The 144,179-nt window shown below is 45.0% G+C and overlaps 2 protein-coding genes across 2 annotated transcripts; one reads left to right on the top strand and one right to left on the bottom strand.

The window, feature by feature from the left end:
- Positions 1 to 76,743: 76,743 nt before the first annotated feature.
- EMILIN3 (elastin microfibril interfacer 3) lies at positions 76,744 to 99,746 on the top strand. Its single transcript, XM_056845346.1, has 4 exons — positions 76,744 to 76,952; positions 87,533 to 87,655; positions 96,262 to 96,509; positions 97,852 to 99,746. Exons 1-4 carry the CDS (start codon positions 76,744 to 76,746, stop codon positions 99,744 to 99,746), a joined length of 2,475 nt encoding a protein of 824 aa, XP_056701324.1.
- A 6,147-nt stretch (positions 99,747 to 105,893) lies between these two features.
- On the bottom strand, positions 105,894 to 142,579 carry LPIN3 (lipin 3). Its single transcript, XM_056844124.1, has 20 exons — positions 142,472 to 142,579; positions 137,445 to 137,645; positions 135,972 to 136,067; positions 134,193 to 134,452; positions 132,905 to 133,018; positions 130,940 to 131,057; positions 128,395 to 128,887; positions 127,657 to 127,756; positions 125,567 to 125,730; positions 124,910 to 125,006; positions 123,986 to 124,055; positions 119,022 to 119,114; positions 116,760 to 116,809; positions 114,292 to 114,424; positions 112,399 to 112,547; positions 112,144 to 112,230; positions 110,482 to 110,634; positions 109,154 to 109,268; positions 108,942 to 109,045; positions 105,894 to 106,057 (listed from the first exon to the last, which is right to left on the bottom strand). The coding sequence occupies exons 1-20, from the start codon at positions 142,577 to 142,579 to the stop codon at positions 105,913 to 105,915; spliced, it is 2,850 nt and encodes a 949-aa protein (XP_056700102.1). The 3' UTR covers positions 105,894 to 105,912.
- Positions 142,580 to 144,179: the final 1,600 nt, after the last annotated feature.

The raw sequence follows: 144,179 nt of genomic DNA, 5'->3' as shown, positions 1-144,179 counted from the left end.
AACCCTTTAGGTAAAAAGGTAAAGGTCCCCTGTGCAAGCACATTCCTGACCCATGGGGTGACGTCATATCCCGACGTTTCCTAGGCAGACTTTGTTTACGGGGTGGTTTGCCAGTGCCTTCCCCAGTCATCTTCCCTTTACCCGCAGCAAGCTGGGTACTCATTTTACCGACCTCTGAAGGATGGAAGGCTGAGTCAACCTTGAGCCGGCTACCTGAAACCGACTTCCGTTGGGATAGAACTCAGGTTGTGAGCAGAGCTCGGACTGCAGTACTGCAGCTTACCACTCTGCACCACGGGCTCTCTAAAGAAACCCTTTAGAAGAATAAAAAAGGAATGAATAAAACCCTAACCGTGATTCATCACATTGATACCCCAAGTTCAGCCAAGGCTTCTCCTTGCTTTTCTTTTTCACTGACCGTTGCAGACTTTGGTATGTAATTTCTGCAAACATCCTCAAAGCCGAATGAAACAACAGGCATCAACATGTATCTCCTGGAATTGACTGCAAGAGCTAAGTGCTGGGATCACGCACAGGCCTCCGTCTTTGCGTAGACGGCCACAGACACTGGAATCCAGACATTCACCATTCAGCTTTTCATCCCAGCTTCTTTCTGACATGCCCTTGGCCTCAGGTGCTCACTTGCTCTGTTATTCTTAACGAAGGTTCATCTTCAGAAAAAGGTGAAGGGTGTGTGTGTGAATAAAAAGTTATTAATTAAAATCCAGCCAGGAGAGGCTCAGGGGGAAGGACATTCCATAAGTGAAATGCTGCTAGTGAAAAAAGCCCCGTCTCTGGTTGCCACCTGACTCACCTCTGAAGGTAGAAGCACCAGGGAGAGGGTTTGTGAGGCAGACCTTAAGTGGCAAGCTGGACAATATGGGAGGAGGAGTAGGAGTTGGTTTTTATACCCCGATTTTCTCTACCATTAAGGAGCCTCAAAACCTTGTCAGGTATGTGAGGACGAGAGAGTTCTGAGAGAACTAACTAGTCCAAGGGCACCCAGCAGGCTTCATGTTTAGGAGTGGGGAAACCAACCCGGGGAATCAAAACAAGTTCTCCAGATTAGAGTCCACTGCTCTTAACCGCTACACCATGCTGGCTCTAGGCTTTATTTGTGTCCATATCTCTAGGCTTTATTTGTATCCATATGTCTCTGAGCTTTGTTCTTCACAGTGCCTAATACACCCACAAGCATCTCTCGGTCTTTGGTCGTGCAACCGATTTTAAGAACCTAAAGCCAACATATTTTTCACCCAGTGATTCTATTATCATTGCTGTTGGTGCCAGTCTGCTGTAGGAAGCTTTTGTCAAGCTGCTTTGTCGAGATTATTCCTAGATGGTAAAACAGCTGCATTGCTGGAGTTTGGATGCTGAATCTTGAATCAGTTCCAGAGGCCAGTTCTGCTAAGGGTCGCTTTCGGACAGTTTGAACTTCAGACATCAAAAATGCCGTTTCAGCATGGTGCATCGAACCCAATGGGGACTCAAAGCAGCTTACAATGTCATTCTTCCCTGCCTGTTTTATCTTCACAACAACAACCACCACCCTGTGAGGATGAGAATGAATGGCCCAAGGTCACCCAGAGGGCTTCCTTGGCAGGAGTGGGGATTTGAACCTGGATGTCCCAGATCCTAGACCAGCACTCTAACAACTACACCATGTTGGCTCTCAGTTCTTCTGGATTTGGACCATTGTACATGGGCAGAGGAAGCTTAGATCTCCCTTCTGTGCCATTTTTCTGACCTGAAATGCCCCTAAGAAGCCACTATTGGCCCCACTGGGAAAAGTCACAGGTACTGATGACTACATGTTTCCCCAACAGGGCAAAGAGGCCGTTTCATGTCAGGAAATTGAAATGGGGAAAGCTTAAGCCCCCTCTACTCCTGTCCCCATGCACCACTGTTCCAAGTCATGTTTGGCCCACCCACACTTCAGAATTAAATTCTGAGTAAGGATGCTCAAATGTCTGCTGGTTGGGCTCATGTCCTGTTTGCCAGTTGCAAACAGAGCAGTTTTCATTGATTCATTCATTGATTCAGATAAAGTTTTCATTGTAGTGTTTGTCGACATGTTTGTGGGTGTTTGACAGGTTGCTTCACTGCATTTCTTCTTAACACAGCAGTACAGCACAATCAGCTTTTCCAGCAACTGTGGCCACCATTTTTTGTTCCATGCCACACAGTAGGATTTTTGAGGACCTTTCTTTAAAAAATCAGTAATTGTTTAGAAAGTGTGCACTAATGTTCCAATGATCTGCTGGCATAATTTCTGAATTTCCAGCTTTCCCCTTATAACCCTGCAAGGAACAAGTCTATAGACTTAGGTTGTTGTTTTTTAATGAAAGCTGAGCATTCAGAGATCATGGCAAAAGATTGTTAGAACATCAGTGCAAACTTTTGCAATAGCAGTTGAAGAGAGGAACATTCTGGAGTTGCATCAGAGTCATGGCGACCCTTTGCACGGTGCATTCCAGGCAAGAGACAAACAGAGGTGGTTTGCTATTGCCAGCGTGGCGTAGCGGTTAAGTGTGGTGGTTTGGAGCAGTGGATTCTGATCTGGAGAACCGGGTTTGATTCCCCACTCCTCCACATGAGCAGCGGAGGCTAATCTGGTGAACTGGATTTGTTTCCCCGCTTCTACACACGAAGCCAGTTGGGTGACCTTGGGCTAATCACACTCTCTCAGCCCAACCCACCTCACAGGGTGTCTGTTGTGGGGATGGGAAGGGAAGGTGATTGTAAGCCTGTTTGAGTCTCCCTTAAGTGGTAGAGAAAGTCGACATATAAAAACCAACTCTTCTTCTTCTCTTCTTCCTCTGCATACCAACCCTGGTCTTCCTCGGTGGTCTCTCATCCAGGTACTGCCTGTGGCTGACCCCACTTAGCTTCTAAGCCCTGACAAGCTTGGACCAAACCAAGCTAATCAGAATGCTGCAATAGCAATCACAACAACCGATGTTCTAAAAAAGCAATCTCTGGTGGCACAGCAGGAAGGGGGAAGGCTGGGGAAATGGTGGGTGGCTATCTGGGATGCAGCCATAGATAGTTAAATCTCAAATGAATCAGTCACCAATAAATACTGTATTTGAAAAAAAACACCATACTGTTTGCCTAAGTATTCCTTAGCAATGTTAATGGTTGCTGACCTGTTAGGATAGGCAGTGTTTTGGCACATACTCAATTTGGGGGGAAAAACACCTGATGCAAACCTGTTCAGCAGGTGTTCGAGTTGGTCCTTGTGAACCAGGCAGACCAGGTGATCGGCTGATGTCTGATCATCACATTCAAACATGGTAAGTTTGATTGTCGTACATATTCAGTGTGAATTTCACAGCATCCCTAGTTCTGAGCACAGAACTCCAGCTGTGCTTCTGATCAAAAGTCCTCATGCTGGGCATGACGGGGAACATAAGGACACTGTAATGTGTAAATCAGCCTTCATGTTCTTACAAGGGAAGGCACTTTCTTCCAGTGGGCTGTGACTGTCCTGCTTCTGTTTTCCTGCCATAGCCTCCTGAACCATCTGAAATGCTGTTCCTGGGTGATAAGGTATAATGGATATTGATCAAAATATGGGTTTAATTGACTACCCAGTTTTCTCTGGCTCTTTCAGTTACAGCTGTGTCCCTGCTATCTCTGTTAACTGTAAAGTAATACGTGCCTTTTTTGTAGCACGTTTGCACTGGCAATCACAAAAGGATACATTCTAGTTTATATCCGTTCTGAATCCCACCACCGCCACATCACACATTGTGGAATGCACTTTATAATATGCATTCTCAGACTTTGTCACAGATGAGTTTCTCTTGTTTGGAAAAAAAAATCAACTGTTTGAACCTCTTTCAATGAAGATAATTTCCAACTGGAGGCATTTGCAAGCGTCAGACTTGCTGGATTCAGTGCACCTGATAGCCTCAAACCATCCCTATGCCGATCTCTGCTTGGCCATGAAGAGTTCATTTTAAGTGCACAGCATGTGTTCTGCAAGATCAGCATCAGCAGAGCTAATCTGTGTTAGATGGTACCTCTTTTTAAAAGTGCGTTTCCGGACATGTTCCTGTTTGGGCAATTGAGCGTGTGGCCAGTCAGGGCAAGGGGGGACCATTTCTGTCCTTCCAGTCCAGGGGACCTTGGGTCTACTCAAGATTGCATGTTGTGCAAAATTAGAAGTGCAGTTTTAAAGGTGCAGCTGAGCTGGTAAAAGTGGGAGAATAGAAAATCAGTAGCTTTGGAGAAGATTGGCAAAAATTGGCAAGGGCTGTGTGTACCGAGATCAACAGGAAAAAACAAGAAGAGTAATTATTCTGAAGTTATTGGCTTGCCCTGTGAGAATAAAGGACAGCTAGATTTGGAATGGGTGGCCCAGGAGGATCACACAGCTTTGCAGTCAAAATGAATTTTCGCAGACGTTTAAATTCTTTCCCAAGGTTTTGGAATGGTTCCCTTTTCAGGGTTGTTCCCCTTTAAGCTGTGTAGCAAATATGGCTTCTTATGTGTTTCCAGCTTCACACCACCTGAGTCACAGCTGTCTCCAACAGCCTTTTAAGCCCCTTCACCAAGTACCAAGCTGCTTATCTTGGAGTGGAATATCTGAATACTTTACACCCTTCTTTCTGCCAAGAGCATTTGTCCTGCCCGATTTTTCTTAATCCAGCACTTAGGTCAGCGCTAAGGCTAACATTTCGAGTACTGGTTTCCCCCTCCTTTCTGATCTTCTGATCCCATTTTTGTTGGTCCTGATGATCTAATCCTCCTGCAATACAGACAAGAAGCCAGAGGCTGTTAATAATTGCTTCCCCACTCCTCTTAGGTATGCCAGTTTACCGTTATCCTGAGTCAGGAGTCTGCTATGCTCCACACCGGGGCAATTCATTACAAAAGACATTTATCTATCAAGATTCGTAACACCTAGCACCGCTCTGACCAAGCTTTCAGTTCTAATCATTCACAAAATAATCTTTTCCCCGTCTCTTTCAGAACCCTCCCTGTTGTGGCCTTTGACACATCAGCAGAGACGGATCTACTGTGAAACTAATGAAGCTTAAGCTTCAGGGCCCCCAATCCTGGAGGGGGTCCCGAAGCAACTTTTTTTTAATGAGTGAATTTCTCTACCATATCGATGGAGTTTTTTAGTGATAGAATCATAATCCAATGGGTTGAAGAACTTAATGTATTGACTTTAGAATATGCTCTAATAGACTAATACCCATTTCACATGGCCTCAAAATGTCCCTGTAATTGGTCAAATTTCAAAATTTCTTGGGGGCTTGCAGTGCTCAAACCCCCAGCTGTAAGGGCTCACTGAGCTCCCCAGAATCTCTTCATAGCCTACATTTTGGCAGCTGGATCCTCAAATCCTTTGTTGGTGCACGGCTTAATAATTCTGTAGCTCAGCCCTTAGGCTAGAGCCAATCAGAACCATAAAAAGACATCTGAATTCTCAATTCAGGCTGCATTTGTCTCGCTTGTACATTTTATCACCAAAAGATCAGATTTTCACTTCCTTTTCCTAACATGCCCCCTCTGATGATCCCTCCCTAGTATTATTATTTATTAGTTAAATCTGTAGCCCACCCTCATTCTCGGTCAAAGCCAGGGTCAGGGTGGGTATCATGATCCTAGGCCTCAAGTGCAGCCTACGGGCCCTAGGGAGGCCTATATTAAAGTAGTTACCAGGCCTACATCTCCCAGGTACCCTCTGGGCCTTGTGATTGGTGGAAGAGGATTTGGAGGGAAGGCTAGGGCCAATCAGGGGTAAGGCAGTGGTGCCTGGGGAGAAGGAATAAAATGCCTTGCCTGAAAAGGGAGGGGTTTCACTCCTAAGGAACAGGGATGGGGAGAGGCTGCTGCAGACGGAGGGATCCCTCATCCGGGAAGGGGTGAGTTAGCCTGAGGCCTAGTGCCAGGAGATGGCTAGGGACAGTAAAGATAGATGTGTTAGGGTTTTTATTTGTTTGATTGCCTGCCTTTACTGGTTTTGTCGTCCTATTGTGGCTTATCATTATTATTAGACCTTTTAAATAAACTGTTTGTTACTTTGCACGGGTCCTCATGCCTCATTTGGTTGCCTAGAAAGTATACCCTATTGGGAAAAGAAGCAGCCAGGGGCAGGGAGGGTGCTCTGGGCCTTCTTGAGTTAGGCTCACACCAGAGTGGTGGCAGCTACTGAAGATACCCATTTCTCTCTCTTACCTGACAGCAGGTAACAACAATCATAATAAAATCATATATATCTAAATTCATAAGTAATCAATAAAATTCATAAAACAATTCAATACAGTTAACAAGATAGTACTCATATAATTACAGGGCCATTGGAGGCCCGGCCAAGCAGCCAAATCCTCATGTCAGAAGCACCAAGGGAGAGGAGAGGGAGGCCAGTAACAATGACAACCTGTGGTTGCCCTCAATTGTAGGCCTTGTGGAAAAGCTCTGTTTTACAGGCCCTGCAGAACTTCTGAAGGTCCCATAGGGCCCTGATGTTACTTGGAAGAACATTCCATCAGGTTGGGGCCAGGGCCTTGTTGGATGTTGCCCTATTGTTGCTGGTTGCGAAGGGCCCCTCATAACAGTTCAAGCTTCAGGACCCCAAAAATGTGGGTCCGCCACTGCACATCAGCTTGTTTCATGCAGGAGCAGAGACTTTCTAGCATTCTTAGTGAATAGAAGGGATTGTCTGAATAAGTAAAGATGTAACTTTCTGGCCTAGGAAGCAAGTTGACAAGACATTGTTCCAAAGGTGCATTGCGAGAAAAAAAATAATTCTGATTGAGGTCGGATCATTTTTATTTATTTATTTACAATAATCGTAACCTGACTTTCTCCACGAAGAACTCACTGCAGGTTGCAATGTCGATCAAAACCACCGTAAAACAATAAAAGCACAAAATGGTGCATTTTATGAATAACAGGTGAACCCAGGTCTATTTCTAACCCATTCTGAATCCACATCCTAAGAGGCCTACTGGCTGCAGCTTTCCTCCCATATAAATAGTTCAGCTTTACATAGCCTCTGGAAAACCAGTCGCATGGGAGCCTTCCTAACATTATAGGGAAGGCCATTCCACCAAGTGAATTTCACTACTGAAAATACTCTGGTACGAACAGACAACATTGTCACAAGCTTACAAGATGTAGCTTCCAGAAAACTCTTCTCTAGGGTTGCTAGGCCCCTGCTGGGAGTGGGGGATCCCTCGCTAGCTGGCTGGAGGTGGTCTTACCAGCCACAAATTGAGGCCTTGGCGCCATCGGCACGTTGATATCCTTTCCGGAAGTGACATCATCACGTCGCCGACGATGTGGGAGATGCTCTAGTATTTACGCAAAAATGCTATGGTAGAAGCTGTTTTTACCATAGAGTTTTGTCCAAATGCCAGAACATCTCCCACATTATTGGTGACATGGTGATGTCACTTCCGGAAGTGAAGTCAATGCACCAAGGCACCGAGGCCTCAATTTGCAGCTGGTAAGACACACACAATGGTTGCCAGGGGGTACCTGGCAACCCTACTTTGTGCCAAGTACAGTTGTCACAGCAGAGCCCACAGGAAAGGCAATGCTGTCAATATGTGGGTCTCAGGCCTTGAAAGACTTTTTCATTATGTGTCTCGCAACCAGCACACTGAGGGCCAAACTACACAGTATGTTTTTTACACAGTTTTCTGGAGCCAAAACAGCCCTGGTGGGGAGTTATTTGCCTGAGCTGTGTGCTCCCAAGCCGAACAGGGCTCCCGCAGGCTTCAAAAATGATGTTCCTCACAGCTGCTGTCTGGCTGCGGGGAATCCAGACCCAGCTTTAAAAAATAATCATGTAGTTTGGCCTTGAGTTGACCTCGAAAGCTAATAGGCAGTGAAGTGCTTTAGTACAACTGTGATATGAGCATTACATTGAGCTTTCAACAGTAAACATTTTGTACCAGCTGACATTTCTGAATTATCTTCAAGGGCAGGGCCCATGTGGTACATGTTGTAATGGTCTAGCCTTGAGGTCACTGTGTCATTGGTCAGTGTGGCCAGATAGGCTGAGTCAAAAAGGGAGGCGACCTTTGTTCTAGACGAAAATGAAAGAGGGTATTTTTCTCAGCTGAATTTACCTGCTTATTCAGCAATAGCACACGATCCACTGTAAATCACAGACTGTTCACTGAATCAGCAGAACCCTATCAAATATGGGTAGCAATGTACCCTTGAAGATCTTAGCCTTAATGAGCAGTATCATCTCAGATAAATGAGATTCATGTGGTAGGGAGAATGTTAGCATGCATATCCCACCTTCCCTGGGTCCCTCATTGGATTTGCCTTTGTGGGAAGCATTGCCCCACTACTTGGCTAAGAAGATCTCTGCTAGATCTAATCAAGGATCCATCTAAGCCAGCATCCTGTTTCAAATAGTAGCCATTCAGTAGCATCCAAGAAACCCACAAAAAGGGCACAAAGATAACAGCCTTTCACAGGTGTCCCTTTTGGGGAGACCGGACAACTCTTGACTTCGGGCAACTATGCACTGTTAGTGGCCCAGTTACTAGAGCTAGGCAGTCGTATGTCATAAGAACATAAGAACATAAAAAAGGCCCTGCTGGATCAGACCAAGGCCCATCAAGTCCAGCAGTCTGTTCACACAGTGGCCAACCAGGTGCCTCCAGGAAGCCACAAACAAGAGGACTGCAGCAGCACCATCTTGCCTGTGTTCCACCGCACCCAATATGATAGGCGTGCTCCTCTGATACTAGAGTGAATAGGTATGCTGCATGACTAGTACCCATTCTAACTAATAGCCATGAATACCCTTTTCCTTCATGAATCTGTCCACTCCCCTCTTAAAGCCCTCCAAGCTGGCAGCCATCAACACATCCTGGGGCAGGGAGTTCCACAGTGTAACTATGCATTGTGTGAAAAAATACTTCCTTTTATCTCTTTTGAATCTCTCACCCTCCAGCTTCAGCAGATGACCCCGCGTTCTAGTATTATGGGAGAGGGAGAAAAACTTATCCCAGTCCACTCTCTCCAAACCATGCATAATTTTATAGACCTCTATCATGTCTCCCCTTAGCCGCCTTCTTTCCAAGCTAAACAGCCCTAAGCAGCTTAACCGCTCCCCATAGGACAGTTGCTCTAGTCCCCTAATCATTTTGGTTGCTCTTTTCTGCACCTTCTCAAGCTCTGTAATATCCTTTTTAGGTGTGGTGACCAGAACTGTACACAATATTCCAAATGTGGTCTCACCATAGATTTGTACAAGGGCAGTATGATATCAGCAGTTTTATTCTCTATTCCTCATCTAATTATGGCCAACATGGAATTTGCCTTTTTTACAGCAGCCGCACACTGGGTTGACATCTTCATTGAGCTATCCACTACCACCCCAAGATCCCTTTCTTGGTCTGTCGCTGCCAGCACAGATCCCATCAGTGTATATGTGAAGTTGTTGTGAGCACTTGTCCCATGACAATCCCAGAAACAACATCCACAGACAAGGAGTCCAAAATAGAGTTGATTTATTAGGAAAAGTCTACAGGTTTACAGCAGCTATATAGGTAAGTTGGAACGAATGAGAACCAAAGGCACGGCCTAAGGCCTATATGGAAGAGCATTGGTCATATCAGATAGCGGTGGCAGCCATGGCAACCCCCCCCCTACGAGGGCAGTTCCCACAGAGCTAGCGAGAGGAATTTAACAGTTAACAGGCTCGACCTTGGGCCGCACCTGGCGAAACCTAAACATGCATAGCCTGGCCGTCTCAGCAACGAGCAGGCCTGACAGAAGTTGGGATTTTTTGCCCCAATATGCATCACTTTACACTTACATTAAATTTCATTTGCCATTTTAATGCCCATTCTTCCAGTATGTAGAGATCCTTTTGGAGCTCTTCACAGTCCGATTTTGTTTTAACCACCCTAAATAATTTGGTGTCATCTGCAAACTTGGCTACTTCACTGTTTAACCCCAACTCCAGGTCATTGATGAACAGGTTGAAAAGCACAGGTCCCAACACAGATCCCTGAGGCACTCCACTGCTCACATCCCGCCATTGAGAGAACTGACCATTGTTTCCTACTCTCTGCTTCCTATTTTTCAGCCAGCTCTCAATCCATAAGAGGACTTGTCCTCTTATCCCATGACTATGAAGTTTGCTTAGCAGTCTTTGGTGGAGGACTTTGTTAAAAGCTTTTTGGAAATCCAAATACACAATATCCACAGGCTCATTCCTGTCCACATGCTTATTGACACTTTCAAAAAACTCTAATAGGTTAGTGAGACAGGGCCTACCCTTACAGAAGCCATGTTGGGTTTTGCCCAGCAGACCTTGCCCTTCTATATGCTTGACAATTCTATCTTTAATATTGCTTTCCACCAATTTACCTGGAACAGACTTTAAGCTAACTGGCCTGTAATTTCCTGGGTCCCCCCTGGAACCTTTTGTATAAATGGGTGTTACATTGGCCATTCTCCAGTCCTCTGGTACAGAGGCTGATTGAAGGGACATATTACATATCTTTGTTAGAAGTTCAGCCATTTCCCATTTGAGTTCTTGAACTCTAGGATGAATACCATCTGATCCCTGTGACTTGTTAGTTTGCAGTTTGTCTAGACATTCTAGGATTTCCTGCCTTGTTACCACTATTTGCCTCAGTTCCTCATTCTCCCCTCTCCAAAATCTCTGTTCAGGAGAAGGATTCTGCCCTGTATCTTCAACAGTGAAGACAGATGAGAAGAATTCATTTAGTTTTTCAGCAATCGCTTTATCCTCCCTTAGAGTTCCTTTACTCCCATTGTCATCCAATGGTCCAACCACTTCCCTAGCTGGTTTCCTACTCCTAATATACTTAAAGAATTTCTTAATGTTTGTTTTGATGTGTTTAACGATATGCCCCTCAAAATATTTTTTTGCATCTCTAATTATCTGCTAGCATTTCCTTTGTGCAAGTTTGTGTTTGCTTCTGTTCGCCTCGTTTGGGCAAACCTTCCAGTCTGAAGGAAGACTTTTTTTTCTAATTGCTTCCTTCACCTTACCCGTTAACCATGGTGGTGACCTCTTGGACTTATTACTACCTTTCCTGACCTGTCCGTTTGAAAGGGGAACAATCCTTTGATCAGATTATTCTCCTAGCAGAAATATTAAAAGAGGTTAAAGCAATGCATCCGTTGAAAATATATATTAAAAAATTAAACAAAATAAAAATGGCAGGATAAGGAACCAACATGAACAAGTATGCTTGAGTCAGAGCAGGTGGTGTAGTGATTAAGAGCGGTGATTTGGAGCAGTGGACTCTGATCTGGAGAACTGGGTTTGATTCCTCCACATAATCTGGTGAAGGATTTGTTTTCCTGCTCCTACACATGAAGTCAGCTGGGTGACCTTGGGATAGTCACACGCTCTCAGCCCCACCCACCTTACAGGGTGTCTGTTGTGGGGAGGGGAAGAGAAGGAGATTGTAAGCTGGTTTGATTCTGCCTTAAGAGGTAGAGAAAGTCGGCATATAAAAAACAATTCTTCTTCTTCGGCTTCGGCTTCTTCTTCTTCTTCTTTTCTTTGGCATCATTTCAGGCCCTCTGTCTCACTCAGAAAAACAGCCCCTTTAAGCAACAGAAAGAATTGTTTTGGCTTCCATTGTAGAAAGAATTTTGAGCAGCGAGTTTGGTTCCCACAAAATAACATCCTGACCCTACACTTTATGCAGATAACTGTCCCTCAAAATTGAAGGCATAGTTTACCAGGCTGAATCAAGCTGAAGGATGAGTTGAATGTGTCAGATGTCAATCTGGAAATCTTTCAAGGCCTAGAAAGGCTAAGGCAGCCTGACTGTCACAAGCCCTCCATTGCTGTTAGTTGATAGTTTTCAAAAATATGCTGTCACTGAACACGGAGGTTCCATTTAGCAAGCATGGCTAGCAGATGTTGGTAGACCCGTTCCTCATGACTTTGTATACTCACCATAATCATACACTGGGGCAAATGCTCAAAGCAGCTCACAGATGCTCAAAGCAGCTCACAAATATTCTTATGTTCTTATTAAATAGCAAAATCAGAACAAAAATATAAAACAATATCATAACATGGCTGAGGCCACAACTCTCTGACCATCCTGGAACTGTTAGGATAGGAGCAAACGGTGCGGTCCGAATAGGGTTGCCAACTTCCAGGTAGAAGCGGGCGATCTCCTGCTATTACAACTGATCCCCAGTTCACCTGGAGAAAATGGCTGTTTTGTAAATTGAGCTCTATGGCATTGAAGTCCATCCCCTCCCCAAACCCCACCCTTCTTGGACTCTGTCCAAAAAACCTCCCGCCGGTTGCAAAGAGGGACCTGGCAACCCTAGGTCCTAAACAGTTACACCCTTCTAAGCCAATTGATCAGCGTAATGAGAGATATCCTGACATACAGAGCTATAGGGTTGCCAGGTCCCCTGTGAAATCTCCCACCAGCAACTCCCACCACTACTCCATAGGCCTGGGGGTGGCAGTAAGGAAAAAACACTGCCATAGTCATGATGTGATGTGACTTCCTTTTGTATGTTTTGAATTTACTGCCCATCATTTCCATTGGGCAACCCTGAGTTTTAGGGTTATGAGAAAGAGTAAAAATACTACAGATGTTTGTGTAGCAGAGAAAATGCTGTTTGTCTGCTGTTTCAAGAGTAATTCATCTGTCCAAGTAGCCCACAGGTCACATTCATTTAGCCTGGGCAACACCTGCACCACCTTTCAAGAGGCACACAAGGCTGCGCAGTGATTGCTACTGGAGAGATCTTTGTCCTCCAAGCTTCTTTGAGGTCATTTATTGCTCCTCCTAGGCACATCAGTTTACCATTATCCTGAGTCAGAGGTCTGCTATGTTCCACATTAGGGAAAATGCTGGGAAGTGTGCAGTAGGTACTAGAAACAAGAGTTAGGTGTGATTCATTGCAGTCTTTTACTCAGAAGTAAATCCCGCTTTATTCAATGGATAGGGTTGCCAACCTCCATGTGGTGGCTGAAACTCTCCCACTATTACAGCTGATCTCCAGGTGATAGAAATCAGTTCCCCTGGAGATAATGGGCACTTTGGCTATTGGACTGTATGGCATTGAAGTCTCTCCCCTCTCCAACCCCCACTCTCCTCAGACTCCACCCCAAAAATCTCCAGCTGGAAACCCTATCAATGAAGCTTGTTCAAAAAGCTAAATGAGGATTGCAGAAGATGTTTGTTTTTTGGATTTATATTCCACTCCTTCTCCCGGCCAAGACCAGGCTCAGGGTAGTGAGGGATCTTGAAAGGACAAAATAGAAAATAAACATTTGAACTGGCAGCTTAACTAGATAGTGTGAGAGACATGGAGCTGCTATCTCTCCGCCTCATCCTGATAACTAAACATGCCATGGGATGGCATTGCACTGCATGCTGTCCCACTCCGCGCCTCAGATCATTGGCTGTTATCCATGGAGGCAGGACAATGTTCAGTACAATGTCTATTGTAACTTTGGGTTAAGCCCAAAGAGAACCCATTTCTTAACAGCTATCTTGGGGGCATCCATAGGATGAACTCTGCCTCTCTGGTTACTTGACCTTCTTTCTGTAAGCGTGAGGCCATCTGCAGAGATTCAACCCAAAGTAAGCCCTTTGGGGCAACTCCTTTCTGACCCTCATTTATTACATAGCCCTGGAGTGACTCCATCTTTTCCTATTAATTTGGGATTTCTTTGCTGCTGCTTATACTCAGCCTCATATTTCAAATTCCTCCTGAGCGTATCTGGTTTTCATTTAAACATACTGGAGGGTTCTTTTGAAAGAAAGAAGAAGAAAAAAACAAAGTAAAAAATAATAATAATAGGAATGGGTATTTTAAAGCTAATAAATGGCACATGCAAGTCCAGTTATTCAGACTCATCCAGTGCTCTTCAGTTAAGCCCGTCCACTTGTTTATACTGGCAAGACAAGCATAAAATATCATTGGCTATAGTAATCATTCTTGTATGATATGTATATAATACACACACACATTGTCAGGAACTGCAGAGATTCCATGAGTTATGAAGTCTTCCTTGTGCAAGGAATAAACACGGTGAACACTAATCCTGGAAGCAATCAAAATGCCTCCTCTTCAGTGGTTGTAGAGCCCCCGGGTTCAGCAGCCGAGAAAGACAATGCAGAATTGTTGGGATTTAGTCATAATAAAAAAAAGCCACTACTAGATAGATAATTCATCCTATTATGAAGCCATGGATAGAGTTCAGCAGGTGAACAAGAGGACAGAGAAATATGATTCTTGACATTTTAAGACAGAATAATTGGAACTAATCCATAAATGGAAATGTTGGACTCATTCTTGATGGGATTAGAAATTATTGTGGGAAATCGATATCTTGGATAGCCACTTAAATCAGTGTGTTAGATAGGGCCAGGCACATACAGACCGTGGTTTTTTTGTTTTTTTATTAATTTTTCTTTTATGGCACTTTACAGACACAGTAAAGTGTCTAATTGTTAGCCCTGTAATTTACAAGACACATATCATAAACATATGGATTGGTCTGGTCCAGTTATTCAATCTTTTTGGGAAGAAGTAATTGTTCATATCAATTTTGTATTAGAATAGTAATCAATCTTTGAGGATGCTTATGTACTTTTAAACTGTCTTCCTGTCTCCTGGAGACCAACTGATGGTCAACAAAAATGGACCCACCATGGCCTTACCATTGCTAAATGACTTCTATTACAACACTGGAGCTGTGACTAGCCCAAGGTCACCCAGCTGGCTTCATGTGTAGGAGTGGGGAAACCACCCCGGTTCACCAGATTAGCGTCTGCTGCTCATGTGGAGGAGTGGGGAATCAAACTTGTTCTCCAGATCAGAGTCCACCACTCCAAGCCACTTCTTAATCACTACACCACACTGGCTTGTAAACAGGAAGGAGAATGTTTCTTACCAACAATCCCTCTCCTTGTTCATACTCTGCCTCTGCTGTGAACTTACTGGAAGAAACTAGTTTGAGAATTCTGACCTGCATTAGATACTTGTTGCAAGGTTTACTGAGAAATGGGTGAACTGCTTTGAGCATTCTATAAGTGGAACGGTAGGATACATGCCACCATGCTTATGGTTGAAAGCTTGCATGAACTGGCTGAAAGGAAATGTTGAATTTGTCTTGATGTCGTAATAATGTTCACTAAAGATGTTAGAACAAGAGGAAATGAGCCATGTGGTGTGAGGTATACTAAATGGAGCAACTGCAGGAGGAATAGATAGAGGTGGCAGTAGGGATGTTTTGATGGAGATTTCTAGAAAAGGTTCTGATGGGAAGTTCTGGTAACAAAATAGCAGAAGTTGTGATGCTGACTCTTGGGCATATTAAGATTCTGGTATGTATCCCTTAGCATTGAGAAATCTGGCCAAGTGGCCATGCCTTCTTCAAGATCTACAGTCCTGATTTGCATCAAGGGTAATTACAATCTGTTTACCACCTACCCAAGGAGACCGGCTATTGTTCATTTGCATGTGTTATACTGTTGAAATGTATGCAGCTCCCCAGTTCTCGGCTCTGAGGCTGAAATGGAAAAAAAGTGCTGTAACACATATGTATGCATACAAACATATACAGGTATGCACACAGATTTAAAACTGTAATCACTGTATCCCTTTAAAACAAGGCTCTATACACCTAGGAGATGAGGGACCAATGGCTTTTCCCAAGCTAATTCTCATTCTCTCTCTTTATTTTTTTTTTTTTCATATGAACAAAAGTACCTAAGAGGCAAGAACAGAGTAAGGACTGGGAAAATCAGAAATTAAGACCGCACAAGTGAAAAAAAAAGATTGTTTCTAAGAGGCCTCTGAGAGAATATATTTCATTTTCTCAGGCTGCAAGCCCGTGATTAACTCCCATCTCCCTAATGAAGAGACTAACATTTAACCAAGTCCTCCCCATCCTCCCACCCATCACTATATTTCAGTCTGGGGGAAAAAAATCTACCATTCCCTTAGTATTTACGAGGGCACTCTGAAGGAGGCCCAACTATCTGATTTCCCAGCTCCAAGATATTTTACACCCTTTAGAACAGCTAATTTTAAAGGAAAATTAAACAGGAAAGAGATGAAGAAAGTTTATCACGACAAACCATCTGGGAGGCCCTTTAGAAAGAGAGAGGATATCTTACAAACATTTTTTAAAAAACCAGTTACACATAAAATCATAGCTAAGAAAGAGGAAATTAGTTTGAATGTATATGCTGGTGGTGACGGACATTAATCATATTGCATTTCATTGATCACTGGGCCACTGAGAACATTTAGACTAGTTGTGTTGGTCTGGAGCTTAGAGAGCTCTGGTGTGGTGCATGTTACTACTCATTACATAAGATGTGAAACGCAGACATGTGTCTGCAGACATATGGAACTGGTAGTGGGACCAACAAGCACCATGCTGCCATTTTTTGTTGTCAAAATTGGATCAGGAGGGAAGGCTGAAGCCCCCGCTGCTGCCATGCCATGCTCCACAGCTAGAGTTGCCAGCTCCAGGTTGGAAAATACCTGGAGATTTTGGGGGCAGAGCCTGAGGAGGGCGGGGTTTGGAGAGGGGAGGGACTTCAATGCCATAGAGTCCAATTGCCAAAGCAGCCATTTTTTCCAGGTGAAGTCTGATCTCTGTCACCTGGAGATCAGCTGTAATAGCAAGAGATCTCCAGCCACAACCTGGAGGTTGTTCAAACAAATAATTCACCAGTGCTGTATATGGGCTATGCAACAAAAATAAATCAGCACTAAATTAAACATCTCAACGGATATTGTATAACTTCAATTACAATGCGCAATAACATACAACGTGCAAACTATGAAGATACTATACGCATAAATAGACCCACTCTTACAACAATACAAAACCAAAGAAATAAGTCCATACAAATCCTCTGCTTCCATAAACTAGAAAGACTTGCAGGTTGGCAACCCTATCCACAGCTGATTTCCCCTCCCCCCTAATTAGTCTGAAGGTGTGTTCAGGTCAGGCAGGATATGTGAGATACGTGGGTCTCCCCTAGGGCTGTTGATTCGGTTCGTCCCGAACTGAAAATCAGCCGAATTTCCCTTGATTCGGTGGTTTTTAGTTCGGGACGAACCGAACTCAAAACTGGCGGGCAACCGGGGGGGCCGAATTCAGCGAGTTCGGGAGTTCACGAATAAATCCGGCCAATTCGGGGCCGTCAGTAAGCAGCATAACCTTCAGTAAGCAGCATTCTCCTCCCCCGGCCAATCGGTGGCCAAGCTGGGTCTTCTTCTAGCCAATCAGTCAGGATTGAGTACTGGAGGAATCAGCTGATGTGCGGCCCCACCGGGGAAAGAGAGAGAGAGGGAAATCCTCGTGTGTGTGTGCGGGGGTGCTTGTGCACATTCGCTCCTTTCTGTGGCTGCAGGGGGCGCATTTTTTGGGGTACAAACCCCAAACTTTCAGGGGATATTCAGACAAGCCTTCTTAAGAGACCCCCCAAGTTTTGTAAACACTGGGTCAGGGGGTCCCGAGATATGGGCTCCACCCCTTTTTCCTCTCCCCCCCTTTCCATTTCCGTGGCTGCAGGGGGCGCTTTTTGGGGGGTGCAGCCCCCAAACTTTTATCATAGCTTCAGACAATGCTTCTTAAGAGACCAGCCAAGTTTTGTAAAGATGGGTTCAGTGGGGGCAGAAATATTGGCTCCCCCCTTTTCTCTTTCTGTGGCTGCAGGGGGCGCATTTTTGGGTGTGCCGACCCCAAACTTTCAGCGGAGCTTCAGACAAGGCTTCTTAAGAGACCACCCAAGTTTTGTAAACATTGGGTCAGAGGCCCCCGAGATATGGGCTTTCCCCTTTTCCCTATTGGGATGAATGGATCACCCTCGAGAGATGCATACATATGGATCTCATATTGGATACAAATGGAATCATATTGGATTACCCAGCCTCCCAGCCCCTCCTGATGGAACAGAAGACAGCCACAGTAAGACCCCTTTGGGGGATTTAATCTGTAATTTTTCTTTTCTGTGTGTGTGTGGGGGGAAAGCAGAGTCTGTGTGTGTGTGGGGAGAGAGCAGTTTCTGTGGGTGGGGGGGGAAGCCAAAGGGGGCTTTTGCCGGTTCTGCCTGGGGTGTGTGTTCCCCCTCCAGTCTCTCTCTCCCTGGTTTGAGGGAGGGCTTCATTTTTATGTCTTCAGGTTTTCCCTCATTCATAAGATCAGTTAGGTTATTTTGATGCTTGCTCAAAACTGGTTTTCAAATGGTGACTTAAAGAATGCATCTGCCTGGTCCCAAGTCCAATGCAAAAGGAGAAATTCCACCCCCTCCTGCTCATTATGCATAGCTAGCTGCCTCTGTCCCTTTCCATGGTTTGCAAACTCCCAGGTGTCAGGTGTTGCTTTGCACTGTTGCAAAGGTGTTGCATTGCGTGCTTGTGTTGCTTTGCAGTTGTATTGTTTTGCAAAATTCTTCACACCTGCCCCGCCCTTTGCATGTTTGCAAAGGTGTTGCTTTGCAGTTGTGTTGCTTTGCAAAGTTCTTAGCACCTGCCCCGCCCTTGCTCTCATCAGCTGTTTGTGGGGCTGGGAGCTGGGCGGCAAGCTCTGCTCAGAGATGCACATTAAGGGTGGGGGGGACCCCTTTCGGGGCCCATATCTCAGCCCCCCCTGACCCAATCTTTACAAAACTTGGAGGGTCTGGCAAGAAGGGTCCTTTGAAGCTCCTCTGAAAGTTTGGGACCTCTACCCCCAAAAATGCCCCCCCCCGAGCCACGGAAAGGCACGGTTGTGTTTTTAATGGCTTTATTCGGCCGAATTTTTTTCCCAAACTTTGAATTCCCACCGAATTACACAGACCCGAAGTGGGGGAATTTGGACTTCGGCATATCCCGAATCTAAACGGGCTGAATTCAGCCGAATCCGAACTATACCGAATTTTTTTAAATTCAACAGCCCTAGTCTCCCCAACCCAACTCACATTTCACAACATGTGTAACGAGATCCTATATTATGTGTCCTGCCAATTTGTTCCCTATTTTCTTGTGCTCTGGAAAAATGCTGGGAGATGAACAAGCTTGCTGGTCTAGGACAGTGGTTTTCAGACTGTGCTCCTTGGAATGCTGGAGTTTCTTGGAAGCTGATCAAGGATTCCTTACCTTACCAAAAAGCTCAGTGACGGTGGACAAGGCTCTCCTAAGTGCCATCTGTGCATTCGTCCCTGCAATGCACAGTCACTGATGAATCCTGGGCACATTCTATGATGCAATGCTAGGTTTTGCAGTTTATGCATGGGAAAGGACCCCCAAATCCACTATAACACAACGATGCTATATGGAAGAAACAGAATAGTTCTGATGGACAAATCAGAGTAGAAAGCTTCTTTGGAGATGAAAGAAATTGACAGTGTAGCAGTGAGATGACGAAAGAAGCGTTGGGTTCAAAAGCTGCCAAGTCAATTTCATCAGAGAAAGGGTTGCGTGCCTTTTTTAGGAAGGAGATCCAATATGTTCCCGTTAATATTTCCCTCACAGTCTCACAGACCGTTCAACGATAAGCAAGTGATAGAAAACGTATAAATGCATAGTCTCGGAAAAGTACTTGACGCTGGTAAGAAAATGCTAACATTGCTCTGCACTTATAAAGGACCATAAAAGCATTCTCTGGCAGATCTATGACTGGTGTACAGAAACCTACCCCTGCGATCCCCTCTGGTGGGCAAAATATTGATCAAAATACCTGTCAGATACTTCTATTATAAATGTGTTTACTCTTCATCCTTCTTCCCCTTCCTCTCCCTCTGGCCTAGCTGAACTGAAACAATATCAGCAAGTCTACAGCATACATTTGATTAATGGCCTTTCCTCACTTGGTCCAAATGTTGTTATTTCTTCCAATTAAAATGTGTTACAATCATTATATTAAAAATAGGATGTATTTGCTACGGATTTTTAATTCTTTTGTATCCAAAAGCACCCCCAAGTCACGGTCCTTTCCTGGCTCCAGAGATGCTGTCCATTTGACTCTTCTCAGAGCTTTATGGGGAAATTTGTGACAGTACATTTGTATCACGGCTGCTTCTCTAAGCCCTTCCTGCATCGGTCTGTCAGCTTACTGTCAAACACATTGAAATTGTTTTTAATACACTGACCATATGCTCCTCACACACGTGCACGCTCACCTGAGAAGAGCCATTCTTCACTGTGAGGAAGAGAGGCTCTGACCTCCATCTCGTTTTCTTTATATGCTGTTTTCCATGTCTTCCAGCTTGAGGCGTCCTTTTATCCATCAGACGTTCTCTCTCTTTCACGAAGCTGCAAGGATTTCTGACACACTTGGCTTCCCCTCTTGTTTCCTGTGAAGGGCAGATGTTTTGATTGATGGGTTGCTGTCGCCGGGCAGCAAATTCAACCACAACATAACTTTATTTAAGGACTTGGTAATTAGTTTACTGGAGAAAGGACTGAAAACTGTCAGGATGAAAAATGGCCTCGAGTAGGCCGCCTTCATTTGTATTCAAAGGGCAAAGGGGAGAGGAGAGCTCTACTAAGAAGCCTAAACTGATGTAACTTTCACTTCTTGCGAGAAACTTCCGCAGAGACATTATACTAGCCAAGATGCTTTCTGGAATTGAGTTTTATTGATTCAAAGGAATAAATTCAATGATGATGCAAATGTACATTTAGAATAAAGATTCTAATTTGGAGTCACACACACACACACACACACACACACACACACAAACTCTAAGGTCAAATTCATCCCTCATTAGGATTGCCAACTGCCAGGTAGTAGCCGGAGATCGCCTGCTAATTCAACTGATCTCCAGCCGATAGAGATCAGATCACCTGGAGAAAAATGGCTGCTTTGACAATTGGATTCTATGGCATTGAAGTCCCTCCCCTCCCCAAACCCCACCCTCCTCAGGCTCCACCCCAAAAATCTCCCGCCGGTGGTGAAAAGGGACCTGACAACCCTATCCCTAATGGAGTTACACTACACAGCTGCTCTCTAGACAAATGGGGTGCCCTCTGAATGACCCCCCCTTCCTCTACTGGTATTAATAGCTATTTACAGTGGCATAAGATGACTAAACTAAGGTTGCCAGGTTCCTCTTCGCCACCGGCGGGAAGTTTTCGGGCCGAGCCTGAGGAAGGTGGGGTTTGGGGAGGGGAAGGACTTCAATGCCAAGGAGTCCAATTGCCAAAGCGGCCATTCTCTCCAGGTGAACTGATTTCTATCGACTGGAGATCAGTTGTAATAGCAGGAGGTCTCCAGCTAGTACCTGGAGGTTGGCAACCTTAGACTAAACCCAACTTACATTTACAATATAAGCTGAACGTCTTGTACGTTTCTTACAGTGCATTGCTAAGGAAAGCTACTCCAGTCTAAGCCCATTGAAACGAATGAGCTTAGACTGGAGTAACTCGCCTTACGAATGCACTGTTATAAGCCTCAATTTCAGGCTTTTATGAGAAACCCCAAATTACAAAACTTGCTTTGAAAGCTTTATTATAAGCCATTTTGATATCAGAAGTTACAATATCTAAAAATGTTTCAATAGTATGCTGGTAACCTTGCATCAATCTTTGGGAGAGGTTTTTGTTTGGTTTTCAAAGGGAAGAACTAAACCAGGAACCTGCTTGTAGAATCCGATTCAGTGAAACCAACCATGCAAAAATGAAAGCTCACAACAACAAAATTTGTGAAGATCGTGTCATAATTATTTTTAAAATTTCAGAATCTGCTCCCAGATGTATATACGCATCATAGTACTATCCACATTTACTAAGAAATTAGTTACACTGATTTCAGTGGGACTTATTGCAAAGTAACTGTGCATAGGATTGCATCCTTACAGAAGTTGTCACTTCTCCATTGTCAAGTTCAGTAAAAACCCACTGAAGAACTATAGGGAAGGAAGGTCTGTTTGGCATTTCAAAACTTTTGAGGTTTCAGATTTTTCCTAACATTACATTTCAATTTACTACAAATGTACTCAATTTCACCAGCGTGCCTAAAAGATAGTTACAATTTTTATACATCCTGCAGCAGTAATAGGCAGTTATTACATCTAATGAGAGTGAGAATTTATATACACAGATTGAGAAGGATAAAGGATAAATATTGACTTTGCCATTTGTATCGCCTACCAGCTTGAACTATGCATAAATATGTTCGTAAAAGAACAAGTTTTTACCTTGTATCAGTAATCTCATCCAAATGTGGATTGGCAAAGGAGGACATAAATGCATTTTTGTGCATATTTATTACATCTTTCAACTTATTCATTAGTTGAGTAGAATGATTGTTCCATAGTGCATAGAAAAACAGAATTCTGTCCAAGCTTGTGGGTTATAACACAACTGTTTACTTCAAGTTTGACTAAGGCAAGTTAGCTGGCAAAGACTAGATTAAATCAGAATTTTGTTTTCATAACTTAAACGTTGAGTATTTCTTTCCTGGTTTTCTCTTTTTTTATCATTGAGAAGTATACTGCTAGGCATGTTTACTCAGAAATTCCATTGTGGCTTTTCCCCTAGTGACTATACATAGGATTGCATTCTTAAAACCAAAACCAAAATGATTGTGCAACAGCATGTATTGGATACTGCCTGTGATATGAAAAGACATCCTCACACATATGCAACTCTTGTCCTTTTTGAAGAAATTCTTTATTTACTAATGTCCTCAGCACCCCAGTAAGTCACTTTCAGCTGATACATAAATGAAGAATATTCCAAAATAAATAAAAATTATGAGCATTCCAATAAAAGCAACAGTAACAAAAAAACTACATCCTTGCTATATTAATAGTTTAGATCCTGCCACCTTTTCCACTGGTAAAAAGGAAGGAGGAGCTTTTGACCAACAAAAAGTCAATGCTGAAGATTATGGAACCTACATAGACAAAGGTCACACAGTACAGGTGTTACAATGAGGAGGGTAAAGAGATCAGTTCACCTAGAGAAAATGGCCACTTTGGCCATTGGATTCCATGGCATTGAAGTCTCTCTCCTTCCCAAACCCTGTCCTCCTCAGGCTCCACCCCAGAAATCTCCCACCAGTGGTGAAGAGGGACCTGACAACCCTAGAGGAGGGGTATCAGGCAAGATCAAGGAGAAAAGCTGGTAAAATCCAAGCCAATGCCAATTCCTTTCCCCCCTTTGAACAATGTCCACTCATCCTTGAATCTGTGCAGATAAATATAGGAAGAAGAGAATGGTGAAAAGATCTATACAGCAGAATAGATATCCCCACTGCAGCATCTATGAAACACTCAGGGATATCAGCAGGGGGAATTGTGGGAAAGTGGCTGCCGGCTGCCATCTTGTAAGATCTGAATGTTTGCCCCTCTCCTGTTTCTCTCTCTCCTGTTTCAGTATTGAAAGACTGGGCCTGGCGAGGTGTTTGAGCCCTTGGGCATATGTTGAAGGTCAAGATCTAAGGGCCCTTTGCCCTTGGCTCTTAGCCTCTGGCGTTAAAGGACTAATCCGGTAGACACCACCTCAGGATGTTTAGGGTACTTTTTATCTTTTGCTTATTCTTTATGTTGTGTTTTGTCAATTTAAATGCATTTAAATCCTCTTTGTATTTCTTTGTAAGTCACTGTCAAAATAAAAAATACAATAAACAAATAATAAAGAGTTTCACTAACAATAGATTAGAGGGATTTCTATAGACCTGCAACTTTTTAACCACTCCTATTGGTAGATTAATTGACTGACAATGTCATCATAAACCCATTCAGTGATTAGGGGTGGGGGCCCTTGACTATTGAATAGGGTTTTTTAATCAGTAGGAGCAGATTTTAGAGGGCACAATTATTATTTGGAGGCTTTTTGTTTTGCAGTATCAATACAGCAAAGAATGGAAAAGAAACTGTTTTGATGGTTTTTCAACAAGCAGAGGAATTTTGCTTATTAAATTACCCATTGATATCATCATTCCTTCAGTTTCTCAAAAATCACCATTATTGAGGAGTAATATGCAAATTCATTTGGTGAGTTACGAGGCTAATGATTAATCATTTGTTCTTTAACTGGTTGACCTGCCCAGTTTTCTGACATTAAAAAGTCCTGAAGAAGAATATTTAGATAACTGTTTTTATAAAGCATTGCTTATTACATATGGTTTTACTGACATTGAAAACACATTCAAATAAATTGGGATTTCAGAGCAGTGAAGGTTGTGTAATGAATTTTTTAAAAAACTGATGGTGTCAGAGCTGTTCTTAAATCTTTGTCAATGAGATGTCCCTACATTATCTTTATTTGTGCTTCCTCCCAAGAGGATGGAGTTGTCCCACAGTCTTCTAAGTTAAAACTGTCTTGCAGATGAATGACTCCCTACCCCAAACTCATAAACCTTTGTTGGGTTGTTTCTGTACCGTCCTTCTTATTGAGATGTATGGTTTTCATTTTGCAGCAAATAAGCAGGGAATGGCATCTCTCCCCAGCTGGGGTTTTGCTGCATTTAGATGTCTCTGTTACCTGTTTTAATAAACACAATTGCTTCTCAGCATGAGCTGTTGCCAAGGGAACAAAAGGCAGCCCACCAAAATGAAAAGAGGGGCAGGGATTGCCTCCCCAGTCCCGCTCCAGGAGAGCCCTCGTAGGACCAGCAGTGCCTGTAAGTCAGGTCATATGGAGAGGAGAATGCCAGGCCTCTCTGAAGGGCTAGGCGGACATAACATCAATTTTATACAGTTATGTTTCTATTTCTTTTTTTTATAACCTTCAAATAATACCACATCAGAAAAAAAAGGAATAGGAAAAGCAATATTGAGCCCAAAGCATTTAATCCTTCCCCTTTTTTCCCAGGCCACTGGACGATCCCAGGGATTCTTTCCACTCTCTGACTCGCAGCCTGGCATTCTTCAAGATGAAAAGAAGGGACGTACTAAAACAAAGAAAGGGCCCTCATTTTTTAAAACAGACCAAGACTACAATGCCTGTATGTAACTAGGGTTGCCAGCGGGAGGTTTTTGGGGCGGAGCCTGAGGAGGGCGGGGTTTTGGGAAGGGAGGGACTTCAATGCCATAGAGTCCAATTGCCAAAGCTGCCATTTTCTCCAGGTGAACGGATCTCTGTCGGCCGGAGATCAGTTGCAATAGCAGGAGATCTCCAGCTACTGCCTGGAAGTTGGCAACCCTATATGTAAACCATGTAGGGTTGCCAGCCTCCAGGTGGTAGCTGGAGATCTCTCACTATTACAAATGATCTCCAGGCAACAGAGATCCTATGCTATGCTATGTTCACAGCCATAATTATTCAGTTTCACCTGTAGTAAAGTTGTAAAGTTGTTGAGTTTATGATCATTGTTTATTATCTTGAAAACCATAACCCCGTGAATGTTTTCTTTTTGAAACAGTTTCACAATTGTTTGCCAAACTACAAGGGTGCTGTCATTTATTGACTTGAATCCCTTCCCCCAACTCTCCAATTGGAAAAGATAATTTAGGAGAGAGCGCTATGTAGCTAGGATTCTGCTGGAGATAAATTGTAATTCTGGGAGATCTCCAAGCCACGCGTGGAGGCTGACAGAACCTGTGTTATTTCTAAAAACTGGGAAACCCAGAAGGAATAGGCCAGACAAAACAAATGTGTATTAACATCATTAGAAGCAACCCCCCCTAAATCCCCCTAACCCTACTCTGCTATAGTCAAAATATATGAGATAGGCCAAAAAATAAATTCACTCTGTTGATCATTAAATATCTTTCCCGGAGTGGGAGGGGGAAATCCTGAGCGATTCACTATGTACTGAGAAACTACACAATAAAATGGAATCGTTGCACCTATTCCAGAAGGCTGATTAACAAAAAAGCAACACGTGAAGCTATTGGCTGTCTTTCATACAATAGCCCGATGCAGCCTGTGTAAAAGGCTATTTATACTCTGACTCGGTCATGGGAAGCTTGCTCTGATGTGCTGCCAGGGACCGGTAAAGTAGCCCGACCGAATAGACAGAGGAGGGCCTTGATGATCCTGTTTATCTAACCCTCACACATCCAACGCTGTCTTGCCCAAAACACAGTCATATCCTCCAAGACATTTGCATGCATTCAGTTTGGAGAAGCAGCTGGCTAGGTTTCTCGCAACTGGTTGGCTCAGTGTTTCGTTGCTGGGCCTTGGCCATGGTGCAGAGATGGGTGGAGTGACTGACTCTGTGTCGGGTGAGCTGAAGCAATGGAATGTAAGGCTCCTCAGTTTTAATAATTGTATAGAATGAAGAGTATTTGGCAGGTGGCTCAGCTTGTCTTGCAAGAAAAGTGGGACTTAGAAAATTCCTCTTCTGTACAGCTCCTGAAGTTTCAAAAGCCGTGTCTGACTTTCTATCCAATCACTCTAGCTGTGCAAAACCACATGAAGTAAATAAATAAGATGGGCAGATAAATAGGGTTGCCAACCTCCAGGTACTATCTTGCGTTGATGCATACACATCCATTTATATCAACAATGATAATGCCGCCACCAATGTAATTGTTGTTAATGGAGCCTTCTTCGTGGTGTATTATAGTAATTGATGCAATGAAACTTATCATAATTTGATTTCATATACATAAAGAAAACAGATTTGGGGTGTGCTGGGTGCTATGTATACATCAAGTCCCAGCCCCTTCTTAAAAATATGCTAGTGCAATCCTACACAGAGGTATAGCCTTCCAAGTCTGTTGAAGTTAATATATTTAGAAGGGTGTTACTCAGGGTGGTCAATCTCCAGGTGGTGGCTGGAGGTCTCCTGCTATTACAACTGATCTCCAGCCAGTAGAGATCAGTTTACCTGGAGAAAATGGCCACTTTGGCAATTGGACTCTATGGCATTGAAGTCCCTCCCCTTCCTAAACCCCACCTTCCTCAGGGTCTGTCCCAAAAACCTCCTGCCGGTGGTGAAGAGGGACCTGGCAACCCTGCAGATAAAAGGTGGATTTGTGGGTCTGTGGGAAGGAGAGAAGGAAGCAGGGGAAGATAAGGATTTGGGAGTTACTAGAATGAGGGAAAGAAGAAATAGTGTGGGGAGTGGATGCAGGACAAAATGAGGTGTCCCCCAGTGAGGCGTCCTTAAAGGTTCTCCCCAGTGCAAATGGGCCCACCTTGGCAGACACTGCACAACTGGACCATAGATTTCCTTGGGAGAGGCTTAGGGTTGCCAGCTCCCTCTTTGCCTCTGGTGGGAGGTTTTTGGGGCGGAGCCTGAGGAGGGTGGGGTTTGGGGAAGGGAGGGACTTCAATGCCATAGAGTCCTATTGCCAAAGTGCTCATTTTCTACAGGTGAACGGATCTCTATTGGCTGGAGATCAGTTGTAATAGCAGGAGATCTCCAGCTGGTACCTGGAGGGAGGGAAGGAGGTAAATCTGAAGAAACGGTAGTAGCTAAAGGTAGTTGGCTGGTGGGTGGAAAGAATGAAGCAGAAAAGAAAGGATGTGGGGACTTTCAGGAAAGGGAAAGAAGATGCAGTGGAGGACGGGGAAATGAGATTAGGGTTGCCAGGTCTCTCTTCTCCACTGGCGGGAGGTTTTGGGGGCAGAGCCTAGGAGGGCAGGGTTTGGAGAGGGGAGGGACTTCAATGCCAGAGTCCAATTGCCAAACAGCCATTTTCTCCAGGTGAACTGAACTCTGTTGGCTAGGGTTGCCAGGTCCCCCCTCTCCTCCAGCGGGTGGTTTTTGGGGCAGAGATCATGCACGCATGGCCACGCCGCTGCGATCACATCACTTCTGGTTTACACCCGGAAGCACTGCATTGCAAGGGACCTTTACGATGCGTTTACACCCGGAAGTGCCGCATCGCAAGGGGCCTTTTATCACTCAAACTCCCAGTTTGAGTGGTAAAGGCCCCTTGCGATGCGGCGCTTCCAGGTGTAAACCAGAAGTGACATGCCGTGGCGGGCAGGCACGCGTGCATACCTTGCCCGCCGACCCTCAGCTGGTTGGCGGGCAGCCAGGTGGATTGGTGGGGGTTTGCCCACCACCACCTGGCACTTGGCAACCCTACTATCGGCTGGAGATCAGTTGTAAAAGCAGGAGATCTCCAGCTAGTACTCGGAGTTTGGCAACCCTAAATGAGATGCCCTCTGCAAGTCATTATGGGTCCCCCACTTGTGTGTGTGTGTGTGTGTGTATTCTCCATTCTATGTGTGTGTGTTTTTTAAAATTTGTACCTTACCCTTCATCTCCTTTGGTCCATTAACATGGCTTGCATCATAAAACAAACAATGTAAATCACCTATGAATCTGAAGAACCAACAAGAAAGCCTAGGTAGACTGAAGTATTGCTTTTTACAGACTCACTTTAAAACTTATAGTAACTATTATTTTACTATTACTTCTATGACATAAGCAGCCTGAATAGTCCAGTTTGGCCCGTACTCGTCTGGGCTTGGGAGCTAAGACTGGGCCATAATCAGTACTTGGATGGGAAACCAACAGGGAAAACTAAGGTTGCTACATGGAGCAATGCAACGGCAAACCACCTCCCTTCCCCAAAGCTGACCTCCAGAAACAGTTTCTTTTATGACATCAATATTCATATTTTGATCTCAAGGTCCCCTGCTACCACCTCTCCGGTCTCTCAGACTTACTGACAGAGTTCCTACTCATTTGACTGACCTTCGAGGGAAACATGATTTGCCTGGCTGCAGCTAGAGGAGGGCAGAAAGGGGGAAAGGAGACCGCCTTTCCCCGCAATCCCCCTCCCCACATCTTGTTCAAGAATAAACATTGTTCTTTTCACAAAGGAGCGTATTGTATCAGAGGAGGGATCAAGACAGAGGGGGAAAGTCCTATGTGTAAAGGGAAAACAGAATGTGAATATAAATTCTGTAAATATTTTCTTTAAGTCACCCTGCGCAATCCCAGGAAATAGATCTAGTTTCGCAGAGGGGAAGGGCAATCCACATTCCAGTTACCACAGGTTTCTTCTTAACTGTTAAACTGAGCCTGGGGCCACTTCAGACATTCAGTTTTCCTACTCAGACCTGAAAACTCATGAAGGGAAGCAGCAAGGAAACAGTGACTGGCATGTTCCTTTATAATGTGGGAATGGTTAAACCTCATACATGAGGTTTAAATATATTTTGTTTTTCCCTTTCACACAAAATGCTGGAAATAAAAGCAAATCAAAATCCTCATCAGCCAGAAACCTTTCATTTTTAAAAGCCATCTTCTTCAGCTTTCTATCCTGAATTAATGCATAAATAGCAGGGCAAGCTTTTTTAGCTCCTTCTGTTAGGTATATCAGGAACAATGTGCATGCACTGGTATGCACAATTGTGTAGCCAAGACTACCATCACATGGTGTTGGACACATGCACATTCCCTAACACATAAGGATATTAACCCAAAACCACAGATATCAAAAGCTGCCTTTAGTGATTAAATTGAAAAAGCCACAAACATAAGAAAGGCCCTGCTGAATCAGACCAAGGCCCATCAAGTCCAGCAGTCTGTTCACACAGTGGCCAACCAGGTGCCTCTAGGAAGCCACAAACAAGATGACTGCAGCAGCACCATCCTGCCTGTGTTCCACCGCACCCAATATAATAGGCGTGCTCCTCTGATACTAGAGAGAATAGGTATGCAGCATGACTAGTATCCATTTTAACTAATAGCCATGAATACCCCTCTCCTCCATAAATATGTCCACTCTGCACTTAAAGCCCTCCAAGCTGGTAGCCATCACCACATCCTGGGGCAGGGAGTTCCACAATTTAACGAACTCTCTTCGCATCTTTTCCACAAGACAAAAGCCCTGTTCAGGCATTCAGTACTACTTTGATGAACACGTATGAGAATGTTTTGCACATTCAATGCATGTTAAATGAAAATGCGCAGAAGGGAAATAGGATTGTAGCAGCAAGCTCCATATTCGTGGAAAGGTCAGCGTAGAGGCTAGACGCATACCAGTGTATAGGCATGTGGCTCTATCCATGCTGTCAGGAACTGTGCTTTTCAAGGTGCCGAACGAGCCCTGCATACCCATAGAATCCGTGCAGATCTTCCAATGTATGCAGGTAGCTTAGAGCAAAGCATGCCACTGCAATCCTGCTCAGTCTCCCTGAATGTTAATTGTATGTGCTTTGAACGTATGAAAGAAACTTTGCAAGGGGCTGATGGGGGGTCTTGCCAGGTGACCCCACCTCACATTCCACACATTCATGTTTGCTTGGAGTCTAAGGGCCTGCACTTGAACCCTTATAAGCTCCAATACATGTAATATCTTACAATCTTACCCTCACCCTCTGCAGCTGTATAATGTAGTATAATTCTTAGCGGCATTTCATAAAGGTCCTGTAAGTAAAAAATAAATGAAAATCTGGAATGTATGAGACTGAGGTCCAGACTAGACATGACAGCATTCATGTGTCCAATCCGTGGACACTAAAGGTAAAGGTCCCCTGTGCAAGCACTGGGTCATTCCTGACCCATGGGGTGACGTCACATCCCAACGTTTCCTAGGCAGACTTTGTTTACGGGGTGGTTTGCCAGTGCCTTCCCCAGTCATCTACACTTTACCCCCAGCAAGCTGGGTACTCATTTGACCAACCTCTGAAGGATAGAAGGCTGAGTCAACCTTGAGCCGGCTACCTGAGACCAACTTCTGTCGGGATCGAACTCAGGACACGATCAGAGCTTGGACTGCAGTACTGCAGCTTAACACTCTGCGCCGCAGGACACTACCACCAAGTTAAAGATATTTAAAAATATTGTGAGGGCCTAATCCTGATCAGGCTTGCAGTATGCTGGGCTGAGGCACTCTTACCCCTCATTTCAAGTGCCCTTTAAAATGATGGTGGTGTCCATGGATCAGACCTAAGGACACCATTACATCTAGTTTGGCCCTGGAGGCTACAAATCAGATGTTGTCCCAATCTCAGAAAACCTCTGGGTTGCTCACTGTCGAACACCGCTGAAAACAGCCCAGGCACAGTCTCATTTTTCGTTCAGGTTTCCCACAGTTTCTCTAGGTCTGGGTGGGCTACTTGCATTTAGACCACAATGTTTCTTGAGGCCTGCTATTCCATCTGACAGAAGCCGTGAGGCAGAGTTGTGGTAGTGTAAGGGGTACACCACATCATTAAGATTTGCCTGTTCTTGCTAGAGCCAAACCATTTTTTCGATCATATACTTCAAGTTACAAATTCCAACATCTGCCAGGTCTACCAGATGGCTTTCATTATAAAGCCAAAAAATGCAGTGCCAGTTTCTGGTCTTTTCAACCCGGGCAAAGGGTTCGTTTGATGTGGTAAATAGCCCTATACCTACTTATTAGAGATGGAGGTCATAAGAAAGGCCAGCCACCAATTCATTATCATCTGTTCTCAGAAATGTCCAGCGTACCTGTATCTGTTATCCACATAAATGAAGACTTGGATAAGGGATGGGCTTATTGTTACACTGCGTGCAGCCTGTCAAGCTATATATACACTTATCATCTAAGCCGCAAGAGTAGGGTATAGTGGGGTTCTTTTCATGGGTCTCAACTATCTGCTGTGAATCCTGAACATACAAAACTAACTCACATCAAGTCAGAACACTGGTCCATCTGTCACTGTCAGCAGCTCTCTGGGATCTCAGTCTGGGAAAGTTCGTTCCCAAAACCTGAAATGTTTTAACAGGAGCTGCCGGGGACTGACTCTGGGGTGCTATTTACACAGCCCAAATAATGCACTTTCAATCCACTCTCACTGCACCTTAACGATCGTTTGCAAATGGATTTTGCCAGTTCACACAGTAAAATCCACCTTCAAAGTAGATTGAAAGTGCATTATTTGGGATGTGTAAATAGCACCTGGGAGTCTCTGGGACTTTTTGAACAGAAAGAACAGGCCACATCCTGTTTTAATATTATGTCTGTATGCATCCTGAATAATCATTGTTAGAAACAATTAAAGACATTTCTGTAATAGGTATAAATGTCAGAGGCATCAGTTCCTTCATTTGAAAATGTTTATTATTTGTCCTTTGTGTACCATCAATATATCTAATTCACAACATAGCAAAACCTATGGATACTTACATCCAGAGATTGGGGCCATGAACAGACAAGTCAGATCTTTATGCAAACTTAAGAAAGCCCCAGCTTTCCAGAAAAAATCTGACATCTGTAAAAACAAAACACTGGGGGTTAACTCCCCCAAATAATATACACGTCACTTGTAGTTTTAAGAACTGAATGCCTTTGATGGCAGTTGCTAGGCAACTATAACAGTATTGCCAGCCTTCCAACCTTGATTTCTTTTCAGTAAAAGGTTGGGAGAGGGAAGGCAGGGCCCTTTCCACTTTTGAGAGAGGACTCATGGGGCTAGGCCCAGCAGTAACCACTGGTGACTGGATACCACATGACTTGCATAATTCACCCAGGTCTGGCTGCTTGGTACTGTTCGTCAGCAGCAACCCCACAAAAGCTAGTGTCGTATAGTGGTTAGAATTTTGGACTAGGATCTTGGAGACCCTGGATTGAATCCCATTTTGTCTTGGTAGTTTGCTGGGTGAAGATGGGCCAGTCACATACACTCTGCCTAACCCTCCCTCACAGGGTTGTTGTGAGGATAAAATGAAGGAGAAGAGAATGATGAAAGCTGTTTTGGGTCCATATTATAGAGAAAAGAAGGGCATGTAAATGAAAAGAAATAATAAATATAGCTGAAGATGGGGGTAGATAAAGGTAAGTTGGCTGATGGGTGGGAAGGAGAGAAGGAAGCTGGAAAGGGACAGAGAAAGAGGAAATAGTGGGAGAGGGGGAAATTAGATGCTCTCTGCAAGTCCTTGCAAATTTCCCGCTTGTAATATTATAATTATTACTATTTAAAGAAAAATATAATACATGCTTTTCAGAATGAGGTTTGGGGGGGCAGCTTAATTTTGAGTATCTTGAGTGGGCCTTTAAATCTTGCCCCCTCCCTGAATAAATCTGTCCTCCACCACACTGTGAAATAGCACTCCATGAGGTCAACTGGCTGAAAAAGAAGAGAAGATGAAATAAGATCTTACATGTTTAGATTAGGGTATCAGAAATCTAGATGTTCTGAGAGCAAAGGAATGTCTAGGCTTCTGCAATAAAGTTCATGTGAGCCTACCCGGAAGAGATGGGTATTTGTGAGGTTCCATGCCATTAAAAAAAATTAAACAAATGGCTCAGCAAATACAACAGCATTTGAGTTCAGCATATATGCCCAGCTCTAATTCTGTCTGGTTAGAACAGATGTGGCAAAACTTCAGAGAACATGACATATACATTATTACACAGATGGGGAGATGAGAGGCAGAGTGATCTGGAAAAAGATACACACACTCACACACACAATTCATAGCAAAGACGTGAGAGCAAAGTCCTGTGACATGGTTCCATCTCTGACCTCCTTGCCTTTATTTTGCCACCTTAGCTTTGCTCTCCAGTTTCTCAACTATTGTCACCCTGGGTTGCCATAGAAATAGCCAGCTCAATGGAACAACAGAGTATAGACAACATCCACGTGGAGCAGGGTGTGGAATACACAATGAGCTACTTTCTGGGGGAGTTCCCAGCATCACTGGTGATAGAAGCATGGGATAGATGGACCAATGGCCTGTTCTGGTCTGACAGTCTCTCTGCTCTTATTCAAGAGCTGAGAAAAAAGGATTAAGAAAAATGCTCAATTTACAATTTTCTTTCTGTCTGTTGCCCATTCTTTTTAGTTTTCTGGCAACAAGTGAAACAACTGTGTCTAGCATCCACTGATTCTTCCCTTAATCACTCCCCCCGCACCCCGGCAATAACACAATAGCTAGGGATGATGTTCCCTTGTGCCTGTTTCCCTATGCAAAGCATAAATATGCAGTTTCTTTTTCCCACCACATCCCTAGTAATTGATTTGTAGATGTTCACCTGATACAGAGGCATTTGGTTAAAATGTGTGATCCAGATTATCACGTGCAAAAGACCAGCTGCTCCCCCCTCCCCAAGCATCAGAAGAATTTGGCTCCCTTAAATACTGATATGTATGAACTATGTATGGGTGTGAAAGCTGGACAATGAAGAAAGCTGATAGCAAGAAAGTAGATTCCTTTGAAATGAAGTGTTGGAGGAGATTGTTATGGATACCGTGGACTGCCAAAAAAAACAAATCAGTGACCCTAGAAGCTAAAATGACTAAACTAAGGCTATTGTACTTGGGTCACATTATGAGGAGACAAGAGTCACTGGAAAAGACAACCATGCTAGGAAAGGTTGAAGGCGGCAGGAAGAGGAAGACCCAACAAGAGAGGGATTGACTCTATAAAGGAAGCCATGGCCCTCAATTTGCAAGACCTGAGCAAGGCTGTCAAAGATAGGACTTTTTGGAGGACATTGATTCATAGAGTCACCATGAGTTGGAAGCGACTTGACAGCACTTAACACACACACACAGATACTGATAACACCACACCTAAAAAAGGATATTACAGAGCTTGAGAAGGTGCAGAAAAGAGCAACCAAAATGATTAAGGGACTAGAGCAACTGTCCTATGGGGAGTGGTTAGGATGCTTAGGGCTGTTTAGCTTGGAAAGAAGGCGGCTAAGGGGAGACATGATAGAGGTCTATAAAATTATGCATGGTTTGGAGAGAGTGGACTGGGAAAAGTTTTTCTCCCTCTCCCATAATACTAGAACACGGGGTCATCTGCTAAAGCTGGAGAGCGAGAGATTCAAAACAGATAAAAGGAAAAAAAAATTCACACAACGCATAGTTAAATTGTGGAACTCCCTGCCCCAGGATGTGGTGATGGCTGCCAGCTTGGAGGGCTTTAAGAGGGGAGTGGACATATTCATGGAGGAGAGGGGTATTCATGGCTATTAGTTAGAATGGATACTGGTCTGTTGGAAGTTCAGACTAATCATAGCAAGTAGATTGCTGTAATCTATGTGACAGCCAGGTGACAAGTTGGCATCACATGACTGCTCAGTGACTTGGCAGTAAATCTGGGTCGAACTGGTCTGTGCAGGTTAAGTCCTGGCAACTAGGCAGCTTACTGGTGATTGGCTGCTGGACAGAGCCAGATGTGTATATATTCTGTGCAGTACTTGTATAGGTGTGTTGTGGAATGGAGATGCTCAGCGGAGCACTTTGTCACTGTAAATAAAAGAGCACTGGTTTATACGTGCTGAGTCTGCTGTTTTCACTCGCTATTGGGCTGGATAGAACTTCTAACACACGCCAATATGGTCATGCTGCATACCTATTCTCTCTAGTATCAGAGGAGCATGCCTATTATTTTGGGTGCGGTGGAACACAGGTAGGATGGTGCTGCTGCACTCGTCTTGTTTGTGGCTTCCTAAAGGCACCTGGTTGGCCACTTTGTGAACAGACTGCTGGACTTGATGGGCCTTGGTCTGATCCAGCAGGGCCTTTCTTATATTCTTATGTAAACATTACAAACTTCCAAATTAACTTACATGGCTTCATGAGGATGATTACAGCATAGGGTTGCCAACTCCAGCTTGGAAAGTTCCTGGAGATTTGGGGGCAGTGTCTACGGAGGAAGTAGTCTTGGAAGGTGAAAACGCTCAGTGGAGATGTTATGCCAGTCTAAGACTTCCATATTGCCTAGATTCTGTAGTATATCAATGAGTCTGCCCTCCAAAGCTGCCATTTAGTCCAAGGGAACTGATTTCTGTACTTTGGAGATCAGAAGTAATTCCAGGAGAAAAAGAAGAAGAATTGGTTTTTATACCTCCATTTTCTCTACCTTTAAGGAGTCTCAAACCAGCTTACAATCACCTTCCCTTCCCCTCCCCACAACAGACACCTTGTGAGGTAAGAGGGGCTGAGAGAGTTCGGAGAGAACTGTGACTAGCCCAAGGTCACCCAGTAGGCTTCATGTGGAGGAGTGGGGAAACCTACACAGTTCACCAGATTAGAGTCTGCCGCTCATGTGGAGGAGTGGGGAATCAAACACGGTTCTCCAGATTAGAGTTTACCTCTTTTAACCACTACACCACACTGGCTGAAATCCAAACCCAACCCTGAGGCTGGTTAACCCTACAATTGCCAAATCCACTTTGGGAAATTTCTGGAGATTTGGGGTGGAGCCTAGGGAGGGTGGGGCTTGGGGAGGAGAAGGACCTCAGTTGACTATAATGCTTGGCATGCAGACGGTCCCAGGTTCAATCCCCGGCATCTCCAGTTAAAAGGACTAGGCAAGTAGGTGATGTGTAAGACCTCTGCCAGATACCCTGGAGAGCCGCTGCCGGTCTGTGTAGACAATACTGACTTTGATGGACCACGGGTCTGGTTCAGTATAAGGCAGCTTCATGTGTTCATGTGTTCATGGGACTGATTGCACTCCAAATAGTATTATCTGGGTCACCATGAAGCATACTGGCTCTTTGAAGCCTGTGTCCTCCTCATCACCTACTGCCTCACTTTGTGTTACTATAATGGGGAACAGTGAAGAAGGTCTTATACATGTTGGGAGGAGGAACACAAGTTGTCACCAGACCCTGGATGCTGAAACATGCGCTTCATGGATACTACAAGCCTCTCATAGTTCTGAATTAATCTGAAATGAATAGGATTCATTTTAAGACATCTAGCAGACATTTTACTAAAGCTTATCTCATTTTCCCCAGATTAATTTAGAATCAACTACAGGAGGCATTTATCCACCATACAGTGATGAAGACCCATGGACATCTCCATTGGGTGCTTGTTAGTGTGTTCTGAAGACCCCCCCACTACTAATAACTAATAGTCTTGCACCCTCAGTGTTTATTCATGCATATGAAATATCATTTACATAAAATTCAGTTTGCCGTGGTTAGGTTTGGACAGTACACTCATTCTGCACTGGTGTGGATGGTTGCACAGAAACGTACCAGACGTTCCCAGAAAAGTTCTAAAAGGAAGGTGTGTAGATAAATGTAGTAGTATAAATTCCTCGGCCATACAGGTGTGTGGTTTTACCTTGGCATCAGCATTTGCATAAATTTATAATTTTGTTAAGGGAAATTTTAGATTTCCACTGGATACTTGCGATATGCAAGATGCCGGTGTAACTTTGATTACTTGAGTGTATTCATGTATTCCAGTTGCTGGAACTGTGCAACCAAAATTTTAATCGGAGAGGTCAAAGTGAAGCCCAAGTTGCTGAAGCAAATTAAAGCTGTAAACTAAATTATAGTAGATGAGAAGCAGAGTATGAGTCAACAGCATGTAAAAAAAATAATTTGGGTGGCATAACAGAAGCACTGAAGGTAGTAAGTGGAAATTAATAGTACCACTCTGGATGGCATTGGCTTGAATGTTGTTGGGTTTGGACACCATTTGAGTTAGGACACCAACATGCCGATGTTAATTCTGCTGAGAGGAATATGACATATGGAAAGGATGATGGAACAGGACATATAAAACTTAATATAGTTTATCCATAGGCTTTGCCACATTCCTCCCATTTCCATTCAGGTTGCTTGTAATGTTTTCAAAGGGTGTGTATTTTCTTGAGGGGAAAAGGTATACTGTAGGAACATCAAACTGCTTTCAGTTTTGGTAACTGCTATTTTTCCTGATATCTGCTGGCCTGCCAACACAATTATTTGTGTTTTCATGACTGCTCTTGCCACTTCTTCGTCTTCTTCTTCTCTTGAACAATCCCAGCCAACCATGGATCACATACTGAACAGAAAGTCATAATTATGGCCCAAATATAATTATCTGGTTTCTGTGGCCGTGGCTTCCTTGATTGAATCAGTCCATCTCATGTTGGGTCTTCCTCTTTTCCTGCTGCCTTCAACGTTTCCGAGCATTCTTGTCTTTTCAAGTGACTTTTGTCTTATCATAATGTGATGTTATCATAAGTACAATACAAAGTACAATAGCTTCTGTTTAGTCATTTTAGCTTCTAGAGACTGTTCAGGCTTGATTTGATGTAGAACCCACTTATTTGTCTTTTTTGGCAGTCCATGGTATCTGTAAAACTCTTCTCCCACACCACATTTCAAATGTATCAACTTTCTTCCTGTCAACATTTTTCATTGTCCAACTTTCATACCCATACATAGCAATGGAGAATTCTCTGGCATTTACGGCATGAATTAACTTAATCTTGGTCGCCAGTGAATCTTTTCTAGCTCCTTAATGGCCGCCTTTCCCAGTTTCAATCCACGTTTTGGCTGCAGTCTCTCTTTTGGTTGATGATGGAGCCAAGGGACAGAAAATCTTAAACAATTTCAATTTCTTCATTGTCAACCTTAAAGTTGCGTAATTCCCCCAGTAGTCATTACTTTTGTCTTCTTGATGTTCAGCTGCAATCCTGCTTTGGCATTTTCTGCTTTAAACTTCAGCAGTAGTTGTTTCATGTCTTCTCTGTTTTCTGTAATGTGATGTCATCTGCATATTGCAAATAGTTAATGTTCCTTCCACCAGTTTTCACTCCACATTTATCTAAATCTAATCCAGTTTTCTTTATGATATATTCTGCATATAGATTGAAGAGAGACACCTTTGCCAGTTGGAAACCATTCTGTTTCTCCATATTCTGCCCTAAAAGTAACCTCTTGTCCGGAGCACAGGTTGTGCATCAAAACAATCAGATGCTGTGGCACACCCATTTCTTTTAAAACCATACATAGCTTTTCATGAACCACACAGTTAAAAGCTTTGCTGTAATCTATGAAACACAAGCTGACATTCTTCTGAAATTCTCTCGAATGTTCCAGCAACCAACAGAAATTTGCAATATGATATCTAGTGCCTTGTTTTGAATTGGGGTTTGGAGGGAAAGTGTGCAGATTAAGCCCAACAATTTATGACTGGGATTGCCAGCCCAACAGGAGTTTTTGGGGTGCAGGGACACATAAATCACTCCAACACCACAGTGTCACTTCTGATGTTAACCGAGAAGTGATGTCATCATGCCAGGATGATGCTCTAGAATTCAAACAAAATTTATGGTTTTATCATATGGTTTCAGTGAAATCCTAGAAAGTCACCCCCATATGATAACATCACTTCCAGGTTCACACTGGAAGTGATGTTGTGGTGTCAGAGCAATGCCTATCCACCCTTCATTTTTACCCCTGCTGCTCTACCAAACAGTGACAGTGATGGAGGCTGCAGAGCTGGAGATCTCCCACCATAGCTGGATACCAAGCCACCCTATGAAGAAGAAGAAGAAGAAGAAGAGTTGGTTTTTATATGCTGACTTTCTCTACTACTTAAAGGAGAATCAAACCAGCTTACAATCATCTTCCTTCCCCTCCCCACAATAGACACCATGTGAGGTAGGTGAGGCTGAGAGAGCGTGACTGGCCAAGGTCACCCAGCTGGCTTCGTGTGTAGGAGTGGGGAAACAAATCCAGTTCACCAGATAAGCCTCCGACGCTCATGTGGAGGAGTGGGGAAACAAACCCGGTTCTCCAGATCAGAGTCCACTGCTCCAAACCACTGCTCTTAACTAGGGCTGTCAATTCGGTTCGGTCCGAACTGAAAATCAACCGAATTTCCCCTGATTCGGTGATTTTCAGTTCAGACGGATCCGAACTCAAATCTGGCGGGCAACAGGGGGGGCCGAATTCAGCGAGTTCGGGAGTTCGCGAATAAATTCGGCCAATTCGGCCCCCCCTTCAGGGCAGCCCGCTGAAAGGCGCGGGCTGCCCTTTAAACTCATCTGCGCCTCCCAGCTGGGAGGCTCAGATCAGTTTAAAGGGCAGCCCGCCTCCCTTCAGCGGGCTCCGCTGGAGAGGCGCGGCTGTCATTTAAACTCATCTGAGCCTCCCGCCCGGGAGGCGCAGATGAGTTTAAAGGGCAGCCACGCCTCTCCAGCGGGCTTTGCTGGAGAGGCGCGGCTGTCATTTAAACTCATCTGAGCCTCCCGCCCGGGAGGCGCAGATGAGTTTAAAGGGCAGCTGCGCCTCTCCAGTGGGCTCCGCTGGAGAGGCGCGGCTGTCATTTAAACTCATCTGAGCCTCCCGCCCGGGAGGCGCAGATGAGTTTAAAGGGCAGCCGCGCCTCTCCAGCCGGCTCCGCTGGAGAGGCACGGCTGTCATTTAAACTCATCTGAGCCTCCCGCCCGGGAGGCGCAGATGAGTTTAAAGGGCAGCCGCGCCTCTCCAGCCGGCTCCGCTGGAGAGGCACGGCTGTCATTTAAAGTCATCTGCGCCTCCCGCCCGGGAGGCGCAGATGAGTTTAAAGGGCAGCCGCGCCTCTCCAGCGGGCTCCGCTGGAGAGGCGCGGCTGTCATTTAAACTCATCTGAGCCTCCCGCCCGGGAGGCTCAGATGAGTTTAAAGGGCAGCCTGCCCCCCTTCAGCGGAGCCCGCTGAAGGGGGGCGGGCTGCCCTTTAAACTGATCTGCGCCTCCCAGCCGGGAGGCTCAGATCAGTTTAAAGGGCCCCCGCGCGCCTTCAGGGAATCCCTGAAGGCGCGCTTCGGCCGAATTTTCCCCCGAACTCCGGATCCCCCCGAATTACCGGGGATCCGAAGCGGGGGAGTTCGGACTTCGGACCGTACCGACCCCATAAGGGTCAAATTCGGCTGAATCCGAACTGTACCGAATTTTTTTTTTTTTGACAGCCCTACTCTTAACCATTACACCACGCTGGCTCTTCAAGGCTGCTTCCATATGATGAAGATTTCCTGTATAGCTCTAATTGCTGCTATGAATGTAGAGACATTTGTGAGGCAATGGAGCATCCACACAGAAGTCCTCTCTCCATAGCTGTGTCACAGATAGGGCTGTTGAAAAAAAAAATAGGTTGAATTTGGATTCGGCAAAATTCGGCCCATTTTTATTCGGGCCGTGCCGAATCCGAACTCCCCCACTTCGGATCCCTGAAATTTGGGGGGGATCCGGAGTTCGGGGGAAAATTCAGCCCCCCGCAGAGGGCGTACAGGGAGGCGCAGGTGGGAGGCGCAGACCTGTTTAAAGGGCCCCCTCCCCTCGCTTTCAGGGAAGCCCAGTGAAGGAGCGGGGGGCGAATCTGCCGAATTTATTCACTGAACCCCCGAAGTCGGCAAATTCGGCTCCCCCGTTTCCCTCCTTTTGTGAGTTCGGTTCATCCAAACCGAAAAACAGCCGAATCGGGGGAAATTTTTTCTGGTGTGTTTTTTAAAAAATCAGTAATTTTTACATTTCTATAACATTATAACACAATAGAAAATACAATTTTTAAGTTTAAAAATATCCCTCTGGTGATGTGGAGGAAGGTGGTCATAAGGGACTGAGGCAAGGAAAATGATGTCAATGTGTGTAAGACCTTAAAAAATGCATACCTCCCCATTCACAATGTACTTGGGCTGCGGTCTTTCCTAAAAGATCGTATCAAGTGAGGTTTTGGAGAGACTGGAGCAAAGCAGAGGAAAGCTTGGAAAGTGGATAATTAGGAGACAATTTCATATGGATGCTCAAACAAAAATCCCTCTCCAGTTTGGATGCTGAACTAGAAGGAGGAGGAGAGTTGGTTTTAATACCCCGCTTTTCTCTACCATAGGGAGTCTCAAAATGGCTTACAATCGGCTTCCTCCATATGCACAACAGGCACCTTGTGAGGTAGGTGAGGTTGAGAAAGTTCTGAGGGAACTATGCATAGCCTAAGGGCACCCAGCAGGCTTCATGTGGAGGAGTGGGGAATCAGTCCCAGTTCTCCAGGTCACAGCCTGTTGCTCTTAACCACTACACCACATTGGCTCCATGTAGAAGCAACCCAAGTCAAACATAGCTCACCAGTCATGTATGTAGCTTACCAGATGTTTCCAAAGCACACACATTTTGCCATCCCTGGTTTTGCTAGCCCTTGGTAGGCCATGTTAGGGGGTTGAAAGCTGTGTGGTTCTTCTGTGATATAAGTTTCAAGAATAGACATGGAAGCAATGTTCAAATATATGAAGGGATACCATGTAGAAAGGAAAGGAAAATAAAACTAGCTAAGGCTAGAATCAATATAGTATAGTGGTTATAGTGTCAGACTAAGGCCAGGGAAATCTGGATTCAAACCCTCACTCTACCATGAAGTGCATTGGTTGATCTTGGGCCATCTATTCAAATTAACCTGGGCTTTTGGCAGGATGAAAGATCAGAGAACCAAGATATTGCCCTGAGCCTCTTGGACAAAAGATCCAAACAAAAAATCTAATATGTTTGTTTGGAGGTGGAAAGTGCCTTCAAGTCACAGCTGACTTATGGCGACTCCATAGGGTATTGAAGCAAGAGATGTGTAGAGGTGGTTTGCCATTGACGGCCTCTGCGAAGCAGCCCTGGACTTCCTTGGTGGTCTCCCATCCAAATGGTCAATCAGGGCCGACCCTGCTTAGCAGCCAAGACCTGATGATTTTGTGCTAGCCTGGTCCAGCCAGGTCAGGGCATTTCTTTGTTAAGGGTAATTATGTATCCTGTTTTTCACCTGACACAGGAGCCAAGGCAGGTAAAAAAAAAAAACACTCGGCTTTCCTTTGACTGTGACATAAAGATCCCAGACATTAATTTGACATGATAGTCTACATACTCCTCCACCCACAGAAGTGATATCACTCCAAAAAAAAATCAACATGCCTCAGGAGTCTTAGAAAATGTTCACATAACCATGTTTGCTATTTTTAAAGCAGGCTATAAAACTAGATCTTCTGCAGAATATTGTTGAAACAAAACAGGTTCATTAAAGCATGCTGTAAATCAATACAACTTCCATTGGCTTCAGTGGACTTGGAAGAGTGTAACTCGGCTTGGGAGTGCACTGTTTGGAGACACGTGGACATTTTTTCCTTATGGGGGAAAAGATTTGGGTTTTAAAACAAAACTTAAATGTATGACATCGGTTGACAACCATTGGACATATTTCAAAAGAATTTTAGCATACAAAAAGACTATTTTTTTCTTGGGGGATTGAATCAACAGATAGTTTTTGGATATAGCTTAATTATTCCACATTTGCATTATAGCCTCACTAAATCGTTCCAGCTGATGAGATCAAGGCTTTACTGACATTGGATTGCTTTGTCTTCGAGCTTTGAAGGGTTTAAAGCTTGTTTTGATGGGATTCCAGTGCAGATGCCAAGGCTTATGTCATTTGTTGTAGCTATTGTTATCCTCGGTGCTTACTACATCGCATAGCCCTTTCCTGATTTGTGTAGCAGATTGCAAGGGTTTGTTGTAGCATAGCAGTATTCTGAATTAAATGGAATCAACATGGAACCTCATGTGTTGTATCCACCTCATGGGGTGCTGCTACAGGCCATTACAACAGTTTGTATGGGGCCGTCATACAATTAGGGTCCCTGGCCCTAGAATCATCCGGCTGTCCTCATCCAGGGCCAGGGCCTTCTTGGCTCTGGCCCCAGCCTGGTGAAACTCTCTGTCTAGTGAAACTTGTGCCCTGAGAGACCTAGTTCAGTTCCGCAGGGCCTGTAAAACAGAGATGTTCTGCCAGGCCTATAGTTGAGGGCAGTGATGGTTAAATAGATCAGCTGGCCTCTCCTCCCTTTCCCTTCCCTTCCCTTCCCTTCCCTTCCCTTCCCTTCCCTCCCCTTCCTTTTTACTTCCTTTCCTTCCCCTTCCTTCTTTATGTTCCCTCTTCTCTCCTCCTTTCCCTTCCCTTCCTTGTCCTTTTCCTTTCTCCCTTGTTCCCTTTCCCTGTCCCCATTCCCCAGAGGATCTGGGATTCTCTGGGTCGATGTTGGTCTCCTGAATGTCATCTTAGACTATCCTCATCATTGAGGAAAATTGTTTTATGGGGCAGATCATGGAGTTAGGATGCCATCTTGTAAATTAAAACTGGATAATTGGTTTTAAATTGTATGTTTTAATCCCATATTATATTAATATATTGTGCTTTATGTTGGATGCCACCCTGAGCCCCATAAAGGGCAGGGTATAAGTCAAAACGAAACAAACAAATAAATAACAAAATACTAATAAATACAAAATAGCAAGACCACGGTCACACAGCCCGGATAACCTACAAGAACCAAATAAATAATAAACAAATAAAATTATTCCAGTCATAAAAATCTAACTACGTACCAATGTAAGAAAACAGAGAGAGCACAACAATTGCTGTTTCACCAGAGCCTGTGCTTTTTCCGTTCCCATCTTACAGAATGGGATTGGGCGGGGGTGGGGGCATTGTCGCTAGCGATGTTTAGAAGGCTCTGGAAAGTTATTTATTTAATAGGACTTTTAATGGGTGTAGGCTACATTCAAGCCTGAACTGACCCTAGAAGTTAAATGACTAAACTGAGGCTGTCGTACTTTGGTCACATTATGAGAAGACAAGAGTCACTGGAAAAGACAATCATGCCAGGAAAAGTTGAGGGCAGCAGGAAAAGAGAAAGACCCAACAAGAGATGGATTGACTCAATAAAGGAAGCCATGGCCCTCAGTTTGCAAGATCTGAGCAAGACTGTTAAGGATAGGGCACTTTGGAGGACATTGATTCATAGGGTCGCCATGAGTTGGAAGTGACTTGACGGCACTTCACACACACACACACACACACACACACACACACACACACACACACACACACAAAGGCTACATTCATTTTGGGGGTTATTTTGGGGGGTTTATTGTGCATTTTAAATTTGAGTTTGTAAGCTGCCTGGAGCTGTGGTGAAACAGCAGTGGCTTAGCCTGCAGTCCCACATAAACTCCTTAAAGTTATGGTGCCCCTTCCTGAGTTCTTTGTTTCTTGCTATTGGTGAGGCAACAGCCTGCCAGTTGCTGGCATGAATGCTACCTAGAAGTCACAATGATTCGACCCTGAAATGGAGCTTAAAGCACAGAGTCCCATCACTGGTTATGGAACCCACTCTGACTATCATGTGATTAAAATTGCTGTGCATAAACCCCCACAGCATTCAGTTTGTGGAAAGTCAGCTTCCCCCTCCAAAAATCTTTCTTCTGGGTCTGGTCAGGAATCCCTCCAGCTTCCTGAGAGAAAAGAAAAGGATCCAGGAATCTGTCCAGCTTTAAAGAAGAAGACAAGATAATTGCTTTCTTCTGCTTCCATGGTGTTCCTTTTCCCAACGTCTTCTTTTTATCTGTCTACCATACCCCTGCCAAGGTGAAATGATCCAGGGAACAGCTGTGTCTTAGTGGCAGAGCATCTGCTTTGCATGCAAAAGGTTCCAAGTTCAATTCCCAGCATCTACTGTGAAAAGGACCAGGTACTGGCGAGGCAAGAGACCTCCATCTGAGCCCCAGGATGGCTACTGCCAGTCACAGACAATACTGAACTTGAGAAACCAGTAGTTTGACTCAGTTAAAGGGAGCTTCGTGTCTGTGTGTGTGTGTGAGAGAGAGAGAGAGAAATACACCTATTTTGCCTTTTTCTCAACTCCCACACTGTATGAGGAGTCCAAGTCACAGGAAACTTTAAAAAAAGGTAAAGGTAGTCCCCTGTGCAAGCACCGGGTCATTACTGAACCATGGGGTGATGTCACATCACAACGTTTACTAGGCAGACTATGTTTACAGGGTGGTTAGCCATTGCCTTCCCCGTCATCCACACTTAACCCCCATCAAGCTGGGCACTCATTTCACCGACCTCGGAAGGATGGAAGGCTGAGTCAACCTTGAGCTGGCTACCTGAAACCGACTACCATCAGGATCGAACTTAGGTCGTGAGCAGAGCTTGGCCTGCAGTATTGCAGCTTACCACTCTGCGCCACAGGGCAATAAAGCCTTCACTTTTATAGTTTCAAATCATGCCCCTCATGGAAAGAAGCAGGAGCAGAAGGTGAAAGGAAACTTTTTACACTAGTGGCCAAATTGTATATGATGTTCACTTGTAATGAATTTTCTCGAAGAGGTTCTTTTAAACTCAAAGCAGCTGTAGGAAGCTGCACTCAAGAAAGGAAGAGTTTATTTCCAAAGCTGCTTTTTGCCCCAGAAGAGAAAAGCTTTAAGAGGGTAATTTTTGATAAGAAATAGGACCTGCGGAGCCCTCTACTACCACCATCCCTTCCACAATTATGTGAATTAGATCTAATGACATGTTTTGTCCACCAAAACTCTCTTGCCATGGACCAAGCTTGAGAAGGATGGATTCATATGTCTAGTTTATTTAGTGGGAGGGGATTCCCTCACAAGGTGAACATCCATATGGATCCCATTCTTCTTAATGGTTGAATACATATTTTGATTCCAGGCCAACATGAGCACAACAGATGTGATCTTTTGAGGCTTGCTGAACTTGTAGTGACCTGAGATTGGAACGTACATTGAACCACTTACAAGACGAAGATATGTGTAGGGAGGTTCCATCCTGAGAGATGACTAGAAAAAGCCACCTTACCACAGGAAAAATATAATAAAAGATCACATGAATCAGTTCTCAAAAAACTAGGAGATCACATGAATGTACTAAGGCCTGGTCTACACACAGAGCACAATGAGGTGGTAAAATTGGAAAGTAATGAAATTGGTCGCACCACTTCAGACTTTTTCCCTTCCCTTCATGCACATTTTAACAATAGGGTTGCCAGGTCCCTCTTCACCACCGGTGGGAGGTTTTCGGGGCAGAGCCTGAGGAGGGCAGGGTTTGGGGAGGGCAGGGACTTCAGTGCCATAGAGTCCAATTGCCAAAGCGGCCATTTTCTCCAGGTGAACTGATCTCTATCGGCTGGAGATCAGTTGTAGTAGCAGACCTCCAGCTAGTACCTGGAGGTTGGCAACATTATTTAACAAGGACATCAGGCATAAAGGGTACCGACTTGCAGTTCTAGTGAAGTACCAATTTTATGTTTACAAGGAATTATTAATATAAAGGAACACTGAAAAATTAGTGGGAAAGTCCACTTTCTACCCCCCTCAGTACTCTGCCACAATGTGCTGGGTCTGTAGACTAGGCCTAACACCCACAAAGCCAATCAGCTGTACATTTAGAACAACACAATGCCAAATTTAAAAAGTAAATTCAGCTGAGCTATGACGTTTTCATGCCTTATACTGAATCGGACCCTTGGTCCATCAAGGTCAGTATTGTCTACTCAGACTGGCAGCGGCTCTCAGGGTTTTAGGCAGAGGTCTTTCACATCACCTACAACCTGGTCCTTTTAAATGGTGATGCTGGGGATTGAACCAGGGACCTTCTGCGTGCCAAGTAGAGGCTCTTCCTCTGAGCCACAGCCCCTCCCCAAAGAGGAGGGACCACCACAAGAGAGGGCTGCCGTGTTCACGTTCTGCTTGTGGGATGTCCAGAGGCATCAGGCTGGCCACTGTTGGAATCAGAGCACTGAGCCAGACAGATGTTTGCTCTGATCCAGCCAGGCTGCTCTTATGTTCTTTTATGGAAGGAGATTTTTATGACTGTGTCACATGAGAGCAAGGGAAAGAGAGAAACAGAGCTGGGATCCTGAATAGAACCAAGCAATTAGGCAGAGATATAAAAAGCATTTCTCCCAGAAGCTGTAACAAATGAGGATCTAGGCTGCCAGGAAAAGCTGTTTGTGTGTGTGAGTGGAGAGCATCATGAACTTGGACAGTGTATTTGTGGGGGGCTTCATTTCGGAGCAGGTTTGGAAAGGAGTGGATGAGTTCAGGAGAGAGCTTCCTGATCTGTAAATGGATAAAGTGAGCAGCTGAGTGTAACTGGAGCTGGCTTGCCTGGTCTCTCTTTCATCTATCTTCTGGCCCGTTAGGGTTGTTGGCTAGTTTGTGCTTTGGTTTCAAGGCTGGTCAGGGGTGCTGAAAGCCACTGAGGGCCTTCAGACTAATATTTCCTCTCCATTTTATTCTTACAACAATGCTGGGAGATAGGTTAGGCTGGAAGAGAGTGATTGGCCCAAAGTCGCTCAGGTAGTGTTATGGCAGTATAGGGATGTGAACCTGCATCCCCCCAAATTCTAGTCCAACACCTTAACCACTATACCACATTGATTCTTACTTATTGATTGACAGGTATGTTAAGAGATGGGTCCTAAGATTTGTGGAGCCCCGTGGCGCAGAGTGGTAAGCTGCAGTACTGCAGTCCAAGCTCTGCTCACAACCTGAGTTCGATCCCGACGGAAGTCGGTTTCAGGTAGTTCAAGGTTGACGCAGCCTCCCATCCTTCCGAGGTCGGTAAAATGAGTACCCAGCTTGCTGGGGGTAAAATGGAGACGGCTGGGGAAGGCAATGGCAAACTACCCTGTAAGCATAGTCTGTCTCGTAAAAAAATCGGGATGTGACGTCACCCCATGGGTCAGTAATGACCCGGTGCTTGCTCAGGGGACTACCTTTACCTTTATCTAAGATTTGTGACAGCATCAGAGCTAAATGGGAAAACCTGTGACGATTTTTGTTGCATTTCTTACCTTTGCATCCTTTTCTTGCTCCATGTAGAGTTTTAGTCTTTTATAGTGAAACTGTGAAGTAGCTTGTGGTGAAAGACAGTGATTTATTTGTGGTCCACACAGTGATTCTGTAGATGTAAAGGGTTTGAATGTAAAGGGTTTGCATGGCCCTACACTAAAAAGTCTCTTTATTAAATTTGTATTTGTTTGTCTTTATTTGTAGCCTGCCTTATTCCAAAGGCTTCAGGGTATTGGTAATGAGAAGAAGAAGAAGAGTTGGTTTTTATATGCCGGCTTTCTCTACCATTTAAAAGAGACTCAAACCAGCTTACAATCACCTTCCCTTCCCCTCCCTACAACAGACACCCTGTGAGGTGGGTGGGGCTGAGAGAGCTCTAAGAGAGCTGTAACTTGCCCAAGGTCACCCAGCTGGCTTCATGTGTAGGAGTGGGGAAACAAATCCAGTTCACCAGATTAGCCTCCAGCACTCATGTGGAGGAGTGGGGAATCAAACCCAGTTCTCCAGGTCAGACTCCACTGCTCCAAACCACCGCTCTTCACCACTATGTCCTATTAAAACCTTCTGAAGTGATTACAGTTTTGGAGGAGGGTTTCACAGACTACGCAAGTACCCCTTTTAACAATACAAGCCGCATTGCCAGGCGAATGTGGTTGTGTATTCAGCAGATGGCACTTCCTCAGTAACGGCATTGCCCTTCTAAGCAAGCTGCCAGTGGGGGGAAGAGTATATACCTTCCTGCAATTCAGCTACAGAAAATGGGCACAGGCTCTTAGGAATCTCTTCTTTGATGCAGTTATCTGAGAGTTCCCCATCATACCATTGGCCACTGTTATCTTTGCACTGGACTTGTTTTGTGCGTGCGTGTGGGTTTTCTGGTATCTATAATACCAAGCGTATGGCTTCGCTGTTAGAAAGAAGGCAGAAACTATGTTTGGAGGTATAGACCTGGCCATCATGGAAAGCGGCTGAACTTTCTCTGGCTTTCAGACAATTTTAGGAGCAGGTCAGCATGGCAGTCAAGGGTATTGGTGTGTGCTTGCAGCTTCATATGCACAGCCTGCTTTTGTGCATGAATGGTGAAAGAGCATTCATGTGCTATGAATCCTCAGAATCCGGTTCAATATAGAACTCCCCACATCCCTTATTCCTGGCACAAATCCATGGCAGCCTTTTATTTGAATCGCAGAGCACGTCCCACAAAAAGGCATTTCCCCATATCGTATTCAACATTTCCTGCAGAGCCAGAAGATCGAGTGATTGTTTGGGGACAGAGGGTGGGGGCATGGGGCACAGATCAGAAGTGATATGGCTTGGCACTTGGCAGGGTTTTCTGGGACAGTTTGTACAGGGCCTTCTGGTACAATGGTTGTGTCTCGCCATCGCGGTCCATCTCCCATTTTTCATGAGCGAGGAATTCAACCGAAAAGTAAACAGGAAAAATGTGACATCTCTCATCTTATAACTATCTAGTAAGTTATTTAGAACATTACACCCTAGCGCTAGAGATGCTGCACAGAGTATTACATAGAGCAGGTTTATATATTCTTTGTACTGGATAAAATTCTGTGCAAATGGAAATGGCACACAGTCACTTTCCATTACACTGAATGCCCTTTTGACTTTTCATCAAAGGCTTCTGCCAAGATGGTATACGATTCATTAAAATGAATTGTGCAATACACATTTATACTCCAAGGATCCTAGGAGATATTCATGCACTCCTTTCAATGCTAAATAGCACCATCTACTCACACATTAACTTTTGGAGTAAGTAATCACTCCCTCATCATAGGGTTTTCAAGGTAAAGGTTGGTCAGAAGTGGTTTACCAGTGCCTTCTTCTGCGCAGTACTAACCAGGGTTAGCTGTAGTGGCACTGCCATTGTCTACGAAAGATCCTCCGCCAGTGTCACCTTCCACTACTGCTGCTGCCCAGTAGCTAACCTTCAAGGAGTCCTCTGCCCCCATCACCACTGGAATTGCCTGTTCTCTTCTGCGGATGTGGCCATTGTTCCCTTAAGGGGGTGGATGCATCTTCGTCTGGTGTCTCAGCTGAGACCATTCCGTCTTGAGTGACTCTGCTAGGAGTTTAGTTTCTTGATAGAGTTATGGTATTGCTCTCAGCTTTCCTGACACACTTAAACCCCCTCACCACAACAAGGTGTGCATCCAGCTTAACATCAAGAAGACAAAAGTAATGACTACAGGAGAATTACACAACTTTAAGGTTGACAATGAGGAAATTGAAACTGTTGAAGACTTTCTATTCCTTGGATCCATCATCCACCAAAAGGGAGACTGCAGCCAAGAAATCAGAAGGAGATTGAGACTGGGAAGGGCAGCCATGAAGGAGCTAGAGAAGATTCTGAAGTGTAAGGATGTGTCACTGGCCACCAAGATTAAGTTAATTCATGCCATCGTAGTCCCTATTACTATGTATGGGTGTGAAAGCTGGACATTGAAGAAAGCTGATAGGAAGAAAGTAGATTACTTTGAAATGTGATGAGGAGAGTGATATGGATGCTGCCAAAAACAAAAACAAAATTAGTGGGTTATAGATCAAATAAAACCTGAACTGACCCTAGAAGCTAAAATGACTAAACTGAGGCTATCATATTTTGGTCACATTATGAGAAGACAAGAGTCACTAGAAACGACAGTCATGCTGCGAAAAGTTGAGGGCAGCAGGAAAAGAGGAAGACCCAACAAGAGATGGATTGACTCAATAAAGGAAGCCACAGCCCTCAATTTGCAAGATCTGAGCAAGACTGTCAAAGATAGGACATTTTGGAGGACTTTGATTCATAGGGTCGCCATGAGTCAGAAGCGACTTGATGGCACTTAACATACACAACCACTCCCTGGTCGTTCTCGGCATATTGCAGCCTTCTGCAGCCCGTTGCTTCTCACTGCTGATTCACTTATTCACACAGGCCTCAAGCCAGCTCAAAATGAAATGTGCTTCGAGCCCATCGATGACTTGTGGTGATGATATGTGTGGCACACATTAATGCAATTTGAGGTTTTTCTCCTTCAGGGGATGCGGTGGCATTGACCACTTGAGTGATTCAGCATCCTCCCACATCTCAGCTTGGGTCTACATCTTGCCCTTGCCCTCCTTATTCCACTTTGCTGAGGATTGGGTTGTCACAGTAAACTAAGATTGAGGGTGGTAAAGAAAACACATAACCAAACCATGGTTTGTGTGTGGGGGGGACTCCACTCAAAGCATACTCATGGTGATGCCTGTAGGTGAAAGCTCAGTTCAAGGACACGGGTACACCAGACAGTACAAAGCGAAGAACTTTCCTTGAAGGCAGGAACCCAGAGCCAAGGCATGAGCTGTCTTGACAGCCAACCAACTTGGCATTTTGAAGCAACGTCTTAATTACGGGGCCGTCCTCCGCAACACTTTCTGGGGACATTTGCAACTCTTTATAAAGGAGCCTTCTCTACGTCTTTGTAGATCAGCGGCTTGGAGTTGAGCAAGAGCTGCTGAAACAGTGAGGATATTGTTTCCTTCTCAGCCTGAGCAGGCTTGGCTGCGTCAGCTGCAAAATTACCTAGAGGATAACTAAACAAACCAGAGACAAACACTTCTTTAAAGCAGCAATTTCCCTCGCCTGCCACATGTGTTCACGCTGTTTTTCTTTCTGTTTTTTTCACCTCTCTCCCCCCCCCCCCCGCCCAAATCACTCTACCAAAGACTAAAAGCAATTGTGTTGTGCCCAGGAAAGAAAAAGGGAACTTTCAGGGAATGCTTAGTGATCACTGCATGGACACAGATTTTTTTACATGGCCCAGAATTTCTCAGAGTGTATTGAAAAAACTACCTGAACCCAACCTCAACGCTTCATTGTGTTGGTCATAGAGAGATTGTCAGTTTCCCTGATGCACAGTTGGTACGCTGAAGTTTACAATAATATTTAGCCTTTCTACAACCGTTTCAGTCTTCAAAATGCTTCATATATATGTTACCACAGTAAGTCTCACAGCAGCCTTGTAAAGTGGGACAGCCCAGCATTTGGGGGCTCAAATTGCATATGGGGACTGAGAGAGAGAGAGAGAGAGAGAGAGAGAGAGAGAGAGAGAAACAGAGATACAGAGAGAAAGAGAGCAGTTTGTCTGAGGGCCAAACGATGCGACATTGGGGGTTCATGGCTGGATCGTCCAGTGTCTGATTTTTTTTACTTTAAAAAGAAGCCAGGAGGAGTGAAATGTGTACCCCCTCCCATACAGCTAACAGTAGTCTGGGAGTGGGGTGGGCACTCTCAGTAGGGTAAATGGCATGGGGAACAGCTTTTGAGGCTACGTTGCAAATCAGGAGACCCAAGCATGGATCTTCAGCGTCATGTGTAGTTTTTGCATACCTGCAAAGGTTGTAGGTTGGATAACTTAATGTATTATCTAAGGCAATGGGGAACTCAGTAAAACTGTGTCTGTGCCTGTGGCTAACAAGAAATGAGCCGCCTCTCCTTGTTTAAACAGGAATCATGTGGCTTAGGACAGCCAAGCTTCTGCAGCTCTTTTGCTGCCAATGTCAAAATTGCTTTCAAGATTATATAGATCACTTGCGTGTTGTATAATCAGTGGCACAGAGCACATTGCAAAAATGGTTTGAACATACAGTGTGCAAGTCAATCTGAAATTCATACTTGCATAGAATGTTGTCACGAGCAAGAGAGAATGCTCTTCTGTATCCAAATTGTTCCCCCTCTGTGACTACAATTTTGCACTGTTGCAAAGATATTTATGGCCAATGTGAGCCAGAGCCCGAATCTAGCGGATTCCTTAGACCAGGAAATTCTTTGTGCATTGGGAACTTTTCCAAGACTCAACCTAAATTATTGTGCTGAGGGAAATATCAAGTTCTCGTTTTCTTTTTTTGGTCTGTTCATGTGTCAATTGGACCACAGAGAGCATGTATTTCTGGACAGGAGGCAAATGGATTGAAAGAAGCAAAACGAAGGTCAAAGCAGATGTGCTACCTAAAGGAAGAACTGCTTGCAAGGGAGAGTCAGTAAATCTATCAGTTAGCCCTAGGGGACACATTCAGAAGGAAGTTTAATTCTGCAGCAAAAAGGTGCAAGTTCCTTTTGTGTGTAGCTTTGTTCTTTAGCCAGGTATGTTGAAGGAAGAACTTACAGAACCAAGAGAGATCTTCATTCCTGAGGATTTTCTTCTCCACATCTCTCCTTCCACAGTGTTTCCATTTTCCAGGATGATTATCCTTGTGTTCTGCTCTGCTGACTACTAAAATTAACCCTTCCACTATCCATTTCCCCCCTTTCTACTTCCATACCAAATAGGTCTTTCCCTTTTACCGATTTCTTTTTTGTGTTACCCAAGATGTATAGAATATTTTCATTGTTTTGCACCAATTTGACAAGTCTAACTCCTAATCCAAAGTGAAATATGCATGCTTCCTATTCCTAGGCACGTTTACTCAGAAGCAAAGAGTCTCACGGAGTGCAATATGTTATGGGAGGATTTTCCAATGCAATGCTAAGAAGACTTACACACTTCTAAGTTCTTTGAAGTCAGTTGCCTTAGAAGGGTATCAGTCTGCTTAGGAGAATACTGCTAGTTCCTTGTTTTGTATTGGCCTGAGCACCCTCTGCAGACGAGTATCCCACCACATGATGGTCCTGTGATATAGTGAACTGGTAGATTCAACCATTTTGAAATCACCATCCATAAGTTTCTATTTATCCTCTGAAGCTCCGCATGACTCTAAAGGAGCTATCCTAATCAGGTTATACCATTGTATTCAATGGGACTTACTCCCAGGAAAGTGGTTTTAGATTGCAGACCTAGTTTGCTAGGTCTGACTTCCTGACTTAAACAGATCTACACAGGGCATGTGGAGATTGTTGGTGTGAACCCGTATTTCAGGTCATGTTCTTTGGTCCTTTCTACAAAATGGAATGTGGCTGCTCACTAACATTACCAACAAAGTACGTCAAAAGGCTCATGTTTGATTGCCCTCTTTCTCACCTTCCCATATTTATGCTGCCTTGGGGTCTCCCACCAACCATTTGGCTTTATTAATTGGGACTAACAGCCCATTCCTGAGAATTGGGCCGAAACTCTATAGGAGGCGGCGTGACCTCGTTGCCAGCGTAAGTACATGTAATAGCGCGATTACACGTACTTACGCTGGCGGTGAGGCCAGTCCCAGCAGCAGCCAAGCACCGTGGAACTGCGCCTCCCCCCTCCACTGGTGTGGCCTCTCCATGGCGCCGGCAATGGTGTGGAGAGGCCACACCGGCGCAGGGGGGGCATTCCGGGGGCAGGCTGGGGGGAGGAGCCGCTGGTTAGGTGGGTCCCTATCCATTTCGGCCACTTCCGCTGGCGCCGGGAATGGTGGTGCTGCACCTGCTTTTTAGCAGACGCAGCCTCGCTATTCCCTATGGGGCGAAAGGCCCCGGTTAAACAAAAAAAAAGCTGGAAAATGGCTTTTTTGTTTAACAGCATATGGGGAGCGGCTTAGGAGGAGGCGCTGCTGTGCCTCTTCCCCGCCATCCCCATACGCCTCAGCTCAGGAATGGGCTGTTACTCCTTGCTTCTGGCTGTGGCTGGATTCAGAAGAAGAAGAGTTGGTTTTTGTATGCTGACTTTCTCTACCACTTAAGGAAGAATCAAACCGGTTTACAATCTCTTTCCCTTCCCCTCCCCACAACAGACACCTTGTGAGGTAGGTAGGGCTGAGAGAGTGTGACTAGCCCAAGGTCAACCTGATGGCTTCATGTGGAGGAGTGGGGGAAACCAACCTGGTTCATCAGATTAGCATCCACCGCTGAAGTGGAGGAATGGGGAATCAAATCCGGTTCTCCAGATTAGAGGCCACCACTCCAAATCACTGCTCTTAACCACTACACCATGCTGGCTCTCACACCACGCTGGCTCTCTTAGAGAACCACCAACTACATGGCAGCTGCTTAAAAGCTCTGACTGTGTGTCTTTGCTAACCATGGGTGGAGGACTAGCTGTCTGTAGCTCCCAGAAGTGTAGCATGCCCACCATCCTTGGTTTTTGAATAGCTTAAGGATCAGGATAAGACACTCAGGTTTCTGTGGGGCCAGACACGAGAGGGAACTGGTAAGGATGAACTTGTTTCAGGAGAGTGGTGTTTGCATTCCTGCTCTGTAATGAAGCTCCCTGGGTGACCCTGAGCCAGTCCTATCTCTTGGGGTGGGTCCCACGGATCCATTTCACGAGGGGTAATGCTGTTCTTTGGCATGAGGAGCCTTCCCTTGATTCAAGAAGCTCTTTTGATGGTGGAAGAGTCTCTTGCATCAGAGAAAGGGTCATTGTGCCTGAGGAAAGCGCCATAACTAGTGGAACAGATCTCTGGGATCCAACCCCTCATCTTGCCTTATTTAAAGGGTTGTTGTGAAGCTATGTAGAACAATCACTATGTATGTTTCCTTGCGCTCCTTAAACAAAGGATGGGATATCAATGTCTACAGGCGACCGTACACATGGCTAGAGCTTCCACTTGGTCAATTCTTCTAGTGATCATCTGTATCTAAGCAGAGCATGAAGGAAGGAATGTGTGGCAAGTTAAGGCTAATCCATATATTACTGCACAAATACCACTTCCTTGGCCTCTACCACCCCTCAGCCAGGCAATGTTTGGATGGCAAAGAACCAAATAATTTGGGGCTTCCTGAATGCAAACATTACCAAAACAGTGTGGGAAGAAGCCATGAAGAAGCATCACATGGAAAGAGGGTATGAACTTATGTAACAGATAGTCTTGGATGGTACCTGTGTCACAACACAGCCAGACACATTGCATAAATTGCCACACATTTTTTACTCGTTTCTTTGGGCTGTTTTTCTTCAAAGGTTGTTCAACATCCCACTCAAATGCCGCTCTAAAAGACTATCAGACCATCAGAGCACAAAATTTTCCCCCAACAGCTAGTGTCTGAAAACAATTCAAGTCACTTTATGGGATTTAATAAACCTCTTGCTCAGGAAAATGCATCTTTCAAACACTGGAGCATTGACCTAGCTTCATACAGTCCTCCATTTTGCAAAGGGTTCGACCAGACTTTGGAGAGAGTTGGGGGAAATCACTGGGGAATTTGGCAGGGCCACCCCTCCTCCCCAAAAGCCAATCGGCAATTTCAGACTGGCTATTGAAACTTCATTTCCTGTTTTAGTGACACAATCCCTAAACAGAACCTTGGCACGGGAGAAATAAAAGGACACGTTTGAACTGCAAGGTGCTGAGATCGGGTTGAAGTATTTAAATGGTGTGGAATTGAGTGAATGATTTCTGTAGCGGATGACATCATATTTTCCTGCTGGAAGGCAGCCATTTCTTGGTTCTAACATCTTACAGGAAAGCTTTGGCTGGAGACACAGAACAGAGAGTAGGTCTGTGTAAAATAATAATAATAATAATACTTGTCCCACATTGCACCTGGCTCAGGGAAGGACAATGTTTGCTTTAACCAGGTAATTGCAGGGATGGAGAACAGAACTTTTATGGCTTGTATCCTTAAAGCTCCAGTTCAATTTCCTGAACAATCAAGAGCTCCGTTTCATAAGTGCCAAAGGAAGGGGTGCCAGAGAGCTGTGAACACCCCAGCCCAGCCCATCATTACCCAATGCAAAATTAATTTTGATGCTCCGGTAATAACTAAAATGTACTGAGCACGAACCCTTCCTAAACGGGCACATGTTCACACAACGAAATAGGCATGTGCAGCAAGTGGATTGAAGGTGGGGCTGCTAACCTCAAGGTGGGACCTGGAGTTTTCCTGGAATTGCAACTGGTCTCCATAATACACCGGTCAGTTCCCCTGGGAAGATAGCAGCTTCAGAGGGTGGACTTAACAAATTCAAGTCTCCGGGGCTGGATGAACTGTATCCAAGGGTGTTAAAAAAACTGGCCAAAGTGATCTCAGAACCACTGGCAATAATCTTTGAGAATTCCTGGAGAACAGGAGAAGTCCCAGCAGACTGGAGGAGGGCAAATGTGGTCCCCATCTTTAAAAGGGGGGGGGGGAGAAATCCCAAACAATTATTGCCCAGTCAGCTTGACATCAATACCAGGTAAGATACTAGAGCAGATAATTGAATAGACTTATTGTCGAAGGCTTTCACGGTCAGAGTTCATTGGTTCTTGTAGGTTATCCGGGCTGTGTAACCGTGGTCTTGGAATTTTCTTTCCTGACGTTTCGCCAGCAACTGTGGCAGGCATCTTCAGAGTAGTAACACTGAAGGAGTAGTAACACTGAAAGACACTGTCCTTCAGTGTTACTACTCTGAAGATGCCTGCCACAGTTGCTGGCGAAACGTCAGGAAAGAAAATTCCAAGACCACGGTTACACAGCCCGGATAACCTACAAGAACCAATTAAATAGACTGTCTGTAAGCACTTAGAAATGCCGTGATCACTGACAGTCAACATGGGTTTCTCAAAAACAAGTCATGCCAATCTAATCTCATATCTTTTTTTGATAGAGTGACAAGTATGGTAAATGAAGAGAATGCTGTAGATGCAGTGTACCTTGATTTCAGTAAAGCCTTTGATAAAGTCCCCTATGATCTTCTTGAGACAAAGCTAGTAAAATGTGGGTTGGACACTGCTATTGACCAACCGATCCCAAAGGGTATTCATTAACGGCACAACTTCATCCTGGAGAGGAGTGACCAGTGGGGTGCCACAGGGATCTGTGCGCTGCCTCTGAGGGTGATGGAATCCCCATCTTTGGAGGTCTTTAAGCAGAGGTTGGATGGCCATCTGTTGGGAGCACTTTGATTGTGGGATCCTGCATGGCTGGGGGTTGGACTGGATGGCCCTTGTGGTCTCTTCCAACCTTCTGTGATTTTGTGATTTTTTTTTGTGTGACTCTGGCATTGCATCCTCACTGAGCTCCCGATTCATACTCTGCCCTCTCCAGCCCCCAGCCCCAAATTCTCTAGCTGGGCTTGGCATCCCTAGATGAAGGACCATGCAGGGTTTGATGCATGGTTAGGGTTGCCAGCTCCGGGCTGGGAAATACCTGGAGATTTGGGGGGTGAAGCCTGAAGAGGGTGGGGTTTGGAGAGGGGAGGGACTTCAATGCCATAGAGTCCAATTGCCATAGCGGCCAGGTGAACTGATCTCTATTGGCTGGAGATCAGTTGTAATAGCAGGAGTTGTAATAGCAGCTAGTACCTGGAGGTTGGTAACCCTATCCATGGTGATTTGGGCATGTGCCAAGCTGTTCACCATACTTTGAGCATTTTGAGGTTATTTGATTCTGGGCAGCATCTTCTTTCAGTATTCTATTATTACAAATTTGCCTACACAACCTGAATGCTTTTTGTCTGCTCAGATTTTCATGGCAGGGAAGGAAGGCCTCCAAACCTTACCTCCAAAAGTTAAATGATGGGGGTTAGTATTCCATTCCCCCCCCAAAAAAATATTTCCGGGGGGAAAGCTCTTCATCAACATCCCACAGAAACAAACCCCATAAAATCAAAGTTCACTGTATAAGAACCACTACATACAGTTCAATAAAACAAAAGAAAGCTTTGAAGAGTACTTCCCATTATGCAAAGGCCAAAGATCATTGAATATTAAGACTATAAAATAGCTCGGAAGAAACCCAGAAGTTCAATTTGTGCTCTGGAGAAACTCAGCTCAGTGGAAAACTGGTCACTTGGCCTGTTTTTCAATTCAACTAATTGTGAGTCTGAGTCCGGTATAAAGCCTCAAAAAGCCATAATGTTTGTATGTTCTTTTAATGGTGCATGCGACTCTACAATGCATTCCTAAACAGAGCTATAGCCTTCTAAACCCACTGACTGGAACAGGACTGTTTATGATGGTAATGCTATTCTCCTTATCAGAACAATAACAGGCTGATTTTGCATCTGAGGCAAGAATATAATATTGCAACCTCCCAAACTTCCATAGTATTTAGTTTAAAAAGGTAAATATGTAAATAACAATAATAATGAATGTAAAAAAGAATGGCTTTTTTTTAGTCTAGAATGTATAGTTAGTTTGTGCTTGTATATTTTGTTGTTGATGTATTTAATAATTTCTGTTCTAGACTCTTGTAACTGTTTTTAATAAAGTTAATTTTTTTAAAGAACAACAATAAAGCAATGTTTATTTTAGTCACAAAATCTGCATACACAGTCAAGTAATGGGTAACTAAGTATTTAACATATATTTTTTTAAAAAAATACAAAATTAAATTACATCAGGTACATTTTTTTACAACTGGCCTGGCGTGGCCTGAACTTACTACCAGTCTCTGGTTTGCAGGCTGTCAGCTGTCTCCTTAATCAGTCGATAGTCTTCTTGTCTGCTTGTCTGTCTGGACTTCAGCCAAGTTTCTCTTGCGCTCAAGCTAGAGGCCTTTCCCCCAATTCTTCTACTGGCAGAAGCTGTTTCTGGGCCAAAGCCGATAGCTGCTAGGGTTGCCAACTGCCAGGTAGTAGCAGGAGATCCCCTGCTAATTCAACTGATCTCCAGCCGATAGAGATCAGATCACCTGGAGAAAAATAGCCGCTTTGGCAATTGAACATATGGCAAGTCCCCCAAAATATCCTGCCGGTTGAGAAGAGGGACCTGGCAACCCTAATAGCTGCCCAATGCCAAACTATAGAAAGACGAGGAGGCATATTTAAACAAGGAACAATTTTCCTGGCACTTCCTTTTTTAAAATTATTTTTACTTTATATTATAGAGTACAGAAAGAAAAAGGAGGGGAGGGGAAAAAAATAAAAATGGAAGGCAAGATATGTCCAAAGCAATAAAAGCGTCAGAACGAATCATTAACTTTCCTAGCTAATTTCTATTGTGACTTTCTTATTGGTTATTCTCTAAATGACGTTTCAGGCACGGGGGTAGTAATCATATAGAGGTTGCCATTTTATCTTGTTATTCCATTCTTATCAATTATGTTAGTCTAGCCATCAACGCAAAATTAAACAATTTGTTAATCCACTCTGTGATATCTGGAATTCTGCTGGATTTCCAATATGTTGCATAGAGAATTCTGATGGTGGCAGTTGCGGATTGGTAAAGTTCTTTGTGAGTTGAGTTCACTTGAGGGGGTGTTGGGATCTAGGTCAAAGTTCACCTGAAGCATACCTTGAATTTCTTTGCGTATTTTGCGCCAAAAACGTTGGCTCTTTTTACAAGTCCACCATTGATGTTAAAAATCCCTTCTGTCTCAGAACACTTCTTCCTTCTCTACAGAAGCCAAACCAAAGACTAACTGGCACTACCTTTTTTATCCTAGTGACCAGCTGCCCCTGCTTGGTTGGTTCAATTTGAATTTTTAGAAATGTGCCCATTTCCTGAAGGCATGGCACCTTGGGATAGTAGATGTGCATTTTATATATTTTTTCCTTCAGCTTTGTGTTCCCGAGGCAAGTGGCTTACTTGCTTTCCCTTGTTACAGTTCGGCTCCTAATTCTGGCATTGATCTTCTGTCTGTTGAAAAATCTGTAATATTATCATGTGATATTATCATGAATGCATATCAAATGTTTTGAAAACCAGGATAAACAAAGAAGCCCCCCCTTTTTTTTAACTTACAACATTTGGTTAAACATCAAAACCTGAAGGGCCCATTACAAATGTTCCTCAGGGAACAAAACTAAACAAGAGTCTTGTTGGCAGAGAACCCAAATCTCCTGCTTTGATGGAAGATTTCCCACTTGCCCCTGTCTGCTTTGCATAGGGTTGCCAACCTCCAGGTACTAGCTGGAGATCTCCTGCTACGACAACTGATCTCCAGCTGATAAAGATCAGTTCACCTGGAGAAAATGGCCACTTTGGCCATTGGTCTCTATGGCATTGAAATCCCTCCCCAAACCCCACCCTCCTCAGGCTGCGCCCCAAAAACCTCCCGCCAGTGGCGAAGAGGGATTTGGCAACCCTAGCTTTGCAAGCTGCCACTCAGCTGGGCAGCAGGGGTAAGCTGCAAGGGAAAGGGGGGGAGGTTGGTGTCACTGGCAACGCTATGATGTCACTTCCTACACAATCCAGAAGTGACATCATCATATTGAGGCTGAGCAATGCTTTAGCATTGGCCCAAACTCTGTTGTTAAGCAATAAAGTTGAGGTGAATGCTACAGAGTCACTGGCGACATCGCTTCTGGGTTTCACCGGAAGTGACATGAGAGCAGTGCCAGTGATGTGATGAGGCCTCAAGGGAGTCTCTCGCCAGTTGCCCATCTTGGGCTGGCAACACTACTCATGGCACTTTAAAGACTAATGCTTTTTTATTCTAGAATAAACTTTCAGGGACTTCTTCAGATGCATGTGATGAGTCCTCACAGGTCAATCTCATACATTCATGCCCCGTACTGAAATGTGGCCTGTGTCTTCTGTGTATATTCTCTCTTAGTTTTGAAAGACATCTCTGGTGCCATCAGCCATTCCTTAGGATCTCTTCTCTTCCAAGCCTGGGATTTTCTTGCCTTGGAGTTTTTGTCTTTCGCCTGCACTTCATCCAACGTGCCGCCACTTGCAGCTACCCCAGCAGTTTTTGTGAATGACCATGAGAACTGCGAGTGGATTTTAATGTGGATTTGGAAAGTCTCCATCGCCGCTAGGACGTGCGGCTAATCTTGACAAATGATCACAGGGGGAGAGTTTGCCAAGCCAGAGATAAGGCGGCGAGACCGCTTCAAGCAGGCGCATTTTTCCCACGAAAGAAAGAGGGTTTGTTCTCTTTTCCTTAGGAGTTGCGGCCTCTCGGTCCTGAGACTCCTGGACTAGCTCATATTTAGTATGTATGAGGGGAAGGGGGGTTGCAAATGACACCAAGTGAATGTTCTTCTTAGGAGGAGTGGGCACAGGTTGCGTCCAGCTGCTCAGCTTTTGTAGATGACTGTGCATTTACATTCCTGGAGAGCAGGACAGGGCATCCGTTCAGATCACAGGCCCTCAACCACCCTGCGTTTTAACCCTCTCCTTGCCTGCAGCTTTGAAATGCTTTCCTCCCCGTCCTGCCCTCCCCTTAAGCCTTCAAACTGGAGGAGCACGTTGGCTCGGAAGATCTCTCTCTTTGTGCCACCCACAAGCGCACGCAGACCACTGCGGGGGAGGGAAGCCGTTATAAAGAAGATAAACATGCGCTCTGTGTGTTATCCAACACTCGGTTGTACAAATAGTCAGGCCATAAGCTCTGTTAGCATTCACTTGCACCACGTTTCATGTCTGAACTGCTAAATGCCCCAGCTGTCCAATGAGGAGCTTGTATAAGCAAACCGATCTTCGGCAGCTGCCCTCTTTCATGGAGGAACATGGAGCCATCAGAGGGCCATTTGGGGGCCTAGTTTAATAGGGGTCACAGAAAATCTTCCCTGGTTTGGAAAACTAAACCCCTGGCTCCAAGCACTAATACTATAAAAATCAGATCCCCCTCAGTTCCAGTAGAGGAAAATGTTTTAATTGTCTCAGGAGGCATACTCCAGAAGCAAGAGTCCCTGATGTCCATCATAAATCAGTCACTGACACAGGAGGCCTTTCCTCAGTCACAAGCAGTTACTCATCCATTACTTTAAAAACCATCGTTTTTCTTTCTTTCTTTACATTTTTTCTTTCTTTACATTTTTATACTGCATCGTCTCCTGTACAGTTTGGGAGCAGTTTACAATAAAACGTTTGACAATGAACATTCAGTAAAGTACATCTAAGCATTAAAATAGCACCAGCTAGTAAATTACAATGAGAACAGAGAATTCATAAAATATCAGTAAGTATAAATAAGCAAATTCCTACAAAGTAAGGAAAGAATGATACGGCCACTTATTGTCCTGTCTCTAATGATTGACAGAACCGTTGTAGAACTGCTCCAGGTCTCCCTGGATGACTTATCTGCTCTAGACCCCTTTCAGCCCATCTTCAAGCCAGGCTATGAGCTGGAGAGGGCCCTGCTGTGTTCAATTGTGGATCTCCATTCGAATATAGGCAAAAGCTATTTGTTGCGGTCACTGGATTTATCAGCAGACTTTAATATGATGGACCATAACATCCTCTTGAGATGTTTGGAATAAGTATCAAGGGATGTGTTTCAGATTGGTATGAATTGTTCCTTATTGCCCAGACGGAGAATGTTGTTGCTGGAGACCAGTTGTCATCAGCGCTGGGCTTGTCCACAAGGGTCAGTCTTGTCCCCCGTGCTATTTAATCTCTGCGTAAAGCCCTCAGGAGAAAACATTTGTGGTTTTGCAGAACGTTATCATCAAAATGCTGATGACACCCAGCTCTATATTTATTTAGCCAGATCACCTGGCAATGTTGTACAGATCCTGAAGCAGTGCATGACTGTGGTGTTTGAAAGGCTACATATGAACAAGTAGAAAATGAACCCCAACAGAATGGAAGTGATGCTGATTGGGAAGGCTGAGGTCTTGAAGGACATTGTGCTCCCTGCTTTTGATGGACTCAGCCTTATTGCTGGAGAAGCAAGTTAATGCTGCTGCAAAAATGCTTTCTCCCACCTTCATTAAGCCTGGAACATGAGTCCCTATTCGGCTAAACTGAACCAGAAAAAAACCTGGAATATATATATATATATATATGTATTTTCGGGGGCGGGGGTGTGTTAACCAATTTAAAAATGGCAGCAATGAAAGGGAGCCGAAAAAGCGGATCCCGAATAATGCAATTTTTCCCCGGCATTATTTGGGGTGCTTTGGCCCTGCCACTATGGGCAAAAATGTATGGTCGCTTTATCCTCCTTTAATCCCTGTTTCAGCCAGGATTCAGCCAGGATCGAACGCATGCATTTCGCTTAACGTGCGTTCTATCCTGGCTAAAACAGGGATTAAAGGAGGATAAAGCGACCATGCATTTTAGCACAATTATTTCCCCCTCCCTCCCCCCTTACTTACCTGCTGGCTGACTCAGATCTCTGCCACCTGCCTTCTCCGGAGGCAGATCTCTGCTACTTGCGACTTCCCACCTCCGCAAACAAGCAACGGAGATCTGGCCCGGCCACGCAGAGCTGAATGTCGGGCTCTGCGGGGCATATTTTTCAGGTGTGGATTTAACAAACCTGAATTTTATTTTATTTTTTCAGAAAGCCACATCCATTGTATTTGACTTCCCAGATTTATCAAAAATATCCTAGTTTATTAAACCCGAACCTGAAAAATACTGAAAAAAGGTGTATAGCCCTAGTCTTCCTTGGAGGTTGCCATCCAAATACTAACCAGGGCTGATCCTTCTTAGTTTCTCAGTCTGACGAGATCAGGGTAGCCTGAGGCTATCCAGGTCACAGTCGTTGCAGCTTAAGCACACCTAATTTGTTCTTGTTTATGCTCATTAAATTCTGTGGTCTGCACAGGTTCATATATGAATTTGCCTTTGTTAAAGCATGACATGATGATTTGATAAACGGTTCATACACCGCTTCACTGCTCTCTCTGTCCCACCCTTCCTCCAAGGAGCTAAGAGCAGCATTTATGGTTTGATCCTCACACAACCCCGTGAACTAGGTTAGGCTGAGGGACTAGTCCAAGGTTACCCAATGAGTTTCAGGGTTGGGTGGAGATCTGAACCCAGCTCCCCTTGGTGTAACACTCTAACCACTGCACTACACTAGCTTTCTCCATTGCTCACTTTGTTGGCATGTGTAGGAAAGATTCTGCATCTCTCACAGATTTTTAGTGCTTCTTCTTCCTCAGGTACTAGAGGAAGAGATATTTGGTAGGCTAAACATATGCTAACAAATTAAGAATGTTTTTTCCCTTTGAAAATGTACCAGAATGGAATTTGATTCTCTGAGTCCAAATCAGTTCACACATTCCTTTTATCTCCAGTGGCTTCAGTCAGCATAGCTGCTAGCAGAGCATGTTTTTTAAAAAGTTGTCATAGGCATGCATGGGTTCAGCATGCAGCGAGATCCCCATTGAACATGCAGCGAAAAGGAGCCAAACAGAGTAACCTCAACCATCTGCCCACCAAACCTTCAGGATTCTGCCCTGTCCCTTTTCATATTGCGTGTGTCAAGTGTCATCAAGTCGCAGCTTACTTATGGTGACTCCAAAGGGTTTTCAAGGCAAGTGACTAAGCAGAGGTAGTTTGCCATTGCCTTCCTCTGCAAAGTCTTCCTTGGTGGTCTCCCATCCTAGTACTGACCCTGCTTAGCTTCCGAGATCTGACAAGATCGGGCTATACTATACCATTCCATATCCCCCTTTTCAAATTACACATTGCTACATGCTTAATGTCACTTCTGAAGTGTGCGGTGTAAACCTCCTGTTTTGTTCAATTCATTATCTGTTTAATCACAAAGCCACCACTTGCCAAATGGTACTTGCTGCTGGCTGTTTGGGTGGAATCAGGAGAAGACCAGAGCTGAGGAAGGGGCTGTTGTTCAACGGTAGTGCATCTGCTTGGCATGCAGAAGGTCCCAGGTTCAGTCCCTAGCATCTCCAGTTAAAGGGACTAGGCAAGTAGTTGATGTGAAAGATCTCTGCCTGAGACCCTGGAGAGCTGCTGCCGGTCTGAGTAGACAATACTGACTTTGATGGACCAAGGGTCTGATTCAGTATAAGGCAGCTTCATGTGTTCATGTGTTCAAGACCAGGGTAGCTCTGCCATAGCTAGCTGTCTGCCTAGGATTGATTTATTTAGGAGATTTCTACCCCACATTTTCTTACCAAATTACCACTCAGGGTGGCTTGCAGACAAAGGTTTTTAAAATAAATATTAAAAACATTAAAAAGTGAGCACTGGCAGCTGCAGAAAACCAGACAGCAACAGTACAACCGCGACCTATTATAAAAATGGATGAAAGCAATGTAACGTCAAAAAGCTATGTAACCAGAAATTGGCAGTGTTCATCAGAAAGATCAACAGAACAGGCATTCAATTAAAAGATCTCATTCAGCTCAAGCCCCAAATGTCTTCCATGATAAACTAGATCCCCAGAAGACCAAAAGGGAGGGGCAAGATGAGTTTCTTTAGGAAGAGAATTCCAAAGTTTGGGAGCACCTCACTAAAAAGGCCTTGTCATGCATGCCCTGCCAGAGGGGAGGGGCCATGGCTCAGTAGTAGAGCATCTGCTTGGGATACAGAAGGTCCCAGGTTCAATCCCTGGCATCTCCAGCTAAAAGGATCAGATGATAGGTGAACTTAGTTGGTCCTCAGGGAGCTACTAGACTCAAATTTTGTTAAGGGGAGGGGCTATGGCTCAGTGGTAGAGCATCTGCTTGGCATGCAGAAGGTCCCAGGTTCAATCCCCGGCATTTCCAGTTAAAAGGACTAGGCAAGTAGGTGATGTGAAAGATCCCTGCCTTGAAACCCTGGAGAGGGGCTGCCGGTCTGAGTAGTCAATACTGGCCTTGATGTACTGAAGGTCTGACTTATTATAAGGCAGTTTTATGTGTATGTTCATATGTGGATGAGACTGAGCGGGGCAGTGGGGAAATTAACGGAATCCATATGTACCCAGTGCTGCAAAGCAACCACACAGCCTTCCAGCGAAGAAGAAGGTGGAAGCTAACAGGCTGGAAAGTCTGAGTCAAGATTTGCCTAGAATAGCAGCAGCTCCACACACAAAAAAAAGAAAACTGAGCTGAAGGGAAGTCTCAGAAGAGCAGGGAATTGCTGGAATGTTCTCAGAAAGTGTTGTGTGATGCCCCAAAATTTAATTGCAAGTCAGCTTGGAAACTGTTTGGTGAAATACAAGGTAAGCAAATGTCTAGGCAGGACTGGAATTGCCGGGGGTGTTCGAGGTTAGCAGAGAAAGGTTGAAAGTCACTTGACTAGCAAACAAGAGGAGAGATTGGGGGGGGGGGGGGAACCCGTGCTGGTTACTCGAATGGAATCTTTCCCCTGCTCTGCCATTGATGCAAGACAAACACATTAATTGCTGAGATCCTGACTCCCAACACACATCAGAAAGGAAATATTTTACCAGGTGGGGAATGGGAGGTCAGAGCTTTCTGGTTTGTTGACCCATGGAAAGAGGCAATTATTCAGATGATTACTCCATACAGGTGCTAATTAAAAACCAGGCAAGGGAGAGGAGGTCACTGTTTGGTGTCAGGCGCTTGCAAAATTAGCCGCTAGGTGGCTTCTCCCCTGGCGCCTTCTCAGGGAAAGCAACGCCTTCCTGTCACAATCCTGCTAGAGCCACCTTTACCGAGGCTGGTTGTCTTCTGCATTTGGGGCCTTAACTCTTTGCACTGTTAGTCACACCTAAGCCCATCGATTTCAACACACACAGAAATTAGGCTTTTGCTTTGGGGAAAACTGTAACGTTGGGTCCTCTTACTCTGCCCTCAGGTTCTAGAGCTGTCACCTAAAACGTGGAGATCCACACACTGGATTTCATGACTTTAATGGGTCAGTTCTATAAATGTGGTTGCTGCAAGATGCTGCATTCTAGCCGATGTGCAAAAATATAGCATGCCTGCAGTTTTGGGCCCAGGACTGTGGTGGTTTGGCTCATGTAGGTAGCAGGTTTGTAGATACATGGTTCTGCCTTCGTACCAAGGGGCCACATGATCTTTCCAATTCTCTGGTTACCAAGGTCAGCTGATCATGAGGGAGACTAAAGACTCATCCTGAGATGGCATATTTGAGGAATACGTTATGATCAGTAAACATTGTCCACTGTGACAGACGGTTGAAGGAGAGCTGTCTCCCACTCTCTCCATTAACAGCTCTCCTTCAACTGTCAGTTCTCAACTGTCAGTTTTCTAACTGCTGTCCTTAGAATGCCATTCAAACTCCTTGTCTATCAAAGGGTTCTATGACCGGGACAACTCCTCAGAATGCAGCTGTCTGTCACATCCACACTATACTGCTCTTGGATCCTAACCTCAGTAGCTTCAACCTGCAACAGAACCCAGAATTTCCCAAGAGGGAAAACTCAAGACAACATTACCAAAGGAAGATACCCCTTAAAACCTAAACTTTAAAGATGCTGAACCTCCCCATGATAGCAGTCAACAAGAAAATAAGAGCCTCCAAAACCTGGCTGTACACATGAACACATGAAGCTGCCCTATACTTACCCTTGGTCCATCAAAGTCAGTATTGTCTACTCAGACTGGCAGTAGCCCTCAAGGGTCTCAGGCTGCCTGCTTATACATATTATTTGACAACTTCTCGTCTTTCTAGAGCTTTTTGTTTAGCTAAATTGTATGCTAACCCCTCTATGGTTATGCAGGGCAGAATTTTGAATATACCATATTCAGACAGGACCTGTCCTTGCTCTTCTGGCTCTATCGATTCACTAGCTCATGCCCTTTTGGAATGCCGCTTTTACAAGGAACTTCGATCACATTATATTTCCCCCCTTTTAACTTACAAATCTAATGCCTCTGTGTCTGACATAATGGCTTTTCTACTAAGCGATAGGGATCCCAAGGCTACATTGTCAGTGGCAAGATTTGTTTCAGTCCTTATATCCCTCAAACACTAGTTATAGGCTGCTCAAGATCAATGGATCAAGGAGCTTCTAAGGGATAAAAGGAAAGCAAGGGTCTCAGGCAGGGTCTTTCACATCACCTACCTGCCTAGTCCCTTTGACTGGAGATGCAGGAGATTGAACCTGGGGCCTTCTGCATGTCAAGCAGATGCTCTACCACTGAGCCACAGCGGTAGATCTTACAGTAAAAACCTGAAAGATCCAGGTTAGCGGAGCAAGAGCCACTTCAAATAAATGGAAAGATAACTTTTTAAATACAGCTCTCTGTGTGTAAAGGGTAAAGATGACTGAACACTGAGGTTATAATACAACTGAAGAACCTCAGCAGTTCAGTTCATAGTTGTGGAGAAACGCTTGACAAGTAGCCAGTCACTTGATCCATTTCAATACATTTTCATTGTGAGCCTTAATCCAGTGCAAAGCCTCAGAAATCTGTATAACATTTTGGAATCTTTAAATGGTAATGGAAAGCCTGCAACATTTTCTGTCATTCCCTCCAAGGAGTACTGCCCCTCCCCATACTTTTGTGACAAACCTCAGTTCAAAATGTTACTTTCACACAAATGTAATGGGCTTTCCTCGGGCTCTTAGCTCATTTCCTCACCACGTTATTGAAAAATCCTCCAACAAATGCCACTTGCCCACAGGAATTTGCTTGAATCCCAGGGAACTTGTGGGGTTTCTGCAACGAGCCAAATAGGGCATTTCCCCAGCACCATTTTGACATGGGGTGAAGCCCCTTCTGCATGTGTGCCTTGGGCCCTATCCAAATCAGGCACTACATATGCAGCAATTGAGAACAACCTGCCATGATGCCTGGCTGTTGCATAGGGTGGGAACCCTAGACCCAGCCTGTGTATTCTGTAATGTGTGAACAAGGAAATAGTCACGTTTCACAATCTAACATGGGGTTTTGCTGCCGAGTGTACATGTGCTGGGAGGCTGTGACTGTCTGGATTTCCAGTACATGCAAACTCAGTCAAAATATCTAAAATTGTAAGATTGTAATGGGTCTCATGCTTATTCCCACCTGGTATTTTTTTTGCAATGAGAAGTGATTACTAGTGATTATTCTCCCCTGGAATTTCAATGGCTCGTATTTCCATCTTGCTTGCCTCCCAGCCACTTAGGCAAGAAGCACCACCTCCAACCCATCCATGCACCTGGTGTGGCAACAGAAGAGTTATCAGTCCTGGTACAGCTGAATCTTTTGCCCCTTGCTTTCAAAAATATTCACCTTTCCAGTGATATGGAGTGACCTCTGCTGGACAAAGGTGGTGGTGTTGTCCAGCCATGATGTGTCCTTGGATAGTTTGTTCAAGAAAAGACACGTGGACCATCCTCAGAGTGGCTATCCATCGAATATTGCACAGTGACGGCAGTCAGGTGCAACAGAGTATAGGAGGTTCTCTCTAGATTTTTGTGGCGTGAATCTGATTATCCTCCGAACAACGTTAATCAGCTTCCTACATTGGCCTCTGACTGTAGATCGGAATAATAGACTACGAGGTCATTGACAGAAAGTCAAAGTCGCTTACTCAAGACATCTGTTGTATTTGAGTCCTAATTTTTTAAGCTTTTAGCAACCTGGCCAGAGTAGGCAGGGCAACATGCTTGTACATTTATTTTAAAGCCTGCTGGAATCTGAAGGCCCTGTGTAGTTTGAACAACACATCAAAAGCTTTTAAATAACCAATTAAATAAAACAACTAGAACTTTAAAAACATTTTTTTGCGAGTGATTGGATAAGCAGCTCAAGAAAAGTAACAGATTGTTTTGCCACCTCCATGCTTGCAGGATTTATCCCCGAATAGAAAGCAAAAAGGTTTTCTGCAAAACGCTACAATTCAGAGTGATTTCTGTTGGGCAGATTGATTTTTTGCAATCATCCCATGGGGAGATGGGTGGCGCTAAAGGGCCAAACACACATTTGGCTCCTGGCCACCAGCAAATGACAAATCCAGTTTACATGATGGCTTTCATCTAGCCTACCTAGAGAACTGAAAGCATGTTGGATCATTTTACAAATTCCAGTCCATCCCAGAGGATTATTCTGCTCTGACACTCATATATCAAGGGACTCCAATGGGCAGATTTGCCCTTGACCTATAAAAATCCCTCTCAGTGTCCTTGACAAGTCCCACAAGAATCTCACTGCCCACTGATTACAGATACCGCTGCACTGTAGAAGAGAAGTGGTTGTGTGAACAGGGAAATTTCCTGGTGGGCCCCTGCCCTAGGTGATAGAATGATAGGGTGGATGGTAGTGTGCTGAATTTGGGCCGGGGTTCAAATGCTGGGTAATCTTGATTGCTTTTCTAATCTCACAGCCATTGATTCTCATCTATGAAGCAGAATTTAGTGCAACCTACCTTGCATGGTTGTGATGAGAATGAATAAGAAAATGATATTCCTAACTCCATAACCTATATTGGGTTCCAGATGCTAATTGGGGAGGGTACAGAGGGCAAGAAACAAAACCAGTACCAGGCTTGTGGGTAGAAACAGTTTTTAGCATTTCCATATAGTATGTCCTTATGACAAATTTACAATCCAATCCCAAGAACTTTTTCCTGGGAGAAAGCCCTATTGAAGACACCCGAATAAGGTTCTGAGTAGATCTGTTTAGGATTGGGCTCTTAGCCTGACTTATTTAAGAAATGTGTATACCTCCTCTCCACAGCTGCTCAAGGCTGTATAAAATAAAACAAAACCACTCAGCACAATAAAACAATTCCGCAGGGAAAAAATCAATAACAAAATCAATCCCTTAATTTAATTGAATGTATTTAATATTCATTACCTCTCCCTGGGAACAGGGGGAAGGGTCTATTTATCTCAAATCCAGAATTCTCAGCACTCCCACCAGACTCCCAGATAGGGTTGCCAACCTCCAGGTACCAGCAGGAAATCTCCTGCTATTGCAACTGATCTCCAGCTGATAGAGATCAGTTCCCCTGGAGAAAATGGCCACTTCGGCAATTGGACTGCATGGCATTGAAGTCCCTCCCCTCCCCAAACTCCACCCTCCTTAGGCTCCACCCCAAAAACCTCCCACCAGTGGCGAAGAGGGACCTGGCAACCCTACTCCCAGAATCCTTTGAGATAAACCAACTCAATTAAAGGGGTATAAAATTGAGTATGGCCTTCTGCAGGCTCACAGGGAAATAGGGATGCAATGGAGCTTTTAGAAGCTGGCTATGTGAACCCACCTCCATGATGAGGCAGGAAGGGAAGCTGTAGCATGAACACCATGATGATGGGCAGTGTCTGTGAGTTGACATGAAGCCCTACATGGCTCAGTGGGCAGGAACTGGAGAGTCTGCACAGCCAAGGAAGGTTACATGCTCTGGAGATGACCAAAGAGGACATGCTAGAGACAATGAGCCTAGGGTGGAGGAGAAGGCTTGGGTGACTCATCACCCTCCCAAAACAACTTCTTTCTGAAGCCTTTGGGGAGATGGCCTGCATGGCAGTTGTTCTCCTTGCCTCATTACAAACTAATATGTGTAAGGTAGATGGGTCCCTGTCATGGATCAGAGTATGGATTCTTCCTCATCAGGCAAGAAGACTGAAGATCCAGACAAGGAAGAAGCTGAGCAGCTGATACCACCAGAGAAGGAGGCAGTTCAGACACCTCCACGAACTCCCCCCCCCCCTTTGAGGTGCAAGAGAAGTCCTGGGAGGCTGACTCAGCTATCTCGGCTATGCCTTCTGCCTCAGATTTGGACCCTGAATCCTCTGTCCCAGAGCCCACTGCAGCACCTGAGGTCTGTCCTCAACTGACCACTCAAGCTTCACAAAGCCAACAACCATCTGTCCCATGACAGGCACGCCACCTTTAAGGGAAACTAGCCTGCTCCTGGAAGGGTGGGGCTTGCATCTCTAACTCCTGCCAGCAGAATTTAAGGTGGCAGTTGATCCTCAGCATCTGCTGGGACAACATCTGAGCTGTAGTACTGTTGGCTCTGGCTCCAGTAACTTGACTCCTGAACCTCAGCCTCAAGCAGGACACACACACCCATTTCTGTCTCCTCAAGCAGTTTATTCAGATATTTATATCCCACCTCTCTTCCCTTTGGAGACCCAAAGTGGCTTACAGTGTTATTCTCTTTCTTCCCCCCTCCCATTTTATCCTCATTACAACAACCCTATGAGGTAGATTTTGAGAGCCAGCATAGTGTAGTGGTTCAGGTTTGAGACTTGAAAAACCCAGGTTCAAATCCCCATTTGTTCCATGGAAGCTTGCTGGGTGCCCTTGGGCCAGTCCCACACTCCTTGCCCTGACCCTGGCTAGTATTTGGATGGGAGACCTCCAAGGAATACCAGGATCGTGATGCGGAAGCAAGCAATGGCAAATCACCTCCTAACATTTCTTGCCTTGAAAACCCTATGGGGTCGCTATAAATCAACTGTGACTTGACGGCAAAAAGAATTAGGTAGATTAGGTTGAGAGTGACTGACCCAAGTTTGCCCAGTGAGCTTCAAGGCAGAATTGGGAATTGAACCTGTGTCTCCCAGTTCCTTCTCTAACCACTATACATGCTAGCTTTCAGTTATGGTGACAGGAATGGTGATTGGACAGGCTGTAAGATTTAGGGCCACATTACAATGATTACAGAGGTCTTCCAAAAACAACTTCTGAATCTAAAACCATATCGGAAGAATCAGTGTGCAGTGCTTATTCTGAGGGCCATGTCCATATGAGTTTTCTATGCTTACACTGACATGTGATTCAGTGTCCAAGAACAGTGTGTAGAGCCTACATTGACAGCTCCATGCTATCAGTGGGCACTAACTGTTGAAGATCATTTCTCAGTGATAAGGAATAACAGGGGGATTTATGTTTGTGACTTGCTTGTTGGCTTCCTGAGGAATCTGGCTGGCCTGAAAATAGATTGCTAGACTAGGTGGGTCTTTGTCTGATCTAGCATGGCCGTTCTTCTGTTCTTTCCATGGCAGAGGAAGTCATGGAGGATAGGTCCATCAATGGCTATTAACCACAATGGCTCAATGTTCAGAGGCAGTACACCTCTGCATACCAGATGCAGGGGGGTTACAACAGGGGAAGCCTTTGGCCTTCATGCCCCCCAACCTTTGAGCCTTCCAGGGCTTCTAGCTGGCCACTGTAGGAAACTGGATGTTGGATCAGATGAACCATGAGTCTGATGACCCAGTAGGGTTCTTCTTATGTTCTTAAATTCTGGGTGAGGACAAATGGCACAGGAGAAAGACACAGAGACTGCTATAGAGTCTGGCTGCTTCTTCTGGGGGGTGGGAGTTCGATAATAATGCTTTCTTTACTTCTGCAGTTGGAGTACAAAAAGAACATGTATGGACAGAACTGAGAAAGACCATGAGATACAATTCATGGGAACCTGTATCATGTAATATCAGTCCTTTCTACATATGTAAACACATTTACCTGTGTGTTAGAAGGTGGCTTTGATTTGGGGACAATTCTCAATGTTTTTTGTCTGATTGGTTTTGCAGAGTGAAGTCAGCCCAAATGATCACATTGTCTAAAATATATCAGTGGCTTCTGGCACAAATTGATGCTGTGCAGATCATAGGAATTTTCATATACATTTAGTTGTTGGGAGCCAACCTTGTGCCATTTTGGTACATAGGTCCATAGCAACGGGTTGCAAGGCATTCTAAATTGAATGTCCAGTGAGTTATCAGTGTTGATACTGCATTTCTGTAAGCATTGCAGATGTGAGAAAGGCAAAAACCAGGTTAAATCCCACATGAGACTTCCATGGTGTTCAACAATGCTTTGCGCCCTGGTAAACTGTGATCTGGGCACATGTCAGAAGAAATCTGTAGCGTTGTTATTCCTGTGGCTCTTGACATTTGCCAAATACTTTCTGTTGCTCAGCTGTACAACTCCCTTGTGAGGCGGGTTACTGTGATCCCTGTTTGCGGACAGGGAACGGAAGCTGAGGCTTGCGCAAAGGCTACATGTGGCAAAGACCAAATTTGAAATCAGGTCTTTCTGGGCCAAAATCAAACACGGTGCAGTGGCCCAAATTGGCTTTCAGTTAGTCATGAAAATATGGGTTGCAAAACCACTTCACCTGTGCCTTTTCAACCAATATCCAATAAGTTCAGCTGCCAGGAACTGAAGCAGTGAAAAGCCTCACTACTGAGTTATAACGCCCCCCCCCCATTTGCCCCACTATTTTGAAAAATTATACCTTGCCTTTCTCCCCAGCTAGGATCAAAAGGAGCTCACATTCTTCTCCTCTACTCAATTTTATGCTCACAACAGCCCTGTGAGGTAGGTTAGGCAGTGTGACTTGCCCAAGGTCACCCAGACACTTCCATGGCCAAGTGGACATTCAAACCCAGGTCTCCCAGATCCTAAGTTAATGGCAGGTTAAAGATTGGCATACAAGGGACCCTTCTATCCTCCAGGTTTGGTGCCAACCAGAAGCGTGGGCAGATAATTATTATTTTTTAATGCAGGGGAGTTGGTGAGAGGGAATGTGCATTTTTTCCTTATGTGGACTGCACCACTCACCACTCTTTTTGTCTGTGGATTACTGGCGAATTGGCTGCGGGCTGGACAGGGATGCGATATGGGTTATGAAGATCAGATGTGCCGAATCCCCCCGCCCCCCAACATCGGCAAATAGTCTCTTGCCTTGAAAATCCTACTGGATTGCCATAAGAACACTGAGAGGGGATATGATAACCATCTTCACGTACTTGAAGGGCTGTCATATAGAGGATGGTGCCGAGTTGTTTTCTGTTGCCCCAGAAGGTCGGACCAGAACCAACGGGTTAAAATTAAATCAAAGGAGTTTCCCTCTAGACATTAGGAAGAATTTTCTAACAGTTAGAGTGGTTCCTCGATGGAACAGGCTTCCTCGAGAGGTGGTAAGCGCTCCTTCCCTGGACGTTGTTAAGAAGAACTGAAGTATTTTTTTGCACAACGCATAGTTAAATTGTGGAACTCCCTGCCCCAGGATGTGGTGATGGCTGCCAGCTTGGAGGGCTTTAAGAGGGGGGTGGACATATTCATGGAGGAGAAGGGTATTCATGGCTATTAGTTAGAATGGATACTAGTATCAGAGGAGCATGCCTATTATTTTGGGTGTGGTGGAACACAGGTAGGATGGTGCTGCTGCATGTTGTCTTGTTTGTGGCTTCCAAAAGGCGCCTGGTTGGCCACTGTGTGAACAGACCGCTGGACTTGATGGGCCTTGGTCTGATCCAGCAGGGCCTTTCTTATGTTCTTATGTTTCTTATGTTCTTAAGAGGCTAGATAGCCATCTGTCAGCAATGCTGATTCTATGACCTTAGGCAGCTCATGAGAGGGAGGGCACCTTGGCCATCTTCTGGGCATGGAGCAGGTATGGCTGGGGATATGTGGGGGTGGGGGAGGTAGTTGTGAATTTCCTGCATTATGCAGGGGGATGGACTAGATGACCCTGGTGGTCTGTTCCAACTCTATGATTCTATAAATTGGCTGCAACTTAAGGAAACTTTGCAGGCACGCACACCGTTCTCCGAGACTGGCATTCCCGAGAGAGCACCCTTTGGTGTGTCTTCCTCCCTCCGCGCCTCTTCTCCCTCACTTGCCCGTGTGTCGTCGTGTCTCCCCCCTCCCTCTTTAAAAAAAAAACCCCTATTTGTTTGATGCCCCACCGCGGGGGTTGGTCCCCTGATTGGTAGGGGCGAGCGTTTCCAAGGCCAGCCGGCTGGAGGAGGAGATGGCTGGAATAGTATGCTAATCCCGCGCCAGGGACCCGCCTCTCTCCCCACTAGGAGAGCCGGACTGCCCGAAGCGAGGCGAAGGGCGAGGAAAGGTACAAAAAGAGGGGCTGGCGTCGGAGCTGCAGCGGGACAGGACCGACGTGCCTGGATGGGAGCCCTCGCTCTGCTCGCCAGAGGACCTTTCCCTCCTAAGGAGCGCGTGATGGACTTTTCCCAGGGGCGCAGCGCCACGACCCACCTTCTGCCCTAGAGGGATCCCCCCGAGCCTCGCCCTCCCCGGCTCGGAAGGCAGCGAGCAACCTGGCTCCCGGGGCGGCCCCGGCGGATCCGTGGTGACTGGAAGGGGAAAACGGCTCGCAGCCGGCGCATCCCTCTCTTCGCTTGCCTCGGAGAACATGACCCAGGCAAGGAGGCGCTCCGGGAAAGCTTTTTTGCCTTGCGCCTCGCTCTCTTTGCTCTGGGTCGGCGCGCTGGTTTGCCTGGCCGATGCCAAAGGGACCTATTACCGCCACCCGGTGCCCATCCCTTACGGCAGCAGATACAACCTCTATACCTCGGGATCTAGCCCCCAGCTTACTCCGGGCAAACCCATGGGGAAACACAAGTAAGCGCGCACACCCCTCTCCCCCCCCCTCCCGGTTCCTTGTCCCTTCCTCTCCCTGAGCCCTCTTCGCTTTATCTCTCGGGGTTTTTTGTTTTGTTCGTTGCAAGCGAAGAAAGGCAGCAAGAGCGGCAGAGGGTCTGGTCAATTGCAGCTGCATCGCTGGTCAATTTCAGCCGTAGGTGGATGGAGGGCCGGGAATCGCATTCAGAAAGGGTTGGGACGGAATTGCGGTGGAAAGCGGAGAGGGGATTTTGCCACATGGGTTTCACGGCGAGATCAAATGCTTTCTAGTCGCGTGCAAGACCGCTTGCCTTCTCTCTCTCTCTCTCTCCCCACCCGCCCCATTTTTCCCTTCCACGAAAACAGATCTGCAGAATTCATATGGATTTTAACATCCCGGAATGCTTAGGAAAGGGGGGGTGGGGGGGCAGGGGAAGAAGGTACGCTCTGGGCACGAGGGTTTCTTTTTCTTTCAAATTCATTGGCAGCTGCTTCGGGGATGTTTGTTTTCTGGTTTAGATTACGGTTGCCCGTATTTCCCCCCCCCCAAAAAAAAATGCAGCAGAGGGGTCCCCCGGGGGGGGGGGATGACAAAATGGAAAGCTCTCCCGTCTGCGCGCCGTTGGACCATCGGGCTGAGCGCAACGTTGTAACAGGACAAACCACAGGTGGAGGGGAGGGAGGAAACCGTCGGGGGGCGCTGGGCCCTACACCCCCCCCCCAGAACCTTTTGCCTGACCGGGTAGGGATTTTTCTCTCTCGGAGAACTCCTGGATCTGCCTTTGCCTCCTCGATTGGGAGGAGCCAGGCAAGCTTGCCGCGCGTTTGAGCAGCCAGCCAGGGAGTGCCGGGGGGGAGCCCCCCCTTTTCTGCCAAAGGCGGGCCTCACCTGCCCCTTGCTGCAGCAGTAGGGCGTGCCAGTGGTCAGGGGAGGGGCCCCCTGCCCCGCTGGGCAATCCTTCTTGGTCGGGTAAGGAGTAGAACAGTGGTTGCCAGCCTTTTTTCACTTGCCTACCCCTTGGCAGCCCATTTCCAAAAACTGTACCTCTCATGTTACCAAAATGTTTGTAATTAACATAGTTGCTGGTTTTTCAAATGCCCTTTCCCGCCATTATTCGATTTTTTTTTTTTTTGCATGCCCCTAAATGTCTTGGTTCGTACCCCTGGGGGTACGTGCAGCCCAGTTTGGGGACCACTGGAGTAGGGGATTCACTTAGCACCGGTGTCCCTTCTCGGTCTAAAACTGTTATGGGAGGTTTTGCCTTGGATTTGCCACTCTTTAGAGGCACGTTCCCCACCCACCCCCGTCCGAATAATCAAAACTCAACAGTAAGCCCCCCAAGCAGAGTTTTGAGAATTCGGATGGGAAAAGGCGCATCTCGAGAGCGGCAAATCCAAGTCAAAACCTCCCAGGCATAAACGGCCTTAAGCAATCTTGCAGGAAGGATTCCGGACTGAATACCGTTCTCCTCTTCGGTAGAAGCGTGCAGGCGCTCCTATGGAGGCCCCGGTTTCTGTTTAACAAACAGTAGCTGCAGAAAAGAGCAAGAGTCCAGTAGCACCTTAAAGACTAACAAAAATATTTTCTGGCAGGGTATGAGCTTTCGTGAGCCACAGCTCACTTCTTCAGATAGTAGAAAAGAGCAAGAGTCCAGTAGCATCTTAAAGACTAACAAAAAAATTTTCTGGCAGGGTATGAGCTTTCGTGAGCCACAGCTCACTTCTTCAGATACTTCTTCAGTAGTTGCGATTGACTGAGCAGTTTCGGTTTGCGATGCCCTCTTCATGGGGCAAAAACGCACGAGAGGTTTTGCCTTGGGTTTGCCGCTCTCTAGATGCCCATTTCCCCCATCTGAATTCTCAAAACTCCGCATGGGGGCTTATTGTTGAGTTTTGATAATCTGGCTGGGGGAAACGTGCGTTTGGAGAGTCGCAAATCCCCACGCTGAGCGACTCCAGCCTCGGTAGGTTTATTTCGATGGATCGAGATGGCAGTAAGTCTGGGCGCTGCATAATTTTTAAAAGTTCGGTCAAGGAGGTGGGAGGAGAGATTTCGGTAGGCGGAGAACAAGCTTGTCGGCATGCGAGCCCCTGCTGGTGGATATGTTTATTCCAAATTAAATTGCAACCAGCCATTTTTTATTTATTTTTTTGAGAGAGAGAGAGAGCGTTTGCTGTGGTTACTGCTTTTTACCACAAAACAACTGTAGCAGCGCTATTTATGCGGGACCAAACATTCACACATGCCCTGTTTAGTAAAGAGATGTGTGTGTTTTGGCAGGCAGGCCTAGTTTGTTAATCCATTGTGTGTGTGTGTGTGTGTGTGTGTGTGTGTGTGTGTGTGTGTGTGTGTGTGTGTGAAGTGCCCTCAAGTCGCTTCCGACTCATGGCGACTCTATGAATGAAAGTCCTCCAAAAGGTCCTGTCTTTGACAGCCTTGCTCAGATCTTGCAAATTGAGGGCTGTGGCTTCCTTTATTGAGTCAGTCCATCTCTTGTTGGGTCTTCCTCTTTTCCTGCTGCCCTCAATGTTTCCTAGCATGACTGTGTTTTCCAGTGACTCTTGTCGTCTCATGACGTGACCAAAACATGATAGCCTCAGTTTAGTCATTTTAGCTTCTAGGGTCAGTTCAGGCTTGATTTGATCTAGAACCCACTGATTTGGGGTTTTTTTTGGCAGTCCATGGTAAACGTAACACTCTCCTCCAACACCACATTTCAAAGGAATCTATTTTCTTCCTATCAGCTTTCTTCAATGTCCAACTTTCACACCCATACATAGTATTAGGGAATATGATGGCATGAATTAATCTAATCTTGGTGGCCAGTGACACATCCTTACACTTCAGAATCTTTTCTAGCTCCTTCATGGCTGCCCTTCCCAGACTCAATCTCCTTCTGATTTCTTGGCTGCAGTCTCCCTTTTGGTTGATGGTGGAGCCAAGGAATCGAAAGTCTTGAACAATTCCAATTTCCCATTTAATATCGAATTGCAATTGTCACTCCACTTATAGACCAACTGAGTAGGCCAGAAACTTGGATGTTCCTCAGAAATACTCACATATGATTGTGTGTGTGTGTGTGTTAAGTGCCATCAAGACCATCTTCTGGATGTGGCATAGGGGTCACTGGAGGTGTGTGGGGGGAGGTAGTTTGGAATTTCCTGCATTGTGCAGGGGGTTGGACTAGATGACCCTGGTGGTCTCCAGCTCTATGATTCTAAGATGCTACCAACTCATGGCGACCCTATGCATCATTGTCCTCCAAAACGTCCTATCTTTACCAGCCTTGCTCAGGTCTTGCAAATTGAGGGCCGTGCCTTCATTTATAGTCAATCCATCTCTTGTTAGGTCTTCCTCTTTTTCTGCTGCCTTCAGCTTTTCCTAGCATGATTGTCTTTTCCAGTGACCCTTGTCTTCTCATAATACATATGATTATAGGGATACCTTGTAAGGGATCCAAAGTAGCAGCATCTAAGAGAGTATGGAGGTGGCAGCATTTGGTCTAAAAAAAAAGTAGATAGCGATTCCTTCCTAAGGCCACGTGAAAAAATTACTATAAGTTTGGGATTTGTAATGAAAGGAAATGTGTTGACATTAAGGTAGCAATCCTAAGCAGGTCTACTCAGAGGTAAGCCCTAGGATATTCAATGGGGCTTACTCCCAGGAAAGTGTCCTTAGGAATGCAGCATGTCATCAGTCCCATCATCATAATCACAGAGAATCTCCTTTCTCCCCAGCCCTTCATGCAGGTCAGGAGAAGGGAGAAGGGATGAAAAGGTTGCAGGAGGTGGGGTTGTGGCTCAGTGGTAGAGCCTCTGTTTGGCATGCAGAAGGTCCCAGGTTCAATCCCCAGCATCACCAGTTAAAGGGACTAGGCAAGCAGGTGATGTGAAAACCCCCTGCCTGAGACCCTGGAGAGCCGCTGCCTGTCTGAGTGGACAATACTTACTTGGATGGACCAAGGGTCTGATTCAGTATAAGGCAGCTTCATGTGCTCATGTGTGAGGTGGTAACGGGCGTGAGGCAAGGATGCTTGTTCCCTGGAGATGGGTCCAGGGATGCACATTTTGCAGGCAGAAGTTCTCCAGTCCTCCGCATCTCCAGTAGAAGGATCTCAGATGGCAGGCCTGGGAAGGTCCTCTGCTGAATGTCCTGGAGAGCAGGCCCATGCTGAGCTGGGCAGACCAGCGCTCTGACCCATAGGCAGCTCATATGTTCACTCATACGTTCACATCGCATCACAGACTCATATGTTCACATCACTGTCCCCTTCTACTGGAGCTCTGTAAGTAATCAACAGGTAGAGCATCAACTGGGAGTTTGCAGGTGGTGGTCTTTGGAGGCCCAAACACTGCCAGGTAAAACTCCAAGATGGGCAAAATTTAATTTATGGGAGCAGAATGGAGAGCAAGCCTAAAGTGAAAAGGGAGATCTTTTCCTGAAGGAGAAGTAATCTTGGGTACTGTGGGCAGGGATGTTAGCCACACCATAAACTAGAGAGGAGGCCCATCACTCCTGACTTTTGCCTCTCACATGCGGTACCACTTTGCTTCCCAGGACAGGATTTTTTCCATAAAGTAACACTGAGAGGTGATATGATAACCATCTTCAAGTACTTGAAGGGCTGTCATATAGAGGAGGGTGCCGAGTTGCTTTCTGTTGCCCCAGAAGGTCGGACTAGAACCAAAGGGTTGAAATTAAATCAAAAGAGTTTCCGTCTAGACATTAGGGAAAAAATTCTAACAGTTTGAGTGGTTTCTCAGTGGAACAGGCTTCCTCGGGAGGTGGTAAGCTCTCCTTCCCTGGAGGTTTTTAAGCAAAGGCTAGATAGCCATCTGTCAACAATGTTGATTCTATGACCTTAAGCAGATGATGAGAGAGAGGTCATCTTGGCCATGTTCTGGACATGGAGTAGGGGTCACTGGGGGTGGGGGACGGAGGTAGTTGTGAATTTCCTGCATTGTGCAGGGGGTTGGACTAAATGGCCCTGGTGGTCCCTTCCAACTCTATGATTCTATGATTCTAAGTATAGTCAGGGTTGCCTGTATTTTATGGTTGTGGAATTTAGAACTGTGCCCAGTATTTTGGCACCCTGAAAATATGACAGTTTATGGTTTGTTTTGTTTTTAAAAAGTAGTTACGCTGGAAAAGGGATGTAGAATGTATATGGCCCTATCTCAGATCTCAAAAGCTAAACAAGGTTGGTACTTGGACAGGAGACTTCGACCTCTATGCCTGTAGTTGGATCTCCAGAGGAACTGGTAGACTTGATAGAGCTCTGGCCTGATCCAGCAGGGCTCTTCTTATGTTCTTATGGCCACCACGGAAGACTCTGCAGAAGATGCCTATGGTGAACCACCTTCACCTCTTACTTGCCTTGAAAGCCCTTTTCATTAATTGGTTGTGACTTGGCTGCATAGTATATACATAAGCTGCAAAAATAGGCCTAAAAGTCTGCAGGTAATTACTTCTGAGATGATGATGATGATACATGATACACATGAAGCTGCCTTATACTGAATCAGACCATCAGTACATCAAGGCCAGTACTGACTACTCAGACCCGCAGCAGCTCTCCAGGGTCTCAGGCAGAGGTCTTTCACATCACCCTCTTGCCTAGTCCCTTTAACTGGAGATGCTGGGGATTGAGCCTGGGACCTTCTGCATGCCAAACAGATGCTCTACCACTGAGCCATAGGGACTCTTGCAATGCGCACATCTCAGGCATACATTCAATGACAACCTTGTGGCCAGCTGGACATTGATCCATTGCTTGATGCTAAGTTGGATTCTTATTGTCAGGCACCACTTTTTAGACTCAAACGAACGCCTGAAGCTCCCTTATACAGGTCTATCAAGGTCAGTATTGGCTACTCTGACTAGCAGCAGCTCTTCAGGCTTTTGAAACCAAAGAGTTCGGGGCTGAATGCAGGACCTTCTGCATACAAACCAAGCTCTGTACCACTGAGCCTTGCTTCTTTCTTAGGACCTCGCCCTCTTTCAAGAGTGAGCTGTGGGAAAGAGCTCTCTTTCCCTTGCTGTCACAAGCCATTGTAAGTAGAGGTTATGCCTGAAATCCCAGATGACCATGACTTCTCCCCAAAAGATGTGAATGTCTCCCAAGCAGGGGTGCAAGTAAGTTGGTACGGCCGGCATGGAATACCAGTAAGAAAATGGCTGGTAAGAAATCTATTTATTTCAAGTGCCATCTTCGGCTTTAAGTTCTGCCAAGGTTCACAGTACCAGCAAGAAACTTAAGTACCGAAACTTTCACTCCGCCCCAAGCAATGCTGATTCTATGACCTTGGGCCATCTTCTGGGCATGGAGTAGGGGTCACGGGGTGTGTGTGGATGGGAGGAAGTTGTGAATTTCCAGCATTGTGCAGGGGGTTGGACTATATTACCTGGTGGTCCCTTCCAACTCTATGAATCTATGATTCTAAGATTTGTAGTTTACCACTGGGGGACCTTTAGAACCACTGTAATCATTCTTACCATGTCTCTTTTTACCCAGCGCACCACTATTCCAGGGGATGGTGCTACCCTTTGATTCAGCATTCCATCTGTCGGTCTAACTCAGCTTTTTGGCACTAAATGAGCAGGGCTGCTGGAGAAATGTGCTCATTCACTCAAATCCTCCCGCTCCTCCCTCCGACAGGATTAGCTGCTGTTTCAGTGAAGAGTGTTTGGACTATCCGAAAGGGAAAGCCAGGCTCTGTAAATATGGTCAAAGTGCTTGACCTTCTGTCTCCTGGGAAGAACTTTGCACTCCCTGAGATTGCCATTGCTGGGTTGGATGAACAGAATAATTTACCAGCAATATTGGGTGGATTCTAAGGCCTATGGGACTGAGAACTGGAAAATAAGAGCCATAAAAGACTCACTGAATCACAGAGCATCAGAGAGCTGATTTAGTGGCTGAAAGCTATGAAGCCACCCATCCGTACCTTATCGCAACTATAAAGCCCCTCGCTAGGCATTTATGTGTATGTTGTGTGTGTGTGTGTGTGTGTGTTTTGCCACATACAACTCCAACCAGCATGGTGTAGTGGTTAAGAGTGGTGGACTCTAATCTGGTGGCTTGGTGTAACCTTGGACTAGTCACAGCTCTCTCCGAACTCTCTCAGCCCCACCTACCTCACAAGGTGTCTGTTGTGGGGAGGGGAAGGGAAGGCAATTGTAAGCTGGTTTGAGACTCCTTAAAGGTAGAGAAACTCGGGGTATTAAAAAAAACCAACTCTTCTTTCTTTTTTTATTGAATTTGATTAGTACAAAAATGCAGACTTGGCGTTCCGCTGGTCAGTTGTTGCAATGCTCCTCGCTAGCACTGCAGTGGATTTTAGAGGAGAAATTATCACCAACATTCTTGACATTTCAAATTTGTTCCCTTTCGAACTGATCCAGAATTTCATTTCCAGTTTGGTCAGGATAACATGGGTCTTTCCTTTTAAGGGTCTCTAAGTGAAGATATATAGCTCCTTCTCTTGCTTGCCAGGAACGAAACCACCCTGCCTCATTTCTGGAGACCTTTCCCTTCCCATTCTCTTATCTTTCAACAATCTCTCCAGCTGCTTCCTCCTGAACTTCAGCTCTACCCAACCGGTTTGTCGTGACCCAGGGACCTACTTTCCTGGTCTTTTGCTTTTAGTGTCGCATCCTTTCTCCTCCAATATGGCCATCTGCTACATCCCTCCATCCTTAATCCTCTTCCACTGTGTTGTCATCTCTTGCTTCCTGCATCCTGAAATTTCTCATCGTGTTCCATATGCTGCCAAGTAATCAGGTCTGAAGTCTGCCTCCATCTCCATCTGTGCCAGCTCTACACCTGTAGCCTTTCCCAGGGAGGCTTTCCTTGGAGGCTGTGTACATACCCTCCATTGGCTTAAGCTTAGTTTCATAATAGGCCAGAAAGCTATATAGTGCAACCCACCTGCCTTTAGGTGAGGCCATTGATGCTCTCCAATCCTCAGTGAAGCCAGTGTGAGCTATGAGGAATTTCCTTGCAGCCAGCGTGGTGTAGTGGTGGTTTGGAGTAGTGGAGTCTGATCTGGAGAACCAGGTTTGTTTCCACACTCCTCCACATGAGCGGCGGACTCTAATCTGGTGAACTGAATTTGTTTCCCCACTCCTACACACGAAGCCTGCTGGGTGAGTTTGGGCTAGTCACAGCTCTGTTAGAGCTCTCTCAGCCCCACCTACCTCACAGGGCGTCTGTTGTGGTGAGGGGAAGGGAAGGTGATTGTAAGCCGGTTTGATTCTTCCTTAAGTGGTAGAGAAAGTCGGCATATAAAAACCAACTCTTCTTCTTCCTTTCCTTTTCAATTCCAAATACTACATGTGTGTGTATAAAGTGCCGTCAAGTTGTAGCCGACTTATGATGACTCCAGCAAGCGGCTTTCCAGGCAGGTGAGAAGCAGAGGTGGTTTGCCATCACCTTCCTCTGCAGTCTTCCTCTGCAGCCTTGGAGGGCTCCCTTCCAAGTACCAACCCTGCCTAGCTTCCGAGATCTGACAAGACCGCACTATACTATGCCACCTTCAGCTACAGAGCAATGATTAGAAGTGCCCTTCCTAAGTATGGGATGCTAAAATCAGTGTTTGTGTTGAAATTTTTAAATTATATGATATTAATAAAAACAAAACATGAGACAAATTACAGAAATAACTGTGATTACTACAAATGATATAGAAGGACTCATGCCAAAATCTTGTTTAGAGATAACATAGTCCACATATGACAAGAAACATTACTTGGAGAAAGATAAAAAATTCAATAGTAAGTACAAGAGTATGCAATATATGGTAAGATAAGTAATTAAATGATACAAATCGGCACACTATACATATACATCCCTGTATGTAGATGGTTTCTCAGATTGTTTGAGTAAATAATTATATTTCCACTGTGAGACAAGGTCAAAATTCTATTATTACTTTACAGGGATTCAGCTTGAGTTAACTCCCTCTTATTTGAGATTACAGAACAGTAAACACAATAAGTGTTATCAATAATTCATGACTTTCATATCAGAACATTATGTTCCTCACTGTTTGTGGATCAGTGTTTGTGGATGGTCAGGTCAGGTAATGAAAGGACACAGGAGGCGACTATAACTCCCATAAGGCTGTACAAAAATGTGTGCATGCAAAATTACATGGATGACATATGCGCAGACAAACCCCAAAATGGTAAGACTTGAAAAACAACAACAGCGCAGTGCTTATTCATAATCACTGGGTGATTGACTGGTTCACTTGCTCATTATTTAAACCCTTGACCGCCAGTTGGCACACAGGACAACAAGCCTGTGCGTGAGGGGGTGGAACTAGGACCGACTTGAACCGTGTGAGAGCGTGCCTGCATAAAAATGCCGCTGATTGCACTACATTGTACCGTTTGAATATGTGGAAAGTAACCTGCTGAACAGGCCCGAGATGCTCACTAACAACTCAACTGCTTGATGACGAACAAGAGACCTGCTCGCAAATTAACTTGGAGGGGCATCAGTCCTCCTCTGCTACCACAGTGGATCAGACAGTTAGAATAGTCATAATACAGTGCCCTCAGCAACAAAAAGGTAGATTCCTGTGAAATGTGGTGTTGGAGGGGAGTGTTACAGATACCCTGGACCGCCAAAAAAACAACTAATAAGTGGGCTATATATCAAATCAAGCCTGAACTGACCCTAGAAGCTAAAATGACTCAACTGAGGCTATCATACTTTGGTCACATTATGAGAAGACAAGAGTCACTGGAAAAGACAATCATGCTAGGAAAGGCTTAAGGCAGCAGGAAAAGAGGAAGACCCAACAAGAGATAGATTGACTCTATAAACTAAAGGAAGCCACAGCCCTCAAGTTGCAAGACCTGAGCAAGGCTGTTAAAGATAGGACATTGATGCATAGGGTCGCCATGTGTCCGAAGCGGCTTGTCAGCACTCAACACACACACACAGTAACAAACAAGAAGGCATTTGCTTCTTCAGGGGAAAAATATATTGGATTTGCTGTTACTGAATACATGGTTTTCCTCTGTTATTGACACAGCCACCAGCAGCCTCTATTCCTCACACACACACACACAATTCTACTAGTTAAAGTTTTGCCTGTGATGAAATTTGCCCACAGTTTGTCTGCACAGATACTATCTTTATGCTAGAGAAGTAGCAGATGAGATTCCAGTTTCATCATGACCCATTCAAGGAAGTGTTAATGCTAGTTCTTTGGGATGTTTCTACCTGATAATTGCACAGCCCATTCTCTGACTCCCCGCTGAGTCGCCCAGGCAACTCTTAACTTATTATGATCCTTTCCTAGATAGCTCAGCATCCACCTTGGTAGTGGGCTCTGTCCAAATTCTGTGCTCTTCCCCTCTGAATTTTCCAGGTCACTGGTATCAGCTAGTTAATTTTTCCAAATGAACGAACGGTCTACAGGAACCAATTCAATCTAGGAGAGGTCATACATACTGTCAAAACCTGGACAATTTTAGACTTAAGTTGGGCCTGGAGTTTTCATAAGGGCCAGGGAACTTGATCCAGCCACAAGTTTGACCATATCTTGCTTTGTTTCCATTGCAGGAACTATTGTGCATATGTGGTGCAGAGGAACGTGACGTGCACCCTTCAGGACGGGGCAGAGAGCTATGTGAAAGCTGAGTATCACAAGTGCAGCTGGGGACCAAAATGTCCTGGGAAAGTCCTGTAAGTACATGCTTGGAAGCAGCTGTAGCATGGCAAATATTGCAGAAGACTATTAACATTTAGTTGCCTCTGTGATACCTAGAGGATTATCCATTATACAAAGTAACCAGGGTGGTGTAGTGGTCAAGAGCAGAGGACTCTCATCTGGTGAACAGGGTTTGATTCTCCACTTCTCCATATGAGCAGCAGGCTCTAATCTGGTGAACTGGGTTGGTTTCCCCACTCCTCCACATGAAGCCTGCTGGGTGACCTTGGGCTAGTCACAGTTCTCTCTGAATTCTCTCAGCCCCACCTACCTCACAAGGGGCGAAAACGCATGGTCGCTTTAGCCTCCTTTATTCTCTGTTTCAGCCAGGATTCAGCCAGGATCGAACACATGCGTTTTCGCCGAACATGAGTTTGATCCTGGCTGAATCCTGCCTGAAACAGGGAATAAAGGAGGCTAAAGCGACCATGCGTTTTTGCCCAAGGTTTCTGTTGTGGGGAGAGGAAGAGAAGGCGATTGTAAACCCGTTTGAGATTCCTTAAAGGTAAAGAAAATCGGGGTATAAAAACCACTTCTTCTTCTTCCTCCTCCTTTCTTCTTCCCAGCCACTTTCCATACTATTGGCTGATCTTCTCTGATGTCACAGAGGGCTTCGTGCCACAGTCTTTCTTGCTGCCATCACGTTAGTTTCCTTGATGCCAAAGAAAGGCCAAACAATTTAGGATTAAGGGATTAATAGTGCAAATCCGAGCAGAGCTATACCCTTCTTGGTCCATTGACTGCAATGGGTTTAGAAGAGTGTAACTCTGTTTAGGATTGCACTGTTAAGTGCTATGGGGGAATTGGGAGAGGAGTGGAATTCTAAGCTCCGTATGTAACGTTTGTTAAATTAGAAATTGTATGCATTGTCTGTACACCATGAACTTAACAGCTACAAGTCAATAGGTTGAGCCTCTTTGGAGCCGTGTGATGGAAAGCAATTGAACACGAGGGTGGGGGGAGAGATGCTTATGGTATGTGATGCTTCACTTAGGGTGATGCAGGCCTCTGCTTCCCATGCTCCTGCTGAGAGATCTGCTTTCCCACATCATATTTTAAAGTGACAGGCATGCTTGCATATATCACAAGCATAAAATAGGAGGGACTTCTCCGCCTGCCTGCTTCCAAAACAGACCCATTGATGCCAAGAGCCCAAAAGCAGCTGAATGTAACCATGTGTTTCTTGGAAGCTGACCCACACAGAGCATAAATCTTTCACATGCTCTACATTCTGCTATAAATTGCCATTGAAATTAGTGGGGGACAATGTTTGATTTGGACTTCATCATAGTCACGGAGTTTATTCAGATGGTTGGTCTCTGTGCTCCTGATTCCATACAGAAGCAGGAGAATGGAAAGTGACCTGGGAGAAAATATGTGGTTTTCTTTCCAGGACTATCCCTGCAATCCAACTATGTGGACAGCAGAGCCCGTGCCAAACCCCTTTGGCCATGTGCATTAACAAGCTTGGATCCAGAAGAGTGTTTCCATGGGTGGAAAGAGTTCTGCTTGCAGAGTGTGACTTTCTGCCTCCCCCCACACTTGCTGCAACCCAAAATGCCCCCTGAAACGCTGCTCTTGGGGATCTAATCCTCATAGGCAGGAACACCCCTCACTTGCAGACTAGACTTTTTGCGAAAGCTAAAAAGGCAAATGCAATCTTGGGCTGCATCAACAGAAGTATAGTGTCCAGATCACATGAAGTGAGGGTATCACTTTGCTCTGCTCTGGTTAGACCTCACCTAGAGTATTGTGTTCAGTTTTGGGCACCACAATTTCAGAAAGATGTAGACAAGCTGGAACGTGTCCAGAGGAGGGCAACAAAGATGGTGAGGGGTCTGGAGACCAAGTCCTATGAGGAAAGGTCAAAGGAGCTGGGTATGTTTAGCCTGAAGAGGAGAAGACTGAGAGGGGACATGATAACCATCTTCAAGTACTTGAAGGGCTGTCACATAGAGGAGGGTGCCGAGTTGTTTTCTGTTGCCCCAGAAGGTCAGACCATAAACAACGGGTTGAAATTAAATCAAAATTTCCATCTAGACATTAGGAAGAAATTTCTAACAGTAAGTAAGAGTGGTTCCTCAGTGGAACAGGCTTCCTCGGGAGGTGGTAAGCTCTCCTTCCCTGGAGGTTTTAAGCAGAGACTGGATGGCCATCTGTCAGCAATGCTGATTCTATGACCTTAGGCAATTCATGAGAGGACGGGCCCCTTGGCCATCTTCTGGGCATGGAGCAGGGGTCACTAAGGTGTGTATGTGGGCGGGGAGGTGGTTGTGAATTTCCTGCATTGTGCAGGGGGTTAGACTAGATGACCCTGGTGGTCCCTTCCAACTCTATGATTCTATGATTCTAAAGCTGAAACTAGAGATTGGTGTGTTTTTTTTCCCTTCCCTTTGGTCAGACTTCACACTCCATTGACATTTGAAATGCTGAAGTTCAGCTTGATCCCACGGAATTATCCATCTTATGATTTCCCCATCTATCTGCAAGATGACTGTGTGCCATAAGAAAAAGCCATGCTGGATCAGACCCAGGCCCTTCAAGTCCAACAGTGTGTTCACACAGCGACCAACCAGGTGCCTCTAGGAAGAGCACAAACAAGACGACTGCAGCAGCAGCATCCTGCCTGTGTCCCAAAGCACCCAATATAATACGCATGCTCCTCTGAAGTACTTCCTCAGGCTATGCATATGTAACCTGTGAAGCTCACTATTGTGGGATTTAGGGATGGCCACAAGTGTAGACGGCTTTAGAAACAGGATTAGGCAAATTCATGTCATGGTCCAGCAATGGCTATTAAATCAAGATGAATCAACGAGATCTCTATTGTTCGGAAGCGTTTCATTTATGAGCGCCGGCAGCTGTGGGGCAGCAGTCAGGGGAGGCTTTGGCCTCTGTGTTCCTGCTTGTGGATTTTCTAGGAGTGTCCGGTTGGCCTCGGCTTACCAGGTCCCCCCACTCCTCCGGCAGGAGGTTTTTGAGGAGGAGGTGAGGTCGTGTGGCCGCACCGACACAATCACACCACTTCTGATTTTTACCCGGAAGTGCCGCATCACAAGGGGCCTTTACCACTCAAATGGGGAGTTTGAGTGGTAAACGGCCCCTTGCGATGCTGTGCTTCCGGGTGTTAACCGGAAGTGATGTGGCACCGCGGGCAGGCGTGCAGGCACATGTTGCCCGCCGATCCCCAGCTGGTCAGCGGGCAGCCAGGTGGATTGGCAAGGGTTTGCCTGCCACCACCTGGCACTTGGCAACCCTAGGTTGGCCACTCTGGGAAAGAGGATGCTGCATTGATCCAACTAGGCCCTTCTTAAGTTTCTTGCAAAGGCTAAACGGGTACAGTTGTCATTCATGGCTGTGTGGGAGACAGCTTTGAGTTTTCTGAGGGGAGAAAGGTGAGGTTTACAAATAAATTTGACCCCCGTGTTCAAAATGTGATGAAATCGGACTGACAGTGTATTGTTAGGCAATCTTTTGGTGAGATGGCATAGCACAGAAGAGTCACTGTGGTGCAGGGGCAGAGCGTCTGACTGGAATCTAGGAGACCTGGGCTCCAATCCCCACTGTGCCATGGAAGCTCATGAGATGACCTTGGTCCTATCACACTCTCTTAGCCTAACCTGCCTCACAGTTGGAGTCTGCGAGGAGGAAGTGGAGAAGGGGAGAAATATGTGATAAGCCACTTTGGGTCCCTATTGGGGGAGGCAAAAATCAAGTATTAAGATCAATTAAGAATTAATAAAAATTCATTGGCGTCATCATCACGACAATGTCACTTCTGAGGATACCCGGAAGTTACATCATCACACTGGAATACACGAAAGTGACATCACCATATACGTCATTGATGCCAACCCCCCACACACACCATGTCCCCAACCTCCTCCCAGTTGCCAGGCTCTGCCTGACAACGCTTCCTTTCCTCCAACATGAGCAGCCTTCCCCTAACATAGGTGGCTCTTCTGCTGAAGGTAGAGCTACTTAAGCTGGAGAAAAGGCTTCTTAGGTTGAAGCATCTTTGCTGAACTTAATGGTGGGATGTGTGGCCATGTTTGTTCTACCCCCCCCCCCCATTTGAGAGCCAACATAGTGCTGGACATCCTTGCTTGGATTACCAAGAATGGTGTCCTGTGGCAATCAGAAGGGCACAGGTCTCTCCAATCAGAGAGACCTGTGCCCTTCTGATTGCCACAGGACACCATTCTTGGTAATCCAAGCAAGGATGTCTCTTTTTTTTCTCCACTTCCACACCCCAAACTCTGGCTGTGTTGAAAAGGTACCTCCTGGACATTAGGATTTTTTTTTACAGTAAGAGTAGTTCAGCAGTGGAATTGACTGCCTAGGGAGGTGGTGGGCTCCCCCCTCACTGGCAGTCTTTGTTGGCAGAGTATGCTAAGTACGCAGTGAAGGGTCAGTCTCCCTGATTAAAGATAAAGTTGCCTTTATTGAGGGAACTACATTTTAGGATAGGAAAGCTGAGAGACAGAGCCTCTAGCTGCCTAACTAGCTAAAGGGGGAGAGAGAAGGTAGAATGGCTTCCGAGAAGAAGGAGGAAATTGCCCCCTAAGAATATCAGTCTAAGGACAGACAAGAGGTGTGAAAAAAGGGTGGAAAGGTCTCTAACCTTACAGCCCTAACTAGCTGACCACTTGCCCACCCCCTGCTGGGTGGTCTTCTTAGTTCCTTTGCACGCTAGACATTGCGACTCTTCCAACAGTCTTCAAGCAGAGGCTGGACAAACACTTGTCAGGGAGGGATGCTCTGGCTGATGCTGCATTGAGCAGGGGGTTGGACTCAATGGCCTATATGGCCCCTTCCAACTCTATGATTGTATGAAATGTGTGAATAAGGCGATCTTCCTAAAAATAGTTGCAATTCTTAGAAGGATGTGTTTGGTGCCGAAGCCCAGTTTTCCCCAGCAGAGGAGGGCAGTAGCTCCTCTCCTAGATCCACCAGCCAGTGAGTGAAGAAGGAATGAGCCACCCGCCCTCCCTCCCTCCCTCTTTGAACCCACCCTTTCATAACAAGCGCTGGGGTCAAGGAAGGATGTTGTTTGAACCAAGCCAGCCCTGCAACTGGAACTTTCTATATGGCTTAGAAGGCTGCGAAAGAGATGCAGCTTCCCCCGCCCCCCCCAGCCACGGGTGAATGTTTATCCAGTTGCAATAAATACTTCCTTTTACTGACATGGAGAGGGGAGTTTTATCACTTTGAGAGGATTTTTGTTGTTGTTCCTGAAAAGAAGAGGCCTCGTTCCTAACTGGAAGCGGCACTTGCGGGCAATGTGGCACGGTGCAAGCGCACTGGTGCCAGCCACTTTCCCGCTTTGACTGGCAAGAGTTTTTCTCTCTTTATGACCCTGATCTGCTGCCAAGAGCAAGACAGAGAGGCCAGCCGTGGCCCAGATGTCTGCACAGAGTCTGGGCGACAGCTCGCGCCAATGTTGTCCTTGACAGTGGCTCAGCTGGGTAGCTTTTGCCGCTCTCTGGGTTTTACAGGCACTGCCTGTTGTTTTCTTTTCAAACCACTGCGGTCACTCGGAGGCTTCTGTGGGGAGCAATCTCCACTCCCACTCCTCTTGGTCAACCAGGGAGAGAACAAACAGAAGTGGATGGCCGACGTTTGGTACAACACAGATTTCTATGGCAGCTTCCCAAAGGAGGATGCCAGGAACCGATCCTTTCCCAGTGTCCTGCGGCTCACCGGAAAAATAACAAGGCATCCAGCCCTGTTCACGTGGTCAAAAACGATTGCTCAGCAGAGGTACAGGAACCCTGCTCCATTTAGAATGTCCAAAGGGATGCCGAAGGGATTATTCTCGTGACAAAACTGGCATCGAGAGGCAGTGGGCTGCGGCCAGGGGGTGCTGCCTTGGACACATGGCAAACGCAGCTGCGCGTTTCCACGATGACCCAGCCATATTTAATTACACCAGAGTATGAAGCGCTGCACAGCCAAGCAGCACTGCATATTTAAGATCTGCACATAGCCTAATCTGCAGCGTTTGCTGTAGGATTACTGGAAGCTGTATGGAAGCAAATAGCAGGACTGATAGGTCAAAAATTAGCCTAAGAGCTTGAAATATGTATATGTAGCCACAGTGCATTTGGGTATGCATTTGCAAAAAAAAAAAAAAAACACTGACTGTAGGCATGTTGGAAAGCAAGCACACAACCACTTCAACTCATGCCAGGACCTGGGCCAGCAAGGTCCACTCAGATGTCTCTGCATTGTTTTGGCTGTGGGAAAAGGTGCTCCTTCAGGACAGATGAGACAGGCAGGGATGAGAAGTGTGAAACTAGCAGACCATAAATGCAGTGATCCTAAAGTTACATGAGAGGTTCCATGGGACCTCCGAGAAAATGTGGTTAGGCTTGCACTGTTTTTATCCTCACAGCAACCCTGCGAGGTAGGTTTGACAGAGAGAGAGGGAGGGGAATGACTGGCCCAAGGTTACCCAGCAAGCTTCTATGGCAGGGTGGGGATTCCAACCTGGGTTTCCTGGATCCTAGGATGACTCTCTAACCACGCTACCACACTGATTCTTCTTTACTTTTCCAAAGAGATGCATGGAGATAACCACATGAATACATAAATCTGCCTTATACCGAATCAGGCCACCGGTCCATCAAGATCTGTATTGTCTACTCAGATTGACATTGGCTGAACCTGGGACCATCTGCATGCCAAGCAGATGCTGAGCCACAGCCCCAGTTGTTAGAAGGAGGTTTTTTTTATTCTTGTGTAGCTTATACACTTTTCCTTAAGCTGCTTTCTCTCGTCCCTGATCTATGGATTGTGGAAAATTAATAAATTGCTGCTGCTGTAATGCCTTGACTTCTTTTATGACAAATGAAAACGATTTTCATTACCATGTCCCATCAGCACAAGGCCAGAAGAGCAATTGGCTCCTGTAGAGCAAGCCAGGCGGTGCAACTTTTGGCATTTTGCTGCCCCCTAGTGTTAAGAAAAAGAATGCTTTTAGGCCTCCATAGAAAATGTTTGATTAGGCTGGAGGTCAGCATTTGGGGGGGGGGGAGTCAAAAGTGGTTTGAAGGAGAGATGTTGTGATACCTGAGTACATAATGGCATACGCTTTTATGGGCCAGAGTCCATTTTATCAGCTACAGAGCAATGTTTCTGTGAAGGAGGAGGAGGAGAGTTGGTTTCTATATCCTGCTTTTCTCTACCGAAAGGAGTCTCAAAGTGGCTTACACTCACCTCCCCTTTGTCTCCCCAAAACAGGCACCTTGTGAGGTCAGTGGTGCTGAGACAGTTCGGAGAGAACTGTGACTGGCCCAAGGTCACCCAGCAGGCTGCATGTGGGGGGGGGAATCGAATCCGGTTCTCCAGAAGTTTCACATTCAAGCTTACTGTGATCAAATTGCTTCTTTGCTCATGAGCGGTCCCTTATGAAATCATCTTGATGTTGATCTAGCACACTGATGTAGATCTAACACCATGTCTATACACCTTCTATGTTTGTGGGCCTTGTAAAGGAGGTTGGAAGAATGCATGGAGTTGATGGATAAGAGCAGAGGGCAATATCCCAACCTCCCAACCCCTATGCATTCATTACCCCCAGAACCTGATTGATTGACTTCTGTGAACACACATTAAGGACATGCTTAAAGGGACATGACTGCATTGCAAGCAGCTCTAACACCATGTGGAAATGTTGTGTGAATGTGGACAGACAGACCTATACCTCCTGTCCCAAGTTTACTGCATTGTGTTAGAAGACCTATCAGACTAACACAGTGTCACGGCCGGTTTACACATTCTGGGGTACACAGGCTGGGTTAAGGGTGCCCGCTCTGTAGCCCAACAATCAGACAGGAGTTGTGGGTTCTCCTCAGTTTCCCCATGCACAGTGCCTGATTCAGATCATGACTGTGGCTCACATGGAGAAGAGGCTTCAGGCTTCTCTCCCCCCCTCCCCACACTGTTTTCCTGATCTGAAGGTCTGGGAGGGACACTATTTGGCCCATTAGGAAAAGCCACATGTATGCTTGTGGTTTTCTACAACAGGCCAAACAGCACCTGCCCCCAGACCCATTTTAGGTCAGGAAAATAGTACGGGAGGGGTGGAGGGAGGAGGAAGAAGAAGAATTGGTTTTTATACCCCTTTTTATCTAACTTTAAGGAGTCTCAAAGCAGCTTACAATTGCCTTCCCTTCTGCTCCCCACAGCAGACACCTTCTGAGGTAGGTGGGGCTGAGAGAGTTCAGAGAGAACTGTGACTAGCCCAAGGTCGCCCAGCAGGCTTCATGTGGAGGAATGGGGAATCAAACCTGGTTCTCCAGATTAGAGTCCACTGCTCTTAACCACTACACCAAGATGGCTGAAGTCCTTTGTCCGCATGCTCTGTAGCCATGATCTGAATTGGGCACTGTGCAGGGGGAAATTGTGGAGACCCTCATCTCACATCTGACTATTACAGAGGACCCCAGTCTCAACCTGTGAAGTTTGTAATATATGTATTGGCCCACACGTGTTCAGCATGCCCTGGGTGTTCTTGCTGAGACCCACGTGGTCAATCCTTAATCTTGTTTGACATTCCTTGTCTGTTGGCAATTAGGTATCGCACTTTCTTCAGACCCAGATACAAGATTGGCTACAAGACCGTGACCGAGTTAGTATGGAGATGCTGCCCGGGCCTCATGGGAGAGGGATGCCATGACAGTCCGACCGACCAGCCAGGGCTCCTGCCCCAGCACCCCAGTCCCAAGATGCCTCCCACTCAAAAGATGTTCCCAGCTCCTAGAGTTCCTCCTCACCCCAAAATACACCCTGATCCGTTTCCAGGACCTAAGAAAAATCATTACAGTGAGTGACAAAACCTTCTTTTTAGACTATCCTTGTGATTATTGACTTCAGTGTCTGGTTTCTAAGAATATGCATTTGGAACCTAGATAATCAAAACCCGGCCTTCATGTGCCTGGTCCATTCATGTGGATAATCCACATGAAATTACCTCACGCTTTCTGGTCCAAAATGACCAAGCCATTTCTTCTGGCAGCACCATGGTGTCTGGGACTGCACTCTGCTTTCAGTTACCACTTCCCTTCACTTTCTGTTTCCTCAATAGGGTTGCCACCCTCCAGGTACTAGCTGGACATCTCCTGCGATTACAACTGATTTCCAGCCCATAGAGATCAGTTCACCTGGAGAAAATGACTGCTATATGTCCCATGGCTTTAGTGTTTTCAGGCTACAGCAGGCTCTTTCTAATGATTACACCCATTTTGGGTAATTGAATGTATAAATATGTTCTAGGTTAATTGCCCATAAACGCTACAGAACACATGGTGATTAGCAAGCGGCGGCGGCTTTTTCACCCAAAAATGTATTGACTTACAATGAGGTGAGCATTTGTATGATTGTATTTAATTGCAGGTCTTATTTGTTATGATTATTACTTACCACGTATATATTGATTTAGCTTGTACATGGCAGATATTTGTCAAGTAATGTACTGAAGAAGTAAACTACGAAACGGTACAATTTCTAGAAGACCATCTACTACAGCATTTACAGCACTACAAGGAGAGATTGCCTGTTGAAGCTATGAACTTATTCAGAAATGTTGTTCATGCTAATTTCAGTGCATAGTACATTGTCCTAGATTGCATGCAATAGAGTATTTGTATATGTCAATTTCAGCCGGCAATTCAGTATAATTATTTGATCCATGACTGCATGGTACACATTGTGGATTTCTTTTTGGCTTCCTATGCTGATTTAAGGAGATCTCAGAAGCTAAGCAGAGTCAGCCATGTACTTGGAAGGAAGTCCAGGGTTGCAATGCAGAGGCAGGAAGTGGCAAACCACTTCTGTTCATCTCCTGCACTGACACCCTATGGGTTTGCCATAGGTCTGTTGCAACTTGTTGGCACTTTCCACCACACGTACCACTTAGTGAACACACATACAATAACTTCTAGGGATGACTTCTTCCTTTGTAGTGCGTGCTAAGCATGGGACCATTTGGGGTCCAAGAAGTTTGCATGGCTACAAAAGCACTATGAGGACACAAAGAAAGTGCCTGGCTTCCTGTACTTTCAATTTACAACACGTGCACTGAACTGGAGAGTCCTGGAAGGCGCCCACCTGAAAATGTATCTCTTGGCACTGATTATGACTGCTGTTTCTTTCTTGTTGCTTATAGGTAGAAAAATGCCTGGTTTAATTGGAGACAGGCTGGACCAGCTAGAGGAGGAAGTCAGGCATCTCTCACAGTCCTATGACAGCCTGCACAACATGGTGAATGGCTTGGGAGACCACTTGCGGCTAGCCATCCAGGAGGACACCAGTAAGATGATTGGATCCCTGATGAACAGCCCAAGCGTGCCTGATTCAACCATGGGATTTGGGGTCATCCCTGATGGGATCGTAGATGCAGCAGACAAAGCCGACCTCTCCCCTTATCCACCGGTGGGCGAGATCCTGAGCAAAGTGACCGAGGTGAGCGATGCACTAAAAACCAAGACTGATCTGCTGGATGAAGTGCACGGCATGGTACTTGACCATGACGGACAGATCAAGCATCTTCTGGAATCAGCCCGACCGTCACCCCTCACCTCCATTGATATGCTTGAAGAGTATGTGGACAGCAGGCTCAGCCACCTACGGGTAGAGCTGCTGGATGGTTTTGAGAAGAAACTGGTGAACATCCAGAACACGTGCGACTATCGGATCAAGGAAGTACAAGAGCAGTGTGAAGAAGAGAAAGCCGTCAACCTGCGCCTTCAACAGACCCTAGATGGTAAAGAGCTGGAGATCAAGAAGGAGATTTCTCAGCTGGAAACCCAAATTCAAGGGCTTACTGTTGTGGAAAGCTGCTGCAGCAACCTGAACTACCTCACCAAACGGATGGATATCCTAGAGAAAGGCCTACACAGCATATCTGAGTCTCAGAAGAATCTGCACTCCAGGTTGGATAATGAACTTTCTACAGTCACCTTGGGGAGCCTCTTCGAAGGGCGCTTTGAGGACCTTGAGGGCAGGCTGAATATCTCAGAGAGGGAAACAGGAAGTTGTTGCTCCGTTGTGGAGGATTCTATGAGAAGCCTGCTGGGGTCAGAGCTGGACGGCACAAGGACCTTCTTTGATGACAAAATGAGAACACTGGAAGACAGGTTCATGACCATTGTAGGAGAAGCGAACAACGTCAGCTCCACAGTGGGAGTAGATGGAGCCGTAATGCCATTTCTAGAGGGAGAGCTTGCTACTGTAAGGATGGAAACCAATGAGAAGCTGGAGGATCTACACAGTCGGATGACCACTTTGGAGAGCACATGCTCACTGGGGTGCACATCTAATTCCAAAGATGTAGAGACCTTCCGTACAGAGATTGAAGACTGTCAAAGCAAGAACCAGGATCTGCTGCTTCGGATGGACAGCAACTCCGACCTGCTGAGGAAGCTGAATGCCACCATTCTGGAGATCCAGAGGCGGATTGAGGAAGAGGCCGCCAGTGTCTTGCAAGGAGAGATCACGCTTCTGAAGATCAATCTGAATACAATGAGCAAATCCCTCACCGGGCTGAAGGATTCGGTTTCCCAGTACTCAGACACGGTGCTGCATGTCAACTCATCTCTAGACGAGCGTGAACGCAAGATAGAGGATGAGGTCTACTCCATACAAGAGAAGATCAGTGACCAAGGCTCCCAGCTACTGTTCAGCAACAGGCGTGTCCTCAACCTAAAAGGGGATCTCGAGCGACTTAAGTCCAGGATCATCAGTGACCTGGGCAACTGCAAGAATGTGGCTCATAACCTGCAGAAGGAAGTGCTCCAGTTCGATGAACGGGTGGCTCAGGTAGAGGACATGTGCGGCAGATTCGGTACGGTAACAGGAAGCTTGGACCGCATCCGAAACGAATTGGAGAACAATGCAGGGACTATGTGGGGTTACATGGACCATATGAACAAAACCTTATCTGCCCACTCTCAGGAAATAACCCTACTCAAGGACAACTTGTTGGATTGCCAAGCTAAGGTCACAGAATTAGATGAAGACGTCAGCCTTTTAGAAGGTAGGCTGCAAGACCGCCACCATTAGCTGTAGCGAACATGCCTTGAAGTTCAACTAACTTATACCATGAAGACTCCAATGTGATATCAGGAATCGTTTGGGGGTGGGGGTTTTTAAAGAAATTTTGAGAAGGGAAGGTTACACAAAAGGTAAACGCTGCTATAAGTCTCTCTCATTTCACTCTTAAGAGTGACAGTCTTCGCTACAGCTAAAGCTGTACATTTGCCATTACTGTACTCTCTTGAGGACATTTAGCAGCTGTACTATGTAGCAAAAAGTGCCTTCCTATAGTTGGGGTCATGTTTGGGTTACATTGCAGTTCGTTGTTTAATTCAGGAAGAAACTGGAGACAGACCTGTCTAATGGATTCTTTGCTTGGGGGAATAATTAAAACTCTGGTATTTCAGAGCTGAAACAGTGAACATCAGTTCCTACCTACTATATGAATATACTGGAAGCAATGATCCAGTTCAGGGACCATACAAAGCAATATCACCATTTATGAGCAGACTCTGATTTGAAACAATGACCTTTTTTCGTGTGTAAGTTCCATTTTGTACAAAAATACAAAACCTGGACTGGAATTCTTCATGGCAGCATTAACTGGTATATGAGACACTCAATTCAGAAGACAACAGGTATCATGGACCTATACAGTATGAAAACTGTCGTCTTTAAGCAGCGGCTGGACAAACATTGGTCAGGGATGCTCTAGGCTGATCCTGCATAGAGCAGGGGGTTGGACTAGATGACCTGTACGGCCCCTTCCAACTCTGTGATTCTAAAACACTTCTGAGTGCACAATCTTAAAGTTACCAAGTTCTCAGCATGAAGGAAGATGAGGGGGGGTTGCGCTGCCAAGGTGTGCACTTCAAAAAATTGTGTAATAACTTTGGATCCGAGTTTTGGATAGGGTGTTGTTTTTGTTATCCTGACTTTTCAGAATTGTTGTTACCAGTTCAGGCTTTTTTTTTGGGGGGGGGTCCCCAAAATGGGGACCATTCTTTTTTTCTTTCCCTACCGAGGCAGCAGGAGTGGGGAGGGAAAGAGAAAAAGAGAGGAAGCCAGCCCCAGCTCATCATGCTAGCATTAACCCAGCATCAGAGGTGGCAGCGCCTTCCCTGCACCCAGAAATTGTACACTCCTATGGTGCTATATCTCCTAGCTCCTCAGATCGGTGCAGGAAGGAAAGTTACATAGTGCTGCGGTAACATACTACCCTGCCTTCCTTTCCTTGTGCCAGAATACACAGGGGTCAGCACATTACAGCCAGCATTAGAAAGCTACACAAAAACACTACATGTGGCAGCTGTTATCCCACGCTATGAAATGCTCCGATTGCATGGTAAGTCATTGCAAATACGGGTGGCTTAACATGAGATTGACCAAGTTGTCACATGGAGAGGGAGGTTCAGAGGCTTTCGTGGGCTTATTTTCTTCTTCAGACAAGTAGCTGCAGCCCCTTCTCAGCTCCATACTTGCCTGCGATCACAGAGAGATTGAAATATGAGCCATAATTGGCATGCGGCTGTTTAAAAATCACATCTGGGCAAAGGTCGAGGGAGTAGAATCGCACTGCTGCCCCCCCCCCCGGCTGTCCACGTATTCAGTGGGACATCTGCAGTGAGCCTTATGGTTGTTCAAAGTGTAAATGCACAGGGCTCGCTGCAGATGTTCTACTGGGTGTACACACATCAGCTCTTCCACACAATCAAGAATCTGGAAAATGATCCCAATTGCATGGAGAAGCCTACACTTGCGCATGCATAAGGCTCACTGCAGGCATTCAGCTGAACATGTGGATGTGCCAGGGGCAGTGTCTGCAGGCACAATCCCTCTCCCCCCTTTATACGCATACAATGTACATTTTTAACATCTCTGCCACCACCAGGGAATTGCCATAAGATGTACCCACATCATGCTAACTGCACCCTTTTATTCCTCCGTGAGACGGGAATGACTTGCGATAAGTACATGGAGAAGCAAGTAACTAGTTTAGATCCAACTGAGCATTTCTGCAGACAGAAAGATTCCCACCTCTGGAACGTGACTTCCTTATGCGCCCGTCCTGCTGCACCCCAAAATGCCCCCCCCCATTCTGTTCTGCCCAGGAGCAGCATTTTAGTGTGCATTCGGGCTGCGGGGGGGGGGAGAGGCAAGACCGTCAAGCAACGGGGAGGAAATCTGGCACCCATAGAATTGCTTGGCTGGAAATGAGCCACTCTCTGAACGAGGCCAGAAACTTAACTGATGTCTGAATTATGGTTTGGGGTGGGTCCTCACAGCTTCCAGTTGGAAATCCTATACAGGCAGTGGGTGGCCTGGGCCTTTGTTCTCCTCTTCATCTACAGAACAATATGTGACGCCGGGTAGGTATGGATATATTGATACACACCTGCACTCACTTCCTGTGATTGTTCCGCCTCATCTAGAAGGAGTAACTCAACATTATGGAAAATAACAACATCGGGCTACCCAACAGGGCTGTTTTAAAGATTATGAAGCTAATGTCTGTGAGACACTCAGCACACTTGAAATATGCTTTATAAATGCTAAGGAATTTTTTTAATTAAACTAGCAAAATTCCTTCCATTATGACTGACAATGTAAGTTCACTGAAAGGGGGGCCTGTTATGTTACAAGGGCGTCTGGGAGGCTGGGGGAGAACATACCACAATGGGGACAAAGTCACTCTCTGGGGAGATTCCTGCCAGGGAGAGCCAGGAGCAGAGGGCAGGTTTTTCCCACAGCTGCAGTTCTGCCCCCCACTGCTTTATTTTACTATCCCATGAACTGAGTACAGGGTTGCCAACCTCCAGGTACTTAGTATGGAGTCGGCTAGTTAATTTCAAGTCAATCACAGACACAAAGTAATCCAGAACTTGACATTTTATCACATAGGTGCAAAAGTGCAAATGTGCAGTGAAAGACTTACAACATACAATTCTATATACAATCCTATGTTCTCAATCCTATAAGGTAACAATCTCCACAATTTTCTCTTGAGTAATCTTCACAAAGGTAACTGGAGAGCAAAATTCAAAAAGTCCCGTGAGGGTAAGGTTTCAATAGTATTTCTAGAAGAATGAAGAGGGGGGCGATCGTTTCAGTTCTTCTTCAGCCCCCTTTCCTGTAAAATCCCATTAAATAATATAAATTGTATCTTACATAGGTTCAAATATCTCATTTCATTAGCAAATATCATTTTACTTACAGTTTAATTCAATTGTATATGTTCACAACTTAAGTAAAATGATATTTGCTAATGAAATGAGATATTTGAACCTATGTAAGATACAATTTATATTATTTAATGGGATTTTACAGGAAAGGGGGCTGAAGAAGAACTGAAACGATCGTCCCCCTCTTCATTCTTCTAGAAATACTATTGAAACCTTACCCTCACGGGACTTTTTGAATTTTGCTCTCCAGTTACCTTTGTGAAGATTACTCAAGAGAAAATTGTGGAGATTGTTACCTTATAGGATTGAGAACATAGGATTGTATATAGAATTGTATGTTGTAAGTCTTTCACTGCACATTTGCACTTTTGCACCTATGTGATAAATTGTCAAGTTCTGGATTACTTTGTGTCTGTGATTGACTTGAAATTAACTAGCCAACTCCATACTAAGTTCCTAACTGTGTGTAATAGTGTGGTGGTGTATATTTTGATTGCTCAACCACCAGGTACTAGCAGAACTCCTGCTATTACAACTGATCTCCAGCAGATAGAGATCAGTTCACCTGGAGAAAATGGCCGCTTTGGCAATTGTACTCTATGGCATTGAAGTCCCTCCCCTCCCCAAACCCCACCCTCCTCAGGCTCCGCCCCAAAAACCTCCTGTCGGTGATGAAGAGGGACCTGGCAACCCTAACTGAGCAGCATGTTTCCAATAGCTGCTAGTAATCCCCCCCCCCATGCCACCATAGTGCAAAGACTGACAATGCACATGATCGACTGATTGCCTGGCTAACTTTTCAACAAAACTCATCCCCTGACTCCCCTGATGGGATGTGTCAGAAACGACAATGAACAGTTGATCATGGGGATCATCTCTCCTAGGTGTCAAGTGGTACAAGTTGTGAGTGAATGCCTCCATCTGTAAGTCTCAAAGCCTACCTTTCTTCATTACCTTTGCCAGACCTGGTCTACTTTCAGTCCAGGTAGTACTTTACCAAAGGGAGAGGGCCCTTTGTAAAAATGGATGCTGAAGTATTATTCATCTGATGGGGGGAAGAGGAGATTACCAAATGGCCTGAAGGCAGAGGCAGGGGAAGTTACCCACCCACCACACAGCCCCAAGTGTTTAAAAACACAACTTTTTGTGTTCCAAACCAGGCCTGCCAAGCTTACAGTTTGGAGATCCCCTGCCCTAAGCTAGTGTTACCTGCCACTGCTCCAAGCAGCAGTGGGGGGATAAAAAAACAACAACCTAGCATCATGAGCACGATGCCAACACTTCTAGGGAAAATCCTAAAGTGACAGTAGCTCTAGAAATTGTTTAAACACTATGGTTTTACCATAGAGTTTCCAGTGATTCCTAGAGCTACCACCATTGCTTCCAGGTTTTCCCCAGAAGTGACATCATTAGGGCCACAATGCTGCCCCCCAAATACGTCCCTGCCCCCAATTCCCTGATGGTTGCTAGGCGCAGCCATGCAACCCTATTCCAAATGGTTGACTGAAAGCACGGAGTGAATAGAAGCAATAAATAAATAAATATGCAGTCTCTTGGCTTCAGATATTGAAACTTTTATTAACACATCTGCACAGCAGAGTCTTTCAGCTCCAAAGGGCATTAATTATGGGCCAGCAGATACATCACAACACAACTAGGTCACAGGAATTTTTTTTCTTCCAGTTATTTCTGTTATGCCTTAAATGTGCTACAGTCCTGTCCAGGGTTACCAAAAAAAAAAAAAAAAAAAAGGAAGTAAAAGTGAGGTAGAGCAAGGATGAGGGCCTTCAGCTAAATCCTAGTTTCCTGTCTTAAACTGAATCATCAGTTAAGAATAGTACCAATGTCCAGCGAGAAAAGTGTGCAGGCCCCAACCCATGGCTATGTGTAATATGGCATAGCTACAGTGACCAAGGACTTTAGTGACTTTAGCACAAGAACTGGGGGGTCAGAACCACTGCATACTCCCTTGAATGTAGCCCGACAGTTTGTCCTTCATTCAACACTGTTGCCATGCAGAAAAAGGCACCTCTCCATAAGGGAATGCATGCTGAAAGCACCTCACAAGGCTTCCTGATTTCACGACCATGTCTCAAAGCACACTGCTGTAACAGTAAGACCCGGGGAGGGGTGATAAATGGTACTGTCTTCAATAAGGACAAAGTGACAGTAAAGACGTAGTGTCACCCGTGCCCCCTTCAGAACCAATATGCCTTTAGAGCAGTTTTATGCAACAAGGTAATGTTCCCTTTTCAAAAGTTACCATAAGCAACTGAGACAAGAAGCGGGTAATGGTTTTAAAGAGGTGGTGGTACAACAACGGCATTTCTAGCAACGGTGCAGACCCATTACTGTTGTCAACTCTGATAAAACCTGCAAGCAACTGAACAAAATGGGGAAGAAGTTGCCTTCAGGTTTGTGAAGCACAATGAGGTTCAGACTGAAACATACAGACATTAAGGCACCAAGAATCCAACCACATCCCAACACTGCTGGAGAATTACTACCATAATCTGATACCATTTGTCAGATGAAGCCAGAAGAATTACTGAGTAATTCATTCAATATTACAGCAACAGGATGGAGTCCTAGCATGTGCATTAGCTCTCCTGTTTCTCCTTCCAAGACATATGGCTTCTTTCAACATGTTCCACATAGGCAATGGGGCAAAGAAAAAGGGGTGAGTGCATCATCAATCTTTGGATAAATCCAACAGGAATCCTCTCTCCAACTTCAAGGACAGATGCAACCCAAATTCCTCTATGAACCTCATAAATGCTCCTAGTTCACAAGAAAAAGTGCATTCAATCATAGGGCAACAATAAGTTCATCAGAACTCGGATTAAGAGACAACCTTCAGAGCAGGGAAAACAGATGGCATTTCAGTGCCAAGATGCAAGTCCACCGCAGTGCAGGGAAGACACTGCAAAAGTTGCACTCTGCCCATCCAACCTATCAGAGGCCGAACAGCTAAACATCCTTCAGGATGATGCTTCATTGGCTCTATGTCTTCAATCAAGATCTTCCAAGTCAACAGCAGGCAAGGAAGCTCTCCAGTAAGAAAAGTGGTTATACTCTGGACACTCCATGGAAAAGCTCACATCCTTGCCGATGGGTGGAAAGATGAGATCTACTACCTCACTCAGCCGCTCATACCTAGAGGAAATAGGGCATGAAGCATTAAAGCCAGCAAGTCTCCTTTCTTGCTCCTCCATCACCTGCACTGGAGCATTTATCTCCCCTTGCATTTTAAAGAAAGAAATGCAATGTGTACACTTTGTATGTGGAGGGAAGGTATTACAGTGCATCGGGGCTAGTGCAAGAGTGGGACCAGATTCAGCTCCCTGCCGTGAGGACACCACCAAAACTGCACCCTCTTCACATACTCTCTCATGAAATATCTGGCATGTCCACCAAGTAATATGGTTGCATCACACAGAGTTTTTCCCACCACGATCCACATCAACAGCAGAGGATGATGGAGGTGAGCAAACTCATCAGGCTAGATCTAACCAGCTTGTTCACTTGTCAAGAAGAGACAAGGGCTTCCCTGTGACCACCTAAAAAGGCTAAGCTTGGGATCACGAGACCTGTGTGAACAAAAGCCATGTAGGACAGGGGCTGCAGCAAGATTAAGAACGTAACAGCTTTGCAGGATCAAACCGGTGGTCCATCAGTCACCACAACTAGTAGCCACTGATGGACCTCTCCTCTGTGAATCTGTCTAACCCCCTTTTAAAGCTGTTTATGCTTGTGGCCATCACTGCCTCCACTGTGAATTCCAGTTTAATTACCTGTTGAGTAAAGAAGTATTCCCTTTTATCTGTCTAAACCTATTTCCCAACCATTTCATTGGGTGCCCCCACGTTCTAGTATTATGGGAGAGGGAGAAAAAGCACCCTTCATCCACCTTATGAATAATTCTATTCACCTCTATCATGTTTCCCCTAAGCCATCTTTTTTCTAGACTGAAAAGTCCCATACCCTCCAGCCTTTCCTCATAGAAAAGGAGGTCTAACCTTCTAATCTTTGCTGTCTTCCATTGTATTTTTTCCAGCTCTGCAATATGTTTTTTGAGATATATTGGCCAAAACAGTATTTCAAACAATGCTGCACTTTATACAAGGGCATTAAAACACTGGCCAATCCCATTCCTAATAATTCCTAGCATGGAATTTGCCTTTTTCACCACTGCTGCACACTGGGCCAACATTTCCATTAAGTTTCCACCCTAAGATTTCAGCCAGTTCAGACCCCATCAACACATATTTAAAAATCAGGATTTTATATTCTAGTATGCATCACCTTACACTTATACATGTTGAACCTCATTTGCTATGTTGTTGCCCACTCACCTAATTTAGAATGATTCTCCTGTAGCGCTTCACAATCTGCCTTGGTTTTCATCACCCTGAATAATTTGGCCTCACCTGCAATCTTGGCCACTACACTGCTCAGCCCCAATTCTAAATCATTTACGGATAAATTAGCCCCAGCCTCAATACTGATCCTGGTGGGATCCCCTGCTCATTCCCTTCCATTGCGAGAAGAAGAAGAGTTGGTTTTTATATGCCGACTTTCTCTACCTTTTAAGGAGAATCAAACCGGCTTACAATCTCCTTCCCTTTCTATCCCCACAACAGACACCTTGTGAGGTGGGGCTGAGAGAGTTCAGAGCAAACTGTGACTAGCCCAAGGTCAACCAGCAGGCTTCATGCGTAGAAGTGGGGAAACCAACCCAGTTCACCAGATTAGAGTTCACCGCTCATGTGGAGGAGTGGGAAATCAAACCCAGTTCTCCAGATTAGAGTCCACCACTCTTAACCATTATACCATGCTGGCTCTCAACTGTCCATTTATACCTATTCTCTGCTTCCTGCCATTTAACCAATATTTAATCCATAAAAGGACCCTTCCTCTTATACCCTGATTATTAAGCTTACTTAGGAGTCTTCAATGAGGTACCTTATCGAAACCTTTTGGATGTCCAAGTATATGATGTCTATTGACTTACTCTTGTTCACATGCTTGTTAGCCTGCTCAAAGGACTGCAAGAGGTCGGTGAAGCAGGATTCCATTTGTGAAAGCCATGCTGATTTTCCCTCAGCTGTGTTTTGTTCTTCTACGTGTTTAATAATTCTCTCTTTAATAACAGTTTCTACTAATTTACCCAGAAGAGACTTTAGGCCAACTGGCCTGTAATTTCCTGGCTCCCCTCTGGAGTCCTCTTTAAAAAATTGGGGTGACAGTTGCTATTTTCCAGTCATCCAGTACAGAGGCTGGTTTTAGGGACAAGTTATAAGTAGATCAACAATTTCATATTTGAGTTCTGTAAGAACCCTTTGGTTCATGCCGTCTGGAGCTGCAAGCTTATTAGTTTTCAGTTTGCCTAGTAGTCTTAGGATTTCATCTCTCATCGCCTCAACTTGATCAATTTCTTCAGACACCCTTCCTAAAAACAGATGCTCTAGTGTGGGTGTGTACCCCACATTTTCCACAGTGAAAACAGACACAAAGAATTAATTTAATTTCTCTGCCAACTCCGCCATCTTCCTTTTGTTCATCATCCAAAGAGCCAACCGCCTCCTTGGCCAGTTTCCTGCTCCTGATATATTTGAAGAGATTCTTATTGTTTGATGTAGTAGAAAAGGGCAAGAGTCCAGTAGCACCTTAAAGACTAACAAAACTATTTTCTGGTAGGGTATGAGCTACCCACTGTGAATTATTGTTTGATGTAATGTTTTTGGCCATATGTTTCTCAAGATCTATTCTGCTTGTCAATTAACATTTGTTTTGCCAGAACCTGTGTTCTTTTCTGTTCTGATGGAGGAACATAGTTAAACGGAACCAACCCATAAGGCAATTCCATGTCATATGTGAACATTCCTGGGGCAGACTGGGTTGAGAAACAGGGGGAACACTCATTTTCTTGTAGCACAATGAGAGTGGCTTCACTTGGGTTTCAGCACCAACCGCACACTGCCCTAAAGAGAATTTACTCGCTATGAAGATAATGCATCAAATGTGTTTGGAAACTTACGTAGATTTGTGGATCTTCACAAGTTCTTGGATCAGTTCCCCCTTGGGGTTCACAGTAAATATACGAGATTCTGGAAGGTTCACTTCCTTGTAGGCATGGACATCCTATTCAAGACACAACAGAACAAGACAAAAGAGGCAAACAATGCAGGGAAGCAAGAGAAGGCAGGAGGAGAGACCCTCCCTTCCCCATACCAAATGGCACATACTCACATTCGTTCTGTTCCCAAAGGCAGCGTGGAACGGCTGCCTGTTGGAGCCAAACAGGTTCCGGATATCTGTTAAGCAGGCAATTTTGAACACCTCTGGCCTCTTCTCAATCACTTCCCTACAATGCAGTGGGCACAGACATTACACAAGTGTCAGAGCAGTGTCGGTTCTCCCCTCCCCCCATGGGCACCCTTCACTTCCCTGGCCAAGTAAGGATTTCAAAGGGAAAAATAAAATTCTGTTGAAAAAGCCCATTCCCAACATTCCATTGCACATGGAAAGGACCTACATATTGCTGGATATTACCCAATCCTAATATTTCACCTCTTGGGATTTCCTGTCCAAACAACTTCCCCCTCTATACACATCTTCAAGTGGGAAGGGGGAGCATGCAAAAAACATAGCCATTGTCATGCACCAAATATGGGTTTTCAAGAAGCAAATGTCCACTATATGTCCCCCACTATTGTGAGATGTGCACCTCTTTACATTTGATAGTGCTCTCCCACTGCCAGCACTTGTATAGGAAACATGCCTGCTATGTAAAAGGTATCCACATGTGTGTGTTAAGTGCTGTCAAGTTGCTTCTGACTCATGGCGACCCTATGAATCAATGTCCTCCAAAACATCCTATCTTTAACAGCCTTGCTCGGGTCTTGCAAACTGAGGCCCATGGCTTCCTTTATAGTCAATCCATCTCTTGTTGGGTCTTCCTCTTTTCCTGCTGCTTTCAACTTTTCCTAGTGTGATGGTCTTTTCCAGTGACTCTTGCCTTCTCATAATGTGACTGAAGTACAATAGCCTCAGTTTAGTCATTTTAGCTTCTAGGGTCAGTTCAGGCTTGATTTGATCTATAACCCACTGATTTATTTTTATTTTTGGCGGTCCACGGTATCCGTAACACTCTCCACCAACACCACATTTCAAAGGAATCTACTTTCTTCCTATCAGCTTTCTTCAATGTCCAGCTTTCACACCCATACATAGTAATAGGGAATACAATGGCATGAATTAACTTGATCTTGGTTGCCAGTGACACATCCTTACACTTAAAAGGTATCCACATTAGTTTTAAATTCTGGGATTGTTTAATTAGGGGATGTCCGAATACACAGAAGTGGCAACAGTTGCTGGAGTCCAACATTTTCACATATAAGACATTACATTAAGGTACATGAAATTAGGTCTAGAACATGATGCACCTCAAATGGGTATCTCCGTGCTGAATTAGCTTCCCTGCACTGACAAAAAACCTCTGGAGGGGGAACTGACAACAAAAGTGTGCCTGTATAAGTCATATCTCAAAACCCATCATTATGTAGAAAGCTTACCTATGAAGAGCTGAAAAGAGGCTGCTAGGTGCCAGCAAGATGGGGCCTTTCGGGAGCACACAGCCCTCATCTTTGACACACTCCAGGTATCCTTTGGTGATATGTGCCATCCCAATGGTTCTGGCTGAACAATAGAGAAACTTATACCCATTCCTAGAGTGAAGAAGGCAGAACCGAAGTCAGTGACGTCCTTGCTTAACCCAAGGTTCTTCACTTCCAGTTAAAATGAAAGGCGAGTGCCCGTCACTGCATTGACACACGTTCAACCCCAGTTCTTACAGCTGTGCCAAATGTTCACCCATTTTGGGTCTGGGTACAAAAGCAACTTTTTCAGAGAGTCAGATATGTTTTTCCTCAAACTGCTGCTAGGGACAGTGCTCTTTCTCTGCAAAGCCTGTTCAGATAATTGTTCCCCCCAGTCTGCCGGGTCTGCTTGGGTAGCAAAAAAATACAATAACGCACTGATAATAGGAAATAAGCAAAAAAGAAACAGCAACGTGGACCACAAATTCTGATACGCGTGTTAAGTATTGTTATCAAAAATCACACACAGAGTAATAATATCAAAAGAGAATCACATTCAAAACCTTATGTCAATCGAAAAGGCATACAATAAACTACAATAAGTTCATATAGAAACAAGCCGAGGGACCAATATGGTTCAACAGGAATAAATAATTCAATGGTAAGCTGAAGCAAGACAATAAAACAGGAGGAAAACCTTGCGGTTGAAGTTCAACTAGATTTGGTTGAACAGTGGAAGTCAGAGCAACATTCGCAGCCCTGATCCAAGCTGGGATAAGAGTTGCTGTAGATAGACAAGGCTGTGAAAAGCCTCACAAAATCCAGGACTCACCTGGATTTTGGACTATTGAGAGTGCATCAATTGTTATTATTTTCACAAGAACTTTATTGGAGCAATTATTAAGTTTAGAATACAAGCCTCTGTTCAAGTTCAAGTTCAATTTATTACGGTCATTTGACCAGCATTATAAAAATACAGAAATGCATATCCTCAGCCTTACTAATAAAGACAAGGCAAATTTAAAGACAAACCACAGGAATACTATCAAAAAAAGAATATGACCGTTGTCAAAATAAATAAATTAAAGTTGAAAATTACCTCTGTGATTTCCAAGCCCTACATATTAACATGCAGTATCTAGCAACCTGGATCGAGACCTGGGGATTATTGCCTGCTAACAGGTGGTCTATTTTAATTTTGTCAGTTTCTCCAGAGAGTTTTTCTAACAGATCATTTTAATTCTAGCCTCCCTGTAGAAGATACACCGTAGCAGCATATGTTCGATCATTTCCACCTCTTGGAGCAAGCATGGGCACTTTCTTTCTATAAAAGGGATCTTCTTAAATTTACCTTCAAGTACAAGCCTCTGTATTTGACACCTTCAGATTGTTATATTCTATTTGAAGACATTTCTGCTTATGTGTTGATGCTATACCAGGTGATTTTCTTATTTTCCACTTTAATATATAGACACACATAGCGCATATGAGTATTATTCTTTATAACGTTTGGCTGTAGTTGCTGTGATTTTTTTGTATATCTTGTAGATTTGCAGCACAAGTTGTTTCTTTAATTACCTGCAGGAAGGGACCTCGGCAAATTACCCATAAAGCCTTCCTACATATTCTAGGACTTACAGATGGATTTTGTGGAACAGCTTAGCGATCCCTTGGTGGGTCCAGTCTTTTCCTAAATGCGGTAAGATGTGACCTAGAGCATCAGACCTGATGAGAAGGAAGGGGGCATGATTAGAAACACACACGCACACACCGCCCAGATTTGAACTCCAACTTAAGCTACGGTACCCAGAGTTCACCGCATAGTGAATAGTTGATGATCATGCGCTAGTGCCCAAGGGTGCAAAATGGAAGACTGCCATGGCGGCCACTTACTTGGTGATGGTCCCATCGATGTCAGAGATCACCACCTTGTCATCCCAGTTCCACAGGTAGATGGTGGCTTCACAACGACATGTGCCCTGGTACTGAGTGGTCACACTGAATGCTACCTCATTGGGACCATCTCTCAGGTTCAGACTCTTCTACAGTAAAGAGAAGTTTTTAAAAAATACATTCAGTGTTGAACCCGTACTAAAGAGCTCTAGTTATTTACATCCATGGAACCCAATCAATGTATGTTTACTTGGAATTAAGTCCCAGAGTTCACTGGTACTGTCTTCCAAGTAACTGAACACCAGCCTTAGTCCATCAATGACTAACTGCATCCATCCCCTCCCTCTTCCCTATGTTCCCAATCACCATGCATACGAACAGTAATTCCCATTTTCCATCCAATATCCAGTTTTGCACATCCTTCAGAACATCCAGCAGAGTAAAGCTGCATAGAATCGATTCTACTCTGACTCAGCATTTTACTCTAGATAGAACTGATTCTACTTCTCTGACTCAACATGTCCTGCAGAAGCAGAACCCACTATGAAAGTGACACTGATTTTGGTGCAAGACTGAGCCCACGCTTGAATTCTCTCCCACTGAAAAATCAACAGATATTTTTTTTTAAGTACTTACTTTGGCTGAGCCACGCTGGGCCCTGCTGGTTTGGTATTTTGAACCACAGATCATTTTCTAGGTGGCTCTAAAATTAGGAGGAGCCCCGTGGCGCAGAGTGGTCAGCTGAAGTACTGCAGTCAAAGCTCTGCTCATGACCTGAGTTCGATCCCGACAGAAGTCGGTTTCAGGCTCAAGGTTGACTCAGCCTTCCATTTTTCTGAGGTTGGTAAAATGAGTCCTCGGCTTTCTGGGAGTAAAGTGTAGATGACTGGGGAAGGCAATGGCAAACCACCCCAAAAACAAAGTCTGCTTAGTAAACATCGTGATGGGATGTCACCCCATGGGTCAGTAATGGCCTGGTGCTTGCACAGGGGACTACCTTTACATTTTACCTACAGTTAGGTAAGGCAAGGCAGTAGCTTCAGGCACCAGATTTTAACAGGCAGCAGCTTCTGCTTTGCCATTACTGTATCATCCCTCCAGGAGTCACAGCACAAGCACACCTACCCTCCTCATTCCCCAGGCATCTTTAAAGACTGAAGTCTGGGCATGTGCGGCTTGCTGCATGGTCTTTGAAGATGCCTAGAGAATGCAGAGGGAAAGGGCATCAGCTGTTCCAGCTTCTGGACAAGGACCACGAAACGTAGGGACAGTGGAAAGGGCAGCCCCAGAAGGCACTCCTTGTTAAGCCGCAGCTGAACATCTATATTCAAAATTTGTACATCCACCTTTCTTTTCTTGTCTCCTCGGTGCAATGTTAGTGCCTCCAATATACAACTACAGAAGCTGTTCCACAGCATGCTTGAGGTGACACTTCTTTCCGCTTGGCTTAAAAAGAAGTGCATCCATTTATGATCAAACATCTAAACATGGCAGTAGGGCAGCAATTAGACAGATGCCGTCACGAAAGGTTTAGCCTGTTTAGACTCACTCCCCTCTTTCTCCTCAAAAGCCTTTCACCCAAATGCTAAGCCAGTCATGACCCTCCTTAGCTGGTGCAGATCAAAGTCTGGGATGGTTTTCAATTTATAAGAACATAAGAAAGGCCCTGCTGGATCAGACCAAGGCCCATCAAGTCCAGCAATCTTTTCACACAGTGGCCAACCAGGTGCCTCTAGGAAGCCACAAACAAGACGACTGCAGCTCATAGCCGGACTGCGCAGAACCACTCAAAAGCAATGCCAAAGAGCTTTGTTCAGAGGACCACCTGCTCAGGTTCAGACAGTTACTTGACATCTGTTAAAGATAAGGATAAATGCCAGAAAACCCACGTACAATTTGATCTGAAGAGAGTCGTAGGGATTTCTTGTAGGTTGGAAGAAATTTCTGTGTAATTTCTGGTACAGGTCTGTCTCCTTGGCCTGAAGATATAGACTCATCATCACTGGATGAAGCATTTTCCCTTTTTCTGTATCAGCACAGAAACAGAATGAGACAAAAAATTAAAAACAGAGGACTGAAGATATTTGTCAAATCTTAAAGGGGGGTTCTTGTAGGTTATCCGGGCTGTGTGACCGTGGTCTTGGTATTTTCTTTCCTGACGTTTCGCCAGCAGCTGTGGCAGGCATCTTCAGAGGAGTAACACTGAAGGACAGTGTCTCTTAGTGTTACTCCTCTGAACATGCCTGCCACAGCTGCTGGCGAAACGTCAGGAAAGAAAATACTAAGACCACGGTCACACAGCCCAGATAACCTACAAGAACCGATGAACTCTGACCGTGAAAGCCTTCAACAATATCTTAAAGGGGGGCTTTAGCCCAACGTAACGTCTGAGGATAACATGGGAATCTGAACTCGTGGTCACCATGAAGCATAAACTTGGCTAGATGTTCAATAGATGCTAAACAGTATGCTGTTTTCCTTCTAGAACCCTCACACTCAATATACAGCATAACCTTGGATTAACACTAACAGAACAAAACCCTTGATGAATAGAGGAAGAGAGAAAAGAGAACTCAGAACACAAATATTTCAGTAAGTCTTAGGGTCAGTTCCCCATATTGACAACGCAGGGAGGGAAATGAAAAAATATCTGTAAAAGTCTGAGGTGGGATGGATGATATTCAGGGATTTTAAAATAGACTTGGGACAATAATTATGGAACAATCTCCCAGGGAGGTGTGCCTGGCCCCCTCATTGTTGATCTTCATGAGGCAGTGGAAGACAATTTTATTTAGGACTGCATTTGTATTGATTCAGCATTTATTATTGGTGGTCCAATCTGGAGTTTTTACACTGACTTTTATGGGGGTTTATAATTATTGATTTTATTGGTTTTTTTATCAAGTTTTATTTATACTGTAAACCGCCTTTGAGTTCTGCAAGGGAGAAAGGCAGCTAGTAAACGTGTAACGTAAATCAATCAAATAAATAAACAAACCACCTACCCATCCCATAGACACGTCAGTCATGGCAACCTGCTTAATTGCCATCAATGGGAAGGCTCATGGTGGTTCTTCAGAAAGGGTAGTAAGTGCATCACACTACTTGGCTAGCAGCTAAGGCAGCAAGAGAGTTAAGAGATGAAACACTCATGCCCCCCGAGTTAATGAGGGGAAACAGCAGATGCCATGCATGCTTATTAGAATTTCTGATTAATGAAAATCCTCCAAGTGAGCACTGCTTCTCCTGGCAATGGGAAACAAGCAGGTTTGCTATGACCCCACCACCTCACGTTGCTCTACAGCTACCTATTATGATTTTTTTTAATGGCTAAAAATAGTTGTACACTCATTCCATATCTGTCAGTCCACAACTGAGGAACTAATACACGTAAACTAGCCAACAAGGAGAAAAAATAGTCAGGGGTAAGATTGGGGGGATGCTAATGACTGCTGAGCCAGTGTGGTGTAGTGGTTAACAGTGGTGGTTTGGAGCGGTGGACTCTAATCTGGAGAACCGGGTTTGATTCCCCACTCCTCCACATGAGCGGCGGACACTAATCTAGTGAACCGGGTTGGTTTCCCCACTCCTACACATAAGGCCAGCTGGGTGACCTTGGGCTAATCACAGTTCTCTTCAAGCTCTCTCAGCCCCACCTACCTCACAGGGTGTCTGTTGTGAGGAGGGGAAGGGAAGGTGATTGTAAGCAGGTTTGATTCTCCCTTAAGTGGTGGAGAAAGTCGGCATATAAAAACCAACTCTTCTACTTCTGGTTCGGTTTTCTAGAAGGTGGAGCCATTTCCATTCCATTTATTAACGCTCAAAAAACAATTGGTCATAAGCAAATATAAAGGGGAACTTGCATGCACATACAGCCAGCTTTCTTTAGGGCTGGCTGGACTGGAAAAAAGTTGAGACTCTTGAGTCACCATGGTTTTGGTATACAATCCATATCTGTGGCAGACTGGGACCCACCCACTTAATCAGATCTATGTCAAGAAGTTCCCTCACCCACTATGGTTTTGAAAAAGGGAACCTCCACCTGTTTATGGACAGAACCATAACATCTCAGACAAGCAGGAACCCCATCACTGCTTTTGGAAGTGGGTAGGGAAGAAATCTCCTCAGCATAGACTTTCTCCAAATGTAGTGGATATTATAGTTTCCCTTGCATTTATCATTCTCATATCAAGCAACCCTCTTGATAGCCACAAGTCGCACAGAAAAACTGCATAAACTTGTCCACTGACAATTCAGGAACAAGATTAATCAGTTCTGCAAGATTCCATAATGGATGGTTTCCTCGTTATAGTATCACCCTTATCACCGCCAATCTCCATGAACACATGAAAATACATCACCTCTGCTGAAAGGAGTTGGTCGGACTCATTTTCTGGGCACTGGATTCTGGCTATGGACACAAGAGATTAGCAACAGTTAAGCTACCTTAGACATCTTCATGCTTGTACAGTAACAGTTAATGGATCAAACGCTAAACTGAATTCTCACCAATGCTACAAAAGATTGGAGGCGAAGGCCGTTCCTAAATCAGATACACACATCAAAGAAAAGCTTGCTTTCACTTAGCCCCTCATAGCCCCCATACCACACATGCAGAGTATTTGAGATGCTGTCATCAAGATAATTAAGAGGAAACTCATGTGATCCACACGATCAGCTGACCTTCATATGGTTAAGCCTCAGGTGTGAGTAATGAGGGGAGAGGGATGGAAATAATTGACACCAACAAAACTTCAGAAAGTTTGCTACTTGGTCTCGGTCTAGCGTGAGGAGATCCTACTGTAGCAGCCGTGCCTAAGCCTTCAGTTAGGTAAGAAAGGAGATGGCTAGGAGGAAGCTGGACTTTTATTTCTGAGAATGAATGACAAAGCAGGACTTGAGCAAAGGTACATATAGAGAGCCTAGAGACAGGAGAGTATGCAGTACTGGCAGGAAGAAGTGGGTAAACAAAAAAGGCAGGAAACTTGCTAGTCAATCAAAGGGCCAGCATTGCTAGACCTAGAGTGGAGACCCTAGCAGAGGAACTGGACCAAACGGCATATTGAGCAGTCATATCCTTCCTCCTGTTAAAGGGCTTCATGGAGGTCAGGGGGTCTCCAAGACTGACACCAAAGCAGGGCACTTCTCCCACAAAATGGATGCCCCTCAGAGAGCTTTGGCATCTATCTTGTTTGTCAAGCCTGGGTAGGAAGGAGGTTGGCAGCTGACCTTTCCCCGTGGCCTAAAGGTGTGCCCAGCTTAACAATGGGGCTAGCTAAACTCCATTGTGTCACCCTAAGGTGATTTAATCAGCACTCCCAGCAGACCATTACTCACCCTACTTGCACCCATCCCTCCAATCATTCAGTATTCAAGACAATAGTCCAAGCATTCTCTTGAGACCTAATGACTCATCATACCTCTTCTACCCTTTTGTTGGAACCCCAGGAAAGCAATCAATTCTTTGTTCTCTGGCTTTCCTGCCAGAATACCTCATACCGCCTAGGACCCATTTTGGGGTATAAACACAGGTTCTTGGGCCATCATAATGTGTGTGTGTGTTGGATCCATGCACCCACCCCCACTTACATATGGGCCTCTCTCTTTGCTTCTGGAAACACTGGTAATTTTCCAGTTTCCTCCTCAGCGCTGCTCTCCTGGACATCCCTTCAAGATTGGTAACTATTGCCCTTTTCTAAAACACTATCCAAACCTCCTCCCTTTTCTCTAAGTTAGCTCTTGTATGTTTTGCATGTGCATGCTCATTGCTTGACATATATTTCTGGTTTTTACCATTTTCGTTCTTTAATAACACCCTCTTCAATTATAACCACCACCTGCTCATTTAAGACAATCCTGGTATACATAGGTTATCGATCCCGGTTACCCCCTTGCTCTCTCTCTCCAGCTAATTCCCCCAACTTAAGTGGAGACTGCCAGCTCAGGTAACAGCTTCTATTGCCCTTGCAGCAAGCGTCAATGTGTAGTGGAGGGTGGGTGAGGAAGGAACACAGCTTGAACATTGATTTGAACCAACTTTATCTGCACACTGTTTGCATGCTTATTAAACCAATCCCACAAAGGAGAATTAAATCAGAAATATATACCAATCATATGCCCCAAATTTCTCCTGAGGAAACACCTATGTTCAAAACATATTAAGCCTGCCTGGCACTGACTGGTTTTGCTTTCTCTTCATTAATTTTCATTTCTCTGGATCCTGTCTGAAGTTACTGCAACAGCATGGGAGAGGGTATGGTAGTCTCCTTCCTGTACCACTGCAGTTACATCAGACGTTGAAGACATACAGAAGATTTCAACTATTTCTGACATGGTAACGACACATCCTAGCAGCAGGGGGCAATGCTGGCATTATATTACCTTCTACTGTTAATATTTCCAGAGTGGCAAAGACACACCAACACATTTTCCCAAGAAAGGCTGTAGAGTAATATTTTCTTTCAGAATGCTCTATTATCCACATACAAATCAGTTTACTAGTCCAGTTGAATCCCACCAACTGCAACCTTTTGTCTTGGGTTTGGTGGAGAAGAACCACAGAGAGAAACTGCCACACAATTTCTTCTCCTAACTTGGCTTGAGGAGCATCACAACAAATCTACCTCCTCATTGGAAAGTTCTCTTCTCCGCCAAGAAAACCACCACCTGCCCCCCCTTTTGGGCATCTTCTCCTTCAGGAGTCTGTCAACAGTACTCTGCAAACACAAGAAAATTAGGCAAAGATAAGCAGCAACTTATGTTCAGACACAAAAGAGTTTATTTACATAGTTGTGACAACAATTAATTATACAGAAAGAACTTATGCTCTAATGACCAGCCACCCCGGGTATGATTATCCAAATGAGGACAATACCAAAGGCTTAAACCAAGAAGTAACTTATCAGCCTCACATCATTCCCTCCTCAAGCAGGAGACACCATGCATGAATATAGCCCTCACCAAAATTGTTGCAGCTCTGTGTAGGAACCCAGCAGAGAAGTATGCCCAGGAAGGCAGACGTTTTAAGAGTGCCTCCAGAATGCCCAGTATGCCCAGGAAAGCAGAAGTTTTAAGAGAGCCTCCAGAATGAGCACCAATTCAACCAATGCTGGCCCAATTTCTTCTAAAGCCAAGAGTGTATGATGAATCTTTATGGTAGGATGTAGGGGTAACAGAGGTTTACGGAATGCTCTCGATGTTGGGGAAGGGAGGGTACATATTATAGAATATGGGAATATTTATCAGCTACAGAATGATCCATAAGATTTTGTAATTATGGGAAGGTGATCACACGAAGCAGACATACTGAGTAAGACCATTGGTATATCAAGCTCAGTATTGCCTGTTCTGGCTGAAACCAGGTCTCCAGGATCTTGGGTAGAGGTCTTTTGCATCACCTACTTCCAGCCCTCTTAACTGGAGATGCCAGGGATTGAATCTAAAACCTTCTGCTTGGAAAGCAGATCCTCTACCATTGGCAGCTAACATTTTTTTCTAATGGGGAGGGAGCCTAGGTCCTCAGAATATTAATTTGTACTACGTTTTCCATCATCTTGTTAATAGTACACATATTAGATAAATACAGAATTGGTAATATAATTTAATTTATTAAAATTAATGATACTAAACTCCATCAGTGGGACTCCATATCTCACCATTTATCCTGTAATATATTTAAATATTTTTATAGACTTCATTTATTCATGTTTACAGCACTGGTAAATCTGTCTTGTAAATCCAATATGATACTTAATAAAACTGTACACATGTTGTTTCTTCTCCAACAATTAACGTAAATACTAAAACAGGGCTGTTTAGTCTACTGGAGCACTAGGGAGAGCTATAGTATATTCTGCCTACTGTTCAGAGGTTACTGAATGCTTCTATTCCCTGCCTCTCATTGTGCTTCCTCTTGCCTGTAAGTAAGGTGAAGATCTCTCTGAAAATCCTGAAGATCTCTCTGTTGTTGGGAGGCCTGCAGTTAATGATTTTTGCATATCCCTTTGTTGCAGTAAACTTTATAGAATTATCTTTGCCTGTGTGGGACTGGATTTTTTCTCCAGTTCTACCTGTGTGAAATTGGATTATTTCCCCAACTCTGCCTACAGGTTATGGGCCCAGATCACAAGATAGATTGCAAGAAAGCTATAACAGCTAGTAAGAAAGGAAGGCATACCCAGTTATCCATAGAAGGATGGCAAGCAGTGCAGATTGTAAGTTGGTAGTGGCCAAACTGAATAATGACAATTAACAGTTGTGGGAATACTGCTGTGCGAATATGACCTCTGGGATGTTTTAAGCAATGACAGTCCAGCTGATAATCCAGCAGAATGTCACAGGAAAAACAGGCAAGCAAAGGCAATCATATGCCTGCAAGTGGAAGATCCATATGAGGAAAGAAGACACAGCCAAAGGTATGTGGAATGCACTCCAGAACTGCATGTACATTCAGACCTAAACAGGAAGTTAAACTTTCTGTGTAAATTATACAAGAAGAGACTAAGCGAAGAGCTGGATATGCATGAATGTGTAAATGCCATGCTGGAAATTGTGGAACAGCAGCTGAGAATGGAGAAAAAATGAAAGAGTGGCACTACCCCTCCATAGTATTCCAGAGTGTTATAGCCCTCTCATCAGTGCCCTTGAGACCACATCAGAGGCAGACCTAATGCTGGAATATGTTACAGTCAAATTAATGGATGACTACAGTCACAGAAAAGAACATCAAGAGGCAGCCCTCAAGGTAGACGAGGAAGCAGAGCACAGGAGAAAAACCAAGGTGTGTTATAGCTGGGAAAAGACTGTGTGTGTGTGTGAAGTGCAGTCAAGTCACAGCTGACTTATGGCGACCCCTTTTTGGGGGGGGTTTCATGGCAAGAGACTAACAGAGGTGGTTTGCCAGTGCCTTCCTCTGCATAGCAACCCTGGTATTCCTTGGCGGTCTCCCATCCAAATACTAACCAGGGCTGACCATGCTTAGCTTCTGAGATCTGACGAGATCAGGCTAGCCTGGGCCATCCAGGTGAGGGCGGGAAAAGACTAGACATCTGAAATAGAACTGTTCAATCTGGAAAACCAAGCAGAGGAAACAAATCGCAAAAACATCAAAAGCAAAAGCTAAGGCAACTGCAGGCAAATCTGCAGATGACGTATGAGATGGATGCCTAAGAGCAACGCATCATGTGGATAGTATATAGATTTAAGGGCAACAAACCACATGATGTGAAACCAGGAGGATCTTCACAAATCTAGGCCTTAGCTTAAAGATCTTCCTTGTGGATGGAGAAAGCATCTCTGCAAAAGGAATCAGCTCTGGATTCTTAAAGCCCAGTCGTCCATTTTGATGGTAATGTTAACTCTTTGTGTACACCGTCCTATACGTTCCAGAATAGACGGAAGTCTATCAGTGAGGAACATCTCTAATGGCCTCAGTGCAGTTTCAAAGAAACCAGTGTGAGCTGTTATAACAGAAATTATGACCACAGGAATTATAAGTATAAGTTTCCCTTGCATACGCTTCCCCCACAGAATGAGCAAGCTAGAACCACAAGCTCATCATGGCAAACGTATCCATCTGTGGCAAAGACACCCAGAAATTATAAGAAAGCTTGAAAATCAGGGTTTAATAAAGAGCATGAAGATGACTTTGTGTCAAACACATATGAATTGCATGTGTTGCATGACTCTGAAAGCAGCATGCAACATGCTTCCCAAAAGTAGTCAAAGCCAGTCTACACATCCCTTGCAGATTATCCACAGCAATATTTGTAAACCCATGAGCATTCTCACATCAAGTGGAAAGAAATATTTGGAAACATGGAGTGATGACTGTTCCAGGTACACTGTCATGTGTCTCATGAAGCAGAAAGGTGAAATGCTTGGAAAACGTTTAAAGTCTGTGGCAGCAGCCAGCAACAAGTTTCAAAGGAAGCCATAAATACTCCATACAGTTGATGGAGCAGAATATATAGCTAAAGAGGTTGAAGAATACCTGAAGGAACAGGGTGCTGAGCACCAGGCAACAGTACCATACACACCTGAGCAGAATGGAGTATCAGAAATAAAGAACCACACCCTAGTTAAGATGGTGAGATGTATGGTAAACCAGCATCCAATAACATGCAACTATTGGGTGAGGCAATTAAGAGAGCAACATAGCTATAAAATAAGTTGCCACTGATGCATGAATTGTAGCATGGATCTAATCCAAGTGTAAAGTACAGCAGAATGGATACAAAGCCTGTGCCTACATTCCCAGTGAAAAGTGCTCAGAATTGGATAAAAAACCCACAGAAGGTATATTCGTGGGTTACAGTGATCAGAGTTAAAGATACAGAATCCTATTCCCAAGGACAGATAAGAGCGCAATAAGTGGAGCAGTATACTTTGCTACCTTAACTTGTTGAAGAAGACTCTGACGAGCAAGAGAAAAACCACAAAGAAAAATTAAGAGGAAGCAGAAGGCAGCACTGACACTCATGAACGAACTGGAGATAGTGAAATGACAAGCATCAGATGCTCAAACTGGGCAGCCAAAGGAATACCACCCCATAGACTTTCCTACCTAGCCGGAGCTGAGGAAAATACCTGAACCTTTGTCTTGGGAAGATATCTCAAAGCTGCCCGAAAGCGAAGCCTGAAAGTGGAGAGAAGCAGCAGAAGGAGAGATACGATCACCTCGCAAAAATAGGAGTTGGACACTCTCCAAATTGTCATCTGGGCAGAAAAGTATAAGATGCAAATGAACATGGTGGAATAATACACATGCCATTGAAAAGGTGTGTTGGAGAGGCAACAGCATGCCGGCAGTTTTATTAGTGTAAATACGAACACAGGGTGTGGTTAGTCCCCTTGAATTCTAGGGAGAGTTGTGGTGCTTTCTGGCAATTGTTCAAAGCTTATAGGGTGGTTTTCCCTTGCCTTCCCCAGCCTTTTGTTGCGCTTCCCTTTCTGCCTGTAAGTTTTTATATCCTGAGGGTCTCTCTGCTGTTGGAAGGCATACAGTTAGTAAATGCTTCCTGCAAATCCTGTTGTTTCAGTGAGCTTTATTGAATAGAACTCTGCCATGTGTTGGGATTGCATTATTTCCCCAACTCCAACAATAATTGGGGTGTATTTTCACATTAGAAAGAGACTTTTTTTTTGTTCTAGACCCAAAAGTTTGATCAAAGATGACAGCCGACCCACCTAGTACAGCAGGCAGACATCTCTAGAGGAAACCAATTATTTCCAACTTTTATATCCCTATCCTAAATTGCTGGGCAAACCATGGTCTGGAAGCTAGAAAACAATCAATGAAGTACTTTTCAGGGCCACACAGAAAAGAGATGGTTTGGTATGCAGTGACATCTGAAGACAGATAAAGAATTGGGATATTTATGTGGAGATGAACAAGGCTGATTCATTGAAATCATCCCAATGTACCAGCCTGAGCCAAGGACCTTTCAGGGCATGGGTGCTGGCTGGTTTATTTGCACAAAAGTTGCAGTATTTCATGAAATGTCTAAGCTTTCTTTGTGCTTTGGAATCTAGGGATTTTAATATTGTCACCATTCTTACTTAAGCAATCATGACTTCTCCAACTTACCTTGGGAAGATTCTTCTGGAAAGCTTGTAGGGAGAGGATCATGGGTGCTGCAACTGACCAGTTATAATATCTGCAAGGGGAGACAACTTTGCTCTGTATATAGTTTTTAACATTTTAACTGCCTGGTAGCAAAGCACTGATATGCAGAAGATCTTCAGAAGGAGAACACTATAAGATCTCATTTTACATAAAAAAGGATTGGGCTTCCCTTTCTATTGTCCCACCAGGCTATCACAGTTGTCAGGATACTTCCACAACAGACAAAACAGTTAAATTTAGTACACAGCCTAGGATTCCAAAATTACTAGAAAATGTGATTTAAAAACATCCATCGCATTCTGAAACGTGCAAGGAAGTCCACCTCGTAATAGAAACAATAGTGCCGGAACCTAGTAAGTCAAGACATACCTTTGATAGAATCCAGGGGTATGCTTTTTATCCAATCCAAGAACTGCCAAAATGTGTGAGAAGGATGGCTGCATCCAAGAGCAATACTAAACCTCTGTCTTTGATAGGCATGTTTGTATGCTACCTTGCACACAGAGTGCAATTGAAGGCTTCTGGGCTTGGGAATCCTTCAAACGAGATCTGATTTGCTGCAACATCCAAATACAAGCACCTTGGCAAATTGGTTCCTCCCTGCAAACTGGGATGCTAAGACTCTGACAGAGGTTTGTTGCAGTGCCTGAATGCAGTGGCAACCAGAAACACAGCTATACGTGTGAGAGTAGAAGGGTAGCAGGGTTTCACTTACACTTACTAACAATCCTGAAGTTAGGGGAAAGAGGGATTTCAGACAGGAACACACATCTATGCCTGCAGAATGCAAGACAAGCTTGCAAATGCATATAAACACATTAGTTTATATCTGGAGGGTTTAGGAAAAACCCAAGTCTCGGAGAAGAAGAAGACCATTCTACTCACTTCTTATGGATCTGTATCACCAGGTTTGGATCCTCAACAACTGCTGGATTTTCTGCAAACTCTTGGTAGGAGACAACATGTTTCATAAACTCCTCTGCTAGAAATGAAAGAGAGAGGAAGGAAAAGATCATGCCAGTTCTCCAACTACCCCCAAGTGTGAAACTGGAAGCAGGTGGCAACTACCAACCAAAAGAATAATAAACAAAAAGGTGCTACTCCATTTTATTATCGAGTTCCCATATAGAGTATCTTCCTGCTTAGTACTGTAGTAGATCTGCAATGCAAGGTATCATCAGGATTATGCCAGTTTAATTGTAATGGCTTCTCCTGAAGTATGCTGGGAACAGTAATTTTCAAGAGTATTAAGAATGTAGTTACAATCCACTGCAATTGCCTAGGCTGCAGCAAAGACACTGACCACTCAGTCTTGTGATCTGCCTTAGGTTGGCTGGTGAGCCATTCGAGTTCACTGAAAGTCCCTGACACCTTTCAGCCCATCATTACAATGTACTCTGATCAACCTGCTACTGGATTCTGTTCCTTTGCCAGTCACCACTATAAATTTAACTCTAGCATTATAGCAAAGGCCAACACAGCATCTTTGCCAAAACGTCTGAAGTCCTAAAGGATAGATTCTTCCCTCCCTTTCAGACCTACCGCGAGATAATTCTCCACTATCTCCCAGACCTCCACAGACAGACAGGAGGATGTGTGGCATCAGGTTACATGCCATGGACTCCAGATTATCTGTGCCACCCTGCAGATGAGTTTGAGAGAAGCTGCTAGGATCGGTCTGTGCTTGCCCACTCAATTCAGCATCACTGAAAATGAAAGAATGAGAAAACATCAATACTATGTGATTCCATTATTCCCAAGCATTAGATTTTGAACAGAGGCAAAGGGGGGTATACAATAGGAGCCCTTTTATTTTGAAACAACAACAACAATTCTCCCTTATTGAGAGACCTTGATGATCAGCATTAACAGAATGATCCAGTTCCAATCAATTTCTGCAGAATATGTTTTTCAGGCTGATGCAGTTCCAATCAAGTCCACTGGATTATAATCCAATTTTTTATAAAGGCCATATCTGCCTGTGGCACAAAGTGGTAAGATGCAGAACTGTAATCAAAAGTTCTGCTCACTACCTAAATTCAATCCTGACAGAAATCAGTTTCAGGTAGCCAGCTCAAGGTTGACTCAGCCTTACATCCTTCCGAGGTCGGTAAAATGAGTACCCAGCTTGCTGGGGGTAAAGTGTAGACGACTGGGGAAGGCACTGTGAAACCACCCCGTAAACATAGTCTGCTTAGGAAACATTGGGATGTGATGTCACCCCATGGGTCAGTAATGATCTGGTGCTTGCACAGGGGACTACCTTTACCTTTATACACACACCTTCACAAGGTTAATTTCAACACCATAGGGTGTCACTTGCATGGTATGTAACCACAGCATGTGGATGATGAACTATATGGACAGAAAGCCTTTACTAATATGCATCCAGACTGGCAAGGGAGCAGCTGCAGAGGAAGACCCATCCACCCTGATAAAAAGATCCTTATGCAAGGGGTTAAGAATAGAGATGAGCCAGTATGAAATCTAAAAGGAAGTAAAACAGCCACATCACTTTCAAGTTCATCTCATTTTTGTTGTGGTCAGTGATTTCTTTCCGCCAGTTATATGCCATTGAGGTAAAAATAAGTGCTGGAAAAATGAATTCATTTCAGTAGGAAAATTTGGTATAAAGAAAAAAAACTAGCATAGAAATAAAATCTGTGGAGATAATTCAAAGACAATCCAACAGCATGCAGAAATCCAATCTCATCCCTAGGAAATGCTGTGCAAAAACTATTATTTCTATGGAACAGCAGGACTGTTGCCAATCCAACATCATTGAATCCAACAGCACAAAGTGAAGAAAAGAGTCTATATGCTTTACATTCTTAATTGCATCCAATTCCAAGCCTAGTCCCATACACACCAAAGATGTGGTGAAATTGACTAGAACAAATGTAAAGCCGCTTTTGGTCTAGTCAATTTCATTTCTAAGGGAAACTCTGCATCCCCTTTCATTTAAAAAAATGGAAATGTACATGATTACCTATGAAGATAATTCCTATTCTTTGAATTCTGCTTTTTAAAAATGTTGTAAAACACTTCCCCAAAAAGGTACCGGGGAGGGAGTGCACTGTTCATTATGGATATCATCCTTAAAGTGTCCATGGCAGTTGCCCAAAGATGTATGCATAGCTACCATTTGCCATTCTTGCTGGTAATTTGTTTCAGCTTCTGAGGAACAGCTTACAAAATATGGGATTATATTCACTGAGTGGTAATAAATTTACAGAACAGGAATTTCCCTGGACTGCAGACCAGTAGTCCAAAACTACAGAAGGCAGTCTGACATGTTGATATGGAATATTTGTGAAAGGTGAGCAGATATTTTATGCATTTGGGGCACTAATCCAGGTTCTGGGTTTCAGCCCACTTACTTGGAAACCAACCATCATGCCAAATCAGGAGTCCCTCAAACAGGGAGGGGGCTGAGTGGAATGGGAAAATTAGTGGTAGTAAAAAAAAAAAACCATGCAGCCACCCCAATGATGGATACTTCCTCTGATAGACAGTGATGGTAGACAAAAGATGAACAATGACCGCTCCATAATGTAGGCGTCAAGCCTTGGGCAATCAGTCTCTCTTACTCATAAGCAGAGTGCACTAAAACCAGTGACTCGAACTCCTACCTTTTAGGGAAATAGAGTGCCACCTGTTCAGCATCCAGGTTTGAGAGATCTTCCAGGTAAATATCAGTTGGTCCCAGGTGAGGACTTCTCTTCACAGAACCTCAAAAAGATGCAAAGGATTAAGATAAGCCACCCCTATTGTTTTCACAATAGGGCTGCCAAAAAAACAAATCAGTGGGTTATAGATCAACATAAGAAAGGCCCTGCTGGATCAGACCAAGGCCCATCAAGTCCAGCAGTCTGTTCCCACAGTGGCCAACCAGGTGCCTCTAGGAAGCCACTAATAAGATGAGTGCAGCAGCACCATCCTGCCTGTGTTCCACTGCACCCAAAATAATAGGCATGCTCCTCTGATACTAGAGAGAATAGGTATGCAGCATCAAATCAAGCCTGAACCAACCCTAGAAGCTAAAATGACTAAACTGAGGCTGTCGTATTTTGGTCACGTCATGAGACGACAAGAGTCACTGGAAAAGACAGTCATGCTAGGAAAAGTTGAGGGCAGCAGGAAAAGAGGAAGACCCAACAAGAGATGGACTGACTCAATAAAGGAAGCCACAGCCCTCAATTTGCAAGATCTGAGCAAGGCTGTCAAAGATAGTACATTTTGGAGGACTTTTATTCATAGGGTCGCCATGAGTAGGAAGCAACTTGACGGCACTTAATACACACACACACACACACACATTGTTTTCGCAAGGTGGCTCAATTATGCTATCATTTTCAGCCCCTTCTTACCCCTTCCCGTCGCCTGCTGTAGCTCTAAGCTGCTGCTTGGCTCTGGTTGCCCAAGATTAGCTTTCCTTAGGGATGGCGCTTCCTGATCCAAACTGGATTTTCTCGATGACGGTGCTTCACACTCCAGTTCCTGAATCTGTCCTATCATCTCTGCGCAATTCTTTCCTTCACTCTCTGCAGGCTTTGCATGGCTTTGTGCATCTCTTGAGAATGTGAAAGTTGTCTCTTGATCACTGGCCATCGCCTGAGCAGAAGAGCTGGGCTCTTCACCCCTCGGAAGGCCATTTCCAGTAGAGAAGACAGGTGTGGGTCTAATTAAAGGAGCAACTGGACAATCTGAAGCATCGACAGAGTCCACAGTGCCCAAGTGGCATTCTGAAATGGCAACAAAGTGTGTCATCTCGCCCACAGGGATGGTAGTTGGAGTGAGAGCTGCCGTCGTTGCCATATTCATGGTGGGCTTTATTGTTTCAGCTCGCTCCGATTTGCTCACCTTTACAAAAAGGAAAAGAGTCTTGAACTAGACAGCGGAAGAGCAAAGAGGGTAAGTCGAGCACATTCAGAAATTATTTCAGGGCTATTTCTACAGCTTCATACCCACAAGCTCTTTTGCATTTATTGGACCAGGCCAAAAGGAGCAACAATATATGCAATGGGAGAGAAAAAGAATCTAGACCATCTTTGTTCTATTTCTCAGATCTAGTGGCCTTGAACATTTTCACACATAGAAGATAAAGCATTGTTTATGAAGGGGCTCCATTTCAGAGTTTTTGGAGCAGGAGAAACAGCATATCTCAGGGACACAGCTGAGATTTTAATCAAAAAAGGGCTGTGCCTTAGGAGTATTCCTTGCAGTTGCTTTTATACCTCTTCACAACCAGAGGTATGAGGAAGCCCAAGCAACAGTCACTTGCATGTAGTTGAATTCTTGCTAGAAACTCACTTTGTAGTGCAAATTACACAAACTTCTCTTCCACTATTGATGTCTCATGAACCAGGATCACACACCCAGATAAGAAATGAGGGAAGCTCAAAGGCCACCTACAGTGCACTCCTAACCAGAATTACACCCTTCTAAGTCCATATGAAAGGAGCCCCGTGGCGCAGAGTGGTAAACTGCAGTATTGCAGTCCAAAACTCTGTTCACGACCTGAGTTCGATCCCGACAGAAGTTGGTTTCAAGTAGCCGGCTCAAGGTTGACTCAGCCTTCCATCCTTCCGAGGTCGGTAAAATGAGTACCCAACTTGCTGGGGGTAAAGGGAAGATGACTGGGGAAGACACTGGCAAACCAACCCGTAAACAAAGTTTGCCTAGTAAACGTTGGGATGTGATGTCATCCCACGGGTCAAGAATGACCCAGTGCTTGCACAGGGGACCTTTACCTTTAAGTCCACTGATGCCAACAGGCTTAAAAGGTTATAACTTTACTTAGGAGGTGCTTATAAGAAGGTTTCCCAGTTGATGATGGTAATTCAGGCAGGAATTATTTCTTACAGCCAATGAAGAAGCAGTAGTCTGGCACAGCCTTCTCCATAATACTTACAGTGCAATCCTAAAGAGAGTTACTCCAGTCTAAGACTACTGAAATGATTGGGATTAGACTGGAGTAAGTAAAGGCATGGTGGGAGCTCCACTGCTCTACTAGGTTGATACAGGCACACATAGTATATGAGAGACATATACTAACCAGTATTACAACTAGAACCAATCTGACCAGATGTCCGAGTAACTGGCAATAGATTTTACAACCTATACACATGCCTGGTTGGGTTTGAACTGTTTGTATATGTATTTATTTATTTATTTCTGTAAATGTGTGCAGGCTTAACATGGGTTTTAATTAACCACTGATGAAGGCCCAATAGGCCGCAACGTGTTTGGTATGTGGTTACAGATATCAACCCTAGGAAATGCCATTGTGCTATTTCAATGAGGTAACGTTGGTTTTTATATGCCATCTTTCTCTACTACTTAAGGAAGAATCAAACCGGCTTACAATCCCCACCACAGACACCCACCAAGGTAGGTGAGGCTAAGAGAGCTCTAAGAGAGCTGTGGCTAGCCTAAGGTCACCCAGCTGGCTTCATGTGTAGGAGTGAGGAAACCAACCCGGTTCATCAGATTAGCGTCTGCTGATCATGTGGAGGAGTGGGGGAATTGAACCCGGTTCTCCAGATCAGAGTCCACCGCTCCAAACCACCTCTCTTAACCACTACGCAATGCTGGCTCAGGAACAGCTGCACCCCCCTGTAGGAGACAGACTTGGTGGCACAGAGGTTTGCCACTGGGTTATAAGTGGAATAGTCAAAGCCAATGCAAAAGGAACTTCCTGGAGAAAAAGGGAACACTCTGTAAAATGGAAGCCCCATATTCTGAAGTGTCTCCCCAAATGCATATCCAGTGGTCAGATTATTTTGCCCAGGTACTTCAAGGCCACCAACAAACAGCAGCAATATAAAGCAAACACACATTTCCTGCAGAGGAAGTGCATTTTTTTTTTGTAGCAGCATTTTCAAGGGCTTCTTTCTAACCCCACTCACTCACTTCAGGCAGCCTTCCCCAGGACCACTGCATGTGGGCTTCGGATCCAAGAGGCATTTCAGGGTTTTTGATTTCCAGTTCAGAGTCACTTTTGGGGGCTAACTGACAACTTGGAGAAAGGCTGAAAAGAGAGAGGGGAAAATATTTTTACTAACTGAAGTAGCAGAGACACGTATTGACACAAGCATGGCAAAAAGTCAGTGTAGACAAGTCATAACAAGCAAGAAACAACACTGGTGCAAAGGTACAGACTGATCTTCATAGAGCGATCACGATGGGTAGCCATGTTAGTCTGTCCTTAGCAGTAGAACAGAGCAAGAGTCCAGTAGCACCTTAAAGACTAACAAAATTTCTGGCAGGGTATGAGCTTCTGTGAGCCACAGCTCACTTCTTCGTATCTGAAGAAGTGAGCTATGGCTCACAGAAGCTCATACCCTGCCAGAAATTTTGTTAGTCTTTAAGGTGCTACTGGACTCTTGCTCTTTCTTACAACTTCCTAGAGCAAGTCAGTCATGAAGCTGGGAAGAGAATCCACCTCTGCCAGTCTTGTTAACTAGGCGTATCATTATGATCCAACAAAGACATCTAGGAAGCTATCCTAAGCAGGTCTACTGAGAAGTAAGCCCCATTTCATTCAGTGAGACTTATTCCTGGACAGTTTTCTTTGGATTGCAGCCCTAGACCTTGTTGATCCCAGAGCTTACACCTTCCTTGATTGGGCTACAAAGCACAGTGCTGACCTAATACCATACTTCATGGTGCATGCTACCAGGAGCAGTTCTGTGTGTCTCCTCACAATGCACTACCACTTCTAGTTTTCCTCTGGAAGAAGCCTGTAGACACTTTCTACCAAATTGTGTAGCTCAAACTAGAACTAGGGAGAAAGCCAAGAATTACTGGGAGAAAGGAGAAGGGTGCTAACCTATCCACGCTTTCTTCCCAGGTCACCTTCAGGACCTGAAGACAATTAAGGTAAAGTCTGGACTTCCAGATTCTGGCCATACTACTTCAAAGACCTTGTGGTAGCCAGAATCCAAATGCCCTGATATATTCTAATAGTTTCTTTTGAAGAAAGCCGTGTCATATTATACAAGTCCCCTCCATTTTCAAAAGTAATTTCCCATAAGGCATGGGGAGTTGATGAGAAGTAGATAAGGGACAAACAAAAGGAAGTACTTCTTTATACAATGAGTGATTAAAATTGTGGAATTTGCTGCCAGAGGAAGTTGTGATGGTCACAGGCCTAGACAGCTTTAAAAGAGGATTAGACAGATCCATGAAGAATAGGTCTATCAGCAGCTACTATCCATGGTGCTACTATCCATGGCTGCCACATTCACAGGCAGTAAATCTCTGAATACCTGTGCCAGGAGGCAATATAAAGGGAAGGCCTCAGCCTCTATATAGAATCATAGAGTTGGAAGGGACCACCAGGGCCATCAAGTCCAACTTTTATATCCTGCCGTTGGACCTCCAGAGGAACTGGTTGGCCACAGTGTGAGACAGGATGCTGGACTAGATGAACCACTGGTCTGATCCAGCAGCACTCTTCTTATGTTCTTACTGGAGGGGTTTTGATGCTCAAGAAACAAAAGCCACAAAATAAAAATACTTGGGCATAAAGAAGTAGTTGCACAATTCCTTAGGTCCTGGCCTAAATCCTTCAGATCCAATTGCAGGTAGTCTGCATACAGGATTCTCTCATTTCCCATATACTACCAAATTCAATTATTATTCTGCTCCTACTAGTTCAAGATCACCCCTGCCCTTGATTCCCAGTGAGCTTCATTGGTTCATTTTATTTATATCCCACCTTTCTCCCCAGTGGGGACTGAAAGTGGCTTACATCATTCTCCTCTCCTCTATTTTGTCCTCACAACAACCCAGTGAGGTAGGTTAGGCTGAGACTGGCCCAAGGCCACCTAGCAAGCTTCCATGGCACAGTGGGGATTCGAACCTGGGTTTTACCTCTGCATGGGAGGCAGTTCTCCATCAGAAAAGGGATGGGCTTCCTTCGGTTGCAGGGTCCCAGTTCCTTCAGCGTATGAGTGAACATCAGTGAATGAGTAGTATATTGTATTGCTGATTTAACAAAGAAGAAGAAGGGTACATTGGCATTGTTAGTAGCATTAGATCTTAATGAAAATAGGTGTCAGTACAGTTCTTTGTTTATACAGCAGGGTCACATTAGGAAGAATTCAGGCACTGAAACTTCTACAAGTTCAGCCTTAACAGGTTTCTCACTAGCTACGTGCCTGGTCCCCTATGGAAAATGAGGATCTGCTCAAAGCAAAAGGGCAGAGAAAGAAAACAGCACTTGAGATCGTCTTTGGACAAGCAATGACACATATGCATACGCAAACAGGCAAATACTTGCCCACAACTGCCACCCCCACTTCCTCTTCCAGCTGAGGAAGAAGAAGAAGAAAAAAAGGAGTTGGCTTTTATATGCTGACTTTCTCTACTTTTTTTTTTTAGGAGAATCAAACTGGCTTACAATCTTCTTCCCTTCCTCTCCCCACAACAGACACCTTGTGAGGTAGGTGGGGCTGAGAGAGTTCTGAGAGACTAGCCCAAGGTCCCCCAGGCTGGGGGCCCCCAGCTGGCTTCATGTGTAGGAGTGGGGAAACCAACCCGGCTCTCCAAATTAAAGTCCGCCACCCTTAACCACTACTGCAAGCTGGAAAAGCTAACTAAACAGGGGAAAGGCTGTGGATCAAAGATAGAGCATCTTCCTTGTATACATAAGGTCCCAGGTTCAATCCCTCTGGAAAAGGTTTAGGTTGTAGATGAAGGAGAAAAATCTGTACCCGAGACCCTGGGGGGCAGCTCCCTGTCAGAGGAGATAATAATGACCTGTTAGACCAGTGGCTTGACACTGTATAAGACAGGTTTGTGTGTTCAGCTGGCATCGTAGGGTTACCATCCTCCAGGTGGAGCCTGGAGATCTCCTGGAATTACAACTGATCTCCAGACACAGAGATCAGTTCCCCTGCAGAAAATGGTTGCTTTGGATGGTTGACTCTGACATTATACCACCCTGAGGTCCCTGCCCTCCCCAGGCTCCATGGCCCCCAAACCTCCCACCTGTGGCGAAGAGGGACCTGGCAGCCTTAACTGGGTTAGATGGCCCAGAAGTCCAAAACTACATAAGGCCGTTTGGCATGTTGATACAGCATATTTGTGAAAGGTGGTATAAGCCGCTATTTTATATATTTTAGGCTCCAATCCACGTTCTGGGTTACAGCCCACTCACTTGGAAGCCAACAGTTTCCGCTTCTCCTCCAGAGACATCTCACTTTCAGTGCCTTCTTCCTCTTCTGAAGTGGAGTCCGCCAATGACTCCCTCCTCCTGGCCTTCCTCTTACGCCTTCTTTTCTTACGAAGGGCCGTGTCAGAGCTGGAGGCATCGGGGTTTCCATACGAGCTGGAAGCCTCCCTAGAAGCTCTGGTTGTTAGATCTGAGTTTTTCTCGGAAGGGATGGGAGATGTGCACAAGGAGATGGGGATGCTCTCCTGGAAAGGAAGAACAAATTTTGCCAGACATCTGATCCAAATTAGAGCCAGCTTAAACGATAAACCAAGCAAATCCAATGCAATGCTTTGGCATTGGTGGAAGCCAAATTCCATGAAAAGAATTACACAAGTTAGTTGGTATTCTTTGCATCTGGCATCATCTGGGAGCACTGTTCAAGAAGTGTGTCACTTCAAGACTAGTCCCTGATGCCTACTGAAATCAGCGAATACACTTAGACTGCATGCAAATATTTTTTTTCCCCTGAGGAACTTATATTTCAAACATGGAGAACTCGGGACACCCACTAATCATTTCTTGCTGAAAGTTTGTGGGCAATGTTGTGTATTACTCCATTTGCTAGTAATCTGTTTTATGGCAACAATTGCAACAGTTTCGCAGCACAGATGCTAGGGGGAGCCAAAAAAAAGGCACAAGCAAGAGATCACACGAGGCAAGAAAGCAGGGCAAGGAACCCAGCAGCTCTGAAACCTAGGACCCTTACTTTGACTGAAAATGTTTAAAGACCCCCTACCCCTACTTCTATGATGAACTCCTTTGAACTGGAAAGCAGAGTGAAAAATCAATTCAGTGCCATACTGGAAGTGACTCTGCATTAGGACTTTGTCTCCTTGGTGCCACTCAACACTTAAGAGTTCATAAGGTTGAGCTATCAATTCCCAGAAACTAAACAGCACATTTTCTGCCCAGGGTGCTGAGCGGATCTAGAAGCTTGCTGATGGGAGGTGGCAGGGGGGTTCTGTGAGTTCCTACCCTTCAAAAGCCAATCCCACCCCCTTCCCATGAGATGGACCTTTCTGCCCCCATTTCTAGAAAATGGAAAAGGCTCCATTATCACAATAGCTGGATGGCACGGGAAGGGCTTGTCCTCTGTCCTTACAAAGGACCTGTGGACCCCTGGCGTACCCTCGCAGACTGCAGTTTGAGAAGCACTTCTGCATACCACAGGTCTGAAATATGGTTGAGCGTGACCAACTTGTCAGGCTCGCTGAAAGGGATGGAGGGTGGGAAAGGAAGAAAGTCAGACTCTCCACTGGGGAGGTGCAAATCAGGTACTAGAAACGTATCAGGCCTTCAGTCTAGTCCAGGTTCCCTGGTGTGGTTACCATGGGCACCATACTGACCACCAGTATTTCCCTTGGTGCTCTCCAAGTTTTCCATAAAGTGGGTGGGGCCATTGTAAGGCAGGGCTTGCTATTGGCAGCCTTCAGTCCATTGGAAGGTTAGGAGGACTGGTAAGCACCATGGCTTTCCTTATTGTGTGGCTCCACTCCCTCTTCAATCTTTCCTTCCAGGAGGTGTGAGAAAAGCATTCGGTTGGACTCCACCTCCTGTAGCAGCCATTTTGAGGACGCTCACCACCCCCTCTCAAAATTTCAGAGATGCCCCCTGGCTCAAAAAGGTCGAGGACCCCCTGAAACAAGCCCTTAAGGGAAGTTTATGAAGAACTGACCAGCTATGCATTTGTCCCTCGCCACCAGACCAAGAAACACAACCCACCTTTTGTTCCTTCGACTCTTCGACAAAGAAAGCTTCTCCATTTTCACCCAGCTTCATATGCAGGTCAACTGGCTCCCCATTGATTTCAATGTCAACCTAGAGAGAGGTTAATTTTAAGCCACCCCTCCAATAGAAACATTAGCACAAAGAGCAGGCTCCATTCTTGCCAATATGTGACATATGACTTGACCATTGCCAACCCTTTTTTATACAAATCAGAATACACATTTATATTATAGAGTAGGATGTATCCAGCTTAAAAGGTAAAGGTCCCCTGTGCAAGCACCGGGTCATTCCTGACCCACGGGGTGACGTAACATCCCGACGTTTACTAGGCAGACTTTGTTTTATGGGGTGGGTTGCCAGTGCCTTCCCCAGTCATCTTCCCTTTACCCCCAGCAAGCTAGGTACTCATTTTACCAACCTCGGAAGGATGGAAGGCTGAGTCAACCTTGAGCCGGCTACCTGAAACCAACTTCTGTCAGCTTAGATTTGGATTAATTAAAATCCAACATCACATCCTCAGTCGTCAACTGAAGGCCACAAGCCCATTGGTACAATCTTTTTAGCATTATCATACATGGACACTGGACACATCGGTTTGGGTCCCATGGATCTGTTCTACTAACAGAAGGTCTTATTGTACTGGTAGAAAGTTCATCCGTGAGTGGAATGGAATTGTATTGAATCTACTCAGAGTTTGCAACGTGGCTAATAACTTCCATTTTGCCATGCTAAAGAGATTGTATGGATGGCCATTCAACACACACTCAATAGCTACATCCTGCTACATAGGGTCCCCGACCTCCAGGTGGAATTACAGTAGACCTCCACATTACAGATATCACTTTCCCTGCAGAAAATGGCAGCTTCAGAGATTGCTTTGCATGGAGAAGGGGCTGAGCTCCCTTCCCCAAACTCTACCCTCCTGCAAACACTGCCCGCATATATTCAAGAATTTCTGAAGTTGGAGTTAACCATCCTAGCTGTGATTAAGCAGCAAAAGGCCACAAAAATCAATGGGACTTCCAAATAAATTTGATTAGGTGGTAGAAGCGTCATTTGTGAGTTACATACAGGGTAACAAGAGACTACTGCACATCCTCCCCCCCACCCCAAGAAGAAGAGTTGGTTTTTAAATGCCAACTTTCTCTACCACTTAAGGGAGACTCAAACCGGCTTACAATCACCTTCCTTTCCCCTCCCCACAACAGACACCCTGTGAGGTAGGTGGGGCTGAGAGAGCTCTAACAGAGCTCTAGCTAGCCCAAGGTCACCCAGCTGGCTTCATGTGTAGGAGTGGGGAAACAAATCCGGTTCACCAGATTACCGTAGCCTCCACCGCTCATGTGGAGGAGTGGGGAATCAAACCCGGTTCTCTAGATCAGACTCCACCACTCCAAACCACCGCTCTTAACCACTTCACCATGCTGGCTCCCAAGCACAGGATGGCTTACATCAGAGGTCACTCACCACTTTTTCGCTTGAACGCAGGACACGTAGTTTCCCGAAGCGTACATGGAAAGGTGAACAGAGTAAAGAGCCATCTGGCTGCCTCACAACAATGACGTCGATGCAGCCTGTCAGAGTGGCCGGATTCAGGCCCTTGTAGAGCTCCTTCACGGTGCCAAAAACGGTCTCAGCAAGCTGCCCCACATAGTTCATTGTCTGAGACTAAAAGAAAAATGGAACAAGCAAACAGCCTTGAGTTAAAAGAAGAAGCTTTCAGAAGTTCACAAGCGAACTCAGGGACTTGAAAATAATTGGTTGCCTTGTACCTCCAAGCAGCAGATACCACTGTACCATTTTTCTGACCATTTACTTGAACACACAGTATGTTACTCTTTGGTGCTGCTCAGAGACTGATCTGAACACCAAGCCTGTCTGCAGAATGTTCTAAGAAATTATGCTGAGCATATGTGCTTTGATGTGACTTCCTAACATTTCATGATGGTGGTATCTTTTAAATAAGTATTCATATAGGACAGAGTATGGAGGACCATTATCCAGCTTTAATAAAATCAGGTTGGTCAAGGATATTTACCATAGGTGAACCATGGTGGGAATTAATGCACAAGCTGATTAGTATCTGGACCAGGCCATGCCCAAGTTCCGACATTGATATGTTCTGCAGCTCAGGTTTCTCAAGATCAGTGGCCAGAGATGGAGCACAACAGATAGAAGATACTGTTGACCAGGGAAAGGCCAGGCTCACAGAATTAATCTTCTGCTTTGGCAAGGTATACTATATCCCAGTCCATGGATCAGTGCCTCAATGCCTCCAAAAGGCTTCAGTCTCTAATAAAACACAGCCCATCAGAGTTTACTAGATGAGGTCACAAGTCTTAGATGGTCTAAGACCTATCATCCCCAATAAAGTGCCCGCAGTCACCATGGCACTCACCAGTATGTTTCCTAGAGCCACCTTCTTCCCCAAAGCAAAAAAAGCCATTCCTAGCCTCCCTCAACCTCTTTGGGCTCTAGGGTTGCCAACCTCCAGGTGGTGGATGGAGATGTCCCGTTATTACAACTGATCTCCAGGTGACAAAGATCAGCTCACCTGGAGAAAATGGCCACTTTGGAAGGTGGACTCTATGGCATTATACCCCCAGTGAAGTCCCTCCCTTCCCCAAACCCCACCCTCCTCAAGCTCCACCCCCAAATCTCTAGGTATTTCCCAACCTGGAGCTGGCAACCCTATTCGGCTCTCTTGGACAGAAACCAGGAGGCATCACATTTGTGTATGCAAGGAACACTTATTTGGAAACAGCTGTCTCTATCATGAGAATCATGGCTGGGAAATTGGAATTTCCTAACATTTTGTGGAATGTTCCAGTATTTTGTTATTGAAACCAGTCTCCATGGCAGGCCATTTTGCCAAGGCACCTACGACCCATTCTCACAATTCCAACACTGCCCATAGATTCAACAAGGTTAGAGATCTCTGCCTTCGACCGAGAAGTTCCTGATTGAAGTCCTGGAATAAACTCACAGAGTGTTGACAATTTCTTTTTAGAACTATGTAGCGTAGAAATCAAAAAGTCTAAACAGATGAGATAAATGGTTAACCATGACATACATACACCATCCCTATGGGGAACTGCAACAGGGAAGGCAGCATGGTACAGCCCGATCTTGTCAGATCTCGGAAGCTAAGCAGGGTCAGCCCTGGTTAGTATTTGGATGGGAGACCACCAAGGAATACCAGGGTTGCTGTGCAGAGGAAGGCACTGGCAAACCACCTCTGTTAGTCTCTTGCCATGAAAACCCCATAAGGGGTCGTCATAAGTTGGCGACTTGACGACACTTTACACACACACATGGGGAACTGCACATGCCCTATTTGACCATTCAGTGGGAGAGTTTTGTAGTTCTTATTTCTACAGATTTCCAGTTGCCTACAGATGTTGCTACTGTCTGGATCCAATCAGCTTTCATGTGGTTTGGCTCACCTTACAGCTTCATACAATCATGTGCTCAGTGTAAAATGTTGACAGATGGTAATTTGTGTTCGCCTAGAATTATGGAACTGTCCTTCGGTAAGCAAGAGGTGTCAGGTTTCTAAACCTCCTGACTGCTAAGCTCATTCTGTTGAGGGCATGACGAATGATGTTAAATGTTTGAATGGGCTCTTTGTCATGGCATATGATTAAGATTCAGGTGATACGAATGGCTCCATCATACAGACAAATCAGAATTTTTCTTTCTGTATGTGAAAGGTTATACTAGCCACAGAGAGTCAAAATGTACATGACTGTCATAGACAAGCCAAAAAAGTAGGGCAACTCCCAAAGTATCTTAAAAAGGCCTTTAATCAAGGGACACCATTTCATATTTCAATTAAAAGAGAGGCAGACAGACTTCAAGTATGTGCCACATGGTGGTGAGGGTTGTGGGGAAGATTCTAAGCAAGCACATAGGTCCACACTCAGATATATTCAAGATTAAATGGCAAAAAAGGAAAACAAACACTTCTGGGCATAGAGTAGGGGTCACCTGGGGTGTGCGGGGGAGGTAGTTGTGAATTTTGTGCAGAGGGTTGGACTAGATCAAAGCTTCTTAAACTGTGGGTCGCGACCCCATATGGGGTCATGTAACTGAATGTGGGGGTTGCGAAAAAATTGATTTATTATCAGTAAATGTTTGATTTGTATACCTATTTTATATACCTATATACCCGGGGTCGCGTAAAAATTTCTCAGGCAAAAAGGGGTCACGAGTGGAAAAAGTTTAAGAAGCTCTAGACTAGATGACCCTGGGGTCCCTTCCAACTCTATGATTCTATGATTTTGAAAGTCTTTATCATGATTCCTTCCATAATCATAGAGTACGGTAATTATAGCACAGATCATAAGTCACTTTTAAGCAAAAGGATTTAAAAAAATGTTTCGTTTGCTTCTACATTGCTGTCTTACTATAAACTAAACAAAGTCAACCCCAAACCTGCACTGGTTGCAACAGGAATTCAGAGGGGGGGGGGAGAGGGGCAGTTACAGGTAATGATTAATGGGATTGAAGTAGGGATGCTTAACCCCTGCCATGCCCGCCTATTCTCTCCTGCAGCTATCCCCACGTGGCCTCTTGATTCCAGCAGGCTCTGCGATTGCTGAGCAAAGAGGAGGAGAAGAGAACGCAAAGCTAGTGGGAGAATTTGCAGGGGAGAATAGATAAGCAAGGAAGGGGTTAAAACATTCCATCCATTTCTCTCTCGCTTGTGCTTACAACCCTCCAGCCACAGTAGCATTCCCAGGGAAACTCAGGATTCAGAGTCCCATTTCTCTCCTATATTGCCTAGAATATTCCTAACAATTAGCCAGAAATATAGGTGTCCCTGCCTGGGAGGAGTAGAGAGCTGGAACTGTACATGTACCCATTATTCCCCATAGGGTGGAGGAAAGCACATCTGGATCACAACAAAGTGAAGTTTCACAGTGTAGGAGTGGAAGCAGACAAGCTTATCCACGCTGGTTTAGCCACGTTGGTTTACATTTTTATACCGGGAGGAGCGCCACAGGTTCTCCTACCCCTAGATCCAATCTCCCTGCTCTAACCAAGAAGTTCTCAAACGACAGCACAGAAATGAATGTTTGTCAGTGACGGTTCTATGCCAAGCATGCATGAAACTACGATCAGGAATAGCCAACGTGCAAACAACTTTGCCCTTTCATTCATCGTCTCCTGAACTGCTTGCTCTGTGAGGCATAGAGCTGCAGTCTTGTTTTTGAGACCAGAGGCACAAGGAATAGCCTGTGTTAATCCACGCAAACTGTCACGGTTTGCTCTTTTTTTAACCAGAGCAAAGATTCAGAATGCTCTAATCAAGCCGGTGGAAGTTACGACAGATATAAAAGTCTTCCTAACAGCGATGCGCTGACTGATGATGCTTGGCTGCCAGCAAATACCTATTCAGGCATGACACATTCTTAATAGGTTGCTGCAAATTTATTTGCCGTACCACAGATAATGACTGAATTAGTCATTATTACTGCCCATTGCAAAACGGTTAGACAGGTGAGAACGGTTTTGATCCTGTAACTATTTGGGAGCAAGTGGAAGACTGCAGGATGGGAACCCCTTCCTCCATCTGCCAATATAGCACCCCTTCCTCCATCTGCCAATATACAAGCCAGCATGGACAACGCAAGCCACCACCAATTCTGCTCAACAAATGGCTCAATGGCAGAGCACTTGCTTGGCACACAGAAAATCCAAGGCTCAATCTCTGACCTCTTCAGCTAAAATGATCTGATAGAAGAAGAAGAAGAGTTGGTTTTTAGATGCTGATTTTTTCTACTTTTTAAGGAGAATCAAACCGGCTTACAATCGCCTTCCCTTCCCCTCCCCACAACAAACACCTTGTGAGGTAGGTGAGGCTGAGAGAGCTTGAAGAGAACTGTAACTAGCCCAAAGTCACCCAGCTGACTTCATGTGGAGTTCACCAGATTAGAGTCTGCCACTCATGTGGAGGAGCGGGGAATCAAACCCGGTTCTCCAGATTAAGAGTCCACCGCTCTTATCCACTACACCATGAAAGGTAATATGAAAGACCTTTACTTGAGACCTTGCTGGAGAACTACTGCCAGTCAAATAAACAAGACTGATTCTAGTAGGCCAATGGTCTGATGCTTATGCATAATCTCCTAGCCAAGCAAGTTCTAGCCATCAGAAACAAATGGGTTTTTCCATACTTTTAAGACAGTTAAACAAATGTTTAGGACATGGTTCACAACCCATAATGGAACACAACATAATTGCCACAACACTCGCACAACACAGCATCCCAAACTGCAGTGGTCATGATGGTCAAATACTACTGCTTGTGTACTAGGAAAATAATATCCTCACAACACATATGACATGGAGGGGCACACAATTGTTTGTCCCACACCAAGTTGTGCATACACACACACACAGATGCACAACCTTGAGATCCTTTGGAAATGTTTACAGACAAGTAAAGAACATTTCAGTCACACACACCAGAGAAAGCTTCTTCTTACCCAGCAAGAATGGGACAATTCTGTATTGGCTCCCTCCCTAGAAGGAAACCTACCTCTCCAGGGCAGAGCAAGAGAACGTGTCTGGCTTCCAGGCACCCCACAAGTCATTCTGAAACCTACACAGAGTCAAATTATCCCAAAAAGAGGAGGACCACACTCCTGTTTCCTGTACAGAAGGGCAAAGTCTGGCTTTTCTATTATGAGCGAGTCAAAGATAAAACACAGTTCCTAGAGCTGGCCCCGCTAGCTCTAGAAGCTTCAGTGCTTCTGTCAGCTCTGTGCTGCATTGAGCCGAGAGAAGGTCACGAGAGTCCCCTGGTCACGGTAACCTGCTGAGCCGAGTGTTTTAATCAGCAGCCATGCAGGCAAACCCACAGCACAGAAAATGTTAGAACTCCTCTCTCTGTCCCGGACTTTTACATACAACTAAGGTGCTTTGGGTGCCTTTTAAGAAGCATTTGTGAATAATGCACAAATAGGATTTTTGTGTGCAAATTTATACGCACACACCACACACACTTTTGCAACTGCATGGCATGGAAAAAGTTAACAAGGGAAAAAGTTAACAAGATATCAGCAGCTGAGGTTTTCCATCCCAGAGAGAAACGCCCCCTGGAAACATCTGCATATCAAGCTAAAAGGTAGAGGTTCAGAAGCTGGATGAGAAATTAGGGTTGCCAGCTCCGGGTTGGGACATACCCGGAGATTTTGGGGGCAGAACCTGAGGAGGGGAGGGTTTGGGGAGGGGAGGGACTTCAATGCCATAGAGTCCAATTGCCAAAGTGGCCATCTTCTCCAGGTAAACTGGAGCAGGACATCTCCAGCTAGTACCTGGAGGTTGGCAACCCAAATGAGAACCCATCTGTGGGTTGGGACTAAAAGTGTGCCCTAGGTCTGAAAGAAGGCTTGATCACTGAATAAGTGAATCCAAAACTAAGAGCGATAAACCATCACCAATACAGACATACATTTGAAGCATATGTTCTAAAATAAAGCACCAATGGAAACTAGGAGCTGGTATACCTGGCAAGAAGAATACACAAGCAGACAGAAGATATGCCTCTATTGCAATATCTGGACACAGCAGGAGTTAAAATAGCAGGTTCCCAGGAACACTGAACCTGATTGAGATTGCTATCTCAACCTACTTTGCCATCTCAACCTACTATGCGCCTGTTTCAGCCACGGCAGCGGATGATGACGGCATGACAAGTCATCTCTGACTACAGTTCAGTATCAATCTTAGACCTAAGAGGACAAGAATGTTTCCAACAAGCCAGAGGCTATGAGGTCACTGAATTACATTAATACATTACCAATCTCCTCTCAGCAGAGTCTTGTGGAAACCGGACTTTAGAGCCCTGCCTGGACTTCCAAACTCAGCAGCATGCAAGGCAAAGAGGAATGTGCACTAAAAGGCAGGAATGGCAGGTGTTTGATCCATGTGAGAAAGTTGCTAGCAGAAATACTCAAATGGTCTCACTTCTTAGTCACATATATTAAACAGAGCACACCATTTAGGAGGCTATTGCCTGATTTCCAAGTATAAAAGGTTCCCGAACTATAATGTCTTAGGAATGCTGTTGCCAACTCCCAACTCAGATATGGTTGGCACCATTTTTCGACCAGCAACAGCAGTGTGATAGAGCCTGGTGTAGTCAGACTAGGATCTGGGAGGCCCAGGTTCCAATCCCCACTCACTCATGAA

Source organism: Euleptes europaea, chromosome 2 (genome assembly GCF_029931775.1).
Source record: "Euleptes europaea isolate rEulEur1 chromosome 2, rEulEur1.hap1, whole genome shotgun sequence".
In the NCBI taxonomy this organism is placed as follows: Eukaryota; Metazoa; Chordata; class Lepidosauria; order Squamata; family Sphaerodactylidae; genus Euleptes; species Euleptes europaea.
This window is presented reverse-complemented; position numbering and strand designations above follow the sequence as displayed.

Coding starts and splice junctions, on each gene's coding strand:
- EMILIN3 (XM_056845346.1), top strand. CDS start 76,744: ATGACCCAGGCAAGGAGGCGCTCCGGGAAAGCTTTTTTGCCTTGCGCC. Junction 87,656..96,261: donor AAATGTCCTGGGAAAGTCCT/GTAAGTACATGC, acceptor GTTGGCAATTAG/GTATCGCACTTTCTTCAGAC. Junction 96,510..97,851: donor ACCTAAGAAAAATCATTACA/GTGAGTGACAAA, acceptor TGTTGCTTATAG/GTAGAAAAATGCCTGGTTTA.
- LPIN3 (XM_056844124.1), bottom strand. CDS start 142,579: ATGACTTGTGGGGTGCCTGGAAGCCAGACACGTTCTCTTGCTCTGCCC. Junction 134,453..135,971: donor AAGAGTCGAAGGAACAAAAG/GTGGGTTGTGTT, acceptor CTTCCTTTCCAG/GAGAGCATCCCCATCTCCTT. Junction 106,058..108,941: donor GTGAAGATCCACAAATCTAC/GTAAGTTTCCAA, acceptor TATTTCCTCTAG/GTATGAGCGGCTGAGTGAGG.